We start from the raw sequence: 144179 nt of genomic DNA, 5'->3' as shown, positions 1-144179 counted from the left end.
GTTGTTTTAGTCGTTTGGGCAAAATTTAATTGTTGCCCAAAATGAAATGAATTTGAGGTGGGGGGTTACAGTAAATGTAAACAAGCATCAACATCAACCTGCTGGACTAAGTGTCAGGGGATCACCACAGTCAGTGGGAACATTTGTACAAAACATCATGGCAGTCCACCTAGTATTTGTTGATGTATGTCAGTCTGAATCAAAGTGGCAGACATGCTTGCCACTGTGTTCTTATACGTGTGATATGAACATGTGTGATACTTCCTGTATAAGGAAACACTTAAACCACAAGCACTTGTTTAGCCTGATTTTTTATGCCAGTGAATATGAATTGTTTTAGTCTTCATTGGTCAGTTAATAGAATTTCCTAAATAAGGTAACACATCAGTGGGGGAGAGGTTTATATGGTAGTATGCATGTGTCAGGTCTGGTGGTTTTAGTAGGTACATCATCACATCTTTAAAAGAGACAACAACACATTTCATGCCTGATTGGCCTATTGTAGGTACATTCATATTACGACTGGATAAAAATTCCTCTGGTGAAAGAATGAGTCGGGAACTTGCTGTGGGGCTTTAAGTTTAAAGAGGTTGGGTTTCTTTGAATTGAATCTATAAACCCATTTATGTCTTTATTACAAGTCTATTCAACTGTAATGTCCTATTGTTTGGCTAGCTGTAAAGCTGCTGCTGCTAAGTAATGGATACTAATGAGGAATTCCCTCAAGCCAGCATTAGAACCCAAGCTAGAGAACATGATCCCATTACAGCCGTCTCTAGATGTCTTCTGAGGTTTACAGTGTGATTTTTTTTGTGTGTGTGTTCTTGTGTTTAAGGCTCGTATTAATACCAATGTGTAATGTGACATTTCAGTCACTGCAGCACAGCTATTTTGCAAATATATGTTTAGGGTTCATACAAACAAAAAGGATTTTATGAGCTACTCTGGAGCTTTCAATCAAACCACATGGTCTTCAGCAGCAGATGCAGTTGCCCAAGACTTCTCACCCTTAACAATCATAATAATAATTGAAAGAAAATGGATACAGTTGACAAAGCAGCCTCACCACAGTGTCCATTTATAAACTGTTGCGGAGCTTTTGATCATAACTATAAATCAAGGTCGTAAAAATAATGTAGCCTCCAGAAAAGTGGCAGGTCATTGCATTAACAGCAAATGAAAAGGCTCTAATGGAGAAAATGAAAATGATGCATTCAGGCAATCAGCTCCAGTAAACTGATCTTTCCCTCCACGGGAATGGAGGCGCCTGTCAGAGGGTCAGAAATAGGCATCAACATGACTGAGATGCCATCTTTCTTTATAACGCACTAACATGTGAGGGGACTCGAGCTGTGGGCGTGTGGACACTTCTACACGGCGCGCGGCTGACACCTTGTGGCCAGGTTGCGTCATTGTCGGTGCAGGGCCACTATTGCGCCGCACGTTTAGAATTATCACGTCTACGGGTGGAAGAAAAAAAAATGCTGACTGAATTAGAGCAGCAGTGTCTTTGAATTGCACTATTTTTAGCACAGTGTCAGTCTTGCGCTCACATCTGTAAATGCAACATCACATCTGGAAAAGTTGATGTTATATTATTAGTATTTTTTTTTGTTTTGTTTTGTTCAAGAATGATCATTAAAGAAAAACACATACAAATAATAATAAAAAAGCTGTCTGAAATTTGACAGACACCAAGACGTCTATTTGTAACGCTGGGTCCTCCCCCCTCCTCCTCGTCCTACATTACGTCATAGGGACCTGTGCGCTTGTCGATCGCAGTGTATTGGGGGGGATGCGGCTCTTCATGAGGCGAAGCATGCACTTGCAGGAAACGCCGGGCCGCCTTTTGTCTTCCTATGACCTGGTTCGGTTCCGCAAAAGAACATAAGCGACGGAGAGCTGTGGAGACACACACGCACACGCACACATACATACAGAACCGGACCGGACCGGGGTTAACGAAACAGGCCGCGCGCGCTTCCCCTCTGTTTATCTCTGTGCGCAGCGCGAGGCGAGCCCGTGCAGGATCAGATAACGAGGTAAGGCTTGTTGACAGCGGCTCTCTCTCCTTCTGCGTGGTTCAAATGTGTGTGTATGTGTTATATTTTCAGCCTGAAGATCGTGCGTGTTGCTCATGTTGATGCGTGTTTTTATTAGCTCCCTTAGCTCTGCAGCACCTAAAGCCGCAAGCGCCCCGGCTGTGGAGAATGAAGGCTGCCATTATTTCATTTGCAGCCTACTAAAGTCTTGTGTTTACTGCAGTCACTGTGTCTTCAGTCTGACACCTCCTCACTGACATCACTGTTGCTCTGACCTGTAATGTCTACAGTCCAAACACAGTTTATTTATTGTAACCTCTGTGTCTCACTAAGATACTGATACAGTCATTACCTGGGATTCCTTGCATCTTACATGATGTTACAGTGTATTTTCTGAACTAAGATCTCATTTGTTGGGCTCCATATTCACATTAGAGCTGTAAATGATGATTGCATTCATTATTAATCTGTTGAAATCACTTCTCTGATGAAAGGATGAATAATTTAACCTACCAAATGTCAGAGAACAGAGAAGACTGCGGTGGTGTGACTTCAGCAGCAAGAGCATAATATAAAAGTGAAAGTGCAGCACATTGGAGAAGCTGGAATCAGCAAATATGTACTTTTAGTAGGCTATATAATCTTTGATTAATAGATGATGCAAGTTAGTTCAGTTACTCTTGACTCATTAATCAGTCAAGGAAATGGTAATTTCTCTAAATCTTGTATGAAATGCATTGAAATCTTTCTTAATGCACGTTTTTTTTGCTATCTTCTGACATATTAAAGATAAAATGTTGATGTAGAATGTAATGAGCGTAGAAATCTAAAGTGAAAATGGTAGTTGCAGCCCTGTTTGTGCCACACTGTTGTCTTATAGCTGTATCCTGCAGCATTATGATTCCCCTTCACTGGAAATAACAGGTAAAAGTCAAACCACAAAACATCCCCTGACCAAAAGTATATAAAAGTGTGTGGTTAATGTGTGGTTTTTCCAGATGAGAGGCACGTTATTCAGGCTTTGCAGTGTTTGTGTGTCTCTTCAGGTTGTGTCATCACTCACTGCACTATGCTGGGCTGCTTGCTGCGAGGAGGCTGCAGTCCTCTGATCTGCTTCTGGGCCCTGCTGCTGCCTCTGGTCTCCCCCCACCGCCTCAACCAACCTGGGAGCAGAAGCCACAGTGTGAGGGACCGGCCCAAGCTCCTGCTAGTGTCCTTCGATGGCTTCCGCTGGGACTACGTGGACCGGGTCCCCACGCCGAACTTCCGCAGCCTCATGGACGAGGGGGTGACAGTGGACCAGGTGCAGAACGCTTACATCACCAAAACCTTCCCCAACCACTATAGCTTGGTGACGGGTCTGTACGCCGAGACACACGGCATCGTGGCCAACGAGATGTACGACCCCACTCTGAACCGCTCCTTCTCCATGGAGACGGACAGTATTTATGATTCTCGGTGGTGGGAGGAGGCCGTGCCTCTCTGGGTCACCATCCAGAAAGATGGTGGACGACGGAGCGGGGCGGCTATGTGGCCCGGGTCTGATGTGAAGATCCATGACATGTACCCCACTCAGTACCTTCAATACAATGCCTCTGTCAGCTTTGAAAGCAGAGTGGAGCGGATTGTTGAGTGGTTCGCTGCACCTAAAGAGGAAGCGGTGGATTTCGGAGTTCTGTACTGGGAGGAGCCCGATGAGAGCGGGCACAACCTGGGACCTCAGAGCTCCCTCATGGATGCAGTCATCGCAGACATCGATGAGAAGCTGGGATTCCTCATTAACGAGCTAAAGAAGGCCGGGCTGTACAAGCAGGTGAACCTGATCGTGACCAGTGACCACGGGATGACGCAGCTTTTCAGCGATAATATCATAGAGCTGGACCAGTACGTCAGCAGAGACCTGTACACCTGGGTGGATAAGAGTCCAGTGGTGGGAATACTACCTAAAGAAGGTAGCCTATCTGTCATAACGGTCAACAGACTCACACTTGTGATGCTCTTTACTAGACTCAATGACCACCAGTGCTTTATACTAGGAATTACATTTCATTTCATTTCATTTATTTGGATCTCCATTAACTTTGGCTAAGGCCATTGCTATTCATCCTGGAGTCCATACCCAACACAATTATCTTTCCACTGCAGTACACAATCACAGAAAACACATCACACAACAAAAACACACACATATTCACATATTACAGGACCTAATTCAAATTAACAGTAGGCTACCTCCACAATGTAGCTTAACATAATTCTTAAATAGTCAGATGGTCAGGTATCAACATACATTAGACACAATTCCATTATATTACATTTACAAAAACAGAATTTGGATCACACAAATTGATTGTACCAAGTAGCCTCAACTAAACATTGACAGACAGAGAGCTGTTTGGCTAATAAATGCTCTTTCAGTAGTTCTTTAAATCTATATTTGTTGTTTTCTTCAATACAGTATTCACATACATCTGAACAGTCCTTTTGCCTACATACTGTATCTATCAGTTATCTGTCACACACACATTCACATACTGATGATACATTGGGGGCAATTTTAGGTTCGATCTTGCCCCAGGACATTTTGATCGAACCACCAACCACATGTTTAGTGAACCACCCGCTCCACCTCCTGAGCCACAGCCATTCATTATATTATCATTAAGTCATTAAATGAATCCTTAAATTATCAGATTCTTTTTGATGTCACACATTAAAACAAATGGTCACAATTTAGGAAATGCACTTATTTGCTGTGTGGTAGATGAAAAGACTGACACCACTCTCATGTCTGGAGTAGGAATATGAATATATGAGATGAACAGACAAATTTCATTACCAGTGACATCAACTAATGCATAATATTCCATTTGCATGATTCATAAAAAAGGTGTAAAATGGTGAATAAGTGGTTTTATGTTAAACAGTTACTTTAATGGGTATGTGATGCAATTTAAGAGGAATATATTCGCAATGTGGGATGTAAGAGGGACATTTTGCTTTTCTCCAACTTGGCTCTTCTAATTTCGCACCTGTGTGTGTGTGTGTGTGTGTGTGTGTGTCTCCTCCAGGGAAGCTTGATGAGGTGTACAGCAAGCTGGTGGATGCAAACCCAAACATGGCGGTGTACAAGAAGGAAGACATCCCCACCCACCTCCATTATCAGCACAACGTCAGGATCATGCCCATCATCATTGAGGCCAAGGAGGGCTGGACCGTCCTGCAGAACCGGACCGGGTCCTTCATGTGTACGTTTTGAGACAATACTCTGGTTTGCAGCTTTACACATGAAACGTCTTTTGTTGTTGTTTCAAGCAGCAGCATCCATCTGCTCTATTATTAGCAGCACAGGAGTTTTTTTCTTTCTTTCTTTCTTTCTTTCCAGTCAGTGAATCAGAGCCCGCTCATGTTGTAGCCGCTGTAATTAACACAGAGAGCCCAAATTTATTCTCCTTTAGAAACAGCAGAAATGTGCGTGTGGGTGTGGATGTTCTTCTTGCGCTGCCTCCAAGAGTTATTTTTCTTAATCCGTTTCAAATCAAGCAGGTACGATGGAAGGCAGACTAGTATTTAATGCAGCCACAGATTACCCCAGCTCCTTTTACTGCCTAATTCTTCTTCTGGTTGAGGGATTGTTAATCAGTAGAATGACCTGGTGGCTGAAAGGAAACCCTGCTCACTCTCAGTATTCACTACGGTAGTGCAGCTAGATATGTCTTGTAGGATGCTGTGCTGCACATCAGATGTTGTTTGTACTGTCCAGCTGTTTCAGCAGCTGGCCAAAAGAAACAGTGATTATTATTGTAGTGTGTTTGATCATGCTACACCACCCAAATACAAACCCATTTCCACAGTCTGTTTACAATATCTGATACCTTTGCTCGATGCTTATGTTTTACCCACACTAGTACTGTGAACGCGGTGAAGTGTTGTTGTGCAGAGCTTGTGATGATCCTTAGAGTTTGGTTGAATTGAACTGTGTGCATCTCTGAGCTGCCTTGTACAACATTTGCAGTACTTTACATGTATTGAACCCAGGTTTGTTTACATCCATGTTTATGTGCCAACAGTCTTCCTCTTCACTGCTTTTGTTGGAGTAGGCCTCCTGCTAGATTTGTTTACTCATTACCTCCACCACTGATCTGCCAGAAACTACAGGCAGGACTATGCAAACATATGTCACCCATATTGTTACACATTACCATCCTATGTATACACGATTTATTATAATATATATGTGGTGGTCCACATGAAAAAACTCCTCCACAGTGTTACAGTGTTATATCTGGTGAAAGACTCCACATGGTCCCTTTAAGGCCAGATGAGTCTGAGGTATAGGATGGTTTGTTAAAGGGATAGGTCAACATTTTGGCAAATTCTCCTATTGCCATAATCCCTATAGTCATAGGGATAGGTTCATTTATCGGTGCATGTTGTTTTGAGATCTGCGGGGCAGAGACGTGAGCTGTGAGTTACATTATACATGATTATCTCATAGCGTGGTGAATGTGCAGGTCACAACTTGTCCATGAGAGCGTTTTGGAATTGTTGGATTGTGTATATTGTATATATGTTTTTTTTATTTCACAAAAATTCAGCACAAAAGACAACAAAAATATCCATCAGTATCAGTGGCTGATAGACTGTACTTAAAAAAAAAAAAAGCCAACAGGGGGGACCTGTAACCATGCACCTCCATTGTGGTCGCTGAGCAGCTCTGCTGATCTCAAAACAACATGCACTGATAATTAAAGGTATCATACCCCTGACTATAGGGATTATGGCAATAGGCGAATTTGCCTTTTAAGCCACTGATGCTGCAGATTACCTGTACTGATTTAACTCGACAAACTAAAAGAATCCTGTCAGGTCTTCAGGAAGGTAAAAGCAGTGATAAATCTTAGGAGCAGCAGTTAGCCGGTCTAAGCTTTTTTTATATCAAAGATTTCTGTGCTTGTGTGTGTATTTTGATTTCATTTTCAGCTCTGCCTGTGTGTTGTTGTGATTGATCTAGCAGTAAGCAGTCAGCCGAGGCAAAGCAGTGACGGGAGTAAATCATGACACAGAGCAAGCAGAGCCAGATCCCATAAATCTGCAAACAAAATGTGCTGCCTGTGATTCATGGGATGTGGAAACTGGACAGCTATAGTTTAACAATGCAAGAATCATTAACATCATAGCATTGCAACTCCTTATGCGAATGTATTTCTTGTTTTTGCTCTCCAGTGGGAAACCACGGCTACGACAACACCTTGCGGAGCATGCAGCCAGTGTTCGTGGCCCGTGGGCCGGCCTTCCGTCAGAATTACGTGAAACCCTCCATGCGCTCCGTCGACCTGTACCCTCTCATGTGCCACATCCTGTCCATCCGCCCTCTGCCCAACAACGGCTCCCTCTCAAACGTCAGGGATCTGCTGTTCCCAGAGCCCACGCCCACACCCGCCACGCCCACGGCCAGCAGCAGCCCTCCCAGGGTCAACCAGTACTCCTACGCGCCCGTCGTGGGCTCCTTCATCAGCGTGGTCATGGTGCTGGGCTTTCTGGTGTTCTACGTCAGACAGGTGACGCTCAAACAGCTGCCCTCACTGAAACACAGAAGCAGGGAGATGTCACAGCCCTTACTGCAGGAGGACTTGCATCTGAAGCTGAAGGAACAGAACGGATGGCAGATATAAAAGAAGAGGAGGTATTCCTCCCCCAAGGTAGTTATGCTCTGTCCAGAAGCACGCCCTGCACGCCTCCCTCACGCCGCTGATCGCCATGCCATTGTGCAGCTCTTTTGTCAGGCGAAGCTCAAGAGAATCTAATCTGACCTGGTAATCACGTATAGAGGCGCATCTTGTTCTGCTCATGTGTGAGGGAAACATGCAGGCTTTGCTTCTGGTGCAGGCTTAAGATAATTATAGGGCGTCATAGTGGCTTTGCTTTGATTGTGAATTTTACCTAATATCATCTCATCATTCTCATTGTCACTTTTACAGAGTTAAAAAAAAAAAATCAAAGCTAAATGTAGAATTTTAACCTGTGATTCTTACAAGTATGAACCTTTGGTGGGAAAAACTGTGACTTGGATCATGTTCAGGTGTCAGTGTTTTCAAAAGAAGTGAGTTTGTCTGGAGGCTGGTGTGTTTGTAGCTGTGAGGAGCAGCCTCACTCTTGCCATTTGTAGAAAGGGTTGGAAGCAATAATTTTCTTTTTTCTTGATGGTAACAAGTGCGCACACTTTTAGACAATCTTTCCTTGATGACAATTAATGGTGTTGCACTCATTTGTGCGGAAAATTGTATGATTGCTAAAAAAAAAAAATCAATGGCTTGAGAGAGAAGCTGAAATCCTGCCTATCTTTTTACACTGCATGCAGTGACTGTCAGTATTGTTGTTTTTTTTGGAAAGTTACAGGAATAGTCAGTCTCAGCAGAACCCACTTCTTTTGAAGTGCGCTGACACCTTCTATTCAGGCAGTCGATTTGGTTTATTCAACGCTTTCAAATCTATGCAAAGCAGATTTGTATGTTGCGATGCTAAACAATGATCAAGGTTCTGTCAGATATTTTTTTCCCACCAATCGCTCTACTTGACATCTGAGCACTGAATTAGAAGTTACTTTACGATACAAAAAAACGCTGTGATTGAGCTGAAGTATTCAAAACCCGACTACTCCGAGGAGACCCGCTGGGCTCAGTGTTACTTTTCTGAATGTTACTTGGAAACATACGTTCCACTAAAGACTCACTCAATGTGCCAGGCTTCTGCTCATGTGTGTAGGTCAGTCCATGAGCCCGTCACATCACCACCTTGCTCTTCAGTAGTCGGTTACCATTTGCCTTTTAACTTAACAGAGAACTTCTCTCTAAGGTGTGCAATCGTCCGTGTGTGAGTTGGTCTGTTTTTTTGTGTTGGGAAGGCATTTATCTGTGTAGATGGCTGTGAACTGCCCTCCTCTTCACACGTCGACCCGTCATAACCATGGCCATTTGTTGGTGAAATGTGAAGTGCAATTGCTATTGGTGAGTATTTCGTAGTAGGGAATTTAAGGGTTTTCGTTGTTGCTTGGTTGAGAAGACTATTTTGGCATGACTTGCGAGAACTGTTCCCCTGATTTGCACTACAGGACAGAAACGAAACAGAACGAAGGGGCAGTAGTTGGATGCTTTTTAGGTCATGTATAATTTGCACTTCCTGTTCGTAGTAGCTATTTGAAATAATGATGATAATAATAATAAAAAAAAAAAGTTAGGTGCCTCTTGCCAAAAAAAGCTTTTTAATTAGCTTAATCATAGAAAGTCGAGTAGAAATCCAAATCTGTCAGTGAATGATTAGAATATTTTTTCAGCATCTTTTCGGAAAGAATTGGTTCCGTTTTCTTTGTCTGCTTTTAGATGCATTGACTAATACCTGTGCCCAAAAAAATGACAGACATCACTGTGAGAATTTAGTTTTTACAAAATTTAAATTCATAAATTGAAAGCATTTATATGAAATTGTTAATTTTCTGAAAAGGATCTTGTTTTATGAAAAGTGAAAAGTGTTGTCTGGTAATTTTTCCCCTGACTTGTTGAAAGAGAGATGAAATATATCCACGCTATATTTAAATAAATCCTTTGAAATTGTTAGAAAAGAAGTAATTATTAGATCAGGTTTATCTCCGTTCAATATTACCTTGAATTTGAAAAAAAATGTATTTAATATGATTTACAGATTAACTATCTTTGCCATGTTGATGCAATTAAAGAGTCTTCTGAAAATAAAGGGACTTATGTGAAACTGAATGTCTTGTATGGATTTTTTTTATTAGTACATGTTTGTGTATGAGGACAGGGCTTTTACACCTTGTGAATCAACACCATTTAACCCTTCAGTTTCCTCTGCTTACAAGAAAAAAACCAAACAATTCAAGAGAACAAATTCTAACAAAAAAAAAAAGTATCATCTTACTATATGGCATAAATTAATTACAATTTACAAGAACTGTATAAACATTATACAAGCTGCACTTTGGACCCTGCAATTTATTTTGCTATTAATAATTAAAAGACAGCAAAGCAGGAAAAAACCGTGAACATGAAGTGAAAATAGAATGAAAATAAAATATGTATGTGATGTCCATCAGAGGTGACCACTTAATTGATTAATAAACAGTTTAAAAAAACAAACAAATTGACTGTCCTCCTTTCAGCAAAAAGGAGAAACACAGGCCTCAGACCCTTTGAAAAGCTCCTTAACTAAACATTGACGTTGGAACAAACCAGTTAATTTCTTACCTGTGTGTTCTTGTAACTTAAAATTTAGTTAATGCTTTAGTTTTAGTTGATTTATTATAAAACAAGAAAGCAAGACACCACTTTAAAGTTGTGATGATACTAAACTTGGAAATCGATTGGGAGCGAGAAAAGCTAGACAAAATTTAACAAAAAATTTAACAAAATGACACAACTCTTGTTGTAGCCTGTAAGCTTGAGCTGAAGTCTCCTCCCAAGCAAATGTCCTTGAAGGCACCGTCCTTTGTTTCTGCATTAATCTGTCATCAACTCGCAGGATCAAAGGTCTTTTATAAGTTATCGCAGGAATTTCCACAGGCGCTCAGTCAGTCAGTCAGTCAGCCAGTCAGTCAGCGAGGCAAGGCGGTGTGTGTGTGTGTGTGCCACCACGTTGACCACTCCAGCTCTTCTCCCCAGCTCTGAGAAAACAACAACACAAAGCCAGCAACCATGGACAACATCTATGACACAATAGATGAGGGAAATGTGACGGAGGAGCGCCGGGAGAGGGCTGACAGTCCAGACCGGACCGAGAGCCCAGCTGAGGCCGGGGCTGAGGCCGAGGCGGGGGAGCAGCTGTACAGCCAGGTGCTGGTCCACGCCTCGGCGGGGGGAGAGAAAGAGCGCGACTCCCCGGACTACATGGAGATCAAGGAGGACAGACACAGCAGCTCGTCTTCTTCATCCAGCGACGATGACGAGGAGGAAGAGAAGGTGAACAAAGTTGCAGAGCACAGTGCAGAGGTGGAGGTGGAGCAGCAGGCTGCAGCGGAGGTGGAGGTGGAGCTGCAGGTGGAGCAGCAGGTGAACGGAGAGGCGCACGGCGGGTCCAGGCGCTCATCGGCCTCCTCAGCATCCTCCGTCTCCCACGGAGACCCGTGCGACGACCCGCCGATCCAGCCGAAGACTCTGCAGGAGGATAACACCGAGGACACCGGGATGCTGGTGGCGGAGGAGTCCTACACCCTGACCACTCTGGAGAACCTGACCGTGGATGAGAGCAGCGCCGCCCCGGCTGACCCCGACCAGCCTGACATCTCTCTGTTCACCAAGGTAAGACCCGGTCCCCGCTGAGCTGACCCGGGCCAGGCTCGGCTCGCCTCGGCCTCGATTCAGCATGAGGCAGCAGACACAGTAACTGTTCTCACTGGGGTTAAACTTGTTGAAATCAGCATAAAATACAGAAAAAGCTCCTTGAAGCATTTCTGATTTGCTCTGAAACCTTCACATTCTTTATTTTTTTCTAATATTTTCTAGCACAGCTGTCATAGCTGGTGTTGATAGAACATTAAGCCTCTGCATGTGGAGACAGAGCAAAACATGTTTGATTGATTAATTGATTATGATTACAACCAGTAGCCTAATTATTATTACAGGTTTATGAGTGACTAACATGACAATAAAACAGGCTCACATCCTTAACTCCTGTGGATATAAACACTCTATTTCCGCTGTAGAACAGTGTTGTGTTATCTGATAGCCATCATAACATTTGCCTTTGATGTCATCATGATAGAGGCCTTAATAATACTGTAATAGTCTATAATGAAATGATCTGGAGTCCTGCCATCACTGAATAAAAGACACAAATCTGAGTAAAATTAATTTGTTATTTAAATGTGTTAAATCAAGAAATATTCTGGATTCATGTCATTGGCCATATACTGTAAATAATATGAACACATACAAAAAAAAACATGTAGCAAATCAAACTTTAGATAAAAATAACTGAACATATAAGCCAGAACAGTAACATTGTTATATAAGAAATAATAAAGAAAATACTTTTAAGGGATCTAAATACTATTTTAAAATGTAACAGTTTACTGTTGAAGCTGAGCTTCAGGTATCATTTCAGCTGACAAGGTGTCTGTATATTTTAATAATAAACTTATATGTTCTAATAAACAGAGGTATATTCAGAAATATCAACAAAACAATTGATTTTAATTATGAATGTCAAAGACGCAGCCGTCTCTGTATCAGAGCCACTGGCAGTGACTTTAATCTGGCAGCCCTCATGTAATAATTAACTGGTTTTCTGCAGGGCCATAGAAACCAGGGGTGAACTCCACGGCTGAGTAAATCTGACTGTGTGTTTTGCTGCGTCTCTGATAGAGCCGGTCTGTGAGGTGTACTATCAGCACACTCAGGGGTCACTTTGCTGATTGGGCAACACAGATTGAGAGTAACCGAGCCGAACTCAAGGAGCTCTGTTTTAGCTCAGCAAAGTCCTTGTAATAGAGAATGACAGTAGTAAGTTTAGGCTAAATTTTGAAGTTGCCTTGTCAGGCCATGATTACCTGAAATGGGTGGATGTAATCAACACAGATGAGTTGCAAACAAACAGAAATAATTACTACAGTCTGGCCCAGATGATGATGATGAGGAGGAGGATGATGATGATGTCTTTTTTTATACAATAGTGACAGGGACTGGGGTGAAGTCCAGAAACAGTAATTATCCTTTGGCTTTGCCAAATTCAAAAATGATTAGTTTCTCAGAGGATATTTTCATGAACATTGCGTTATGATAAAAACAACATATTGAATTTCCATTGTTTTGACTTTTGCCGATGGAAAGTTCCCAGTAAAATCAATTTCATCAAGTCATACAGGGGCTTTCTCTTTCTAGACTGTTATATATCTGTCATTGCAGCAGATTTTTACACATTTCTTTGACATTGAAGACAGAGTTCACAACAACAGAGCACCGGAGAGCTCAGCACATTAGTACAACAGTAAAAGGACACATTTGACACATGGGGCAGATACGCTATCTTGATGTTGTTATGTCACAGTTATGATAAACATGAACCATAGTTCACCAGAGAAGTGACAACATATTCAGCCCCTACTCTGCATACCACGTTGTCCTCTACTCTATCTGGTCCTCTTATCTGAGAGAATCCAGGCCGTGGGCAGCTTTTCCAACTGTCTAATCTTTAGCAGTTGCCATAAACCACATGTTCTGTACTATAAAGTAGGGAGGAGACTCGGAAGATCATCCATCTGTGCTGGAAGTTTACGTGACTCCTCCCTTGCTCTCATTGATTAAGCAGTTACAGAACAGACACATATCACGTTTTCACAGGGGAGGATCATTTTTAATCTTATATCAGATGATAACAAACTGTTTAAGATAACACTATGACCACTGCAAGATGCTCAAGTAGCCTAATTGCTGTCACAGATGAGATGGCCATATAATAATCTACATAATATCACTGATGGTTCATTTATTCACAATTTAAGACAGAAGACAGTGCATGTGTGGACAAGAACTCTTGGGCTGTCACATTTGGGAAGTGTTTGGGGTTACGATAGGAGAGTTCAAACACCACTGGCTCCGGAAAGATGTCTGTTACTGTTTGATGTTTGGGTGAATGATTAGCCCAACAAGTGAGTGATTTGAGCCTCCTTTTGTCTCAAGAGGACAAAAACTAACTCTAAACCATAATTTTATGCTGTTTTTTTATGACCAGCAAGGATTTGGAAATCTCTATAGGGACACTTCACACATATGGGGGCAGCATGACCCCGGTAGGTAGAGAAGGTCATCTTCTTATCAGAAGATTGATGGTTTAAAACCAGGGCTCTCCCACATGTCCAAGTGTCCTTGAACAAAGTATTGAAGCCCAAATTACCCCTGATGGTTCAATCAGTGTATCAGTGTACCATGTATGTGAATGTAAAGACTAGAAAAGATAAATGTAAGTATAGTCCATATGCCATTTAGATTAGAGTAGGCCTATTATTTGCTGCTGAGAGTCAATTAAGAAAATTGATGCCACTGTTATGTGGATTGTTAACATAAGGTTATAGTCTGTCATGGGTTAGTAACCTATAAAGACGGGAGATCCATTCAAAAACTGAAAAAAAAAAACTATATATTTTTTTTAAAGGAGAAAAAAAGCCTGTTTGTGATCTAGGTATATATCAGGGGTGGAGTGGGGCAGGGTTAGAATAAGAAAAATAAGAAATATGGGTAGCTATATTTAGCTATTTCCTTCAGAAGTGGGCACTAAGATCATGGATTTGTATTAAAAGTAGGCTACAGAAATGCTGAATGGGGTGAAAGAGCTGCATTAGTGCCACTCAAGCATTAACGCTGCTGACCATAACATTACATCCAGTCAGGTATATTTCCCCTCCCTACTCTGCTCTGTGAATGGATTTTACTGACAGCGCTGCACACGCCACGGTTTGGGGTCTTGTCCTATCACCAACATGCTTCGGTGCCCATAGGTTCCGACTCTCAAGTGGTTAAAATCCAGAAGTAACGGTACCGCGTACCGACCAGGTACCGACGTACCGGCCCACTTAGCACGGACTGTGTTGTCTTGTTAAATGAATATAACTTATAAATAACGTGACACACGGGCAGGACTGATAAGCTTTGCTGTTTAGCTTCCGTGAGTCCTTCTATTTTTAGCCGTAGCCGCTAGTTTAATGATAACTTTCTACTGACTTTTCTCTAGCGCGTTTCCCATTTCCCATGAGGCTTTGCGCCATTCTACAATTTAAGAACGAACAAACATTGCTGGTTATTTTATATGTTTGGTCATGAAAGTTCAGTTATATCTGAACAAAAAGAATTAGATAAAGACAGGAGGCTAAACAAAAATCATTTAGTAGTCTGGATTGATGAGAGTCTGCGTCACTATCGCAACCATGAGTGAGATGTAAAAAGACAAGAAGTGGTATAAATAATGGTTGGACTGTTGATATCAATTAATTCAAGGAAACTTTTTATGATTATCATGAGAACATGATTGACTTACATTAGCCTTAACTCACTGAGGCTGGTCATAAAGGCCGCGTAACCGCGCAGGGCAACCTGCTCGATGGTATGCTGGAGCATATTGGCTGAGCGGCCGACTGGGAGATCTGCTGGTCGGCCTGACAGCCGCTCCTCAACTGATGGGTCATTCTGCCAAAAGAGTGCCATTTGCTCATTGTAACTCTTAAAAATTAAACTTCATTTTTCATTCCATTTCAGTATAGATTTTTTTAATATACACATTTACTCATTCAAAATGAGTACTGGTCAATCTCAGGCTACTTTATTTAATTTATTGCTGCTTTTATCATTGCATTTTTGAAGAAAAAGTAACAGCAATGAGGGTAACAGCAATGAGTTTTTAGCATAAAATCAGCAATTGTGTGAAATCTAGCCAAATAGCATCTATACTAATAGCTGGAGCACACAGAGCACATTCTTAGGATTTAACTGAATATTTTACTTTTGATATCAACAAACACTGTCTAGAGATAATTTAGGTAACAGGAATGAGTTTTAAGAGTGACGAACCCTGACATAGCTACAATATCATTCAATTTCAGGAAAAATAAATTACAGAATTTAATGTTGGTCTTCCCATGACTTTCAGAAGACCTAAATTATGTCACTTCCAGCAGAACATGTCACTGGTGGGATGTTCCAAAACTTTTAGAGTGTAGAATGTGTTCGGGTAACAGCACTGAGTGAAAACCTGGGGACGGGACTAAAATGTGAATTTTAACCAAAATATAATTAGGTTTTAATTTAAAAAATGTTATATAAGTGTAGATATAATATAAAGTCACACTAATATGCAAAAAAAAATGAGATTTTAGAAGGATTTTATTCATAATGCATTGTGGTAAACTATAGCGTTTGGCTCTGGGGACATGCAACAAAGGCTATGTTTCAGTGCTTTGAAAGCCTTTTTCTAGTAATTAAAAATTATATATCTTTAATTTCTACAGTGATTCATGTGTATGGTGCTTTGTTTATTAATTAAATGCAATTTATATTATATTATTACATGTTTTTATACATTTAATATGCTGGGGACAGAAATGGCACTCTTTTGGTGGAATCACCCTGATATATATATTTCAACTCTGAGCGTCGCGACAAAAAAAGGAAACTCCGACAGCTTTTTTCCGAGCTCCATAGGATCTGAATGGAAAGTAGACGGTGGACACGGCCCCTTTGCATATACCGGTATAAAGAGAATGTATTCTATGAAATGTCAGAAGAGGTATTTTTTTCACGGCACCCTTGACGCAGTCAGACGGCACCCACTTTGAGAAAGGCTGATATACAGTAGGTAGGCCTATATCAAGCGGCGCTGGCGGCTCGTTTCGGCAGCGTTCAGAGAGTGAGAGAGAGAGAGAGAGAGAGAGAGAGAGAGAGAGAGAGAGAGAGAGAGAGAGAGCGCAGTAGGGTCCGTGTCCACCGGACGCTATGAAAAAAATGTGTCGTACCAGGCTCACGTCTCACATTGATGGTGAGTCACAGCCTCCTCTCTCCTCTTCCACCGGTGGAAATTCTCTGATTGTTCGCAACGGAGTGAGAACGGAGCGGAGACGCCGGTGGATATTCATGTGAACGCGTGGCCTGCGCGCATGTAGACCTTTCTCTCTTCCTCTCACATTGCGGATTATTGTGTGTGTGTGTGTGTGTGTGTGTGTGTGTGTGTGTGTGTGTGTGTGTGTGTGTGTGTGTGTGTGTGTGTGTGCATGTAGGCTACAGAGGCACCTATGCATAAATACTGTAATACTGTCCCGTCTAAATAAACAGGACATTTACATTTAGGCTATGCAGTGTCATTTTGAATTATATTTTACACAGGGGTGCCGTGAGATTTTATGCACTTTTGAAAGGTGCCCTGACTGAAAAAAGTTTGAGAAACGCTGTTCTAGGAAACTGATGTCATGCTTGAATGATAAATACTGTAGCTAGCATGCTGTTAGTTTCATGGTTCAAAAGTCTGCTGTCCGACCACTCTAGTGCTCACACATTGTATCATTTGGTCGATTGGTTTAAAAAAACAAATTTCAAATCAACATTTTATGATGTAACAGGAGGTTTGTGTTACACTGGATGGATGGGTGTGTGTGGTATTGATGCAAAGCGAGCTATCTCCTGTCAGTCTAGTTTACACAGATTAGAGTGTATTACCAACACATTGAGGCATTCCTTAATGTTTAAATGGAATAAGTTTTTCATTTATAAGCGGGCTACCAGAAGGATAAAATAAGCAGAGATGTAGGTTAGCTTATCCTTTGTTTTTAAACAATTTCACAAAACAGTTTGACAAAATTTCATTTTATTTCAGTTTTATTTCAGTCGTTTTGTTTCTTGACATTTTGCCCTAAGTCAGCCAGCCACCTAGCTGCTGGCTCTAGCTGTAGGCTATATACAGATACAAGAGTGGCATTGACCTTCTAAGCCTGGCCAGAAACAAACAAAGCTTATAAAATGTCAATCTATAATGTGAAATGAATTAAAATCTGCAGTGCATCTGTAATCTCAATATCACAAGGAAATGCAATTATGTATCCACATTCAGGCTCATTATGGCATGTTGTCTTCACCAGAGCATGCTGCCAAGCCTGTAGAGACTGATTAATTCCTGTACAATGAAACTCCTACTCATCCGAAAAACCTAAAATAACACAGAGAATCTACTGAACGTTCTCCCTCATGAACACAGATAATGAACTCTTCCTCCCACAGTGGCCCAGTAACCGGTTTGTTCTGCATGTCGGTCTGTCTGCCAGGAGAGGGGGCTGCTCTATAAATAGATACAGTTGAAAAAAATTAGCTCTTGCCCCATCTTTTTTTTCTTTTTTCGTGCTTTCATCTAACTTTCCTCACTGACAGATGATGAGATTTCTTTTTTTGTTGGACACAGATGTGGGCAGCCAAAGAGTCAGTCATTTTGTTCTCTGTGTGCTTATGGGTTTTTATGGTCAGACCTGCTTTTATTTGTGTTGCCCTACATAGGCCCTCTCTATAGATGAACGCCAATTCCTGCCTTAAAACTAAAGCCAAGCATCAATTATTCAAAGAGGAGTCTTCTCTAGGTCTCCTGCGGGTGATCAAATATAACCTGCGCTATCCTGTTGTACGTGTGAATGCACATAAAATATGAACGATGCTGCTCACACGTTCATATAAAGATGGAAAAACCAACAGGTGACAAAAAATGTACCCCACTTTTTGGGCAATATTATGGGATGTGGTGATATATTTGGACAGTTTGTCATGTGTCTGAAAAGGTTTCTTAATAACACTTTATTTGACGCCTATCTCTATAACGCATTATAACCATACTTATAATGAGTTATAATGCAGTTATAGCACCGTATAACTATAGCTACAAACACTCGTTAATGATCATAATGCTTTATAACAATAATCATAACACACTATAAAACATTTTATCATGACTTATAAGGTCAGGTATTATAATACGCTAGAATTGTTAGTAACTCGCTGACAATGCCCACATCGATAATGCATTATAAATATAGTTATAATGTGTTATAATTGGCTTATAAGCGTGTATAACTCTCATTATAAACACTCATAAATTATCATAAGGCTTTATAGAGCATTATAACTCTAATGCTTGACCTTATAAGCCATTATAAAATGCTCTATGTGTTATGCTTATTATTATAATAATAATAGGCGTCAAATAAAGTGTTACCGGTTTCTTCAATGTGATCGACAAAAAGTAACAAATAGATGCCGTGTAATGATAAAGATTGAAAGTGTGAGGTGAGGCAGGTTGGGAAAAAGGGACAGTTGAGGGAGCAAGTAGTGGTAGTGAGTGTGTTTCAGGGGAGTGTGGTGGTTGCAGCGGTGGGAAGAGAGAGATGGGGCTCCACCCCCTGGTATAGACTGACACCTGTTTTCCCTTCTGTGTCAGTGAGAGCTTGCTCTGCTCTCCATCTGTGTCTAAATCAGAGCACAGGGCTCTCTACCTGCCACCTGGACCGGCTCTCTCAGCCTCACCTGCAGGACCAAAACAAGGGAGGAAAAAGCTTCACAGGAGAAGACAAGTGGTGGAAATCTTAGAAAACTAGAAGAAACTGAACCAAGACAGCTTCCTTAGGTGTGAGGAGTCACAAGAGAGGAGCACTCAGAGAGGATATCTGTGTTTTTTTTCTGTCTTTTCTGGAGGATGTAGACCTCCAAGAATAAGCAAAGGACTGTGGATAAAAACAAACAAACTAAAAATACTAAAGAAAGAAGGTGACAGCCAGACTTAGGCATCATGTCCACAAACGGTCAAGACAGAGATCCTGATATTGAACTGTTTGTCAAGGTAAGACAGAGACAGAACCACGATTGCAGTTTATTTTATGTTTTTATATAGAAGCAGTTCATGAGGAGAAGTTTCTCTGTGGCATCACTGTGTGCTGTGGAAAGCTTGTGTAACTTAATAGTACAGGTAGAGTTACAGCGGCACTGGCACACTGCGCTCCATGTTGACCCAGGGTTGTTGTGACAGCGATACCGAAGCTGCTTGTTGATGGTGGGAAGCTCTGCACTGCTGTGGTACCACTAACCCCACTGAAACATTTCTTTTTTTACAAGAAGCATTATGGTAGCGTTTTTTGGCATTGCACTGTGGAAATCCTCCTGGCGTTGTGTTTGCACAGGAATTCACTGATCAATAGATTATCACCTGAAATCGAGCCAGCATGATTAAAGAGTGGGTTTGAAGCACATTCAGCACATACAGCGGTGTTGTTTTTGTTCTTCATAACTGGATGAACCCGAGGCCCCCTGAGAAACGTTGGAGGCAGATGAATATACCTGAGGCAGGTGAAGTGGAAGCAGGTGGAAGAACCAATGCGGTGCCTGGATGCACTGACCCAATTAGCTGGTGTGAAGGCTCCTTTCAGCCCAGTCCACCTCCTAGGAAACCAGTCAGCTGGGTGACTAAAAGTTCACAACACACTCTGTTTAGATCACCCTTTAGCTTCGCTGTCGCTCTCTCGTTAGATTCTTTTCTCAATAAAAGCAAACTCATTATCAGCTGTGTGTAAAACCGTGTAAGTAAGTACAGAGCAGGACTTTGACAGGCTGCTGATATTTGGTTTCCGCTGCAGCTGCAACCCTGAAATGACTGTTTTCCTCATGCTGCCATCTGAGATGTGACCTAGATGGACAGAGAATTATCCTGCATAGCTGCACACCCCTTGATGCACAGCATTTCAACTTGCACAGTGCAATCTGTTCAGCCCGTCATGACACAAATGTACGTGTTGGGATGTTGTAGCATTCTGTTGATTGCACAGGTGATTCTTAGCTTTTTTTTTTAAATTTTAGCTCTATTTAAGGAGAGAGCATCTTTGTAGAAAAGCAGCATCTGCCCCCATGATGAACCTAAGACGTAATCCTCCTTCGATAGCAGGTCTTCACCATTTATTGTCAGTAATTCACTTGACATATCAGGATCGAATGAAAATACTAAGCTGCCTGCAGGACTGACATGGATGTGGAGTTTGGATCCAGTAGGTGTTTATCAGACAGTGGGGCACCAATGAAAAAAGTGACTGGCTGCATCACAGGAAGTGTAGGATGCTGCATTTTTGAGCATTGAGGAGGAAAAATCTATAATAATATAGATATCAGCTCAATTTTACCCATATTTCTTTTAGTATCTTGAGATTTCCAACTTAATGGAAGCATTATTCAAACTAATCTTTATGTGTTTCATCTATGTACTTGACATTTCAGCGACAGTATTTATCAAGGTTGCTGGAAAACATCAATTTTAAGAAAGCATTGGTCAAATTTGAAGAGGTAATGGCCGAACATTACAGTATTAATAAATCACAAACGAGGAAAATGGAATATCAACACATTTACTCTAATTAAAATGTGACAAACGCTGCTTTTAGTTTAGCACACATGCAAATGTGTGTGATGGATGGTGTGAGGTAACATTGCCTCCAGTGGACCCAGTGGCTCCACACACTCACAGCGCCCAGTTGTGTGTGACAGCTTTTGTCCCCCATGTTCTAGATGTTGATTGGCTATTATCAGCGACTGTGTATTGTGTTACGGACCGTGCTGCTGAGCCCAGCCATAACAATACACAGACCGAAGCATCACATGCAGCATGACAGCACTGAGAGCATCAATGGCTGGCGCGCATACAGTTGGCTCAGCTACTTTTAGACTGACAGCTCTGTTTTCTGGTGTTTGCTGGGAGCTGCGTCCTGAATGGCAAAATGTTTTTCACTTCAGTGTCTTTTATTGTGAGTCTTAAGTCCCTGCTTTAATGATAGGAACATAAAGGAATTAAATGCATTTAATGAAGCTCCCCTACTGGCTTCTCAAGTTGTTCAAAGAAAGTTTAATTTCAAAACCATTAATGCATTAATTTGGGGAAATAAATCTGTGCTCACCTGGCTGACCTCCAGGTCAGTGCTCTTATTTTGTGTTGTGAATGCAGGTCGACAGCTCTGACCTGCACTCTGCGCCCCAGAGGCCAGTGAACCAGCTGATAGAGTCACTATCTATAATTTAGCTGGGCCGGAGGATCAGGTGTCACTGTTGGTGCTCTGCTGTGTGTCCATACATCAGGACACACGATATCACTGTGTGTAGACTGCATGATTGAGAGGAAGTGTCAGAGGTTCAACCCTCCTTTCACATTTTATGTGCAATTTAACTGATGATAAACGACAAAACCATCTGGCTGTTTGGCAAAAACTCTTGGTGTACACTGTTTCAGATACTTGTGTATTTTCATTTCATGATTGTATCACTAGTATTTATATATTGATTTTTTTCTCATATTCATTTCACAGTTTTAATGAGATTTTACATACATGGCAGAAGTATTGTAATAGTTCATATTAATAATAGCAATAATAATTATAACAAACACATTTTATTTATAGGTGCCAGCCAAAGCCCTCAAAGACACATTATAACAGAAATCAGATATACAACAGCAACAGACAGGATCCAACAAGGCATAAAATACACTTAAAGAAAGAATGAAAATCTTTCCATAGATAAATAATGATATGATTTTATTAGTTTTTTTTTAATAGTGCTGGACTCAAACAGAATAAACAAGTCTGTAGATGTATTTTCAATATTGCAGTATTACTACTTAGCTTTTTAGTGAGGTTTTGTGAAGTGAGAGTTTGTGTGAATGCAGTCCTTATCTCTGTAACATTGTTGTAAGGGTGATGTATTTATGTGTTTATATTCATACAGCCTCTTGACAGCCTCACTAGTCAAATAGATAACAGTAAGCAGTCATCATAACAGTCACCTAATGCAAACATGGGTGTAATTGTTTGCAGCAAATGTTTTGTTTTAACCTTGTGAGCAAAGTGACAGAGCACATTAAGAGGCAATAACAGAAAATGATGATGACGATTTCTGTAGAATTAAAATACTTGTGTTCATTTGTCAGATTTATGTTCAGTTTAAATACGACCACGTCAGACTCTGGTTATTTCTCATACTGTAGTTATTTGTTTTGTAGGATTGGATTACATACTGTGAACTGTTCACCCACTGTGCGTGTTTGCATGTGAACACCACATTTCCACTATGCGCCATCTTTCATCCTCCTGACTTGTTTTCTGTCACGTTGTGTGTGTGTGTGTGCAGGCGGGCAGCGATGGAGAGAGCATCGGAAACTGTCCCTTCTCTCAGCGCCTCTTCATGATCCTGTGGCTCAAAGGCGTCGTGTTCAACGTCACCACCGTCGACCTCAAGAGGTTAGGAAAAGGAGATGGTAAATCCCAACATGAAAACACACTCTTGACCTCCCCTTGATGACATTTCTTTCATTGTGTGTCCTCTGTAGGAAGCCGGCGGATCTGCACAACCTGGCCCCGGGGACACACCCTCCTTTCCTGACCTTCAACGGAGAGGTCAAGACCGATATCAACAAGATCGAGGAGTTCCTGGAGGAAATGCTCAGCCCTCCCAAGTAATTCCACTGGACAGTTTTACAACACAGTTTAGTGTATCAGATTATGTTACATGCTGCTTTGAGTTGATTTATTTCCATTTAGCAACACCGTTGAAAGGACAGGAAACACTTGAGCCTAGTAAAAGACGACTACAGGTGATGAGGAATGATGTTAACTGATATAACTGTTTGTTGTTTATGGCCGTTGTAAATCTTTGGCGAACGAGTGTGTGTGTGTGTGTGCCAGGGAGATTTGACCATTCAGTTCTTGAAAATAAAAAACTTTACTATCTACAAATCCAAATATACAACATTTGTGTAATTTCAGGTAGGTTTATTGTGTTTACAGTAGTTGCCATTTAAAAAAGGAGGGAGGCAGTATGTGTGAGTAGTTGCAGAGTACAGCGTCAGATTAACTAAATCCTTCTTTTATTGCCTGTAAAGTTTTTTTTTTTTACATTATAAATGGACCTTAGTGTGAGAAAACTAAAGGGGCGGGCGGCCAACTGGTTTTGAGTGTGTAACATGTTTTCAGTCTGAACTGAGCTCCAGTCCAGGTGTTAATGTTATCCAGATGCCTCGGTCTGACTGCGTCTCCTGCCTCTGTCCACCACGTCTCTCTGCTCAGGTATCCCAAACTGGCCGCCAAGCAGAGAGAGTCCAACACAGCTGGAAATGACATCTTCGCCAAGTTCTCAGCCTACATCAAGAACACCAAACCGGAGGCCAATGACGGTGGGCTGCTCATTCTCTGCCATTTACACTCAGACACACACAGACAACATGGTGAAAAAAAAAAATCTCTATATATATACAGGACCGCCGCCATTACTTTATTCCTCCACTAGGTTGTAGCAGAGTCCACTCTTTGTAAGTGGTACTGTTTGCTATTTTCTGCCACCTAGTGAGATTATCACCACACTGGTCACGTCACTGTCTGTGTATCTGTGTGACTTGTGTGTTTAGTTTTGGAGAAGGGTTTGAGCAAGGCCATCAAGAAGCTGGACGACTACCTGAACAGCCCCTTGCCCGATGAGATCGACGCCGACAGCATGGAGGAGGAGAAGGGCTCCAACCGCTGCTTCCTGGATGGGAACGAGCTCACTCTCGCCGACTGCAACCTGCTGCCCAAACTGCACATAGTAAAGGTAAAGAGGAAAGGTGTCTAAGAGGAAATACAGGTAATTGTTAATAGGAAAAAGACAGAGTATAGATTTAGAGCGGAAATAACTCCATGGCACTTCAAAGGTTTTCATCCATAAGAACATGAACCTAACCCAAACCCCCTAACCTCCTGACCCATCCAGATTACCTAAACACAGGAATTACTAAATACCCACAAAATTCAATCACAGAATCACAGAAAATAACTGTAATTCATAATAAAACTGTTGTTGTTAAAAAGAGCCATCCACACACTAACATAAAAGCAGACTGAGACTGAAACCCCCCCCCCAAAAAAACAGAACACAATTGACATCCTGATCACTACATGATGGCTGTGCATGCATCGCGTTCCTACATTTATTTGGTCATCATCATCATTTTCTAACTGAGCCAAATGCCAACAATATGGTTGTAATTTAAGATCCAGTTCCATTATAAACTGCATAAGCAGAAACCAGCGCCACCAAGAGAAATGATTCTCTGTCTGGTCATACAGGACAGACACTGAAGAGGCAGGGATACTGAGCCCTGCATGGACAACAGCTCCCACATACAGTAATGCACCGCTGTTAATCGTTTTGACTCATTTCATTAGTGCTTGAATTGGAATTGCACCGTTAGCATTTGAGCAACGTTAGCAGCATGGGCTGTGTTGATCGTCTCATCCTTTTGGTCCAGACTGAAATTGTCATGAAATCTGGTGCAAACATTTATTGTCCTCAAGTGATACAACTGCAGCATCTCTGGGGATCCTTTAACTTTACATCTCACACTGGAAAAGGAAGGAGAACATTTCAAGTTGTCCAATTTATTACAAATCTAATGAGGTTCCTATTATTTTCAACCCTAACTATTCTCAATGGTACAGTTTGCAAATATTAGCATGCTAACACACACAACTGAGATAGTTTGGCCTACATGGCAAACATTATTGGAAGAAAGAATAAACATCAGAATGATGCATTGCCAAGTTAGCTGACTTTTTAGTCAGCTTTTAGCTTAAATTATTGATTCTGCATTTTTATTTCATTTGTTTAATCATTTTAATTAATTTGAGTGAGTATACCAGTTCACAGCATTTTTCTTTTTCTCTTCTTTTCCCTGAAAGAAAAAAAAAATTACCATGCTGTTGCCAGTGTTCACTAACACAGCACAGCAAACAGCCAGGAGCTTGTATAAAGTCATTTATTCTCACATTTGTTAAGTGGAAAAGCAGCAAACGGTTCCAGTTGAGTGAAAAGCAGGAAACAAATGGAGTGAACTGAACATCTTCATATAAGACTGAGTCAGGACACCCAAGTGTGGATTGTAAATGTCTGACACTATAAATCACATTGATGTTGAAGTTACAGCTTCACCTCCTCTCCTGCTGCAGGTTGTTGCAAAGAAGTACCGCAACTACGACATCCCCTCAGACATGACGGGTGTGTGGCGGTATCTGAAGAACGCCTACACACGCGACGAGTTCACCAACACCTGTGCTGCTGACTCTGAGATCGAGACCGCCTACAAAGACGTGGCGAGGAGACTGGCCAAGTAAACTCTCCCAACACAAGCTGGAGCAAAAGTAAAAACTAGCAGCACAACACTAAAAAAAAATCCCACCAACAACCAAACTTCCAAATTTCATGTGACTGATCTTTAAAGTCTTCTTTGGTGACATTTTTCTAAAAACCTGCATTTTTTTTGTCTGTGGTAGCAAACAGGTGAGAAGTTGCAGATGTGTAACACTGCTTCACAGCTCCAGATGTGATGGATGTCAGAGATTCAGGACTCAGTGTGTATGGTATTGTAATTACTGAAACGGACACGAACGGAGCAGAAGTGGAGCAAAATCGAAATCGAGCACGATGTGTTTGAGTCGACCAGATTCAAACGTAGCCGCTGTGAAACTTCTGTCCGAATCCTTTTTTCGCTCAAACCTGATTGTGTCTGTGTCTGTCTGTGTTCATTTCTCATAACACAAAGCTCTCTTTCATACGTACTCCACCGGCCCACACCGCCAAACACTTTACTAGCTGCTGATGTCAGGGTTGTTCGCTTTATTTATTCCTAAGCCTACAGAAGTCAAGTCTGACTCCAGTGTTTATTATCAAGCTCTGGTTCCTATGGGGGAGGGGGGACGGGACGCCTCCATTCATCTGTGATTGATGCTCTTAATTGTTTTTGCTGAATATAACTGTTGCAATCTGCAGATTACTTCTGATGGTCACTCATTCCTGTAGCTGTTGCTGTAGCTGTTTTGTTTTCTAACTTTTAAAACAAAATTCACTCCCGCTTCTGAAGGGTTGATTTGAAGAAGGGTTGATTTGAAAAAAAAAAAGAGATTATATGAGAGAAGAACAAATAATAGCTGATGATGAGCTTGGTTCTGAATTGTTTGCATGCATGAATGTGATCTGTTTTAAATCTGAGAATAGAGCCTCTATTTAAGACCCTTGACCACGTGCCTTTGTCTGGAGGTATCACAAGTCCATGCCAATGTCACTGATGGACTCATTCAGAAAAATGTATCGCAGCCAGAGCTGAGACATTTGTTTTGCCTCTAGCTGTTAGTGTTCAGTCCAGATATTGATTTTGTCTTGAGTTACAGATGATATTATGAATGGGGAGAGTATTTATTTACCAGACCCAATCAGGCCTGATTAGCTTGAGCCATTAGTGCCGCGATGAAAAGCGTCTTCCAGGCCAGGTCTACGATGGTCAGGAGCTCTGCCCTCCAGCTCTTCATCAAAGAGACATTTCCTCCGCTCTGAGGAGTCTGTCAACCTCCAACAGCCTAAAAGTTCAAGTTCAAAAGTTTCATTGTCCGCACAGAGGAGGATGGAAATTAGTCTTGGGGCTTATCGTCTTTGGCTCGGTGTCAGGCTGCAACTATAGCGAGACTTCCTTGAAGAACCATAAGGCTCTTGTGTGGTTTGGACAAACATATGATATGAAATTGGAGCATGATGACTGAGAGGCTTGCTCGTTGCAAAGCTCTACAAATAAAATAATATTTTCACAGATCTGCTTCTGCCTTTTCTTTTCTTTTCCAGCTTGGTGATCAATCAACACCGATACTTATAGGTTGTCATGGAGCAGGGAGGGCGAGCGGTCTGAGTCGGTGATAGCAAAGGTGCTGCTGAAGCCTGGATCCTGAAGTCCTGAAAAAAGGGGGTTAAGTGTGTCTGACTGAGATGATCAAATCCAGTGGTGCAGGTCTGCTTCTCCATCCATAACCAAGAGAGAAAGAGAGAGAGAAGGAGAGAGAGAGAGAGAGAGAGTGATGACCGTTGACAGGCTTAAATAGAGGCTTCCATGCCAGGGATCAAACGCCATCCCTCTTCTCCACTCTCTCATTAAGACGGAAAACCCGAGCACCGCCATCCGATCTGTCTCCATTTTTCCTCAAAGGAGTCTAACTTGAAAGATCTGCGCCTGTCGGATTTACAATGGTGGGCGAGTGGTGTTTACTGAGACTCAGCCTTGCCAGAAACAACAGTCAAAGAAAATAAATGGAGCCTGCCTAGTGTTTCCACAGGAGTAAGGAAATATGGAGCGAGACTTGTGCCTTGCTGTTTGGTAATTAGTACCTAAACATCCCTGTCCTTGGATCCCATCGCTCACATCCAACATTTCTGCAGGCTGGATAATATACAGTGGAGCATTAACGTCAAACACGTCTGGTCATGGGGCCTGGCACGCCACATTAATCTGTTATTACACTCCCAGTGGATCCACCAGTCGCTGGCCTTGGCTCGGCCACCGTAGCTCGGGGAGTTGGTATAGGCTGACGGGGACTCACACACAGAGCACTTTTATAGCCAGGTTTACTAAACCTTTTCAGCTCGGGCATAAATTGTGTAAATTGAGTCTTGCTTTGAGACCCGAGCTGATTAAAACAAACTGGTGTGTTTGACGTGTGAGGACCTACCAGAAACAGACCTGTGATCCAATTAAGAGCCAGACCCCATAGTTTGAAGAAATACTGCCATATAGACCTCAATGCCCCCTCCATGCAAGAACAAGTCAGATTTAGCTGCTGCTCACCGTAGATAGAATATTGTTCCCTGGAGACGAACACATAATGTTTCAGGTTTGCTTTGCTCTGCTGCTGTTCCTGTGTTTTAGCAGAGACCATGTCGCTCAGCAGCAGCAGCAGCAGCTGTGGAGGAGAAGGCTCCACTTGTTGTGTTGTTTCACACTGTCACCTCACATTTTTCACTATGATCACACACACATGTGACAGATCTTCCCATCTGTCTCTTTGAAAAATAAATGGTTTTTATAAAGGCCACATTTACTGCCATAGCTTTATATTTTCATTTATAAAAAACGGTGCTATTACATTTTTCTTGCATCATACAAAAATTGAGCAGAAATCCAACTCTCTCCAGCCTCTGAAATCCTTCCTTCTCCCTAACTGCTGTGGATCCTGCAGCTGGATAAAGACTGACATGTGACATCAACGTCAACTCATCCACAGGCTGAGAGCTGAGGTCCAACAGGCCCAAGGAGGAGGAGGAGGAGGAGGAGGAAGCGTCTAATCAGGGCCCAGGAGCCATGTCATAACAGGAGATCAGGTTTAAGAGCAGGAGACAGAGGCGCGGGACGAGTCCTCGTCTCTTCCACTCGGAGACAGAGAGCATCTCAGAGAGTATCAGGTTCTGAGCAGGTCCCCCGGCCCTCCTCCGCTCGCCTGCCCTTGGAGGTTTGAGTGACTTGTGGTGAGGCCTGATGGGGATTATTGATCTGCCTGGCGCGCGCCTGCGGTTTCGGCGTAAGACTGACGACCTCACCAGAGAGAGTTCTTGGCACAGGCCGTCCCCAGTCTCCAGATCAGTGGAGGGTGTGTGTGTGTGTGTGTGTGTGTGCAGAGGCTGGGACAGGCCTGTCGTGGCCTGAACTCAGCAGCTCGGAGCCAGGTGATCAAGACGTTTCTCTGTGTATTTAAATAATCAGGCCCAAATTTAGGGCGAAGATAACAATAAACATATCTGATTGGCTTTTTGGAGAGGAGTCGTTGAAATGAGTAACCATGTCTGCAGACAGCACAACCCGCGGGTATTTATGCTCTTGGTTAGATTTACTGGTTAGGGTTTCAGTTCCAGTTGTGAACCACATGAAATAATCCATGGTCACTGGAGAAGGATGTGGACACTGTGCTAATTATGTGAGATGATGATGTCAGGTATTGATACCTACTAGTGAGCCAGAACTTTTCTCTCTATCCCGTGTTCCAATGTATATAACCGCACTGTGACCACACTCGCTATACGACCACACTCGCATCCACATGTCGGACATGTCTGGATCCTCAGCAGCCCTCACACATCCGCACTGTCAGCCGGGCCCTCACTTTATCATTCATAGTTGTAAATCATCGCTTCGCCTGCAGGAAACACGCAGCATTTTATTTTCCAGTCATAAACCATAAAACCTGCCTCTAACACGAGTTATGATCCTTGGAGACAGAGAGGATGAATGTCTAAAGCAGAACCAGACATGATGGCGGGCATCCTTCATCCCCCCTTTTTCTCTTTGCCTGGCATCCACCACACAGCCACGGTCGTGTGGTGGATTTTCCAAACAGCCCCCAACGTGATCTAAATGTCACCAGGGTTGTATGTCATTCACCAGTGAACTGGATCCATGCGACTGCTCCGAATTACCAGTCCATTAGCTCTCAATTAACACTCGCCTGATAAAGTTTTAACAACCTTTCATCTGACAGGAAGAACACATAGAGTTCCTTCATGCTTGGTTTCAGGCGAAGATGGGGCCCATGCCCAAATTTTTGAAATTTTATTGCCTGGCTGAAACCTATGGAAAAGGCCTGTTTTGCATGAATATTTGGCAGCGAGCTGCGGTTTATCCTGTCTTATGTTCTGTACACTCAGTCGTGCTGCAACAGTTTGCCATTTTTGACAGTTGAGATGGTGTATAATTTTAAACACTGACATGAAGCGAAGGCCTTGGACAAAGAGGCCTTTTGTTTGTGTGTTTGGTCGCTGTCCATGGTCCTGACACTTGAATTTTCACAGTAATTCCTATTTTTTCTTCTTCTTTTTTTCTTCAGGCAGTGTGGCCAGTATCAGATTGCATAATCTGAACTGGCAGAACTCATTAAATGTAGGCTTTTTAGGTTTCATAAGTGCACTTTTCTCTGAGTTGGGTTTCACTTAGCAGCAAATGGTTTCATGGAATCAAATGTTTCCAAAGCAGGCTAAAGACACAGGCATGCTTTAATCTAGTGATGAATGGACTCTGGTGCAGGATGTCAGGCTGCCTTACAACCTACCATGTCTGTGAGGTTCTGGGCCGCTGCCTGGATGCCACTCGCCTGCCAATTGATCATTTCTTTTATTACAGGTCAAAAGACAAGTCGTCGTTTACAACCCAGTCTCAGTGAGGGTGAAGAACTTTTCATATCTGGTATTCATTTACAGCGCAAAAGCTCTTGAGCAGGCTAAAGTCTACAGAAACGAAATGTGGGGTGTTGGAACTTTAGCAGGAGTACCAATAACATAATAAGGACTAGTTTGGCCACATCCCGCCTGCTTTTGGCTGGATGCAGCACCGTATGGGTGGGCCCCTCACCCCGGTCCCTAAGGTTAAATAAAAAAGCCACTAGAGTGCGCCAAAGTACACAGTTATTGTTGACTCTGTTCGAAAATTTCCTTGGACTGGGAGGGTAGTTTCTCAATTACAATCTGATCAAATTAAGATCAGTTTTGTGTATGTTATGGTGGGCATGGACTGATCTCAAAGATGGTCGTCCTCTGGGGACGTTCGGCTGGACCGCTGCTGTCTGTCCAGATCAGATGACGGGAGATTAGAGAAGTTCAAGGAGGTCAGGACGTCATGCTGATTCAACACTGAGGAGTCCCCTGCCCTCTGTTTATCTCTGGCCTAAATGAGATATCAAGATGCATGCACTCCCTGTTTGAGCGTAGAAAACACACACACACACACACACACACAAAAAGGCCCTGAGCCCTGTTAGTGGAGACGGAAACATAGGCAGAGATATACAGCTCTGTGAGTGGTACGGGACCCTTGAGGATCACTTCCCGCCTGAGCTGCTCCTCTGAAACGTTTGTAGAGGTCAAGTAAACAGTTTGTATTGGGCTGTCGGCCGTGTGTGTACATGTGTATATGTGTGTGTGTGCACAGTCATCTGAATGGAGTGGTTTTGACTCCTCATAAACTCCTGTTTGTATCCCACTCTGTTGATTGCATAACATAAGGAAGAGAGTGGAGCCTGCTTTGTGCTGCTGCTGCTGCTGCAAAACTACTTATAACCTGGTAGAAAAATCAAGCGCACATCATCGCTGGCATCATGTTCTACCATCAAATTTAACAGGGACAAAAACTCTATACCAACCCCACTTAAATGAGTCTGCCTCCATGCCGCTGTCTCTCCCGTGCATGCAGGACGTTATGCTAATTTCTCTGGGTGTCTGGGTCCCGTTGCTCCTCCGGAGTTCATTATTATAATTGCTAGACATGGCTGAGAACGCTGAGAATGTGAACCTGAAACCAGCGGGAGCTTTTTCCACGCAATCTATATTCAGGGAAATCCCGAGAATGTTCCCAATCTGAACCTTAAAAAAACACAAGGGATGGTGCAGCTCTCCCTCTCTCTATTTCAACATGTGTACGTGTGTGTGCACACACTTAGATCGGCTCTATTATGTCTTGGAATAATGTAAAACAGCTTCCCTGGTTCTCCCTGTCTCTGTTCCTGTCTCCATCTCTCTGGTTTCCAAGTGCACCTTTGAAATGAAGCCATGGCAGTGGCAGTGGCAGTCGTAGACTGGCTGAGCGCGCCGGGGCCCCCAGCTCGCCTTAGTCCCCGTCCAAAGACAATGTTGGTGCAGACGGACCGGCAGACCAGAGATGACACCGCTAAATGTGCTTTCTGCGCACAACGCTCTCGATGATCTGCTCGTTAACTGTTTCAGAGAAGATGAAACAGGTGATGACATGAGCGTTGCGTCAGAGAGTTAGGGAGTATGCTCAGCGGTGGCCCTTCTTTTCTGTTTAAAAGGAAATTCAGTAGTGTAATCTAATCCAAAAACCCAGACAACAGGGTGGATAAACAAAGTGTTTGACGTGTAAAATCTGCTCCAAAGAAAGGCTCAGTTACCTGAGAAAAACAGACTTCTCCTTCTCTCTTACAGAAATATTCAAAATTTATAAATATGCAAAATAATGTTCCTCTCAGAAGTCAAATTCCTGAACACAAGACGCCTTCTACTTCAATGAAAAGTCAACTCTCTGTGTTTGTGCACTGGAAGTTACAAGTTTCCACATTACACTTGTGTAAATTGCAAAGTGGACCACCACTGGTGTCCCATGGTGACGTCACAACATCATCACAGATGCAGGACACGTCCTAAAAGTGTTAAACAAAGAAACGTCCAACTTTCCCCTTCAAGTAAATAAATATGAAAACAAGCTGCTAGTGTCGACCCCAGCACACACAACGTGAGGAAAGATGTGAGAAACAATGAGGGAAAACTCTGAGTGGAGGCAAGATGTGGTGACACAACATGCACATTCATTTTGATATCAAACAAAAGCAGTTGTGTTGGTGGAAAGAGGAGATCAAGAGGAACAAATAAGTTACAAAATTCCTATTTTATTCTTAAAATAAACAAAATGTACAATCACAATGCCAATTTCACTCACTGTTGTCAGGTCTGTTTGTCCCTTTCAAGAAAAAAAAAAAAATCACTTGATGAAACGTACCAGCAAAATCTAATGGAGCCTCCATTAGTTTCAGTTTCCTGACAAGTGTTCATGAGAGAAGAAGCATAACAATAGACATAACAAGTAAACTTTACATAAGAGCAGGGTAAAGTACGCTTCCTGGATATCATACATGTTGATCATTAAATAATACAAGGTCTGCGATGACAGACTGTACGCAACATTGAACCAAAAGAAAGAAAAGGACGAGCCTCTTGTATTTCTGAGGATGAGGGGAAAAAAAGCACAAACAAAAGCACATGAAGACAGAATGGGATGTCAGTGCTGCGTTGATGTGTAAACAGTTTTTAAAAGACCATTTCCTGTTCAAAATTGAGAGAGGAAAAAAAAAAGAAGAGGTTCAAATAAATTGCAACAGATGTGCATAGTTACTGTGGAGACACTGGGTAAATTTGTAATTGGAAAAAAGCTATAAAATCACAACAATCTAAAAGGGTTTTATTTGCTTTCTTATGTTACACTGTAACAGCAAAAACCCTTTTCGTTTGGGCTGAAGCATTTGGGGAAATGTAGTGTGACATGTTCAATTCCATTAAGCGAGTTCAGAACATCCTCTGCAGAGGCCGGGAAAGAGGCACTGCGTGCAAACCTTCAATGAAAAGCCTGAAGCCTGATCCTTGGCCATGTTTTTCTCAGCTTTTTCAAATTGGGTTATAATATTACCTACATGCACTGAATATCATATTGTATGAAACCAAAAAAGAAAAAAAAAAAATGATGAAGTTTTTTTTTCAAACAAATACCAACTGCCTTGTGAGATCAGATTCGACTCCAATGTAAATGGCTTGTTTGGCCAAGTGTTATCCATTCTGTGTGTGTGCCTGTGTGTGTGTGTGTGTGTGTGTGTGTGACTCCAGTGGCGTTATATCTGCACTGAGGACCAAAACCACGAGCCCTGCTGGCAGCCAGCCACAAGTGCTGCTAGAAATAAAACAAGAAATAAGTGCTTTATGAAACAAACATACACAAGTCTCCCATATCTTTTGGTTACCAGTTTGCTGCCAGCAGCTGCGTCCAATCACCTCGGCTTTTTGCACTTTTTCCTTTTACTCCAACACTTTTTCAAAAAAGAAAAATCTCACATAGTAATTTTAGATTGGAAAAAAATAAATCAGACCTCCCACTTATCCTGGTGCCACAGAAAGATTTTGGACTGTGACTCTGGCCAGTGAGGATGGTACAAATGTATTCGGTAAACCATGTCAACAAAAGAAATGGAAAATAAATAAAAGTCCGGAGGAATGTCACAGTCTATTTTGTCTTTAACTGTGATATCTCCTTTTCAGTCTTGGAGACTGAAAGAGAAAAAAAAAACGCAAAGAAAGAAACAAAGACAAGTACCCATGTGTGTCACACACTAAGACAAACTTTTTCAAAGCTATCTTTTGCACATGATGTGGAAGCTACAATAGACTTGGCATGTTTCCCTATAATCTCGACAGAGCAGAAGTGGATATGAAAAACGTCATGCAGGGATAACCCAAGGATTATTTCCAGTCCTGAGGAGTTCATGTGTCACAAACTGAGTGAACCTCTAAAAGTCTGACCTGCCGCTTCGGAGCACACCGCTAGACGGCGCACGGCTGCAATCATCTCTAGGCTACATGTCAATTCATGTAAAAATGTACCTTTTTTTTTTCTTTTTGGACAAGAAAATACATATGTATCTGTGTGCATGTCAGACTAGACAAACTAAAGAAATAAAGCAGATTTTATCCCCCAAATGGATAATTATTTTCCCCTATTGAAACTCTCTTCCATGGTATGTTGCCAAGAGGCACAATACGAGTTATTGCTCAATAAATACCAAAGGTTTAATTCCAAGCCAAATGTGTGTCAACGCCTAGTGAGGATGTTGGGCTCTTAACGTGTGGAGCAGTTAAACTGAAAGTTACACCAGAAGAAACATGTCGCAATACTCTTTGGAAATTACATTTCATATTTGAAACGATTTAAATCTTTGGGTACTACAAAACAAAATTAAACCTCTCACTCTGTTAAATTACCTATTGAAAAAAAAAAAAAATCATTTTAACTTAGTCATATAGATGCATCAAAAATATTCAGATTACACTTCTTTGACTCAAGTTTCAAATACATTACATAATTTATGGCTTTATAAGTTAAAACTAAGAAAACGCCTCAATCTACATAGTTTCACCCACAATATACAAGTTAAATTAATTGATTTAAAGCAAATTTACTGTCCATACCACTGAAGGTAACATATGTGTTACTCTCATCACTTGCTACTCAGTGCTTAACTTGCATCTTGATATTGTCGTAGTACAAAAACATGCTCTGCAAAAAGCCTTATTGAAATACAAACACTATACAAAAGAGGCAGTCTCTTACAAATATTGTTGAAGCATCCCTTAGCTTGTGGATTATAATAAACTAAAATAACGTCTCATCCACTTGGGCCTAGTAAACCAAAATTGTCTTTCTCATTATTGCTGTGAGAATGACTCCCTTTGTGGTGCCTTGGTCAAAACACATTCCAGGAAGACAAGTCCATACGAGTCTAGTCTTTTTTTTTTTTTTTTTTACCTCAACCTTAATTTCCAAGCAAAAGGTAGAGATAGCTGATGAGAGCTCAAAAATCCCCTTTTCATTAAAAAAAGGTTTTGTGCTTTCAAAACCATGACATCAGTTGACTTCCGCTCCCCGCCCCTCCCCTGCCTTTCTTCAATATGGCCTCCAGACAGCTTCATCCATGCGGCCTCCGGGGTTGAGAACTGTCGGGGAGTTACTGTGGCTCCCGTCGCCGTCCACCCCTCCCTCCGTCTGGCTGGGCAGGTTGGGGTTGACCAGGGATGTGCCCGTGGAGGCGCTAGTGCAAGGCGGGATCATCCGGGAGGGCGAGCGATCCCCGCCGGGAACCATGGAGAACTGGTAGGAGCCGGACGAAGCTCCGTAGTAGAGATAGGGCGTGCTGCTGGTCTGAAAGGGTCCGCTCTGGCTCTGGGTGGAGCCCGGGTAGGGAGGGGGAAGGTAGGTGTGGTAGTGGGCGCTGCCCAGCGACATGGCCGAGGTGACGGGCGGGGTGTATGTGAAGGTGGCCGGGTAGTGCATCCGTGGGCTGGAGAAACGCGTCTCTGTGAGGGAGGAGAGGCCCGGGAACTGACGCTCAAACTGACCGGGGAACGGGCTCAGGTCGGAGGAACCTGAGGACACACACATAGAAACACACATCTTAAAGGCAAGGCAAGGCAATTTTATTTGTATTGTATTTACAAACAGTTTGTCTGAAAGGGCTTTACATGGCATCATAACAACATCCTCTGCTCTTAGACCCTCATCTTAAAGGGACATTGTGTAACTTCTCTTGTTATCTATTCATGAAAATCGATTATTTGGTTCAAAAGTCTGTTTTTCATTAATCAGTAATCCCCCCCATCAACAAACTGAAGTGTTCCTTTCAGCTCTGAATTAGCCGTTCATATCATTCATATCTACATGGAGCGGGTAAGCTCGGTGCTGGCTGCCATGTGGTGTCGCCATGTTTTTATGTTCAGTGGCAGCGTGACGGTAGGAAACCACGGAAACTCAGCGGAGACACCGGAGCTGTCGGCTCAGGTCGAGGTGGCGTCGGTGAAAAGTCACCACGGTAACGCAGTGAGGAGGAATGGAGCGTTACACTGATGCTGCATTCATGTGCAGTCGGGCAGACGGCCGTCGGTAACAAACCAGATGTCAAAACGTGGGTCAGGTAAACAATACGACATCGCCATGACAACATATTGTCACGTGTATTGTTTTGCCTCGTGCTGACGGACCACTTGTTTACATAAAGGCTTGTTTATGCCGTTAAGTGCAGCGGCTGTGCAGCGGCCGTCTGCCCAATTTCACGTGAATGCAGCATGAAAAATACAATTGAGTTGCTTGTGATATACAACTGCAACGCTAGATGGGAGTAATTCCTACACAATGTACCTTTAAAGATTCTCCAACATCAACAGCAGCAGATAGCATCATAAAAGCCTCAATAATTACATATCTTATCAGTTTGTCAGTTTTGATTATGTGAAATGTGGCTTTAGACTTTTAAACCATTTAGCACTTTGTCTTGTAAAGTAATTGAATTTAACAAATAAGTCCCCTGAGAGATGAAACGGTAGTAAACTGAATTGTACGTAATCAGACGTTTGAAGCCAGATATAAGCATTAACCAATCTGGGCTGGCTAATGGATTTTGTGGGCATGGTTATGAAATCAGATTTAGTTCATAAATATCCATCAACTTCTGTGATTGTTCACTTCAATTTCCGAGTTTTGATAAAGTTAACAAGCACATCAGCAAGGTCCCACACGTGTGCGTCCTCGTATGTTTACGCCTCTGCATATTTATATTTCTGTGTGTGTGTTGGAGCATGTTTATGTGTATCCGCATAACTGTTTATGCAAGCAAACACACTCCATCGTGCAAACACAAGAGTGTGTGTGGGTGTGTGTGTGTGTGTGTGTGTGTGTGTGGGAGGGGGATGTATGTGTGTGAATACTGTATGCACATAAAAAAGCAGTTGGGATGAATCAGGAGCTGCACATGTGGAAACACTTTGAGCAGAAACAGTTTCCATGAGATCCATAATGAGGCAGGGCTGAGCTCTGATGTGGCTCCTCTCCTCGCCTCCCATCGGCTCCAGCGTGTGTGTGTACGTGTGTGTCCGTGTGCACGCGCCCGAGCCAGAGTGCGAGAGAGCGAGTAAGAGAGTGTGCGAGAGAGAGAGAGAGAGAGAGAGAGAGAGAGGAGAAGGAGCTGCTCCATCTCACCCTTCGTTCCTCTCTTCGCTTCATCCCTTAAAAAATACCCAAAAACCACTAACTGGCTGCGGCGAGCTTCGCGCTGGGCGCAGAGTTTAAGGAGAAGAGGAGCCCCCCCCCCCTCTACGCGCTCCCTCCCCTCCTGTCTCCTCTCAGTGGTTTAGTCCAGCCATGGCGCTCTTATCATAAATCACCAGGCGTCTTCCGTGTCACCATGTCTGCTGTGAGAGAGGACAGGGGGCGGCGGGGGAAGAGGAGGGGGGGTGAGGTGGTGGTGGTGGTGGTGGGGGGGGGCAGTGTTTATGTGCAGGGAGGAATTGCGAAGCCCGGTTTGTCGCTAGCGTCAGATAGCATATGCTGCCAATTAAGGCCCTTTAAACTTCCTCTTTCCACAAGATCTGTTTGATTCTAATAGAAATAGTAGGTGATTGTCTCCGTGGCTGCGGAGGAGCAGTGTGATCTCAGACATGACCGGCGCTGTTCAATAAACTCCTGACTCCTGCTTTTAACATTTGGGCCTATTTTGGTGCTCAAAGGGGCCGTGTGATGATGAGCCAGATCGAACTTTATTGGTTTAAATGAAACCAGAGTGGAACATATTTCAAGAGATTTTTTTTTTTTTTGTACAAAGTTTGGAGCATCATTTCCAAAATTAGGTGTCCGATGTGACTGATGAACTTTTTTGCAGCCGCCTCTTGGCAGCTCTCGAACTGCGTGAAGGTGTTGTGTTTGTACTGGAGCATCCATATCAGCTTCTGCTCGTACTTGTCGGTATGTTCTGCGGCTGGATACTGTTACGGCGCAGCCTGGCGAGGTGTCAACATGATCTCCAGAGATCTGAGAGCCTTAGTCACATCACTTACGAGGCATTAAGCGCTGGAGGTGTGCGACCGGGTAAAGGTGGGGAGGCGTTTTGGCAACATGTTTATGCGTGTGCACGTTGCATGCGTGTCAATTCGAGAACAAAGCCCGACGGTCGGGAGATGAAAGCTTGAAGGGGGGACGAGTGGAGTAATCAAAGCTGACAAGGCAGCTGGCTGGATTTTAAACCCCTTCTAATGCAGAGTCACACGGCCGCGTCGCGTAATCACTCACCCTCGCTCGGGGCACACACACACACACACACACACACACACACACACACACACACAGAGGAGGGTGTAGTGTGTTAGCACAAGGAAGCAGAAGGGGAAAAAAAAAGAAAAAAAAGAAGCAGGGCAGAAAAAAAACAAAAAAACCCTCACATGGCAGTGAGTCAAACAGGTGTACGGGGGAGAAACTTGTCTGGCGGCATGTGAGGGTTTTAAAGGAGTTTTCACATTGGGGGAAAAACAGAGACAAATTGGAACACAGATGCCGCCGTTACGGCAAACAGACTGGGCTAATGCAATTACCCAGAATGCCTTGTGAGAGTAGCGTATCGCTATAAAGACACTTTATTTGTCAGTCACGAGCCTGTTATTATCCCTGGGCCTGTTATTACCCATACTCCTCTGGGATCAAAGACTTGGAGCGAGGAAAAAAGGAAACAATCGTTTTTTCCTCCTCTGTTTAAAAAACGCCATCCAAAACCGCTCTCTGGAGAGACAGTCCGGCTCTGACAACACACTTCATTCCTCACGTTCATTTGAGAATGAGCTAATAGCAGCAGCTCGCCGGGCTCTGTTAGTCTCTGCTAAATAGTAGCACATCCTCTTTTTTTTTTCTCCCTGTAGCTCACCGAACAAGACTCTGTTTATGTTTCTGCTTTCGTCTGAGTGTGAAAATCGTGTGTGTGAGCCCCCCCTCCCCTCCTCCTCCCGAATTCCTTCTAATCGCATAAGAAAATGTATGATCTGGATTGGTGGTGGCGGATCAGGCAGCCGTGAGGAGAGGTGTTTCTACCTGGCAATCGTCTAGGCACATCACTGATGGCTGGCAGGCCCGTGCCTCGGCTGGAGGAGAGGGGGGTGGTGGAGTGGACTGAGGGGGACGCCATGGGACTCAGGTAGGACGGGTACGTCTGTTCATATGACCAGGGAGGAGAGGACTGGGACTGACGAGGGTCTGATGGGGAGAAATCGAAACGAGGGAGGAAGAGGAGGGAGGAGAAAAACAAGCCAGAAGGACAGAGAGAGAGAGAGAGAGAGAGAGAGAGAGAGAGAGAAAGAAAATCAGACAGGAAAAGAGAAAAAGAGAGAATAATTACTAGTGGCCCAATCAGCTGTTCCAAATGTCTCAAACGTTCTGGAGCCACTTGACATCAACATTCACAACAACTGCAGACATTATTAGCGTCTGTTTCTCAGCGCTTGTGTTTGGAGGTAAGTATCAGTTGGGCGTGTTATGCAACATCCTCTGTAATGACACATCTGATGTTTACTTTCGAAGAGAAGATCTTCCTGTTTGCCTTATAAAACATGGTGCTTGCAGCTGAGGCACAGAGAGCCTCGCTGGCACATACCCAGGGTGTAAACACATCAGCAGACCAGCCATGAAAATAACCGTCACACAGACTTGAACGCCGTGTCTGCGCTGCAACATCGGCGCATGGCGTGACGGCCGATAAAGATCATAATGGCTGTGAGTTATTTTTATGTGTTGCGTTGATATTTGGGAACAAATTTGGGATCAACAGTCTGTAAATCAGAGATTTCTCAACCAGGGGTTCCTGATCCACAGGGCATAGAGTTGTTCTGCTGATCTGATGAAACGACAACAAAACAAACAAAAAAAATGGCTTATTAATAAAGAAGGAGACTAAGAAAAGTAGAAGTTTCCTCGAAGTGCTAATGGATAAATGGTTGGATTAGAAATCTAAAATAAATAGATTTATTTCAGCAAACAGATAAATGAATGAAAACACTTGGTTAGCTAAAGGTGTTCCAGGATAAATGGTGCAAACAGTTAGGGAGACAGGGTTCAAATTCATGTTTTGATATCGACCCTCCACCGTTACCAAGCAACCCGATGGCGGTGGGCGGACGCAAGTCGTGATGATGCTCATGAATATTCATATAACCTGGATTTTTCAATGAGGGAGAAATAGTAGACGTGTTTTTAGCCTCTTGGAGAGTTTTTTTTAAACAACTCTTTTGTGGGAAAATATTTTAATCAAAAAATTGTCATAACAGAACATTTTTATGAATTTTAAAATGCCTCTTTAGGGGGACTTTAATAATGTGCTTATGTTGCCTCTGTCACTCCAACAGGAGCAGTTACAGAGACAGTTCAATTGAACAGGCTTTAAAAAAAAGAAGCCTCAAAATCAGGCAGGTGTGATAATCACTGCTCTGATCAATACGTCTACACGTCTAAAACTCCAGCTTCACCTCTGAATCACACCTGAGAGTTGGTTTTCTCTCACGCTCCGGCGGATAATACCCTCCATTCACCGCCGCATCGCTACGCTGTTCAACCATCCTTCAAACCGTCCACTAAGTAACACTACAAAGCCGTGTCGGAGAGTAACTAGGAGCTAAGTGAAGAGCTGTGACGAGGCCGAGGAGGTGTGAGGGGGCCGATCAGGTGGCAGCCGCCCCCGCGCTGTGACGGATGGCGTTACCTACTGGGACGCGAGATAGATTGAGTGACGGAGCGGGGAAGGACAGACGATCTCTAACACACAGCACAGGGCGTTGTGTGGCGTAAAGCGCCGTTCCCATCAGGAGCTGGGGGGGGGGTTGACGTTTCACCTTCCTTACAGTAAAATGTTGCTCAGCTTGGGCCTCTGCCTGCTTGTGTATTCAGCGAAGCTCTTTACACAGTTTAGAGAAGTGTGGTGATAGCTTATAGATTCTCTCCTTCTTATTAAATAAACTGTATTTGAATTTTCTTGGTTCTTGTGTAAAAAGATACATCAATTATTAAACCTCAAATGTGGCCTGGGAAATCTGTCTGAAAACTATTTTTATAATTAATGAGATCTCTGATTTAATATATATTTCTGATTTAATATAATGATTTCCGTTATCTAACTTAACATATAAAAAACACACAATATAGTAAATGCATGACACATAATTCTATATAAAAAATAATCCAATTGACTTTGAGAGTAATAAAATATGTCCTATGTTTGACGACTGGATTTAGCAAAAAGTAAAACAGTGACATCATATCATAATGACATGATTTGAACTTCGGTCCATATACGATTGCACTGCAAGACTGCCCAGTCTTATAATTAAATGTCTTGTGTTCTTGGAAGCAGGATGCAGGAAACATAAAAACATGACATCACAGTAACAACAGATTAGACCTCTAATGATTTTCACTCTCAGTGGAAAAGTTTTCATTGTTCAGGACACTGGAATAAGGAACAATATGAAGGCTGTGCAGCAAAATCATTTCGTAGTTTAAACTTATTTCGGTAACACTTTATTTGACGCCTATCTCTATAACACATTATAGTCATTATAATGAGTTATAATGTAGTTAAAGCACTGTATAACTATAGTTATAAACACTCATGCATTTTCATAATGCTTTATAACAATAATCATAACACACTATAAAGCATTTTATCATGACTTATAAGGTCAGGTATTACAATACATTATAATTGTTAGTAACTCGCTGACAATGTCAACGTCGATAATGCATTATAAATATAGTTATAATGTGTTATAATTGTATAACTATCATTATAAACACTCATAAATTGTTATAAGGCTTTATACCAATAAGCACAACACATTATAGAGCATTATAACTTAACTTAATTATAATACTTGACCTTATACCATTATAAAATGCTCTACAATGTGTTATGCTAATTGTTATAAAGTCTTGCGATACTTTATGAGTGTTTATAATGAGAGTTATACACGTTTATGAGCCAATTATAACACATTATAACTATATTTATAATAACCTGACCTTATAATTCATGATAAAATGCTTATGATTATTGTTGTTGTTATTATTATTGGTGCTATAACTGCATTATACCTCATTATAAGTATGGTTATAATGTGTTATAGAGATAGGCGTCAAATAAAGTGTTACCCTTATTTCAAATGCACAGCACACTAGAACCACTGTGACTCCTAGCAGCATAATCCCAGAGGACAGAGGTCAGGGTCCACTACAGAGCAGTAAGCTAAAAGAGACTCATGGGTGGATCCTTGTTATTCCAGTATCATGGTGCTGGGGGTGTCAGGTCTGAGCTGCTCACCTGTGATCTGTGTCTGTCCCTGCGGGTTGAAGGAGTTGGCTGCCGTGTTGAGAGTCGGCCTCGGGGCTTGAGTGGGAACGGCGACCCTCACCCTCATCCTCTCCAGCTCGCTGAGGCGGTCTGAGAAGAGCCCGGTCTTGGGAGGATCCTCCAGCTTTTGACGATGCCCTGCACACACACACACACAGAGTTTTTCATTGGATCAGTCACAGATGGGACCCAGGCTGTAATAAAAGACAATTTTATTAGATATCAGTGTTTATATTGTTGTTACTTCTATGATGTCGCATGCAGAACATCATTTTTACTAGCGTCACTTTGCTTTCTGTTCTTTTGGCTCACACTCTTATCCTGGACATGTGTCGCGTCTCATGTGGTAAATGTTTGCGCTCCGACTCAAAGCGGAGCTATAGCAGAGGCTTTTGGGAATGGGATGCTGCGTCCCGCTAATTAACCAAGACCCTCTGCAATTACCTCGCATCAACCTCGCATGGGAGAGAAAGAGAGAGTTAAAGGAGAGAGTAAGAAGCTGCATGTATGTTAAGTTTTAACCTGAGGCTTCTTCCTTCCTCTCACGCCATTCCCCCATTATCCCCACAGGAGCCGTAACCTTTGCCAAATATATTATAGCCGCTCTTTTCCTGCATTCCTCTGTTGATCATCTCGCACCCTTTATACTCCTGATCCCATTCTCATCAGTTTTTTTCAGGCTGGTAACCCGAGACTCCTCCGCTATTATATACATATACACTACATGCACATTGCAAAAACACAGACGTAGCAGGAACTGCAGCCCAGGTGTAGGCTATAGTTTTGCAAAGGTGGGATAAAAACAAGAGACCTGTGCACACACACGGTCCTTTTTATCACTGACATAGGACTGTGTCAGTGTGTCTGTCTGGTCTCGCACTAGTTCCTCTGTAAAGGCGGTAAAGTAAATATCAAACAGGGGAGAGTAGAAACTCCTGCTGTGTTTGGCAGAGCTCCAGCTGGCTCAGGCAGAAAACAGCAAGCTACTTCAGAATCCTGCCCAACCTGCCTGTGCTGGGAACAAAGGTCTGGCACTACACCTTTAGCGCTGGGGATGTGTGTGTTATAGAGGGAGAGGAGAATCAGCGTCATTTGTGTTATACTGAAGCATCATTACTGAGATCAAAGAGCACAGAAACCCGCTCACCGGGGGTCCTCGTGGAGTAACAGTGTAACATGTGTACTAATGCCCCCCCCATTACCCCCCGGAGCCACCTGAGGAGCCTATATGCCAACTGCAGCGTTCAATGTTCACTGTTCAGTGTTCCTGCATATTTCCTGTCACTTTTAATCTCAAATAAACGCAGTGATAGAGAAAAAAACAAAAAAAACAACAACAAAAAAACGGCCTCATCTTCAGCGCAGCATTTTTCCACTACTGCATCTTTGAACTAAAAAAAAAGAAGAAAAAAAAAAGATTTCAGCCTCAGAAATGCTTTTATAAACCATCTGACTCTTCACAACAAATTCATTTATTCTGGAACAACTGTTTGGAATTTTAATACCGAATACTGCTGCTATGAAATGAGACTTGAGAATGGCGGCAGTGAAAGAGCCGCCAGTGACAGACCACGATTTTTATTGCAATGACGTTATTGGACTGGCATCATCCAGTTCAAAATAAACACACAATCTCATCATCAGCTTCTTAACATAGCTGCTTTGGAACGTAGAATAATACCGGCTACTTGAAAACCTCAGTTTATTGAAGACTTTATAACAGGGGTGTCAAAGTCATTATAGTTCAGGGGCCGCATTCGGCCTAATTTGATCTCAAGAGGGCCGGAACAGTAAAATGATCGCATTTGCATATTAACCTGTAAATAACAAGAACTCCACATTTTTCCCTTTGTACTTTGTGCAAAGTACATTATTAAGATGTGTACAGTTTATGAGCTATCCTTTTTACAAAAAAATATGAACATTCTGAAATTTAGGGCTGGGCAATATGAACCAAAAGTAATATTGTAATATTTTTTTTAACTGAATGGCAATATAGGATATACATAGGCCTATAGCCTATTTATACTATTTCCATGATGTAATTATGAGTTTCCACCAATTAGCAGCCAGTAGCGGCTTAATATTTTTGTCAGAGGCAAATCCTTAAAAAGGCTGTCAGTTCTAGGTCAAAACCACATGTGGCAAATGACACAGACAATTGTAGGTATTGGGCTGATATTAAATTGTAGCTATAGGAAAAATACATCTCCCTCTCTCTCTCTCGCTCTCTCTCTCTCACACACACACACGCACGCACGCACGCACACACACACGCACGCACACACGCACACACACACACACACACCTGTAGCTGCGCTGTCCCTCTCCTCTCTCTCTGTTCCCCTCCTCTGTTGCTTTGAGCTCCCAGCTGTGCGTGGATACGTAACTACAGGTTATATGTGGCTTATCACCGGCCAGTTCTGCCCCCAGGCCGGTTCTGCCCCACCAACCCGACCGGACACGCCGGTTCGGATCGAGAATTTGCGCTAATGAGTCCGGCCACGTCGCGCCGGGGCTTCATCAGCAGGTCGGACCGTGTTGGGTTTTAACTTTCAGGCCCAGTGAGAACTCGAGCCGAGCTGGACCAAGAGCAGGACTTTAGCGGTGAATGTCGGTGCTGTCCTTACACTACGCAACGAGCCGCTGTTGTTGTGTTGTAGTAGTCAATACGTGAGAGTCGGCGGCTCTGTGTCTCTGTTGTCCGCTGCAACTTGAGGGAGGGGCGGGGGGGAGAGGAGAAGTGGCGCTCACTCAATCTGTGAGGGAGGGGCGGGGGAGTGAGCTCAGCAGACTGCTGAGAGAGGGCCGAAAGAAACGGAACTCCAACATTTGTCCCGCGGGCCGGATTGGACCGCCTGGCGGGCCGGTCCCGGCCCGCGGGCCTTGACTTTGACACCTATGCTTTATAACATAATTCATATCCATATTTCATTAATAATATTTCTCCATCGTTCCTGTGGATAATTTGTGCCTCTCGCTGGCATTCCTCATCTCTCTGTGCAAGCTGTGCCCAGTCAATCATAGCGTTTCCATTTTCAACAGACCAAATTTCTATTCTAAAAAAGCCTCGGGACACAGTGCGGGCTTTGTGCACAGCCCCGTCTCCTAGTGATGGGAATAAATAGCAATGGGAGACCGAGGGAGATGAGGGGAGACAGAGGGGGACAGACACGAGGTGGGGGGGGGGAGGCACATGGAGAGGAAGAGACCCTGATGACCAGTAAATTAAGAGTTCTGGATGGGTCTGGACCAGTCAGAAGGAGCGAGGAGTGCTGAGCACGGAGTACGGCGAATGGTGAAACAGTTAGACGGCGTTTGGGACTTTCACATCTCTGAGGGAGATCTCAAAATACAGACAGATATTCACATGTATATTTAAGAAGATGAAGACGTTTCTGATCCGCATGACAACCCAGCTCTATATCACCAGTAACTTTATCTTTACCACGCAGTTTCTGCAACTCTCAGCTTTCACCCTGGACAACAACCCCTATGGATGCAACTCTGTTTAAAGGAAACAAATGTATTTTTTTCTCTTATAGGAATGTAAGCATGTCAACCACCACATCAAGGTCCACTTTACACTCCAAATAGCCAGACCTCAAGTCCATTAGTTTAGCAGGCCCTGACAGTAAATACAGTTTTTCATGAGTTAATTACACCTTTTAGACGACAACTGTTGCCAAACACAAGACGTCTCAGCTGTTTTATCGGAACCCTAGCAGGGCGTAGGAATGAGCCGGGGGTATTTAAAGGAGCGGGAAAGGCGGATGATTTCACTGCCGTAGGGAAAGTCCCTGAGATTCCCATCATCCCTGTGAAAACAGCGGAGATTTTCGATAGCGCCTGCCACTTCCCTGCCCAGCCAGCGGCCGGAAACATGGACAGATTCAGACCAGATGTGTGCAACTCGCACACGCACAAAAAAACACACACATAGAAACACACACATGCAAGAATGGACATATGCAAACACATGTCTGCACATGCAATTATGCACATACATGGTGCGTATACCTTTGCCCATCCACGCATAGTATGGATCCACACATGCACACACACACTAAAGGAAGATTAATAATGATTAGATAACACCTCTGTAGATAGTATCTCTAATCACACAGTTGCACAGTGATCCTAGAATAGTATTATTCCAGCCGTCCAAGAGACATAAGTCTGGATTCGACTCACCCCTGCTGATCTGATAACAGTTAGTAAGAGCAAGTAGGCAAACAGAATATAAGTCCTCTATAATTAATGGCAGCATTAGATTGGATCTGAGCCTGAGCGCAGAGATCTTTAACGGATGGTTTGCTGTTCCCTCATATGTCCTGGCTGAAAATATTCCTCCAACACCCAGGTTCACTTAGCTATGGGATGCTGTTGGGATTTTACATGACAAAAGGGTTAAAAAGTTCACATTTTGTCAAATATGCTGGTTTGCTTTCTTGCCAAGTGTTGGATGGATATGATATAAGTTTTTTTTTGTACAGATTAAACAAACATAAACAATGTATTGATTGGTCAGGTCTGGAGGAGGTGGTAGCCTGATTCTGTTCCTTTCTGACGGTTTAACGTACTTCCATGCTAACATCTCCCAGCTATATTTCACTTGTTGGCTTATCAGTCATGCGTGAAGCACGTTGAACTGCACTAACCCGCATGAAAAGTGATATTCAAAAACAAATGTTTTTACCGTACCGACACCAGGAAGACGTTTCCAAAATGTCAACCTACTACTTAAAAGATAAATGTCACCCTCCAACACATAAAGTTTCAGCTATCGCTGCAGACACATCAGTAGGAAGTTCTCCTGCCTGCTGCCTGACTAAGTAACATGTGAGGAAAATGGAGAGCGCCAGAAAATCCTGAATAAATGGGATAATTTATAAATTTGGTGTCACGTCATGCCCTCTAAGCCCTTCAGTCTGGTTTATGATCACTGGGTGAGCTCGAATGAATGTATCTTTGGGGCTGATTCAGAAAAACCCCCATACTCATGGAGCCTGAGTTGAATCAGCCAGTCTGTGTTTGTGTGAGTATGTATGTGTGTGTCAGTCATCTCGCGGTGGAACAGCCAGTAAAGTCGATGAATGAATACACTGGGTCCATATTTCACTTTTTTATTTGGAGCCCTCACAGTGGCCATGTTGTTTTTGTGAGCAGTCAGAAACAATGAATTATTTCAGGTGGCAATCTGAAGCTGGCAGAGCGTGGCGCGGGAGGAAAAGCGCTGAGTGGGTGACAGCCAGACGCCCGTCTACCATGGGGGTCTGGTATAAAGAGGAGAGGAGAGGGGAAGAAAGGAGAGAGAAAGAAGAGGAGAGCTAATAAAAACAGAACTGGAAAAAAAAGAAGAGAAAAGGCAAAAAAAAAAAAAAAAAAAGTGGAAAAGAGAGACGGGAGAGGAGGTTTGGGAGATGAGGCAGCGAGCGAAGGAGAGAAGGAGAAAGAGAGAAAGGGGGAGCCAGGCTGTCGTGGAGTGCTGCCAGCCGTCTGTGTGGTCCATGCGTTCCAGCCTGGAGGAAGCAAGCCAGGCAAGGGAAGGGCACACACACACACACACACACACACACACACACACACACACACACACACACACACACACACACACACACACACACACGCACACACTACAATTCCCAATGGCAATACATTTATTGGAAGTAAAAACACTTTATACACACTCTTGTATGATACTGTCCATAGTTTAAAGTGCTCTCTCTCTCTCTCTCTCTCTCACACACACACACACACACACACACAGATGTAGGTTTTCAGACAGCGTCCCACTGCTCACGTTAAAGTGTTTTGATTCAGAACAGGGGAGAACAAATCCCTCTGAGATGTTTTTGTTGCAGCTCGGAGCCAACCACCTCTGCACCCTCTGTCTTAATCTTTATCTCTTTTATAATTCACTTTCTTCCTCCCGTTCTCGCTCTTTATTCATCTGTCTTTCTCTCTGTCTCTCCCTCCCACTGAATGATTTTGTGTTTTGCGTTGTAGAGGCCTTGGCACCTCTTCAAGGGACTTCATGAGACATTCAACTGACTGACTGCCTCTGGAAAAGCCTGAAGTCTTTTTTTTTCTTCCCTCTCTTTTTCCCCTTCTCACCCCCTCCCTCTCTCTTCATCCCTCCCTCCCTTCCTCCCTCTTTTCATTCCTTTTCCTCCTGATGTTTGGGTGAGTTTTATTTGTCCGGATCCCATTGTTAAAAGCTGCTTCGAGTAAAGCAGCAGATAATGGGTGTGGGTGTGTGTCTGTGTATGTCTGTGAGGGACAAAAGACTACTGAGTCTCTTAAGTCCTCTTTAATTACCTGGACACTGTACAAACACATCTTCTATTTTTTTTGACAGGTTGTTTGAGGCATTCACTGACAAGAAATGAAAACTCAGAGACATAATATCTCCGTGCAAAATGCAAAGAAATTAAATGATAGCTGGCTGACATCATCCAAACATTGTGGTACAACGTAATTAGCATACGTGAGCATCTTAGCGTTTAGCATTGAAGATAAACATCTGTTGTAAGAAACAAAGCCGGGGCCTTACAGCAGGTAATAATACCCCGCAAGTTCATGTAATGGCATGCGAATGTGATGACAATGTTTCAGAGGCCTTTTGGTGTTGTCATGACAGATGTGTTAATGGAGGCATCTCACTTACTCATACTGTTTACAGCCTAGCAGCGCTGAGGATAGCCGACATATTCCAGGAGTTTTAATTCAGTCCAGCATAACAACCGCACTAATAAGATTAATAAGGTGTGATGGTGTTTGTCTGAGTGCATGTGGTGGAAACATGCATCATCCTCTCCCCCACATCTCCCTTGTGGTGTGGTGTGCTACAGGGCTCGCTTTCAGGCCCACTACTGTTTTCTGTTCATATGCTTCCTCTTAAGGACATTTATCAAATATAAGAATAATACTTTAAAATACACTGCCCTGACTATGATTTGCAGTGGCCTTGGTGTGATTTAGATGTTATTTAAGAGGTGTTTTATGGAGTTTAGTTGAATTTTTACGCCGACCGCTGCCAACCGGGTGTATCGATAATACCCAGCGATATTAACGGTCCTGATGAGCACCAGATGTCCGTCTATTTTCTCCCACTAAAACCGGAGATAATTCTATTTGGTATGCCAAACTTTACTCAGTGCATCCTTAACAGTGTTGGCACTGCAGTCCCTTAATACGTGTTAAACATGTGGCTAGAAATCTGAGAATCATCCCCTTTTAATGTTAAAGTAAAGAAGACCTTCTTTCTTCTCTTAAAGATTATATACAAAAGACAGGCATATTCTGTCCTCTGCTGACCTGGGAGAAAATTATCCACTGCTTCTTTTTCATCCAAATAGAACTCCTGTAACTCAGTTTAGTTGTGTGATCACACCATTCCCATCTTAACCTCTATTCACTAAGAGTTAATTTCAGAACTGATGTCAAAATTGTACTTATTGCATTCAAAGTTTAATAAGATCAAGGACCAAAATACATCCGTCACCTCCTGACCCCTTGTGAAGTGGACCACGACCCGAGCACCTCTGGCTACCCCGTCCAGGTTAGTAACTGGAGGCGACAGTGTTTTTGTAATTCCTTGCTTTAGCAATTTAGGCTTCTTACATCTGTGTCAAAGCCTTTTTCATGTTGATCATCTCTACTATTAGCCACTGTGTATTTTCCACTGTGATTTGATGTGTTATTTAATTTTCCTCTTTTGCCTCTAGTGTGTTTTTTACTATTGTGATAACAGCTATTGTTGTGAATGTACTATGGACATGGAAATCTGCATAACTATTGTGTGCGTATGTGAGTGTGTGTGTGTGTGTGTGTGTGTGTGTGTGTGTGTGTGTGTGTGTGTCACAGGAAGAGTTTGGCTTGGCAGACAGGTCTCCTGAACCACTAATATTGTCTGCAGGCCTGTAAGTAACCAGGGCCTCCTCACCAGACTTGTTAACACCCTGACCAAAACTAAACCAAAACACGACCCCGTCTCCGAGCCCAGAACCCCCCAGACCCAGCGGCTTCAAACGCCAGAGGGCAGAGACGTGCCTGACCGCCAACCTCCACCACTGACACACACACACACAAAAACGTCACACACACACACTGGTTTATGCACAGTAACCACCACAATATGCCACAGCAAGACACACTATGTGTGACGCCATAATGGTTTTTGTCACCTCCTATGTTTGTCTGTCATCAATTAACTATAATGAGAACAGTGGGTTTGGACAGAAAGCCTTGTATATTGTGTTATTATGGCTCAGCTATTATCACTCAGGAAGTTTGTCTCAGCTGGCTGCAGCCACCGTCAGGAGCAGCTGAAAGGAGACAGAACCACCTATAAAAGCATATTGGTTTAAACAGCCACTCCCTGTCTATTAGCTCAAAATGACATTTAATGAGGCCTATTAGCTCTGCTCCAAATCAGCACTGTGGCTACACTAGACACGAGACTAATGACACCCATAACACACACACACACACACACACACACACTCTCTCTCCCTCTCTCTCAGAACCATGTGGGTGCACACACGCAGACAGGGGCACTAGAGGACAGATATACATACATTCATCACATCTGCATGAGCACACATGCACGGTGCTGCACACACACAGACACATACATGTACAGTACAAACACAGTTGTTGAGCTGTTGGTACAGTGGCAAACCACAGGGTAACCGAGAGCTGTCAAGCGATTAAGCACAATGCGAGCCGCAGAAACCGAGTTAGCCTCCCGCTAATAACACAGTGGCCAGAGGGACCTGACTAACCACTTACCATACACACACACACACACATATACACACATATACGTGCACGCACACACTGTAAACCTCTAAGGAAAAATCATACCACAGATCTTTAAACTAGGCCTCTCTGATATTCGTCACTCTAACCACCCAATTAATTAGCTGGAGCTCAGCGCCACAGTTCAGAGATATGAGCCCCCCCCTCCTCCTCCTTCATTCATGGGTGGTCTCTCTTTATTCCCCCCCATTGATATTAGATGAGGAACCACTGGGGAAATGACATCCTTCAGGAAGACTCATATGGCTGCCATAAGGCTTATCAAACACGCTGACACAAAATGTCCTTCCTGAATGAGACACCCACAACCAGGCGAGTCATTAACAGGGAGCAAACGCTGACAGCTTAGAAATTTCAATAAAAGCACATGGAGTGATTATTTACTCGAGCTTTTCAGACCAGACTGCAGCGCGTGCTGAAATCGTAGTATTATTGTCACCTTATTTTCCACCAACAGCGCAGTGCTTTCACGGAGCCGGGGCATTGAGGGACCAGTGTATGTCAACTTTAAGACAGCCTACTGTTCTTTCTTTCTGTGTCGACCGACCGACCGCTCCCTGTAGGGGCCCAGGCAGCGTACCATAGGCCTTCTAATTACCCACTCGTTTAACACAAAATAGGAGCTGTAATGGCCGACAAAGCCCCCCCACCCCCATGTGTCAATGAAGCGTTCACAGATAGAATCACAGTCCTGGAGACAGCCGGTGCTCTCAGCTCCGAGTCTCTCCGTGCTGAAACCTGGAGGAGGAGGAGGGGTGCGGTTGAGAGGGCACATGTGTGTTTTGCCACCCTCTGACCTTGGCTTAATGACCCCTGAGAGAGAGATGTGTTCTGGCTGTAGTTTTGGGGGTAAATTACACCCGCACTGCAATTCTGACCACTTAACAGCTAAGTAAAGAAGTTCAGGGGTTACGTATGATGACATAGTATTTATTGCTTAAATTACTGTCCCGAGACTGAAGTTTCAGCGTTCAGCGTTCAACTTTCCAGCTTTCTCTCAGACCACAAATTGAGCAAACACAGGGGGGGAAGAACAATAGATGAAAGTGTTAAGTCCCTTCCCTTCACCTGACTGTCTGGTACAGTGTCTCAGTCTCATTTTACTTCTGTCTGTTTCTGGGTTAAGGCTTTTAGGACACGAATCCTGAGCCTGCAGCTTTGTTGAGACCAAACTTTGACTTTTATAAACAAATTCAGCTCCGACTCCCATCTGCTCGCCACCAAGTAACAGGACTTGTTTGAAAGTCATCTGACGGGGGACAGCAGATGCACAGGAAATGCTTTTGATCAAACAAGATGGCTCGAGAGCGGGGAGGGACGGAGGGGAGGGGAGGGGGGAAAAAAGTGGGTGTGACTGAGTACATGTGCTTTTGAGGACAAGCATGTGCCTTTGTTTCAGGGTGCGTGTTGATGAGCGCTGAATGTCGATTGTGTGAGGCGTTTTTTGGCACCACGGGCAGGTTTCCTACAACAGAGACTGATGGTGGTACTAATCCTTCTGTCTCCCGGCTCCTCTGTGTCTCTGTGCGTCCTGGTGCCATATGTGACGGGGCCAGCGGGCGGGTAGTGGGTTGTTTGTGATGTGATATTGTTCATAGAGACGCCATGAGATGAGAATATGTTTTTTTTTTTTTTTTATGAATAGGGAGGAGGGTTGGGGAAACAGCTGCATGCCAGACCAGTTGGCACTGATGGCTATAGTAAAGTTTTTTTTCCTTCTCAGTTGTTTTTATATGGCCCATTAAAATGAGCTGATGCTAGCACTCTGCTACCCAGTGTACCCTCTCAGGAATATTCTGCCTCACTTTTTACTTCTCGTCTTTCTCTTAAGCTGTCACACGAGAGGCTGAACTGCTTTCTCATTGGTCAACTTAATTAGAAGCCACGTTGATTGCTAATTAACACAATCAGAACCCCCCCCCCCCCCTCCAGTAAAACTGTTTTCTTGTTTTGTTAATTAACCTGTTTTATTACTGTGTCTCCATTTTAGCTGGGTATTTGCTGCCATTGGCTAGCTGCACAGTCAGCCACACCCACACATTAGTTTAAGGGGCAAGTTTAGGAGCACAATTCAGTCTTTACAAACCAAGCCAACACGCAAGTGCCAAAAACTGCAGTTCCTCCAATGGCCACTTGAGGCTGACTCAAAAAAAAGTCAATTCCCATAGACTCCCATGGTAAAGTTCCCAACCACACAGCAGAAGTCAACATTTACAGGCTGGTACAAAAAACAGCTTTGGACTCTTTTCTGAATTTCCGCCTTCACGACAACAGTTGTATAACTCACTTTGAATTTTATTAAAGCTTAAAGTTATGCTTAGTAAGGACGTTTCTAATAACATCACAGTTGTCTAACTGCTCTGTGTTAAGCTGCTAGATGTCTGTTAGTTGTCATCTATAATTTGAGCCGGTGAATTTGACCTCTTGGCCGTGCTTGGAACCAAGTCTGTATGTGAGGTATTATTCAATTCATATGTTAGCACTTATGAGCAGGTGTCAGTAATCAATAATCCATGTCTGTGCTGTCTTGACAAATGGCTAATTAGTCAGCAAACGAATTAGCCTTGGGTTAACTTTTGAACTAAGATGGCCAGCTGTGGTAACGATGCCAACGGCAGAGTATGCTTATTATAAAACTGGAGCCAACTCTACTGGCCCCCACCTCATCATCAGCTGGGAGTTAGGTGGAGTCATGCACTGCCATGATAATAACAGTGGAGCAGCTCGCTCTGAGCTCCAAAATCACTCTTCAGAATCCTATGGTTTGGTGAGGACACAGAGCCCAGGCTGCAGTCTATGAACTAAACAGCTGTATAATGTCCTGTGTGGCTCTGCAGGGATGATGTCATCAGGGTTATCTTGGCTCGGGCTTGAGACTTCAAATTTGAACCTATGTTAGAGTTTGGAGATTTGGGGGTTGATTGAAATGAGCATTTAGGAGGCAACAGAGGTCCAATGAAAGACGTGACTGTAGTACATTATGGGAAATGTAGGATTCAGTGTTTCTGGACCTTGACCCATAAAACAAGAATATCTTGACTTCTGCAGCTTTGATTTTAGAACTTCTTTTTCTAGCTTGTCTCTTGTGAGTTCCCACACTTCATCACACGTTTACCGACAAAACCATTTCACAGTAAAACGAAAGAAGACCATATTGTGCGCATCTTGGCAAACTGTATGTGCATGCATTTGTACTCACTCCTGGGCTCACGTGGTCCGTCCACGGTGACCTTTATGGCTCGGTGGTAAGTGGCCACTTGTGGTGGGTTGGTGAATACTGTGATTGTCAGCGTGAAGCTCTTGCCTGTGGTGACATCAAACAACATCAAATGACATGCCATCTGCAGAGACAATGACCTGCATTCATCGCTAAACCATCCCTAAGTCACAAGTGTGGTTGTGATCACATAATAGCCAATACAAACTGGGAAAAATCGACTTTAAGAGGATTAACGGCAGACAACATGTTTGAGGGGGTCTATTTAGGTTCTTTGGCACAGTCTAAATGGAAGATTGACTGGAGGAGCCAGTGTCTTGTTATCCAGAATTTCTCCCTGTCTAACGCAGTGTGAGTGGGCGAGAGGCATTTTAATAGTCACTTCCTTTCTCAATAATCCCCAGCAGTTGCTGCCTTGGGGTTGAGTGTCTGTCTGTGGAAGTGCGTATGTTCCTCTGCGCGCGCACGAGGAATGCTATGAATCAGAGCGCAACGGCCGAGTCAGCAAGTAGCACTAACGCCCGAGGTATGCAGGCGCATCACGTAACCATGACTACACGCACGAAACAGGAAGTGTGTGGGGGGTGGGACGGGGGTTGGGGGGCAGGTAGCGGCAGCAGCGACTCATCGGAGCAGCTGTCCATTCAGTAGCAGCCGTCTGCCCATGCGTGTCCTCCCCTCTTCCGTTCCGTGCTGCGGCTCACTGTAAACATGCCTTTCAAGGCGCTGATAAGTCGGGGAGATAGCAGATCACAGATGCAACAGGTGTCCCACATACCTGCTTCTGAGGGGCATGTGGGTGAGGCAGAGGGGCTGGTGATCTGCGATAAAAAGTGGGACAGCGAGTGCGTCACCTCCCTGCGCTGCTCGGCCATCATCGCCGCTGTCATCTGCTACCTGTGATCTAATTTGGGCTTAATGTTAACGCTATTAAGCCTAATGATGTTATCGACAGTATCCAGTTACTCTGTTGATTGTCCTATTTGCCCACGCTGTCATGATACAGCCCTGTAACCATCAATACTTGTCTAACTCAAAGGACAAAGGTGCTCTTTGGTGGGAATATAGACGTCAAAAAAAAGGGAAATCCAACGCACTCTTCTTTAAATGTGTAAAAAGACTCTATTCAAAAATGGCTAATTCATATAGAAAAGGTTAAACATGATGAAAGCAGGTTACAGCCCACAAAAGCCTTCCTCCACTTGTCTAACTCTATTGGCTCCCCCCACCTCTCTATACACGCCTTTTATCTAACATCCTATCAGTTCACTCTGCTTGTACTTATCGCTGTCATTGCTGGGTATTCATTTCAGACACCTTGTAGTCTGATCTCCCCTGGCTCCTATGTCACTTCCTGTGACTAGATTCTGTGTCACGGTGACGGGACGCAGCAGGACCAGAGACCACGCCCCCCCCCACCTCTTCTCCTCTCTATACTTTATCGCCCCTCTCATCCCTCCTGACCCCCGCCACTTCCCGCCGTCTTTCTGACAGCTACAACTGGGAAGCAAACTGAAAAGAAAAGTCAATGGTGGAGCGCGCTGACAGCTCTTAACACCACCAACTTATCTTAGGTGACAACTTTCTGTGAAACCGTAGTCAAATAGTCTCTAAGGAAATATTTCCAGAGAGAATCTTTAAAAAGAGAGTGAGAGCACATCCTCTGAGCCAAATTTGACATCATAAATAAGATGATTTAGTAACTAGATGACAAATGATGCAAAGAGTTGCTTTGCTGATGCCAAATATTCAGGGAATGCCATTGGACCCAATAGCAGTGTGCCTCATTGCTTAACAGCCTGAAGATATAACACAGTGAGAACTAACTTGATGCAGGGCTGTAGCACCACCCACCATGTTTATAAGCCTTGTCTGAGCTGGGTCATGTCAGGTGAACATTAAAGGAAGGATGAAAAAAAAAACACATATTCCTGATTATCAAGTCAACACTATCTTATGCAGCCAATGCACTGACACACAACCACCACACATCCCATCTCTGTCCAAAGGGCAAAGATCCTAAGTAGGAGACAGTGGTGTTTACAAAGCTTGTCTGTCTCCCCTGGGTTAGAAGATTTCAAAAAGTAAATAAAGGCCCTTCATTTTAAAAGCAAAGAGAGTGGCAGCAACATGATTCACCACTCAGACTTTAGGAGACTGGCGGTGGGATTCGAGCCCGGAGTTAGAGAGATCATTATGTGGTTGCCACGTAGGGAATGTGACCACTAATCCACACCACTGAACCTAATAGCTGTGACTGAGTAGTAGTAGTGTGGAGGCGGAGGAGCGCGGCCTCACCTCTGCCGCTGCGGCCCACGAAGCGAAGGTCGTTGAAACGCGCTACCTGGTTCTTCATCACACCTGAGGCGTTCCGCAGCTCGGCGGAGTAGTTCTCGTCGTTCCCGGCCATTACCGTGACGACAGTCCCGTCAGGTATATCTCCCAAGGCGACCACCTGTCGGGAGACACGAAAGGTCAAAGGGCAGATGATTAGGAACTATCTTGATCCATGTTCTGGAGGAATACACACACTCATAACACCCTCGCCCCGTGGCCAACAAGTGGTAAAATCTAACTTCCACCCACAATATACTGCAACAAATCCTCTCTCTGTTCATAGTTAAAGAAAATAAGAAGAACGATTATAGATGAAAATTGAATAATGGGGGTTCTGTTAGTTTAAAAGCCAAAAGCTGAGTGAAATCAAACATTAGTTTCTTTCTCTGTTCCACTGGTGAAAGAAATTCTCAAGCTAATGTGACAGACTTGTTTTACATCATGCCATCCTCCACCAAATGATTTTGATAAATGGATGTAATTTCATTCTCCCAAAGCTGTTTGATCATGATGAATGTGATTATGTGAATCACTTCTCAAATACTTAATACTTGCAGAGTCTTAAAAACAAAAGCAGGGAGACCTCGTGTTATCATTTAGATTCCTGGATGCAGATAAAAGAGCATGAGTGGGCCTACAGAGCAGAAATAATTACAGAGAGTAGTAATAAGAACAGTTAAAAAACACATATATTTTAAAATGTGTCATATTTGATTTTGATCCAGCTCTGCAGCTACAAATTTCCTCTCTGGTGTTTCTTTGATCCATCCTTTAATAATATCTGTCAAGTAATTAATAGGGTCTTTCCTGTGAAATATCATGGGAGTCTATAGAGGCCTAAAATATAAACAACCACTCTTTGTTGCATCTTAAAATATATATTTTTCTGTCTTTGAGTTTCTGCTCATTAAATGTTCAGTAAAACTCAACACGTGACTAATTACAATAATGTAGCATAAACATCAGTGTTAGTTTCACTCACAGTAGACTGTAGTGTGGTTCTGACATGCTGTTATATATTTTTAAATATTTGTAACATGAAAAATTAATTGCCTAATATAGTGATTAATCATCATGAAAACAAAGCTTTGGTTGTGCCATCATTATTACTCACTGATTGAGGCGTTTTAAATGAGTCACAATAGTAGCTATACCTCACTAGGATAACTGCTTACTGGCAATAAAAAAAATACATTTTTTGTTTTAATACAATATATGAAAAGAAACAATATGAACATGTGTTTCCTTTCCTTCTTTTACATCAAGATTTAGGTATTTAACATTTTTTCTGGCCTTTATACAGCTCCTTCCCTTTATGCTTTGTCTTTTAAAAATGTATTTTCTGAATATATTTCTGTTTGAAGTGGCATTAAAAACACATTCCACCTTAAATGGTTATTTTTGTTATGTAAAATTCACAATGTTTTTCCAGAAACTGTGATAAATACAGGTGATTAAAAAGTCATACTTGACACGAGAGAATAAAATAAACAGTGTAAAAATATGGGGAATAATCCGACATTCACGGCTTTAAACTGTCTGAAATTGATACAAGTTGCATAAAAGTCTTTTCTTTTTTTTTTTAATTAATACTTGGCTCAGTTTAGTGGTTGTTTATCCTCCACACCGCAGCTTACCCACCTTTTCATGTAGTCGCACATAGCTGAGACGGGACTCACCTTGAAGGCGACAGGCAGCGTCTTGTTGCACCGCCAGTGGGAGGGCAGGACCGAGCACAGAAAGTTGGGGCTGTCGGTCCGGACCAGCTCGGCCGGGTGGTCGGCGATGATCTCGGCCATGCTGCGGTTTTCGTGGGGACGCAGTCTTGGCACCGCCGCCGCTGCGTCCGGCTGGCCGCCTGGAGAACTCACATCGTTCATCTTCCCTGGGACCGGCTGGAGGCTACTGGACGGCGGACTGAACCTCCGACTGGCGCTGGGATCTACGGGAATTCGCATCACAACAGCGTGGATTATCAGAAAAGGCACCGAAGGCTCTCCAGCTCCTTGTCTTTCTCTCTGTCTCTCTCACACACACGCTCGGGGAGAGAAACTCAGAGTGTGTGCCGCTGCTCGCTGAACCTCAGCGCCTCTGCCAATGGAAAATGGGACTTGGTGAGCGAACACCGCGTTTCAAAACCCTCTCCACTACAAACTTTAGTGGGTGCCTTCAAACGACATAAAATATACTTCTCCGGCAAAGAAAAACAACCCTCGAAAACTTGATGATGTTTTAAATGACAAGTTCTGTTTTTCAAACTTCTCGGTGGAAGCGTCCATGCGCCATAACGCAGGCGTAGCTGCTCATGTGTGGATATAAATAACATCAAATAAATGTCCGAGCGCGTAATAGGCTATAGAGTTACAAAAAACAGAAGCGGCTCTAAAATGAACAGCCGACCCAGATGCTCAAAAAAAGTTTTTTGTCTGTCTTCGTTGAGTGAGTCAAAGTCAAAGCGCTGCTCCAGGTGCGTCATTGAAGTCTTTGTGCCAAACTGAAAGAGTCTCTGAAAGCCCGCAGGCTATGTACACACACACAAAAAAAGTTTTCAAAGTCAAAGGGATAAGCTTTAACAATACTTTACAGAGCTATTTATAACCCCGCGACGCCTGCACATTGTACTTATTTTTCCATAAAGTCTCTCTGTCGAGCCGCTGCTTTTGTATATAGGGTTAAAAAGGTTGATGAATCGAGGAAAAAAAATCATCGCCGCTGAGGTGAAGGAGGCGGAAAAACGAATCCCGTTTTTGAAGCCGTAAATGTGGTTAGTGTTTGGAGGTCGGGGTTTCCCGTGCTCAGGCTTTTTGTGGTTTATATAGCTCAAGCGCCCAGCAATTATTGCACTGATGCGACTCCAACACGTGGTGTCTGGAGTCAGATCCATTCCCTCAGCCATAATCTATCACGCCTATATAGACGACCAGACAGGTCTCCGTGTAACGTCTATACCTTCAGGACACACACGCACGCACGCACGCACACACACCGTTTTCACCACCTTTAATCTCTACTTTTATTCCCAGTGAGGACTTGAACGCAGCACTGCTGTACGTACCGACATGTTACCGCTCTCCTGGACCATCCGCGCGCTCCTAACTCTGGAGGTGGTCATTTCCAGTCAGTGTGTAACAACGCATCAGTCCCAGTCAGTCCGGGGTTGTGTTACCCACACTATGTCCTGACAATGCGCGGCTCACTGAGAGCGTCCAGAGAGAGAGAGAGCAGTGAGTTGGGCTCTATAAGGTAGGAGTGAGTGAGTCACCGGAGAGCGGTGCGTCAGGTAGAGAGGCGCAGGAGTAGAGTTTCACTTTAGGTCGCAGGGGAGAGCTGTTGTGCAGGTGTACAGGTATTACTGCTTTAACACGGCTTCATTTAAGAGCCTGAACCCATATGCACGTTTCCTGACTGCGCCTTTAAAAAAAAAGTCAGTTACGCAAAATCCTATTTAACAATTAGTAGCAGTTCATCCAAATAGTTATAGTTATTACATGGGTGAAGTTTCATTAAATGAAACCAAACACAAGCGCGTCGAAAGACCACCTGGAAGTGCGTAATTACGCACGACCTTTCCTAAACACATCTCTCACAAATGACTGGTACAATGTAATGAAGCTCATCAACTGTATTTAAGCACAAATTGGAGGTACATGAACTTTCCATTTCATGCTACCTGTAAGGACTTTACTCCACAAATAATGTTTTTTTTTGCTCCACCACATTAAATGAGAGCTGCAGCAGCTACTTTGCAGATCAAGATTTAACACATAAAACATATGATGAGTTCATAACATATCATGCATCATTATATATTAAACTACCCAACAGTGTAGTATAAAACGGTTATAATTAGCTCCATCTGGACCAACTACAGCAATAAAATGCTCCTTTAACATGAATGCACCAGTAATAATAATCCAATATGATATCATACTGTAAAAGTCACAGGGGGCATCTTCCTGACTACTTTACTGAAGTACATTTTGCAAATCACGTGAGTACTTCATCCAACACTGCAAAAAATAATTTTCCTGCAAATTAAATATTTTTCAAAACAAGACAAAAGCTAACAAACCACATTTTGATGACAATCTCACCAGACAAAAAACATTAAATGCACTTCTACACTACAGCTTAATTACAGCTTTGGGCATTGACTGCAAAATCTATACAGATCAGAGAATAAAAATGATTTTTATGCTTTGATTTTAGAGCTGAAATGTCCCAATGTGCTGAGAGTGGATGCAGCCGTCAGTGAGAGGGCCTGCTTCTTCTACCCCTCCTGTGTCTACTGTAGAGGGCATCATCTACCCTCCGTCAGCTCTGAGACTCCAGTATCTCAGCCGACTCTCATCACCCACCCCACCCTCTCTGCCCTGATTATCCATCAGTCTCCTGATGAGTGTTTCTGAGTGCCACATCACACAACAGCATGTGTTGCTACCCTGTGTTCCTTTTTTGGGGCTTTTTTATTGCAGAGTCTTTAAGACAAAGGCCTTTGATACTCTGGGCCTGTTTCAGAATAAAAGTGACTACTGTGAGACACAGCTGTCTGGGCATTCGGATCCTGTCGGGGCTTTTGCAGCTTATTTTTATGCTCTTAAGTTGGATACAGCCTTATATGTTTTACAATAAGACAAAGAAAAGGTTTATTCGCGGTGCTGAAGCCTGAGCACTTAACTTGACTTCTTTTGTTTCCTAAGTATGTATGTATGGTACGTGGGTGTGCACATGCATACATGTCTGTTAGCATGTGTGTGTGTGTGTGTGTGTGTGTGTGTGTGTCTGAGGATGTGGGAGGGATATATATAAAGTCTGAAAGCACTGACACGCATCTGGCACCTCGTCATGTGGACAGGGAAGGGGAAAAAAAAAAGAGTGATTGAGTTACACTTCCCCTCCGTGTGCCCCAAACACCAGAAATATGGTTCACATTGTCCAACATTCTCAAAGATCAACTAACAACTCATGGATGAATAAATGTGAATAGTAGTAATTAAATCTGTAATAGTGATAAACATGGCCTTGCAGGAACCGTGAAGCCAGTTATTCCAGCAGAGTTAAGTTTCAGCTCTGATAGTATCATTTTTTTTCAGCGCTCAATACATTTGGGGTAATGTGGAAAACACCCTTAATGTTGGAGGGGAATCTAATTTAGGATATGTTAGGGTTGAAATAATAACTAACTCCGGGTCAATTTCACACAATCAATTTGGTCAGCGTAAATATTTTGAATGTATACGTGTTTGACATTGTTTTCGCTCAGATTTGGATTTCAGCCTCTCGCTGTTCCTTTGTAAAGTTTATGAGTAAAAGACACATCAATCGGTGCATTATTCTAATTTCACATCCCCAGGCTGCTTGCACTTTTGTCTTTTTTCTGTACCCTGTTATTGTCGCATCAGAGGAAACAGCAACAGCAGAAAGAACCTTTTGATTTTCCCCAGCCCAGTCCCAGGCCCCCCCAAAAAACGCCCCACTTTACCCCCCCCCCTCCTCCTCCTCCTCTCCACCCCACCCTGGTGTAGTCGTGACTTAGACCCTGACAAGCCCGGCTCATCAAAGAGTGTTTGTCCCATCTGACTCCGCTTTGCCTCCCCGCTGTACGTCCAGCATCTGTCTTCCAGCTCCCTACAGGATACGGCCTGCATGCATACAGTACGTTGAGGCCTGCAGTCTGGCTCTCTGTCATCCAGAGGTGTAGGGCGACCTCTGAGTTTTAAAAAATCCGCCGTTTGATGTCCCGGAGATGTGAGGGAGACAGAGGAGAAGGCGTTAATGTGCCAGAATATGCTGTTCAATCAAAAAAATACCACTTCCACCGCTGCTGCAGTGTCCTGGATTTAACCCAGCCAGAAATCGACTTTAGATTAAACTTCAGTGCTGGAACCTTTAACGCAGTATTAGACTTTTAGGATGTCTGACCGATCCTGCTCTGTATTAAGAGACTTAATATTACGTAGTAATGAATCTAGCGTAAAGCTGTTCATTCAGTGCGGCTGCTGCTCGCCTGGTGCACAGCTGGATCGTCTCTCTCAGCTCTGGTATTATTCATCTACTGTGTTACACTGGCTTGGAGTCATTGCACAGTAGGAGAAGTCACTAACAGTGAAGAACCACAGTATACCACATTGAGACGGATGTGCGTTTTATGATTTATGGTAATATTGTATTTCTGCTGCTCAGTTTCAATTATTTGTTTTCAATAAAAATCAAACTCAGCTGACACTCTGACTAATTTTCCTGTCGTGATATCAAGCGTGCAATAAAAGTTTCTGTTCCCATTCCCACTTGGAATGACAAAGACTGTGTGAACCACTAATATGTACACACACAAACACACATACACACACATGTTGTCTGTAATGTTGTCTGCAACCATGCAGAATCTCTCTCTCTTTTCAGCCTCGACATCTCTTTTGCTCTTTGACACTCACAGAAACAAACACATAAGAGCCCATTTATATACGCCATTAACAACACCTCATTAAAAAAGACACAGGAGCTCAGTGTTGATGCACCAACAGTCCGACGCTACAGTCTAAACAGGACACACCCGAGGAGCCCTTTAACTTTTATAGAAAAATAATAAAAACACTGGTGAGAAACATCACTGTCTCTCCACACCGCTCTTCCTCTCTCCTTCTCTTTTTCATAAGCACATGCTCTCATCATTCAAGAGGAAAAGTACAGCCACTTAAGACTCAGGATTAAGGCTCCATTTCACAGTGGTGCATTTTTCAAGACACTTAATTATAGCTTTCTAGAGGAAGGCTGTGACGAGGCCCAGGCCCTTTTCAGCACTAACGGGATGTTTCCATGTTTGGCAGCCCACCAGGGCAACCCGGCTTGCCAGCTAACCAATCAGCGAGCCCACCAGGCGAGGCAGCGAAAACCAGCCAAATATCCAGTCTACTAGCCAATCAACCAAAACCGAACCAAGAGAGCCGACGTGCGGCCGCAAATCTGGTCCTGCCAGTCGGCTAAGGTGGACTTCACTTCAGCATGGTAGCCGGCAAAAACCCGGGCATGCCAATTAGCGGAGCAGTTAGCCAGCAGGGGATGACGACAGGCCGAAACCTGACTCCTCCTGACCTCATCGATACGACCTAACCTAACTCACATCCACGCACTGATCCCAGATCACAGCTAAGCCCTTAATGACTGTTTGTCACTGAGCCTGTGACATCACTGTGAACTGTTTGGACCAGGATGGCACGTTCTGCGGTGTATCTGTGTGTGTGTGTGTGTCTCAGAGCGACCATTTTCACAGAGGCTTATCCAAGTTTTTGCGTTTGACTTCAAGACAGCTGGAGCGGCCGTGCCTATAGAGTGTAATGTATTTATACTGCAGCACTGAGAGATGCAGAGGGAGTTTGTCTGATATTTCACTCTGTTCTTTTTTAAATGGCAGGGAGCAGCATGGAAAGAGATGGAGACATGGAGGGGCGGCCGCTCACTGCTTGTGGCAGGAGGGTAGAGAGGGAGGGAGAGAGGGAGGGAGGGAGGAGGGGTATAAAGACAATTTCCTCTCTGCTCTTATTGCTCTGACTGTCTGCCGCCTACCGCCTTCATGGAGGTCCCTAATTGAGATCACTTGTACTTAAAAATAGGAACAAAAAAGGAACTTCTGTGGGCTGGGAGATGGAGAGGAGAAAATAAAGCAGTAATATGTGACGAAGGCTGCCATTAAAGAGTCCCAATGATAGATCTGAGCGACTGGGGCAGAGAGCTGAGAACTCTTTCTGTGTCTGCCAGGGAACCTTCAGATGTTGACGTGTCACACACCACCTGCTGTCACAGCACTAAAACTGTGCATGTGTAAGAGAGTATTTGTAGGTTTTGTGTGTATATGTGTGTGTGCGTTTTGGTGGGTGTGTGTGTGTGTGGCTCTTTGATGGGGCAGGGTGACAGTGCCCGGGGTTGAGGCCAGAAACATGCCAAGAAGAGGGAGTTCAGTTTTTCCACTTTTCTATGCAACTGTGTGTGTATGTTAGAGTTTTTCTTTACCTCGCTGCAACAAAATATCTTTACAGTCATCAGACATATTTGGCCGGCCCCAGCTCTATGCAGCCCTTTGTGTCATTAGCTATGCTATTATTAGCCCTTCACTTTAATTCAAGCGTTCCACCAATCAAACCCTCCTCGCAGCAGCTTTTCCCAGACTCGGTCCCAGAGTGTCCCTAAGGCTTCCTGGTTTTCCCTTCAAAACATCTATCACTCAATCAGGTCTGATCGTGCTATTAATCAAACAATGAGCCCCCCCCTCCTTGGAGACCAGTTTGAAGGATTGGCTTGAAGGAAACGCAGCGTATCCAGGAGTGGTACCGGACCACGGCTGGGAACAGGAACCCTGTAAAGAGCGTTTTTCTTGGACTGAGACCCTCTGTAGGTGCTAAAGACAATACAGACACTCGGGCTAGGCCAACATTCCACTTTACACTTTTCCCTTCCTCTGTGTATTTCACTGGTCTACTTCCCCTCTGCAAACTAGCCGGCTAGTATCAAAATATTTATAGTACATCTGCAAGACATGCTGTTCTCATGTATCCAGGACCGTTAAGCCCTGTGTTCATTATGCGAGGTAAAACTAATACCAGATTTATAGGGGGGGAGATTTCTCCTTGTTCTGCCTGTCCTTGCAGTACCATTGAGGATGATTTATGTGAGGTAACGGAGGCACAGGCGAGATAGATAGAGTGACTACAAACAGGCAGCGGCCCAGACTAGCACTCGCAGGGGGGCTATCGGCTATCACTTGCCCCGTTTCCACTGCCCCTGTTTCCAGAGCGGAGGAAGGTGAGGAAGGACGGGGCAGCGACTGGAGACGGGAGGGGAAAGGAAGGAGACGGGAGGCGAGGATATATGTATGTTCTGTACTGTACATGCGCGGAGACGGGGCGGAGGAATGTCCAGGTGCACTAGGTCCAAATCGATGGAAGCGGCGGTAGAGGAGGAACAGATGGAGGGAGAAAAAAAATGTCTGTCATGGATGCTCAATTGCACACAGACATAAACATTTAACCCAAAGCAGAGTAAACCCGCGCCTGGAAATATACCATATACATTTTTTGTCTTGGAGCATTAAAATGTATTAAATATAGAATATGTTTTGCTTGGCCGTCCTCACAGAACGGGCATCGTGAATGGCTTTTTGCTCCACTACAGTTTGTATTACGGGCTCCATTTCTGGGGGGTAATCAACATCAAAACTGTCAGTCAGTCAAGTGAATATGTCCAGTACTGACTGAGACAGCAGCCAATCAGATAAACAGGAAATTTAAAAAAAAAACAGCACTGGGCAGGCACGGCCGAGCAGCCGCAGCACTGGGCGTGCATCGAGCAACGGCACTCAACTTCCGAGGGTTTGGATCTCGCTCCTTTTTGCTTTTTCCTGCTCTCTTCCTGATGGCGCTCCAGCTCGGAGCCGCTCCAAAACGCTGGGCCTGAACTCCGCAACCTGGAGCCATACATATTAGATCGAATTCCAAACCAATCAGACGTCAAAATGAGCCCTGAGGAGCCTTGGCTTGTGAGCGTTTTCAGAGGCCTTAAATGTAGCATCTGATGCTCCGTGCGCCGAACGAGTTAACAAATTAAGTTGTGAGTGTCACGGCTGATGCAGCTCACTCAGAGATGGGCCTTTGCCTAAAACCTTTTGCCTGAAGCCTGTAATTACGCCGTGCCTATAAGGCCACTGGTCAGAGATGACTCACAACAAAGTGGGGGTGTAGAGGAGGAGAAAAGAGACGGATGGATGGAGTTCACTTTCATAGCTTCCAGCCTGTCCTCAGACATGTCCTCAAACAAAATCAATTCCAGTCTTCTTTGGAAGAGGCTTCAATGAAAGAAAACATCATGAAAGTTGGGGGAAAACATGATTTCATAGAAGATAAATGACTATTGTCTGATTATCTGACCTATGACCCCATATTTTCCACACTCAGAACTTGCCGGTTATTCCGGGACATGGCCTTTTCATGCCGTGTCTGCTCTGCCCCTCGCTGAGACGCGGATGACGCCAGCTTTATAGCGTCTCAATGGAGGCTGGAGCGGGGAGGCTCATCAACTGCCGGATCCCACAGGGAACATCAATTATGTTGTGAAACGCCGTCCTTCAAATACAATCTATTCTGTGGTGTTGCATTATGGCAAAGTTGAGAATATGAACGTCACACATGTAAAAAAAAAAAAAAAAATCTTGGCATCAGGGTTGTTGGGATGTGGTCTCGGGCTGACAATTAAATTGTCCGCTTGCAATATACTATCACCGTGGAAGCATGAGATTTATGGGAAATAATTTCACGAGAACTGATCATCTTAAATGTTTTAACTGGATTTTATGGCGTCATAGATCACTCTGATATGTTCTTGCATCCTTCGGGGACTGAAAACTGTTCCCAGTAGTTGCAGAACTCATTTACAGACAATTAAGGAAGCACGAAACAGTCCATCCCCTTCTTGCTGAACAAATGTACCAAAAACTCTTGCACCAAATTACTCTCTTTTAGCACCTTTCCTGCAAAAGAAGCAACTATTCCACCTCTTACAAGCCACAAAGAATTATCGCGTAACACTCAAGCATCTCAAAGCAGCTTCTACCTTTAAAAAGCATTAAAATAGGTATACAGGGTTAAGAGCTATAAACATTAAACCTGTGTTTACATTGCAAGGGATTCTTTTTCATCAGTAATCGCCTCACACTGTGAGCCTGATGATTGGGTAATATTTATGATGAGCCCTCAGGGTGTGCTTCCCTCTCAGTCTCTCTTATGTCTATAAAATCTTTTACCCTGGGTTCAACAGCAGCGCAGACAAGGTCCCATTAGAACCCGATTGTATATGTGCTTTTTAACTATGCCTCTATAGTGCCTTTAATGTGCACAGGTCATGTGCATATGTGCGCATATGCATGTGAGGTGGGAGTGTGTATGTACAGTACAATATGTATGTGTGCGTGGAGCAGTAAAGGGGCTGGCTCTCAGACTTTGGTTAACCAGACTATAATTTGGAGGCCCAGTGAAGACTCCCAGCAGCCTCTCACTGTTTGTTTACCAGAGAGACCAACTCTACTGTTTCTGCTGCATCTGCAGGGTCCTGCAGGAAAAGGGCGGGTGTATCTGTCTGGCTGTGTGTGTGTGTGTGTGCATATAGGTATAATCATGTGTGTAATGAACCATGTGAAAGAGACAGTTTGCAGAATTGGTGGAGATAAATTCTTCTGTGGACATTATAAAGACCATTTCAGCTGTAAATTCCCTTCACTTAGCATATTTTTGTTTTAAAAGGGCTTTGTTTTTTAAAGGAACCAGTGCTTCCAATTAAGCTAAAGAACTCCGACATCCCTCATTCCCCTGGTTTTCTCACGCATCTTTAAGCGACAGTAAATCAAGGCTGCAATATACATACACCCCTTTCCTGCCCAGAAAATGGAAGCTTTGTCATAAATAAGAAAACAAAAAGAGCCCAACTTCACAAAAAAATACTCTCGCATTAAGAAGTGTTTGTCAGCAAAAAATGACTGCTATTTTTGTTTGTGCCGAGTGTAATTCTCCTGAGACTAAACTGCTCGCTTTCTGTCCCAATTGGGCTTTTTTTCCCCCACCAATTCTCCTCCCAAGCAGGAATAAAAAGAAAACAATGCAATTCAAACGACCGGAGCTCCCAGCCTGTCATTTAGCTGTAACTTTGAATTGTCTTTGCTCTGCGTGAGCTGTTTTTTTTCACACACACGCACACACACACACACACACACACACACAGAATTGTTGCAGCATCCTAAAATTCCATCACGAGAGAGGAAGAAAGACAGAGGAGGGGGAGAGGAACTTTCAAAATCACTCTAATAAAATATTCCTGCTCCTCTGGGATCCTCCTTTGCTCATTCAGCATCAGGAGAAGTGAAGTGGAAAAGGCCTGTTATTGGTCTCCGTCCAAAAAGGAGAAGGAGAGAAAAGAGAGAGAGACCTATTTCCTTTGGGGAAAGACAGAAAATAGAATGAACAGCGCAACAGTTGACGGAAAACTTTTAACTGCGACAACAAAATGAACTACAGACGACTGTAAGAGGGCAGCTGTCTGGGTGAGTGACAGGATTCAACTCCAGACTGAGAGCCTGCTCCAGAGAGGATCAGACGTTGTGTATGTATACAGCCTTTGATCACGCTGAGCTGCTTGTCGGCGCGCCATGATTGGGTTGAATAATGTGTAAACTGGCACAGCTCAGGGATCAACATAAAACACAACAGCTACAAGTTCTCTAAAGATGCCTGCCCCAGTCACAGGGAAGAGCTTTGAAACCAGAAACTGAAATGTAATGTCGGGGATTTTGCACTTGTGTAACGTTGCTGTGGCAGCTTAAATTGCTCCAAACTTTTCTTTCTTTCTCTTTTTGCACAGCAGGAGTCACGCAGACGTATGGAAATGTGCAAACTTGTGTAACTTTGCATAAACAGGTATAACTTTATATCAACCCACGTTGACAAATAATAACTATATGATTGGGTGTAACACACTGTAAACAAGATGTTCTGGTTTGTTTTTTTGTTTAATGTTAATGGCTATCACGCATGGCTTTCTTCACACTTGATGACAATGATCAACACTGTAAAATTTAAAATATACATTTGTATGAAACATTACTTTTCAGTATGTTTATTGATTATTTTACATTTTATTCTGATCGTATCTATCATTTTTTATAATTCACTGTTAACTGTTAATACATAAGTAACATATTGATACATATCTGCTTATAGCTGCACTCTATCAAGTGTTGTATAGCTTTCTTTCTTTCTTTCTTTCTTTCTTTCTTTCTTCTCTCCCTCTCTCTCTGGAGGCCACTTTACAAATGAGAGCTACCATTTCAAGCTTCCCTCCTCTCCCCAGAGACCTGTCAATATCAGCTACACACACTATTCAAGTTCAAAGACTAGCATCCCACTACACACACCTACACACACTCCTGGCCCCTTTTGTATCTCTGGGGAATATTTAATTTCAGTTGTCTGCGCACACATTTGGGCATGTCCCCCTCTTTATATATATGTGCATGTGTGTGTGTGTGTGTGTGTGTGTGTGTGCGAGCGTGCGTGTGCTGCAGGTGGTGCAGGTCTGGTGACTCTGATTATTGTGGTGACCAAAGCATCGCCGCCCCGTAACATTTGTCATCAGCCTTTTCCTGAAAGTGTGGGTGGGATGGGAAGGATGAAGGGAGGACATAAAGGGAAGGAGAAGGCGGAAGGAAAGGGAAGAAGGGAGAAGAGGAGGGCAGATGATGGTAAATGGCCACCCCCGCAGTGCCATATGGGAGGTGGTTTGAAAGACTCAGGCTTGTGTTGCTCTCACTAAATGCCTCATGAGCGCAAACCGATCCTCCCTTTTGTATCCTATCTCTTCTTCTTTCTCACTCTTATTCTTTCTTTCTTTGACACGCTCTCTCTCTCTCTCTCTTGTTGCTCACATTTTATCCCTCGCTCTCACATTAAAGAATAAACATGCAACCTCTCTTTTCCACTCGCTCACATAAGCTTTCAGGGTTTGTCAGACCCCCATAAAAGGCTTGTGTGGGCGTTGCCGAGTGGGTGGGCACTCTGATTTTCAGGTGTATTTGATCTGTTGTGTTCACACCTCGGCGCTGGCAGGGGGCCCGAGGTAATTTGAGCAAATTAGGAGATGGGGCCTGCGTGTTATTAATGACACCCCATACCCTTCATTGCACGTTCACCTATTGTTCCCTCCTCTGCACACACACCTTTCTTTTCTTCCGCTCCGAGCCCCCCCCCCCCACCCCTCCCGCCTCGTTCCATCTGCGCCTCCCGCACAACACCCACCCTCAGCCCCTCTGAAGGCGCAGTGTATGGAATGCATACACACACACACATACGGTGCACATGGGACGGGGGCGGCAGCAGGGGGGGATTGGTTCCAGGTGCCAGTTTGAGTGAGAGCATTAATCAAGCAGACAGATCCCTCTGTCACAGACACCTTTAGTGCACACACACACACACACACACACACACACACACACGCTACTGTACATCTAAACTATTAATAGGTTTACATAGTAGTAAATAAACCCCCACTGTCATTACTCTATGACACGGCTGCAAACCAAACTCCCATTCAAAGATACAACTTTTCTCCACCACGTGCTGTTGCCGAGCGAGCGAGCGCTGAAACCAACATCTGAAGACACGTTGTTACTTGTGTACTCATGTGTGTGCTTTTGCCCTCAGACAGCGCCACTGATCTGCTGCCAAGCTATTGATCACAGTCAGGGCTCGGTGTGACTCTTTGATGCCCTGTCACTCATCTTGTTTCACCTTCTCCTTGAAAAATGAAGCAAATTCTAACCCCCTTTTCTATGTTTACACTCTGGCACATTATGTGTTACGGCTAACATGTCCAACACGGGGCTGCTCTTTTCATGACCTGCTGGTAAGTAGGTTTATATATTTGGGAGTCCGGCCTGAGTCAGAGGGGATACTGCATTCCTTTAAGATTAAACTAACAAGGGGAAAAACCTTCCCTTTTCTCCGGCGTGGGGCAGAACAGGTAAGGCCTTGTGTAAGGTGCTGCGGCCGAGCTCTCGCTCACGTCGTTACAGGCCGAACCCAAACATCCAGGAGGCTCAACACTCCATATTTCCCCCTTATAGAAACATGGAGCGTGGAAGCGGAGCAGCCTGGTGCCGTTTTTTCGCAGGTCAGCGAGGGAACGTTAAACAATGTTGTTCAGGTTTCCTGCGGTTTGAGTTTGCTGTATCAGCTTTGCTTAAAGCCATCTCCCTGACTTAAATAACGAAAATAAAAACCTCAACGGTGGGATGGGAGAGAGAAAAGGCAGGACATGAAACAGAGCGAGCCCAGTGAAGGAGGTATATGAATCTGGGTTATAATACTGGTGTTCTGTTTCATTAGGGTGAACCCGTTCCAAGATAGACCAATTTTCAAAGTGTTAGGTAGTTACTTCCTCTCTGAGGGCTTATATCGGATAACGGTAATTCGCCCAGCATGATGCAATTGAAATGGATGAAGGGCTGCAGGATCTTGTTAAGTGTGAAAATAGCACAGCGCTACATTAAAAGCTTCGCTGGCTAACGCATCGGCATCGAGCTACCTGGTAATTATGGTGCGTTCAAAAATCAGAGCCATGCATAGCAACAGTTTGCGCAGCTATCCAAAAAAACACACTCACTAATTTTGACTTGTGTCCTGAGATTAACATGGCAAAGATATCAATCATTTTCCTTGATTTATGAGAAAACGGGGCTTAGTTAATAAGCAGAGATGTGAAGCACTCGCAGCGTTTAACAAACAGATTTTATCGCTCCCTGGAGAAGATTGTGTTGTGAGTCTTTTATCAAGGCTTTAAACAGGCAGAAACCTTCAGTAAGCACAGTCAATTGGCAGGTTGCCTTGTCATAACAGTGTAATTAGCCCCGCAGCTACTGAATATGAGGATAAAACAAGAGATAATACACACTGCTTTGTGAGTATTAACACTCAGCTCTCCAGTTTGTTGTTGCAGTCTCCATATTACAGGGGTGGGTGTAATCTCACTCCTTTCCCCGCATGTTTCAATAACTGCTCTCTGCTTAATTTGGAAGGAGAAGCAGACAGCGTACACGCATCAGTGGTTCAGAGACAAGAAAGTTCCAAAGTTGATACGAGGGTTAAAAAATATCCAACAGTCAGGGTTTCTCTTGTTGTCTGAAAAACGCTGCTCTCGTTTTCTTTGATTTACTGATTGAATTTTGTTAAAGTTTTTTTTTCTTTTCTTCTTTCTTCACCCTTTCTGAATAATGATTCAAAACATGGCCTATGACCGTAGCAAAGACTTTTTTTTTTCAAACTAAAAGAAAAACACACACAACTTTCACATCTTCAGCAGTGGTGGGAAAGGCGTATTTCAGCCCATTAAAATCACAGGTTATAGTGTTCCCATGACACTCTCATTTAGGACTTAATAACTGCCTACAGCCTATTTAGAGCCATAATCAACCCACCATTCAGTCTCACTACATTTCAGTGAAAATACAGACCAATTAATCTATCTTTGATTAAACACTGATCACATTAACACTGCACCTCTCTGATTACCCTCAGGAATTATGTAGACTAATGTGAACCTCCAGCACTAATAAGTCCTAATAGGTGGTGCAAGCTCGCAAACACACACAGCACCATTTTACTCCATCAGTATGACCCTGCTGGGATTAAATAACATGTTTGCCTCAGAGGTACAATTAAGCATTGCTAAATAGAGTTCCTTTGAGCCTCTGGAGTTAAGGGAAGAGTCTTCTCTGCACAGTAGCAGCCAGTGAAGCGCTCGGATTTTTCCCCCTGGCTTTTTCAAATTACCTATTGATGAGTGGGCTTCACGTCCCGTCCCGTCCCCCCCCCCCCCCCGGCTGGGGAGGGGGAGGTGGAGGGAGGGGGGAGGGGGAGGAGGAGGAGGGGAGGATGTCTGGTTCACTTTTAAGATGTCTCCAAGAAGCAGGCCTGTGGTTAGATCTAAGGCAACACTTATGCAACAGAAGCTGCCTTTCTCAAATACATATATGGTTTCCCTGCAAATTATCTGAGATTTTCTTTGGGGAAAGTTTTCCGCCTGGAGTTTTTAGATATTTACCCACATCGACCCGCTTTTCTTTTGATCGTGTTGATTCGGGTCTGTCTGTGTAAGCGCTTTTTTTTTTTTTTTCCCTCTACTGTGACTGCATTACTTTACTGAACGATAATTGCTCCCATGACTTAATTGTCTATATGTAATTAAGTTTGTAATAGAGAAAATAGGCACTTAAATGTTCCCCAGAGAGCTCATGGTGGTTGAGTGGGTGCCACACATGTTGAAGATTATTCTGCCCTCCCCATCTGATCTGCCAGTATGAGGAGTTATAAAAAATGTATTTGAGGCAATTAAATGAAAATTCCTTGATGTAAATGCCAAGACAAATTTTAATGAGCCCCCTTCTCTCAATTTGGAATATTTGCCCGCTCCCTCAAGTCGCCTCAATTTATCGCTGGGAATGTGCACTCAGCCTTAAATTAAAAATGTCCTTAAATACAAATCCGAAGACGGGATGGGGTAATGTGGCTTTCTAACTAACAAAACAATATTTTGTAACTCGTGTCTGCGGCAAACTGGCTGACGCCGGACAAAGTGATCCAGGAGAAACATAAAACCAGGAGGACTTGAAGAAAATACATAAAATCAACAAAAAGGCAATACTTAGAGAGCTAGTTATAACAAGTCTCTGTCCAACAAATAGACCTTAGATTAACAGACATAAATTTCTGTCAATCTTTCATTCAATTTCAGCTGAGTGAACTCTCGGAATTTAACTCTAACTTCACTGAAAAGAAAGAATCAGATCCCCTTTTGTCTCTGATCAAAACAAAAATGTTTAAGATGCCATTCCTAATTTATACCAGTCCTGATACAGTACAGCTCACTCTATTTATTTATCCTAAATTAGAAAGACAACAGAAAGCACTGGTGGTCTTGCAAAATCACATTGCGGTGTCAAGGGGACTTTTTGTGGTTGCACTGACAGATTTACTGCACAGATGTTCACAAACAGGGGCAACATCAATGGGTTGCAGCACGGTCTCATTCAACAATCTCTAATATGAGAATCGATGATTATCTCCCCTCTGAGTGTCTCCACCTGAACATCTGCACACATCTGCTCCCCTCTCAGCCTCCGCTGCAGCATGCTTTCAATTTCCTGCTGCGCTGCTCCTCTCCTCTCCTGCGCTCCGACCCCAGAGACACAGCGAGAGGTCAGGGGGTTAACATGGTAATAGGTGGTGGTGATTGGTAGAAGACGCTCACTCTCTCCCGGCTTTCAGAGCGTATTAAGGAGCCACCCTGCTTCTGTGTGGAGCAGGAGCCCAGAACAGCTGTGTCTGACCACGAAGCGACTTCTTAAAAACATCTTTTAAACATTTGATTTGGACAGGGGAGCGGAGGCTATGGACCGGAGCAAAGAGAAGAGAGAAGAGAGAAGAGAGAAGAGAGGGGGAGAGGGGAGGGCTGGTGGTGGTGGTGTTGCTGGTGGTGGGTCTATTAAACTCAGCCTGTCTATTTCTTGTGTCGCACGGGAACGAAAATGTTTGTTTAAATTTGAAAATCCTTCTGGTAAACCTAAAATATCATTTATTTTGCTGCTCTAATTAGATTGTGTAAAGGAGTTGACACAATAAAATACAGCAAAACCAAAACAGAGGGCCTCAAACTGGAACATGCACACTGGCCTTCACAGGTAATTGGAAATAATAAAGTTGACACTGCTACTGTTCACAGCCCCTGAATCCTTTGCGGTTTTATTTCCTATAGATCCACTCTGAGAGCCAAGGGGGACGTCGAGCGTGGAATTAAACAAATAAAGAATAAATATGAAGAATAAATTCAACTGATGAGTGAAATTGAGCAGTCATTTGAAAAGATAAATATTTCCAGTGAAAGAAAATATGTCTCAGGAGGTTTTTTTTACTTGTATATACAAATCACATCAGAGACAATAATTCTGAAAATCATACTTCATCTTTGTAATTTTCAGAAAAGCAGTAAGTTAGGATAGATGGATTGTTGTGAGTCGAAATTAATTATCACTGTGCTGTAATTGTACATTTCAAGTATATAGATTGGACATGGAGCAACTTGTTCACAGTGGATTTCTGTTTTGTCGATGAAACGCTCCCAGGAGGCTGCAGGAATCGACCCTGATTAATTAATGGCAGCAGTGCCACTGAACAATTTCAGGAAGCGATTACAGACCTTTCTTGGCAAACTAATCAATACTTCTTCCCTCTGCATAACACAGACACCCAACGCACACAGTCCAGTAATCCCCACATCTTGTTTCAATGCTCCACTGTAAACTCCCTTGTGCAGTGTCTGTTTACGTTTGTCAAAAATATCACCCATGCTTTTGTTTTTGGTTCCGCAATGGCATCGCTTTGTAAATCTAAGGGTACGTTGCACAAACATGTCATCTCCCTGTTGAAGAAATATTTATAAACATCACGTAGAGTAAATACTGGAATCTCTAAATGTGAAGAGGTTTTCTTTTTTTTTCTCCTTCTTCTTCTTTTTTTTTTTTTTTGCGTTGTTGTTGTATTTACGCACCGCAAAAAAAAAAAAAGCCATGATGGTAGCCGGGTCCTTCATCCACCACAAAAAGCTTGGACCTGGATGGCGAGGTCCTCGGTGACCTCAGCTGATCCCCATTCACTCATACTGGACCCAGATCTTTCCATCAGATCAGATCCAACATCCTTTTCCCTCTTTTTACCCCAAAACCCCCTTTCCTTCTTCCATCCAAAACCTCAACACCTGACCCCGAAGTCCTCCCCGTGACCCCCAGCCCCCCTGACACCAACTGCAGACACAACAAGAGAGCGAGCGAAGCGGTACAGTACTCACCCCAGAAGAAGTTTTGTTGACATGGTGTCACTGTGCTGAAAAGGCTGTTAGATGCCATAGCTGCCTCTGGTTGCAGCAAGCCCCACTTTTGTTCCTCTGTGGTTTCCGTGACCCTTGACACGTCCTAAACCAAGAGCACGCAGCATGTCATGAAGAAAAAAAATGGAAAAGCCATCCACAAGACATGCTTTTACGTATCAACTATTTGGATGACCACAAGTAACAACCAGGTCTGGTTTTATAGAGAAAAAAAATTGCAGAGGCAAATATCGCCTTTGCGGATAGATCAGATGGTGTCGGACTTGCTTGCTTGGCGAGTGTGGTTGGAACGTACTTACTCGCTTAGCGCCGTCCTTGTGACTGGTGCTGGCCCGCGACGATTAACCATTTACACTCCAGGTCGCCCTCAAACACCAACCCCGAGCCGCACGTCTGTGGTTCTGTGGTTGTTTGGGAGGCGAGCAGAGCCCTCACACAACCCAAAAGGCACCAGCTTTAAAACTCGTCTCTTTCCTGCCCTCCATGTGCCGTCACTGGAGAGCCTGGGTCACATGCCCTCTGACGTCATCACGGCACAGCAATTGAATGGGACAGCCTACCGTTGTGGCTTTCTTCCCTCTCTCCTCTCCTCTCTCCTCTCCTCTCCTCGGACTTTTTTCTCTCCTCTCTGGCTCGCCTCCTTCTCTCTTACGCGTGGTTCGCCGGCGCTTCCAGGCTCTCTGGGGGATCGGGGTCTGACGCTCCCATGAGTCAGGAGGCTTCAGTGGGGGCAGCTTGTTCAACCGCCCATGCCTCCCCAAGCATATGGGGAACAGCGCTCTCTCTGCTTTCCTCTCCCTTCACTCTTTCATCCCCCTCCCTTCTCTCTCCTTCTCTCTCTCTCCTTCTCTCTCTCTCTCTGTCTGTCTCTCTGACTCCGCTGCTCCTTCCCTCAACTCCTTTAACAGGCTGCCGTGCTGCTCCTGTCTGCCTCTGAGCAGGGAGAGCTGAGCTTGGTAAGATTTGAGGGTGTGAGTGAGGAGCGAATGGCTGGCTGGCTGGCTGGCTGTGCGAGACTGGGTGTGTAAGTGTGTGTCTGAGCGTGTGTGTGTGTGTGTGTTTGTCTGTGTATGCATGAGCAGCAGAGAGAATGGGGGAAGAGAGGGAGGCTGGGTGAGTGAAAGCAGGGGTGGTGTGAAAACAGTTTATTTACAGAAGAGCGCGTCTGAAGAGTTGCTTCAGTGTCACTTTTTTTTTTTTGCGCAGCTTGAATTTGTTCTCTTTCTCCTGTTTCACACTCTTTACGCTGCTGTCAGCACAGACAGGAGTCCTGTTGTTTTGTTATTACTGTAATAACCGTGTGTGTGTGTGTGTGTGTGTGTGTGTGCGAGCAGGCCCGTGCTGAGCTTTAAATGGCTCTCATAGACGCGGGCGATTCCTGTAAGAGGCCGTAAATCACGGCCACCTGTCTCCTCTGTGAAAGAGATGCCTTCTCACAGTCTCGCTAACACACACAATAACACAGAGCGGCCTGCCAACATGTAGTGCAGCGCAGGCAACTCATGACAATCAACGATGAATCATCACACTTGAAACACACACAGATGCGAACACACACACGGGTTCCCACACAAGCACGTTCGGCCCACGCCCTCGCGGTGTCACGGCTCGTCTTTGATCAGCGATCGCAGGTGTTTGTTACAACAGATCAAAAACGCAGACGGGGGTGTTGGTAGAGAAGAACAGGAATGTGCGGAATGAAGCTGAGTGTCGAGTCAGGTTGGAAAGTGTTTAAGTGTCTCGGTCTTCTTGTCACTTGCCAGTGGGGCGAGCATGACGAAGCAGTAAAGACAGGAACAGGCTCCTGTTGCAAGTCTATCATTGCTGTTCAGTTTCAGCTTGAGTTTTAAAGGGACGGTCCAGTCATGTTATAGAAACACATTTCCTCACCTGCACCTAATGGTATTCAGCCATGTAGGTAGTTTGGATTTTGAGATACTCATCTCTGCTATCTCTACCTCCAGCAGAAAAATAAAACGCTGATGAAGAGAGGTGAAGTGAAAATTTCAGCTTCTCTTCACTTTCTAGGAACTATTCTCCATTACTGTGGAGAGTCCACAGCCCTCGTTGTGAGCAGTTTTCATTGGATCTACTTTCTACTAAAAAAATAGTCCCAATGAAAACTGTTACCGCTGTGTTTTATTGACTGTTCTTGTTGCTGTTGATTTTTTTTTTTTAATGTAATTTCTGAGCACCACAAACTAACAAGTTGTTACTTGTGCTTTACTGAGTGGCAGCAGGAATCTTCAAACCTGGTCAGGTACTGTAGAAGCAAAAAATGTTTTTCAAGCTAAATACCACAACAGATTGATAAGAAAAGATGTTTTTTGTTATCTGTTTCAACTGTTTGAGGGTCAGTTTGTGCATCATAGAATACGGCTGATATTGTTTGGGTGTATTTATGGAAGTAAATTTAACACATACATCTTAAAATGTAATAACACTACATTTATGTTGTATATATTTAATAAGCAAGATTTTACAGTGTAACTTTTAGAAAGTTACACAAAAGCTCCAAGATAACATAAAATCACTAAGTATATTTTATTACATTAATCCATGTGGTCAATTAACAAATTAGTATCTGTAATTAAAAAATAATCACAATAACAACACAAGCATTATGTCATAATTAAGTGACCACAACCCAAATAAAGACTTCTGCTGTGTAAATGCTGAGAGTAATCATGTTCTATGAATTCTCAGCCCCTTATTTCCTAAAATTTCGATAAACTTAATATAGCATCAGGAAAAAAAAAAGAAAAGTGAAATCATGAAAAACTAACAATCCGCCCACATGTTCCACACGGCACAGCACAACAGCATTTCCACACGTCTTTGCCATCTACCTTATTTTTGTGCGGTGAAGCGTTTATCTTGGCGCGGAGCTCTGTAAATATTTGCTGTCTAAAACAAGTAGATGCCTCGTGAGTCGCAGCACATGTTACAGAATCCTTAGGGACGGGCTATTCAGATGCTGCAACGCACACAGTGCTTATTTCCTTCCGCAGATTTAATCAATCATGTCACCCATGCAGTTCAGCATCATACTAATTATATCCAAAACTTTATGACAAAGCCTTCCTTAATAATTGTTAGACTGTATGTTTTGGATCAACAGTGTAAAAGCAGAGACATGCTATGCAGTCAGACTAGTCTGGGGCTTGATACTGCAGTATTTCAAAAATAACATTTAGGGTTTTGTATAAACATTTTAAGGTTATTGCAAATGGATGCTCTGCTGTCAGAAGCATTAAACCTTAGGACAGAGTGCAGTGCTGCTATGAGATCCACCGAGCCACAGTAAATTACATGCAGTTTGATGGGAACGTAATTTGCACATCGTGACTGAATCTAAAACATGGAATGAAAAATAAAGCATAAATGTCAAACCTAACTCATATGGCAGGAAACATAACTTCTTGGGTGGCATGGCGCGTGATAAACAACCTTGATGGTGAAAATCTGAACGATGATGATGTTGTAGTCTCAGATATCGGCGTGGATTCTTTAAGAGCTGCAAAAGGTTGGAGCTGCAAGGAATGAGTGATGTTTTCCCCCCTGATACAGTAACAATGTTTAGTTATAGTCGGCAAAATATTGTTTTATTTGCCCAAGTGTTGGTCGGGTCAGCGGTTCACCCACCTTAAGAAAACCACAACAGACCTTTTTCCGTCACTAAAAACCTTGACCACAATCTCCACTCCTGTCTACAAGCCAGTCTGAGGACCCCAGACCTAATCCCCAAAACATGTAAATGAAAGGTTTTGATTTTTGTTTTATAAAGTATAATGTTTATGGGATGTTTTATAATAATAAAAAAAAAGATCAGTTAACATAATATTTACTGGATTCGCTCCGGTCTTATGTGAAGCAATTGTGTTCTGAAAGGAGCAAATTGTGATGGTCATATGAAATGTGTTTTAGTGGATGTAACAAATTTAATAAAGGAGTGTATAAAAACACAGTATGTGTATCCATCCACTGCTTATAAGCAGTGGAGGCAATTCTATACATGGGGAAGTTATACTGCCAGCTTGGAGGGGTCTTCATTCTGCTGTAGAGACAATTTAGTAATATATGTACCCCTGACTGTCAGAAAAATGCTTTTACATGAATGTAATGATGTTAAAGGCTGGAATATAATGTGGTATATAATATTTCATTCATTACTGTTTCTCCACCGGTGGCCATATACTACACTTGCTATAACTTGTGTGTGTGTGTGTGAGGAGCTGAAGAGCTCGGCCATACTCTGAGCTCTGGCCAAGGTCTGCCCTGAGGACTGTGGTCGATGGCCCACCCTGCCAGACACTTTCTCTCTCTCTACCACTCAGGACCACACACCTTCAAGTGGACTCACTTTGTTATCACAAGCTCTCAAACAAACATAATAGAGGTATCATGTGTTGGAACATGCTTAAAATTACGCATGCTATTAACACTGCAGCGTGTGCGTAATGTAGCTCCGCTGGAGACGGAGCACACCGTTTTCCTCGCTTTGTCACAGCAGATGAACTTCTCGGCGGACTGTTTTCACTGAGAATTATTTCTTGCAACAGAGTATTTCTGGAAAAATATTGGGGGATAATGATACCTAAGATGAGTTAAAATTAACTCAGACCGAGGCTGTGAGGCTGTCTGTATTCGTCTCTCTGCGAAAGCTAAAAATGACATGACATAATTAGACCAGAGCAGACATTACACACGTGGAGGTATTACAGTATTAGAAAAGGAAGGGCTTATTAATAGCCCTTTTGGCTCGTGTTGTGTACTCTTTCTGGCGAGGCATCAGAACGGCCCTGCTGGGGCAAACAGGCAGGTACAGTGATTCACTTTAACAGGCGACATCTGTAAAACGCCAAGGTAGTTTACACTGCGGCCGAGCCCGAATTAACGTGCTTTCATTGGAAACAAACACCACTTGCAATCAGCTTCTGTTGGCTGCTGCTCCGCTGGTGTGAACGTAAATATCCCCTTACGGTGCTGCCGAGGCAGGACGGTGACCTGCAGCCGTGGAAATAACGCAAGAGTCACAGAGAGGTTCACTTCAACGTGGTCCAAAACTCATGGAAGCGCAGAAACCTAATCTACGACGCCGCTTCGCCAAGAGGATGTTGATGTTCTATGTGAATTGTTTGGTAAGGTACGGTATGGTATAATCTTAATGAAAAGTAGATATTTTTCTTTTGGAGTCCAGCAGTGGTATCTACATCTTCCAGTGACTTAAGGCCCTTTCTTGTGGTGTCTGGACAGCTGTTTTTGGAGTCACAGCTTTGAGGGAAAATAAAGTCAGCCTTTAAGTAATAAGGGGAAATGTTTAATATCGAATGGCGCGCGCACAACCTAAACACACATTAAAAATAGCTCTTGGAGTTGTGATTACATAAAATTGCAAAAAAAGGGGGGGGAAAGTCAGATCATTGGTGGAGGCTGCGATGAGGAGGCTGTGGCTGACCACTGAGAGACTGAGCCATTTCTTTTTTCCTCCATTCCTCATTTTAATCAAGGGCCCAGTCCAGGATAAACAGTGCCTACCTACACTGCAGTTCAAACAGCGCGGCCCGCTGAGACCCAAGCGATGATTTCTAAATGTTCACTGACAAGCTGGTTTAATTTGTGTGCTAAGTAGATGGAGGTGGACTTATATATATCTTTTTAACTTGGCATACATACCACTCTCCTGCTATTTCTATTTCTCCACCTCTGTGAAACCTTATGGTACTTTCTCTGTATAGAAAGCATAGTGGTCCCCCACAAGTCCTGCTGTCTGGTTTATGTACTCCATGCTGTGTTAAAGGTGAGGACAGGTCCGGCCGCTGAGACCTGAGCAGAGACTTCCGGCGGCTCTTTCATACCAAAAGGCTCTCGCACCCTGGGTGAAGTTCCTACTGACTCTCTTTCTGCCTCTTCAGCTGGTGTCCAGTGAGGTTGGTACAGTAGTTGTGGCCACTAGAAACCCTGTCATTGTGTGGTCACTTGTCAACAACTAAGAGATTTTACAATAGCCACTGAGGCCAAGGTCGACGGAGTTCAAGTGCCCCAACTGCGAAGTCAGCGTTATAATTACATCGCACTGATGATACAACTTCACTACAAGGCTGAGAGTCACATGACACCCCCGGTCACATGATGCCGTCACTCTGGGCAAATGTCAATAACTGAAATGACTGTCTGTCATGCACACAGAGAGTGTGAGGAGGAATACGTTAACTCTGCGCTGGCCATGACTCAAAACTGGGGGTCACGCCAGCCAATCGCAACCTGAATGAGCTTATACATAAGCTGCCCATTATGTGTCTCAATAACTCAGTTTACTTGCTGTCAAGAACAAAGTATGACTGATAAAGGCAGACGGCTCACTGGAGAAACAAGCCATTATGAGGAGGAGTTCGGCACTGTGTCACTGACAATGGGGCAAACAAAAGACTCTGTTGTCTTCTCCAGCCGGTGGGTTATTTTTTTTTCTGTGGGGCTTTTGTGATGGATAATTGCCCTCCTCACATGATTTCATAATGCTGTGACTCGTCTTTCAGTCCCTGTGTAACACAATAACAAGATATAAAAAAGAAAAAAAAGAGGGGGGTCTAAATCTGAATTTTTGACATTGTTTAGAAGTGGCCGCTTTTCTTCATTGTGGTGTATAATTTTAGAAAGATGTACGAGCAGGATGCTGACTTGAACCAGTCATAATACAGCCTGGAGCGCAGGCAGGCAGGCCAGCACTCAGAGTTCACAGGCTGTATTGTCTTAGGATAATCATTTAAAAGTGCTCACACAACTGCTCCATAGTCGTACGGCTTTATATCTTATTGCTGTCTGAAAATCAAATTCAAATCAGATGGGAATACTCCAAGTAAACCCAGATTTATACTGAATGGAAGAAATTGCCATCTTTTTTAGCATAGTACATCTAAATTACATTTGACATTTATAGTCATAGTTCACCATTATTTTTAACACACTAAAATAGATGCACAATAAAAGAATTCAGATGTTCTGCAGTGTGCGAGTAATATTTATCACCTGCACCTCTTGTAAGATTAATGTGTCTTTCTTGCTGACAGCAGTAAACTACAGTCTGCAGACACACAGTCCAAATCACAGTCTGTGTTGCCACCTCAAGGACGGGGCTGAACTGTAAACGCTGTTCTCCACACAAAAGCCGTCTGCACATGTACTGTACGTGCACAGAGGTAACCCGGGGGCATTGTCTATTAGATGCTCGGTAGGTATGCAATCTTTCTTCTGAGTCAGCAGAGATCAATCCAGGACAAGCCAGACGAGGAATGTATTTACTCCTTGAGGAAAAAAAAACACTTAACTTCAAACAGAGAGCACCTATCACATTATGATGTATGCTGGATTCTGACTAATTCAACGGCATATTGACACACAGGAATGCATATATTACAGAAGAGCTGTGTAGGGCGGCACTTGTAAACACATTCTTAAAGAGAACCTGCATTCCTCCATGTGCCGTTAAAACATGCGCGCAGATTAAATATGCTTGTAAAAAAATTAGAGGCTTACTGTGCTGCTGGGAGTAGGTTTCAAAAGTGAAGGTAGGACACTCCGAAAGCCCGGTTAAACAAGAGGTGGATGTTCTATGCTGTTTAAAAAATACAGCACGGGAGAAAATCTGAATTTGCATGCATACCTGAAATAGATTTTATAAACCTTGTGGTTTTTCTGATCAGTGGTTTCTCCAACAACGGAAGAAGTCGAATCTAATGGAGCATTTTAAAGTCCTGCATTAAAAGTGACAGCTAAGTAAAAGTGCAGACGTACTGTCAGCAAAACGTACGTGAAACTTTTAGAAAGTGATCATATGTTTTGTATATTAATGTATATGTTATATGTCTTCATTAAGTCAACTGATTGGACAAATAGGTCGTGCATGTACTGTAGTTAATACTTCAGTACAGTGGTAGAGTCGGTTTCTTTTTCTCAGCACCATGTTGTCTTCTTACTGCTTTTTTCAAATCTTAAATCTTAAATGGTAAGTAAACACATGGGTAACAATAAATGTGTTACTTTTATTTTTCAATCAAATGTACTGTTTATGTTGAAGGAGTCTCATGAAATAATGATACTTAAATTTAACTATGGTTGTCCAGTTCTAAAATTCAAAAATCAAAACTTGAGTCTGCCATAGCTAATGGGAGCAATTAATAAACGACTACAGCATAATATTTAATGAGTAAAGAGTGCTAAACCACGCCAAATTTGAATACAGCAGGAAAAAATCATTCATGAACCATAAATTAGCTTAAGACCTACTGCAGCGGCTGTGATTTCCAGTGTAGTTGCTTGTCTCCCTGTAGTAGGAGTAGTATAGTTTTATTTCCCACTTTTGGTCCCTTTTTATTAAAAGAAATCTCAACTGTTTCCAAAAAAGCGAAAGGAGTGCAGCTGCAGTTAAATGAGGTTTGTAATATGTCTCCTTTGAACAGTACACTCGCATATTGTTGCCTCTCCAACACTATTTCGCAGATGGTGGTTTTGGGATGTGTATTTGTGAATTACAATGACTCCCTTTTTTTGCTCTCAAAACATTCCAGCAGCCTGCAAGATGAAATGCTGGAATCCGAGGCATGATGCTAATTTGAAGACAGAATAAATCTATAAATCTGACTTAGTCTCTCGCCTGGGGATATACAGCCATGATAATTACAGGTTGACTTTACAGACATGCAGACATCTCTCATCTGTATTGCTAATAGTATAACCAGCAGGCTGCTACGTGCTTACTCAATGTCTAGCAGTAGGGGTGAGCAGAGGTAAGCTGTAACAATGATATCATTATGAAGCAGGAATCAGTTGTCTCGGATTGCATGTTGTTATGACAAAGATTTACTACAGTTTGAAAAGAATTATGTGTTTGTCTTTACGCTGCGCGGCAGTCGTGCAGTTATCCATTAATTATCATTTGGAAATAATTGTGAAATCAGGGACGCAAAGTCTGGTCGTGGCGTTAGCTGCGAGCCCGAATTAAAACGTATTTGTGAAAAGTTTGCAATGCTTTGATTGTCCCTCATGAGCAAACAAACAGGCATCCCCTTCCACTGGCAGCATGACTATCTGAGGAAGATCTAACACGAAACATAACGGATGATCTGGGAGGACAGTGCTGCATCTGGTTGTAGTTAAATCCTTGTTTTGCTGTGTCCTTCAGACTCTGTGCCATAGGCCCAACTGCTCAAGCAAGTAGAGTTCATATGGACACAAAACCACCATGTGGTGCCTGGAAGACTCCCCACAGAGGTCAGCTCCAGGACTCACCGGCCCAAGAGACAATGGATCAGGACATGGTGGATCATATCGCTGGTGAAGGCCATGAAACGAACACTGGAGTGACTCAAGACATTAAATAGACTGCTGGCCACGTGGAGAGCTTTATTGAGCTAGAATTTTAGAGACAAGGCAAAATGTAGGGCCGCTCAGATTTGATCTACGCCATGAAAAAGTGTCTCCTTTTCCTGTTTCTCATTTTATTTCTGCATGAAGTCCTGAGTTTTCTCAGCTGACTGGGTGGGCTGGATGGGCGCCACATTGGTGGCCAATCAGAACAGGAGAGTCTTCCATCCAAACCAATCAAACCCACTTGTTCTCTAATACGTGACGAATTTCTATGCGCACTGCTAACATGCCCCAATGGTTCCACCCAGGATTGGTCGGCCTTCCTTTTGAATTCATAGGAGTTCATCAGAGGTAGTTATATTGTTTTTGCATGGTCAGACTTTTCCGGGTATTTTTGCGGCCTCCTGTTTGCACACCTGGCGGAATTGTGAAAGTTTGTCTTGGGTCATGTGTATTTACACACCCCAGGCCCCAAAGGTGACCCCATCACGCCACCGTCAGGGAGGCCAGCACTTGCGTGTGGCGATTTCCAAAGTGGCCAGGCTTGGAGAAGAGCCACACTGCCTGTGCTGCCTTTCAGCAATCTGGCCCCGCTCTGGCTGCGCTGGGAGGAGAGAGGTTGGGGCTGGGGTGGAGGTGGCGGGGGGGCTTGTTGGCAGGGCCCTGCAATGTTTTGAGAAGCACAGACTTCTGGCAGCATCGCTCAATATGATGGAGAAAAATGCCTCTTGCTAATGAAAGCCAGCAGTGTCTCTCCAATTGGACTACAACCCAAAAGGCATTATGTAACTGAGATACCGTAAACATTTCAAAATTGTCTCTCAACAAATTATCAGTGTTTATTTTTTCCACATTATATCTGATATTTTTGAAACAGTTTGTAATTGAAGGAACTGCTCTGAATAGAGACTAAGTTTCTTTTGAGACCAAGGACGTTTTCTCTTCAATTATTTTGCTATTTCACTATCAAATAATCCTTCTGCCAGCAGATTTCACGAGCGCAAGTACCAGGCGTAGAGTGTGTGTGTTTTTGTAAGGACCTAATTTGCATCAATAAAAATCAAAATCCAAACACTGAGTTTGTGTTAAATGTTTTATTTAGGGGATGTTCAATCACTGTGACGAAATGGGGATCCTGGCTTATCAGAGATGTGCAAACCCTGCCTCTGCAATAATCAGCAACTGCTGAATGGTCCTCTTTCATTCCTGTTTTGATAGTGGTGTTTTTTGGCCTGGGCCCAGTGCTACACTACAGTATGTATTAGTCAAATATTTATCTTGTTCAGAAATACATGGCTATATTGAGATGGGAATAGGGTTAGATGATTTAATGGGCACACCATGAGGACCTTCTTAGGTGCCAAAGTTTTGCAATTCTGGTGGTCTTCTCTCAGATCAGACACCCGAAGGGTCGTTGAGACCACAACATGCCATGATTCAGGACCCACTGAGGGGACATGAAAGTGTGCAGATGATGGAAGGGTCTGGATGGCAATTACTGCTCATCAAGGCAACTTTCAAAGGGTGACTAAACCGTTGAAAGTCTTGTGTATAATAGATTTACAGTTTTCCCCTTTGGTGTCTTCCCTGAAGAGCCGGGGTGTGGAAGCAAGGTTTTTATGTGCACACAGACATCATTACACAATAAACTATGAGCTCTTCATCACTGGAGATTTTTTTTTTTTTTTTTTACCCTTGTGAAGTTAATTGAAAGTTTCATTTGAAATGCAGACACATTCTGGCCTGTCCAACATACATATTTGCTGTAGTGTTTACAGACTGCTGCTCAAGCAAAGTACAGTATAACCATTTGATCCCAATGAAATAACAGAAACAAGACATTAAAGACAAAATCTGTCTCAGTCTTTATTTGGAATTCTAAATCTTTCTCCCTTTGAGTTTTATGCTGCAGACCAGCATAGAAAATGTGATTTTCCAGTATATTTAATGAACCAACTTTCACTCAAAATAGATTGAGGGAACATTTCATCCTTAAAGCTGTTTCCTCTGGAAGATTCCTTGCTGTATTTGAGAGCTGAAGAGATTTCTAACTTACACATTGCACTTCATATATCACTGTTAATGTCAACTGTCATAAACTTAAAAATAATATTTGTCTTGTTGCATTTTCTCCGTGTCATGAAATATGATGAAATGTTCTACAGTGTCTTTTGTGTTGTTCTTTGGATAACCAGCCACAGGAGTAGATATTTCCAGAAGGCACTGCTAAAGTTACAACATGAGGGGAATGAATCAATACACCCGAGTTCTGGTTTTTCGTTTTAAAATGTAGTTACACACCACCGCTATAGAATTCTGGGTTTAAAGGCATTAAAGTACTTGTAAAAGTTATTTATTAACTACCAATGGAGAGTATATCTAGTGCAATTTAGAGCCAGATCAAGATATGCACACACATTTTCAAAGACTAAATGATGTGTGGACATAAAATTATTAGGTTGTCTGTTAGTTTAATGTGCAGAATTTGTTTGTTTGTACGGCTCTGCAGCATTTCAGTGAGTAGTGCCTGCATGGGCGAGGGTCAAATGGGTGCATGAATTATTAATTAATAGGGAGTGATTTCTCCATCACAGGACAATAAGCAACACTGAGTGATAACGGACTCAACCCCTCTTATTGTATTGCTGGTGCCCATTTCTATTCGGGTTATACAAAGGGCAGTAAGATAGATGTATTCCTGACTGTACCTGCGTGTGGAGCTCGGACCTGTAGTGTTGATACAGCATTCTGGGATTTCCTGGTTTTATTGAAAAAGCAGCGAAGGCTAGCTTAAGCATAAGAGACACTATAACTACAGATTTAGCCAATGTGTCAATTCCCTTTAATGGTTACGTTTGGCTTGTGTGTTTGGTCAAGAAAAATCTCACATAGAATTTTGATAATCCTCCGTGAACCTTCCTTAAAGGTTTCATAACATGGAGAAACTTGGGTGGCCATGATAAATGACATTTGACATTTAGAACTGCTTACATTCATAACAGTCATTACATCAGTGTTCCCTAATGGTGGTTCTTATTTTAATGGGCAGGATTATATGAAAAGGCCGTGACGTTTATATTGAATCTGTTGCACCTAATTAGAGTGGAATGGTGGGATGGAAGGGTCTGCTTATTCACAGGCACAAACCACCCCTCCAGACTCCCAAATATCCTTTCTCTAATGCAACTGGAACACTTTTATGTTGTTTCAGGTACAGTATCTCCTCATTTCATTATTTCCAGCAAACCTCAAAATTAAGTAAGATACACATGTCATATTATTCAAGCATAAAGTCGAATTTGGCGAGACATATATTTCTCTCTGATTCTTTCATTTTTCGCAATACAGCAAGGCTTCTGGGAGTTCCCATGTCACCGTAAAAAGGCTCTAAAAAGTGATACTAATTTTTGTTGTGAGTGCTCAAATGCCACAGGGGAACCATGCGAGGCCCAGAGTAAACTGCTGCTACAAAGTCTCTGAGCAGCAGCAGTTATCTGCGCCGACCTTCTCTTCTAACCAGGACCAGGTTTCTGTAAAGCATCTCTGCACTACATTAAGTTCATCTAAATTTCACTGTAAGTTAATGTGCAAACATGATCTCGGTGAAGAAAATGTTTTCAAGAGACTTCACAGGGCCAAGTGTCCTCCTGCCATTGGTGCAGTTACATCAAACAAGACTAAATGGTTTACACAGAAAATATATAAACCATAACTACTGCTTCATAAAACACATCAGATAGCTCGCTCGCCATGCAAAAACAGGCCTTAAGGGAACTGGGCTGACTGTTCCCTCCCACTCACTTTCTCAGCTGGAGAGAAACAGACAGGCAGACGCAGATGCTGCCTGTGTGTGTGTGTAATATGATGGTATGAATGTGTCTGTGTGATATACACGTGACTCATCGCTTTTTAACGAATGCCTTCATTTTAATTTCAATTTATTGTCATGACAGCTGCAAGATGAAATATCACCAGTGCAGATATCACCGCTTGGAGAGCTTCATCAGAAGACGCGATGACTACACCTACTGACGGCCTGACTGGATCTCAGAGATGCTGCCAAGGGAGGGAGATCCCCTGCTAAACAATATGATATCACATAATCTCCACTCCTATTCCCCTAGCAGCCAAGCCCACATAGGCTTTCCACTCGATAGTGATGAGTAGGCTCTCTGCTGATGAAAGAAAGGAGAGGCCTATTAAACCTTACGACTCATCGACTCATCTGAGTAATCTGGAACAGGCACACAGCCGGGGAGTGCGTGAAAGAGACAAAGGAGTGATTGGCAAACAACTGACAAACACTTAGATTTCTTTTTTTTTATGGTGCATTTTATGGTTCAACTTTTCCAGTTGATGTGAAATTATTTATATACTGAAGAAATCAAGAGCTGGTGATAAGTACTCCATTGCGGATGTACTGTAATTTTATTGGTGGAATGAATGTGTCAGTGGACACTGAGAATACTCGATGGTATCTGTTCCTTTGACTGTACAGCAAAGGTTATCTGGCATTTCAGAGCTGTTTGACATAGGTGTTATTTATGACACACTTTGCTCATCTGACTAACGATTAAACAGACTTTTTGTATATACTTATATACATTTTCAGTGTTCATAGTAAAGCATCTTTTGAAACATACTGTAGTTGTTCAATTAAATCTAGGCCAATACAATCTTAATATCTTAACAACTACTTCAACAAAGAATCTAATGGCTGAACCAAGTGACAACATCCAGGACAGAAAAAATTAAGCCAACACACAAAAACTGCAGTTCCTCAAATGACCACATTTTTTGCAGCAGATGAAGATATAGATATCTACATCAATCATCCATGCGTGAGATCAGCCGATCCATGGCTCTCTGCCAACCAAAGTTGATCAGTGACTAGAAGCATTACTTACTACTACTATTACTACTTCTTATCACATATTGTTAAAGGGACAATGAGGAGTTTTGGAAAAGCGAAGCGTTTCCACACTACATTTATGAGCCTCCGCGCGCACCATGAAATTCTTTGACCGGCGCAAGACAGACTCATGTTTTCATTCATCAAGAATTAAAGTCAGAGGTTCAAAGAGGTTCAGATACCGTCGTAGTTCCGACCATAAACGGCGATTCGGCAGCGTTATTCTCATGACTCGCCGCGAAACCGGAAGTAAGGAAACGCTGGTCGGCTGCAGCATTTCCGCCACCACTAATAACAAAAAAGTAACGATAGAGACAAAATGATATATTTATCGAAAATGGGCCCATTAACAAGTGTGGGTAGCGTAGATTCATCCACATTAATATGAGACTTTTTTATTGTCACGGAATTTTTCGTTCTGCCGATGGAGAAACTCCTCGTTGTCCCTTTAAAGGTTGAGTGTGCAGGATTTTTCTTAAAGAGGACCTATTATGCTCATTACAGGGCTTTTAATATGATATTGGACCCCAGTGGGGCACTATTGAAAGTTTTGATCAATAAAAAACTCCATAACTCCACTCTGGCTCTTTCCTGCTTCCCTCTGAAACGCTCAGATTCAGCGCTCCCCTGCTGCATAGTGACATGCCTCCTCTCACATATATGTACAAGGAAGTTGTCTCACGTACATAAATTGGCTTGTTTACTATTTTAGTATATTAAAAATGTTGACCTCATCCATACAACCGTAGGTCTTGGACCCAGAATCCGACCCAGACAACAAAAACACACAGCCTGGACCGCCGTCGCACCAACAACTTTTGCAAGTCGTCTCTGACTGGTAAACGCTTAATTCCACCACATCTCATGTTATCATTGGAGGGTTAGATATAATGTCAACCTGCTACTAAAAGTCTGCAAATTATACTGGGCACTGAGGCCAGAGCCAGGCGAGTTGCCATATAGAGAACCTCCCCTCAACCAGTGACGTGTCAAAGTGATACTTTAGAAAAAACTCTCCAAACTCCAGTGTTTGCAGCGGTTCAGAACAGCCTGAAACAGCCTGTATTTTATGTTTTGGTGTAGTCAGGACGTTTATGAACAGGGAATCGGTATGTCCTCCCCAGCCAATGACAGAGCACAGTTGAAGTTGGGCGTGGATAAAGTACCAGTAAGACTCGACACAGTCAAGCCGAGCCTATATCTGACCCTCACTGCCTCGGCTAGCACCCGCAATCCACCAAAGTGGCCCTCCTACTCAAGGCTCCCATTGCCGGCGACGGCCGGATGGGCCTGACGCCCACGCGGACTGTAATTCCTTTTTCTTTGAAGGCGAAAGTGGAGAAGGGTTCCATGTGAACAGCAGTTGAACATAGGTCAGTCCTGACAACTGCTGCACAGTTGAGCCCAAAAGGAGGTCACGGATTGAATGTTGTATTTACAAACTTTAATGAACAAACCTACAACAAACCTCAGAGACTGACCCACAGACTTGCATATTAAAATGGTCAACGTAACAGTAGAAATAAACATGTTGGTACAAAAAACTCTTTTGGTCTGTGCAGCTAATTTTCTGCTTCATGGGTGAATAATGTTTTTTATGACTTCTCCATTCAACTTTTCCAAAAGCTTAGAGTTATATATAAATGAGGGGGTGTTGCTTTGAGGGACAGGTGGGTGAGCATATTCTTTGGGGTTGACTAAGATTCACCAAAGTCTGGACTCGACAAACAAGTTTGGATTAGCCGCCCACTCTTCACTTCAAAGCCTGTGGGTCACAGAGGTTCCACCATCTATGCAGTCTATGTGCTGAACCGATAATGATGTTGTTTAGTCAGTAAAGTTTCTGTGTTGCATGTGTACTGTTGCTTAGTCAGGGCGCATTCACACTGTCCTCCTTTGGTCCGCTTTAAACGGACCAGAGTTCGTTTGCTCGGATAGTCCGGTTCGTTTGGGCAGGTGTGAAAGCTCATACGAACTCTGGTGCGGATCAAACAAACGAACTCTGGTCCGCTTGAAAACGGGGGTCTCGGTCCGTTTGCAAGTGAACCCTGGTTCGGTTCGTATGCAGTGTGAAAGCTCAGCGGACTAAACACCATAGGCGGCCTTACCTATGTTTCAACCGTTATCATACACACACACAGGCCTACATCCACCACACACACAAACAGCTCTGTCCACCGTGCGGTCACACACTCGACCCCTGATCCGCTCTACAACCACTGATGCGTGTATCATGCCACACCGCGACTGTAGCCTACTAATCGCTCCTAATTAACAATAACGGCAGGAAATATCAATAACAACGTAGGCTATTACCTTTGAAAACGGCCCGCAAACTATCAATAGACCCTCGTTTTCCTTCTCCCAGTATTATTCCTTTTCTCTTAGCGTTTCTAATGTCCTTTTGTTTTTCCTGCTTTCCTCCTGTCGTGCGCCCAGTTGCGTAACCTGATGATTGACGTCTGTCAATCACTTTCCTCCTCTTTTCTGTTTTCCCTCGGGTTAAAATGCCTCCAAACAGGCGATCTATGAGTACGTCCTAACTTAACAGAGAAATAAAACACAGTGAGAGCACAACTAAAATGTGATATTATTGGCAGCTTATTTACAGATTTTACTAATGGAGGAGACAGCTGTCTGTCTGCTGCTCCAGCACCGCAGCACCGACAGGACCAGCACCTGTACGTCTGTCTGTCTGTCTGTCTGTCTGTCTGTCTGTCTGTCCGCATGTCTCGTCCTTTCCTTGTCCGTGGTGCTGAAATAACGCGGAGCACTTTGCTCTCATTACTTTTGTTGCCAATTTAAATTCAGAATATTGTTAAAGCCTGTAGTTTGTCTGAAAATGTACATAATGATTTTGCTTTTTGATGAAAACAAACTTCAGTCCTCGTTTTTTCTGCTAAGTCCTGGTTTCTTGCCCTGATAGTGATTTTAACACTTAATGTGTTGTGCGTACCTGGGATGCATGGATAGTGCGTTTACTGCGTCCTTTCAGGGTTTAAAGCATCAGCGACACATGGGCACATAGCTGGAAAATCATTTGATGTTTAACAGGGCAGGGCCTCATATGAAATATTGAAACGGGCCCCCAGCTGTCTAAGGCCGCCACTGCTAAACACATACGTAATGCATAGGTTATTTTATTGTTAGGTTACATATCTTGTCCGCCGTCTGTGTAGCAACAACGCCAACAACTCGACATCTCTCATCAGTCTCCGTCTTTTCCTCTGGTACCGTTTCTCCGTCCTCAGTGCAGTAGTAAGAGCGAAATGCGCTCTGCTTCGCTGCCTTACATGGTGGTCGTACAGCACGGCTTGCTGAGCCAAGTGCAATTGGTACATAAAAAAAAGAAACAACATCCCCCAAACAGCCAACTTCACATGCTGCTCCATGTTTAGCCTACTGTTACCCAGCAGGTCTGTCAGTCGCGAGCGGAGTGACGTCGACTTTTGACGCTCAGAATGTTTGGTGCGCTTGGGGCGCAAGTTTGGTGCGGTTCAGAAGTTGCAGTGTGAACGCGGAACCGAACCAAGTGATAATGCAACAATGTTGCAACTTTCAGCCCCCCAAGCGAACTCGAGTCCACTTGGTTAGGTGTGAAAGCAACCTTAGTCACAATGATGAAGCAATACTCTATGTTAAAGGGATAGTTCAACATTTTGGAAAATTGGCCCATTGCCATTATCGCTATAGTCATAGCAGTAGGTTCGTTACCTTTATTTGTCGGTGTAAGATATTTTTAGAACGGCGGAGCAGAGCGGCAGGCTGCTCAGAGCTACGCTCTAATGTAATTTCTTGGTTTTCCTCATCAAATACACAATCCAACAACTCCAAAACGCTCTCATGGACAAGTTGTGACCTGCACATTCACCACACTATGAGATAATAATAGAACGTAACGAAACAGAGCCGTTTTCGAGGTACCTACCCACAGCTGAGTTAACATTGAATGTCTTAAACCAGCACTAAGTAACTTTTCAACCTTCATAATATTTTCAGAACTTTTGTGATGGTACATCGACTTACAACAGGTTGAATGACAACTCTGTCATGGCCTGAGGAGGTCTGTATCACCTTCACTGGCACTAAGCAGCTTCCAGGTGGATGGTTGGAACCCCTCCACATAAAAAACTACAAATGTGCTGACTGCTTCACGGCATACGTCCCTTCCTCCTTTCCCCATTCATTAAAAAGACGGAAGTCGATGTGAACGCCTATGTGGGATTACTGCTATCATGGCAGAAGCAGCAAGAAAACCAAAGAAATTAAAAGTTTTGTCTAATAAGACTAAAAAAATGAAAGAGGGAGAGTTATGCGGAACAGCTGCTCTTCTCTGGCACGGCAGCAGAGCCGATACGTTTTTATTCTAGTCAATGTGTGAGCTTCCACCGGCTCCGGCAGAACTCCGCAACACGCGAAGCTTCTCTTTTGCCGGACGCCGGAGCACGGCGCATTAATTCAGCAGAGCAGCTCGTGTGGGACGTGAAATTGGGTACAAAATACAAAACAAAACACCCGTTTAATTTCCAAAATAAAATACACCATGTTTACGGCGGATCATATTTCCCGCACTACACCTTGAAAACGTAATGGGCTGAGGCCGGTCTGAAGTCAACAGGTCAGAGGTTTTCAGACACCATTTCACCCCGTTAACACCATGAACGAGGAAATACTGACTGTGAAATCACAAAATAGGCAGATCAACAGGTCGGTGCACGCGACCGGGAGATCAGGATGTTTACGACGCTACGCGCTGGTGCTCATGGGAAATGGGGTCTTCCTTCCTTCTGTTGACAGTGCACCGTCATGCAACAACAGCTTTGGCGTCTTTTACAAATTTGCACATAAATGACTTCATCATCTTGATAAATGAAAAAACATCAGTGAAGTACAGGGCAGTCAGGTGGCCTTCGAGTTCGGGCTCCAACCATGAACTGCAGCGCCGCTGGTTCGTGTCCAACTTTGTTTCATGTCATTTCTCATCTCTCTCTTCATTCATTTCCTGCCCTCTCTTTTCCATCGCCAGCAAATAAAGGCATTACATGCAGAAAAAAACCCACAGTAAAATGACAAACTTTTTTACTAAATTACATGACCGCCCCCTCCAACACAGCTTGAGAAATTACACTACCTCACTGCTCACTTGTATCAGCTTTATTAAAATTCCAAATGTGCAGTACAGAGCATCCACTGTGGCTCATTTAAAAGTTGAAAGACTTGTTTCAGCCTGCAGTTTCTCCAACTTCCGGACTATATAGGTCAGGGAAACCTGCCAAAAGGCTTCCTGCATATTGGGCACACGTGTTATGCCACACATCACTGACTGACATTTGATGTTTTCTACCTCTCCACTTCCACTCCTCTCATCCCTCCCCCCGCCTCTATGGGCTGCTCCTCTCACCTCTCTGTTCTGGTCTCCTCTCCTGCTCTGCGCCTCCACTTTTCTCCCTTCTTCTCGTCTTCGTCTCCTCTTCCCTGGGATAGTGATTGTGATGGAGAGGTTAATCCGGCCGGCATATGGTTGCCATCGGCGGCAGATCTCCCCATAATGGTGGACGGACAGCGTAGGCTAATCACGATCTTTGATCTTCCATGAAACCCTCAACTCGCGTGGCTCTGATTTCCCCGCATCGCTGCCACGCTGAAATGAGGAGGCCCTGCCGCTCTGGAAGTCATTTTGGGCTTATTACTTAAGCCTCGGCGTATCCCCATTGTCTTTGCAAGCATTGGAAATGACTAGAGGCTGTGCTTCTGTGCAGCCAGCGGTGCGGGTATTTCTTTTAACTGTGCTGCTTTGTAGGCCAACTTTGGGCCTTCTCGCCCTCTTTCCAAGGCAGCCAACTTTTGATGAGAGCTTTAATTTGATGTTGTTAAGGTTGTACGGTTTCAACTTTGCCATTTCTTTGGCTTATAATAGTCGAGGTTTTTTCCCATGCGAACCCGTAGCCTGTTGGGCGACGTCCTAAAATGGCCTCCAGATTTATTGGTGAGTTTTTTTTTTCCCTTCGCAAGCCAAGGCAATAACATTACTCAGCAGCAATTACTACAGCAGTTGACAGGGCCGCTGTTCACCGCGGCATTTCGCACATCCGAACGTCAAGGTGTGTAGTGACTGAGTAATAGAGTAGTATTGAAAATGCACAATTACAGCTTACCTGGCCTTGGGTTTTGTGACAGTGTCATGGTGGCGGGGCTGAAACAGCACACCGGCTGAGCTCAGGATTGTCACCAGGGCAATCACACACACCTCAGCAGTAATTAGAGTAAGACTTAGAGAGAGCATCAGTCATGTCCCTGTTCCAGTGACTCATGACCCCCTTAGTGGAGCTTGTGAACACACACACACACACACACACACACACACACACACACACACATACAACCACATACGTACACACACCTCAGTGCCGCCTGCACACACGTGGAACCAGTCAGCAGACACTGAGCCTGGACTGGTCTTAAGTAAAACGTAGAGGCTTTGAATGGATGATCTGTTTACAGGGAAAAGAAAGGCAGGCTATCAGGTTGCCAGATCTGGAACACATTGATGTTGATGCTACTCCCATTGTCAGATGAAACTGTGGATCTATTTGATATACAACAGATGATTCACAGCACATATACAAATACTCTGACAGGCTACAGGCAGGTTCAGATCTGTGCAATGCCTGAGTGTAAGGTTGCATCTGTGCTATTCAGTGACTGCATCCACATGCTCGATTTCATTGCTCCTAGCTGGCACGGCTAATTAAAGGGCCAATTTCAAGTCAATATTTAGACCATAAATTCTGCAACAAATAAAACCCCAACAGACATAGAGGTCTGTATTGCTTATTTTTCATATGAGGTGAAGTTTTCCAACAAGATTAAACTAAAAGTTTTGACAGCTTTGGTCCAAGTCACTACTCCTTTTCATCCAATAGCCTCCCCAAAGGCCAACAAGTACTGGCAGATACGCTCACCCCTGAGAACTAGAAACAGGAGGGATATTTGACGCAGCCAGTGTGTCGGCGTGTGTCAGCTTTTCTATTTCAGCCGGTTTGAGGCACACCTTTGTGTGTTGCTGTGAAGTAAATGGATATTTTCCTCAAGGATTCCTCACAGCAGAGTTTGTGTGCTCACCCGGAGCTTTCAGTGCGTGGTTGGAAGACAGACTAGGCTGCAGACAGATCTCTGGTTTAGCTCTGGGTTTGCCTGCTCCCCCTGCTCCTGGCCAAAACTATGCAGATGAAAGTTTGAAGTGTAACAAAGTGATTAACAGCGGTATAGCATGAATGGCTGAGGTTTGCCATATTTCTGCTGCTGGGTGGTAACCTAATGGCCATATTAACATTAATTCAATTTTCTCCCATCCTGCCTGTTTGATAGAGGTGCTTCATTATAGCGGGGACATTCCTGATTTTTACAACACAAGAGTGGGAAAACAGCAGACTGCTGCTAGTTAAGAGAGGAAAACATTTGAAAACGCTTCAGCGACACAGCAATGTTTCCCAGGAAATGGGTGGCTGCTCTGTGACTTTTTGTCTTTTCTTTTTTTATCAAACAGAAGCTGCGTTTTATTTTAAAGAGCTGTTTGTGCACATTTTCAAAATGAGAAATACAGACCATATCCTGTTATTGAAGGCCCGGGTGTCTTTATTGCCTGGTGAGGCAGCAGCGGCTCATGGCAGTGTCACTCTCTCTGCGTATTAGGGTAGCTGGGTGAAGGGGCAGCATGTTTAGTCATACGTAAGGGCGAAGGACACTTAAGTGCTACCTGATGTTAGCGGGAGTGCATGTGGACACAGTGGGGTTTTTTTAGGCGTGTCTCAGAAAGTATGCACAATAATTTTGCCATTTACTGCGGTCTTGTGATGGTGCACTGCCGCTGTTATATTGGTTTGGAATGTACTAGTCTATTTTTGTGTGAGCCCACTCAGTGGGTTGTGGGCCACTATGGCCACTGCCCCACTCATGACTTTTACAACAAAGCCCAATGATTGGGCCTAAACCGGACGATGAAGCTGCCATTTTGACGCAGGACATTTTTGAGGCGATTGTGTCAACATTTCTACGCAGCAACATCCTTTATAAAGAAATATGACTGACAGAGTCGACATTGAATTTCACCGCAGTGTTTTCCCAAATTCTGTCCAACAAATTGCCCTGTTGGGATTTCCAAGGTTTCCAGTTCAATCCTTAGGAAGCAGAGTAGAGTGTGATGCAAATATGATGACTAATGATGAGGAAAATGATCTTTTTTTTCCTTCTGATTGCAATTTGACCACAATTTGTCATAGATCTTAGGAATGTGTACGTCTCAAGAACAATCCTCGTTCTGTGGCCGTCTGTCCCATTCATCTGTGTGAATGGAGCTTGTAATTACAGAGCAGAGCAGTTGTGTTTAAATGGCAATACAGTTTGCAGTTTTTCACATAAACTGTCAGGAGCTTGAATCTGAAACGAAGCAAAATAAGCAATATTCCTGTGGAGAGTCCCTGCCAATAGCCCGAACAAAATAACAACTTCCCATCCAGGCCAACTGCTGTGGCTGCCCTGTTTATTTTTCTGGACAGAGTTCATCGATGGAATTTCAGAATTAACTGACAGACTTAAAAATATTTATTGAAAGGGCACCACAGCAAAAATGAACATCAGGGGAAAAAAAAAAGAATCAAAAAGCATCCATCATCGCTGTTTGGGGAATATGCGAGTGTGGTACAGCTGTCACTTCATTTCCACTCGCGCTAGATTAAATAAAGAAAAAAAAAATCCCTCTGTACTCTGGAGTCTCCAGCCCTCTGGCACTCCATTTGACTGACCACTTGTCAAACTGAGAATGAAAAAAAACTACACTGTAATTACAACTTACCACAAGACTCTGGGCAGTTATTAATGAAAATATAATATATTAGTCTCTATTTTATCTCACCGGAGCCTAATTAGCAGGAAAATGCTACATATTGTTGATATTAGAGTTATATTAGAATTAGGTGACTCAGGCTCATAATACTGTATCGTTGGAATCATGCACGAATATTGATCCATCATGCAGTGCTGGTAATAGTAGCTGCAGTAGTTGTACTAGTGGTACAGTTCAGCTTTAAACCTCAAAAGCATTTCATATGTGTGCTGGCTTTGATTTGGAGCTTGAATGGGGAAATAATGGGAGGCAGACCAGCTGGGGAGCGCAGCCACACAAAGGCACCATGCCTCTCTAAGGGGTCTGGCTGCCTGGCTGTCTCAGGGCCCTGCGCTGAGGTTGAGACTGAGGCTGAGGCTATAAGGTTGGGGTTTCATGGAAGACAGAGCTGCAAGGGGGTTAGTAATGAGAGGGCCTGGATGGATGAGGAGAGTCAGAGGCGTGTCATCCTCTCCTGCAGCCTGACCCTCACCTCGGGGATTAGTTCATTGCAGAGAAGCATCAGCAGAACGGTGGGAGAGCAGGAGAGGAGGCCTGAGTGGGAGGGTTTGCGCGGTGGGTAGACTGAGGTACTGTGGGGCGAGATGGCACACGGGGCGGGGTGGGGTGACTTGGGGTTGTGGTGGCTCCTTTCTAAACAGCGCCTCCTAAAAATAGATCCTTCCACTATTTAAGCATTCGGTCGTGAAAGGATGAAAGGGGTTTCTTTTTTAAATCAACTTAAGCAAAACAAATCTTGAATTTGATGCAAGATTAAAGTTTGGTGAATCTTTGAAAAGGGGGAAAACACAGAATTTTCCACTTCTTCTGCAGCAAAAAACGACATTACTTGGAACTTACTGTTACACCTTTAGAACATCTGAACAGCCAAACAGGAGCTCTAATAAAGAAATAAAAGAATATCTGCAGCAGTTTGAGCTTGAGGAATGACGCAGCCTAATACAGCTGCAATAAAGTTAGAACGTCAACTATGGCTGATTTATTTGAAGTGGAAGGGAAGCGTTTAATATGAGACACATGTTTTCAATAGATAGCACAAGTTCCATGCCATGAATTGCTGAGAAATGTAAAACGGACGGTGCAGGAATTGGTCAGTGAGAAGTACATGATATAAGACAGACACGGGGCGATTCCAAAAGAGTTGATTCTCAAACTGACCACTCACTCTGACTTTAGGATTTAACAGTGGATTTCCAGCAAAATCTGAAACAATTCTGACTTGTTTTTTTTATACTTCTATTGGTTCTGCACAGAGAATTTAAGAGAAATATTTTCACTACTTTGATAAACTCTCTGAAGAAACTTATTTTAGTCCCTCTCCCATATGGAAGCTCGCATCCTTCTTGGTTATATCTACAGAGACAGACAGGTGCAAACAAATACACACCACAGTGCGCTCCAGGGCCTCTACTGTACACAAGCGTGGATGTCCAAATATACCAAGTCCCACACCAAATCTACTTATGCAGTCTTTGTTCAGTGTCTTGCACTAACACTTGGTGCCTGCATTGCCAGAAAAATAAACACAATCACTCAAGACTGAGACACGGATCCGAAATAGCGTCTGGCACGGGGCAGCGATACCAATGTGCAAATCCAAACATTTCAGAGAAAAATATTGAATATTGGAGGGATTAAGTGTGCACTTTTAAAGCTTTAACAAATTTACTTAAGGTATGTGAAGAGTCTGGAATAAAACAGCTGTGTGTTAAACTGATTTTGTTTTCAGTTTCGACAAAAATCTGTCATAGTTTTAGGGGTCATTTAACTATTGTTATTTGTTTGTACATTTTTTCTTAAATTTTACAGCTCTGGTACACATGTTAGATGTTAGAGAAACAGTTAAAGCAGCTACAGCAACCAGTGAAGATGAGAAAGTTTAGGATTATGGAAGATACTGTTGAAGTGTGACCTTGCAGATACATGCAGGTCATTGAATAATTAGGTTATCTGTCTCTTTTATCTGATGTATGCCTAATTATTTAGTTTTTATTCCTAAATACATTTTTGCCACAGTTTCCCTTTTCAAATGTGACTTTTTTATTTAGTTATAGTCTCACTTTCAACATGAAAAAAAAAGGTTTAACATAATATTGAACTAATATCGTTGTCATTTTTTTAACTGATGAAATTAACACTGTTCTTAAGCCTTTATTTTTCCAGTAAAAGTCAACACGGCACACATGCTCTTTTCAGCAACACCCTGCTTCACATTTATAGAGTTACGCACATTCACACCTGGTAGCTGCAAAAATATCCAAAATCATCAACTACTGGCCACAAAGCAGTTCTGCTGGAGTGGATGTGGGGACGAGGGCTGAATACCTTGTGCGAGGCAGCCAGACGGACCCTCCGGCCTTTAAGCAACTTTCTGATCACAAATCAGCGTCTCTAACCTGCTGGCTTCTGCTCACACTTTTAAATGGCCGGCCTTCTATTACGCTGTCTGCACGCGCACCAGCCGCTGAATCAAACACTCCTTTCTTGCTGCGCAGCATGATGTTTTGATGCTAAAACTTCATTTCACAGACTTTTTATGGATTTTTTTTTTTCCTTGTTTAATGTGTGTGTTTTTTTTCTTTCTGTGAGTTGAGAGAGGAGACTCCAATGAGGGAGGCAGAGACAGAGAGGGATGGAGAGACATGTGAAAAAGAGTGGGAGTCCTGAGATGAAATGCTGACATGGAGTTTCCTTATGGTGCAGAAACGGCCCGTGAGTTCGGAGGCGTTGTTGAGACTACAGAGAAACGCTTTCCTCATTTTTGCTCCGGAGGAACTGACTGATCACCGGCCAGTCTGCTCGCTTTCGAAAGACAGTTGTCTCTGTAGTTTCCTGATCCGGACCAAAGCCCTTTGTGACTAAACAAATGGAATAAATTACCCAACTGGAGTGAATTATAGATTTTCCCCCTAGAAGTCGCTGGCATTTATTATATTACAAATGCCTTTATGTTAGGAACAGAAATTAAATGGGGAAGTCGTAAAAGTGCACTCCCAGACTTATGGCAACAGCCTCCATTATTCTGTTCAACAGAAATGCTGCTCTGGAAGGGTCAAGCATTTATACTTCTGTATATGTTTATATCATTTTGAAGATCCCAGTTATTAGTTCAACCTGGTGACCCCGCGGCCGCTTTGCCTTCTGTCAGAGACGACATTTCCTACAGTGTCAAATGGGCTCCAGGCGTAAGCCTTTGAGCTCGGCTGCTACATCTGCTCTACATATTCATCCCAGGGCCTCTTTAATTCTTGCCCTGCGCCCACACACACTCTTGCGCGTGCACACAAAACAGAAAACACACACGCACACACACCTACCTATGCGCTACTACACACACACACACACACACACACGTTCACAGAACTGAGCGCACACATAAACATGTTCTGTGATTGAGGAAGTGCAAAAAAACAAAAATAGTTTATTTGTTATGTCGAGCTTGAAGAGGAATGAGGGCTAGTGATCTTCATTGAAAACAAACAGTTCTTAATAAGCTGTGACTAGGATGGTAGGGCGTAGGAATACAATCTGATTTCAAACATCCACACATGGAACTACATGAACCGACTGGCAACAGAACCTAACGGGTGCAATATCCAGCATAACTGGTGATTGATGCCAAGTTTTAATAAACGCTCAAGGCCACCTTTGATTCTATGATTTGTTTTACTGAATATGATGTTGCAATGCAAGATAAATGTGGAATTAAATAGCTGATCAATAGGAACATTATGGACAGGTCACCCAAAAAAAAAAGGAAAAACACTTAAAGGGATAGTTCACCCAAAATTCAAATTTCACTCATTTTCTACTCACTCTCATGTCGACTAACCCAGTGGTCGCACTGCACGCGGAAGCTGCGCGCGGCTTCTCGGGCGCTTGGGTGGTCGCACTGGGAGCTACTTCTCCTCCTCTCTCCGCGCCGGTCAGACATCGACTGCAGTCGTTCATACTCGTATTCACTCGGTTTTCCACACACACGTCATTTTTAAACATGTATATGTGTGTCTCATGTGCAGACGCAACGGTCAAATATGTATAGACGGACAAGCAACAACTTAGTTAATCATCATTTAATTATTTTATTTTGAAAATTGACCGGATTCTCTCGCCTTTTCTGTGCCCGACTTCCTGTCTGGTACGATCTGGTCTACCCAGCTTGACAGACGGCACTCTCGACGCTCGTGGCTCGCGTGAAAAATAGAAATGAACCGATCTGAAGCGCTGCAGGCACGCGCACTGCGCTCCACAGCGCGAGATGTGCGACCAGGCAGACCGGTTAACATGTGCGCCGATCTGAAACCGCCTCCGCTCCAGGGCGCTGCGCTTCGGTTCCGCGTCCAGTGCGACCAGGCTGTAAGGGTTGGGAGAAGTTTCAGAGTCATCTGTGCCTTTTTGGAGTTACAGGGGGGCTCCGGGCAGCACTGCATGTCCATATGACAGTCGCGAACAGGGCTCACTTTTCTTCATCCAAAAAGACACACCAAAAACCATCCAAATACCTCCATACTGCTCGTCTGTAATGTCCCTCTTGAATTGGAGCCCCGACATGAGAAAGTGACACCCAGTTCACGGCTCTTCCGGTGTTGCACGATTTGCACTGACACTGAACTGAGACACTGGGAGCTTCCGCTACAAACAAGCTTAAAATACAGACTTCACGTCAGGGCTTCAAGAGGGAAATTACAGACGAGCAGTATGGAGGTATCTAGATGTTTTTTGGTGTGTCTTTTTGGACGAAGAAAAGTGAGCCCCATTCACGACTGTCATATGGCAGTGCAGTGCTGTGCCGATCCCCCCTGTAACTCCAAAAAGGCACGGAGGACTCTGAAACTTCTCCCAACCCTTAGTCGACATGAGGGTGAGTAGAAAATGAGTGAAATTTGAATTTTGGGTGAACTATCCCTTTAATTAGAGGGGAGCTACAAGTTTAATTCCTCCTGGCCAGTAGGTGTCGCACTCACACTGCCTGCTCTCGCCAACCTTCCGTTGTAACGGTTGCCAGTTACCACAGTAGCTAAAGCAAAGACGGTTTAGTATCTTTGGCTATAGTAAAGCTAAGCTATGCTAACGCTAACCGTATTTAACAGGCAGTAGCTCCAGTGTTGACAGTGAACTGAAAACACTTCTCAATCATTTCACACTAACTCACCTGCAGACGAACCCGACAAACCCACAGCATCACACCTGCACCGGGAACGTTACAGTACCAGCTGACCGTTAGTTAGCATTAGCATTAGCACAATGACATTCCTCCACAGACAGTCTGGCCTGACGGAAGTACGTTGCTGCGATTAGCCTCTGATTGGTCGGAACGAGCCACCCAGCGGAAGTCTCGCCTCTGTGCTGCAGCTTTCACAGTCCGCCCGGTAAAGGGAAACATCAACAAACAACAGGAGCCGAACCATGGATCTATTATACATCCGTGACTTGAACTGAACAGAAGAAGAAATATCCGTCAGCGGTTGTCAACCGCCGTTAAACCGAACAAAAGAATAAATATCCGTCAACGGTTGCCGACCGTCGTTACACCGCGGACCGAAATCCAGTTTCCAACCGGCAATATTTTGCAAGCACACCGTTGCTACAACGCCGATCACAACGATTATGACTGGTTGAAAGAATTCCAAACGGCGGAGTGTTTTTTTCTCTGATCGCAGAATCATAGGTGGACCAGCCAGACTCTCCTTCTTCTCTGGAGGAGGGTCTGGCGAGCGAGACTACTCCACAGAGGATCTGGCCCCCCCCTGAGCTCCACCTAACGTGACATCAACGTTCTAATGCTTCTAATGCCACAGAGATCATTCCATGCCGACATTGCCAACGTATCAACGTACCAGATGTAAATATTTATATATTTTGGACCCGTCAAAATTTATTAAACAATTATTTATATACTATTTTTAAAAAATTCAGTAAAATTAATACTTTTATTCTGCACCCCTCTAGATGTTCTGTGTATGCATTATTTTTGAAAAATGTATCCTTTTGATGAAAAAGTTGTAGCTATAACCTTTAAATGATAAATTATTATATTCATTTGATTAATTACTTACTCCCAGTGACTCTTACCTTGCAGTTGAGTCAGCTTTCCAGCACAAAAGTATTAACTTGAAGGAGACCATGTCATCTCATTAAATTTATGTTGTGTTGATGAGCCTTAACTGACTACTGATCAGTGCATACAACGTTTAGGTTGGCAAGGCCTGCAGCTGAGTGTACTGCAGCAACAGATGAATGTGTAACAGCAGCTCAGCAGTTTGGACCAGATTGGAATTGGTGAATTAAACTGACGAATGTATCTGTTACTTTGAGTTTAAATATTCTCCAATGGCCGGCTCAGTCAGTACTAACAATGAAAATGTGAATGTGCCTACCAATGGTGTGTGACAAAAGCTTTGTTGAATTTCCCATGAAACCAATAATACATTACAGGGAAATGATTATGTGAATGGGCTGTCTGCAAGACACATTTACATCCAAATATAACAACCGCTAGAGATGTGAGCTTGCACTCAGGCTATAACCTCATAAATACGTTTGAAGATAAAAGAGAAAGTAAAAGAATGTAATTCAGAATTAATAAAGAGCAGAATTTTGCAGCACATGATGCCCATAAGCAGATCTACAGGAGAGCAATAAAACAGCCAGCAGCCTCACAGCTTACTGATACTGCCAAACACACAAACAGAAACAGAGCTGAGCTGAGACATTAACTCTCAATATGCAAGCTCGCCAAACACTTCTCAAACAGGGAACTGCGTACAAAACAAGATCAGACCGATGAGTGTCATGCACTTTAGACAAAGCTGGCCTCAAGTGATCAAACTGAGAGCTTCTTGACCAAACATGATAGAAACATGAAAGAAGATATGAATAGAAGCAAGTGTTGGCTGCACAGATGCAAGAGATTCTGCAAAATAAGGATTGCCCGGAAGCATAGCAGGTTAAAAAAGGTTGTGGATATGCCCTTTAGTAAGTGCAGTACGTCATGTGTGAGTGTGGAACTGCTCTTTATTTGTCTGACTGCAGTAGCTCGCAGGCATCAGTCCACTTGGTCTCAAGAAAAGCCTATAATTAAAAAGGCTTGTATAGTCTTTGGAAACAACACGCGCATTTTGAAGACTTTCTCAACTGTGACAAACAAATCTGTGACCCACATCAGGCCGTCTGATGGCCTTTTTGGGAACAAGAGTCCAAAATGGAGAATCATACACTATGAGCTGAGTTGTAGTGTCGTATGCCACTTAATCTAGGCTGAACATAGAGGACTTGGAAGGGATGAAAGTTGTGTAAAAGTACAGAACACGTCAAAGGTATCCACGTGTGTTAACGTCTGTGTGTACTTTTGGCTGGCGAGAGGTTAAAAAAAGAAGTGTTTTGTTTTTGTCAGCAACTCCTCAGAACTTTGGTTGATTTTAAAAGTCAACATTTCCTGTTCCAAAGGTTATGAAAATTAACACGAGTCATGTGCAGTGTTTCGTCAGCAGAACGCTGTGAGCTACTGTTTTCCCTGAGTTTGGGGGAGATGGAGTGCTGTTTGCCAATGCATCATGGTTTGTTAACAAGTTTCTGACTACCTGCATACAAATAAATCAGCCAAGTTCCTGCCACATGGTTTTGTTGTCTGTTATTTTTAGTGTTTTTGTATAAAACGGAATAACTCACTCAACAGAGGGAGCCTTCTGGTTTGAATCCCCTACCATGCTAAGTCTGGGTCAAGGAAAAAAATCTGAAACTGTGAGACAAATTGCTCCTGGGGAATAATGAAAAGAGAAAAAAAACCCTCTGAATTAAATGATTGAGTTAGACAAAGAAGAAATGTACAAAATCAGCGTCGCCTTAAAACCAAGTCTCTTCCTCTCTTGAGTGTCTACCAATCTTTTCTCTGTTGTCTGCCAATCTAGTCTCTGTTACACCCCGTGTTCCCACTGAGTCATATTATTTCCATATTTATGTCAGCAGCAGCCCCTCACTTTGATCTCCTGCCTTGTTCAGAGGCTGATCCTGTTATGGCTTGTTCCTGTAAATACTTTGAAGTGCTCCGGGATTAAAAGATTGTGGAGCCAATGAAAAAACAAACAACTCTTTACACAGATTCATTTATAAGGCCCCTTAAAACACAAAAAAAAATCATTTGGTAACAGTAGATGGAAGTTTACTCTGTAATTGTTGGTAATCGTGGAGCCACTGTTTATGGGTTCTGACAGAGTAAGATTCTGAGTGATTGAATTTGGAGGGTTTTTCTGCCACACACAGCATTTAACCTTTGAAAAGCGACAACAGCTGGGGTTTACACACCATAACCATCTTACTGATGACCGCTTGCTCCATGTGGGTTAGGCTAAGATTGCACAGGAACATGTATAATGCTCTAAGCTTGACAATGACAAGATGGGCCACACATTCTATATATCAGCAGCTGCAGCCTTCAGACCCAGCCTACAGAGGGACCTCCAACGGCTGTGTCAACCGTTGGTAAATGGAGCGGTCTAGCCTTCAGAGCATTTCCTGATTGTGTCCGAATGTAATCAACCTTAAACATTTGAAAGAGGCACTTTCTTTACACTTACTTTCTTTACACAACTGCTACTCAGCTCCTCACCTCCGCTGTGTGGCCAGCAGAGAAGAGCGGGGCTACCAGGGCGCTCAAAAGCTAGCATGCTAGGTGGCTAATAACAACGGCGCGCAAAGAATCTTGGGTTACGGGAGGCCATTGAGGATAAGGTGTGGTGCATCATCCTAGAACTGGCAAAGGAAGGCCAGATTTGTCTGCAGCATTTGGAGGAACCTTCGAACTGGGACAGGCCCAGTGTTGCCATCTCCTCAGTAAGTAAACTTGCTATTGGCTGTCCTAAAAGTCGCTAGAAGCCGCTAAATGACGTCATCACGATGTCAGGGGTGGGGGTGCGAGGGGGGATCTGCAGCAGGGACTGACACTACTGTGAGGCTGACCACCGGTGAGTGATAACGTACTTTCACATCGGGGTCTCCAAACCAGAAATGTTTGTCACAACACCGGGAAAAAGTCGCTAGATTTGTCGCTAGTCACTTTTGACAAAAAAAATCGCCAAGAGGGTTTGGAAAGTCGCCAGATTTAGCGAGAAAGTCGCCAAGTTGGCAACACTGGACAGACCTGGTCGCAATGCTGTTATGTAATCAGCCTTCAAATGCCGCTTCTGAAGGATGCTGAATTGGGACACAGCTCCTGTAGTGTCTCTCTCAGGTTATGCTGCACCGATGAGCTAAATGTTAATACCAGTATGCTAACATGTTCACAACGACAATGCTACGTATAATGTTAGCCGTGTGAACAATCTTTGTGGGCGGTGGTTAGCACTCTCACCTTTTGGTAGAAGGTTCTGGGTTCAGTCCCTGATCTTGAGTCCTTTCTGGGTGGAGTATGTTCTTCCTGCGCCTGCATGGATTCTCTCCGGGTTCTCCAGCTTCCTCCTACAGTCCAAAGACAATCACAATAGATTGAGGTTGTTTATCTCTAGATGTCGATGTGATAGACCAGTGACGGCTGGTATCAATGGGCTAGTGGGGCTAAGCCCTCCCTGCATTACACAACAAAAGATGAGGAAAAAATATTCTCTAAATAACATACAAAAGATTGTTCTAAGTCTTAATAAAAATCGGAACTGGCAACAATATTAAATAGTTTCAAGAAAAACACAGGATATCTCTAAATGGGCTAATTTTAATCAGCCCGAGCTCACCGAGTCTGCTCTCATTCATTTTCCGACTGTGGATGATTGACAGGTGCCCTGTCCCGCCCTCGCCATTTACCGACTGTTTGGGCTAATTTCATTCAGCCCACAGGCCGATCGGTTCTGACCAATCAGCAGTGGGCTGACGCAGGGTCAGTGATTGACAGGCGTCATGTCCCGCCCCCTTGGTTTACTTGTCATTGGGGCTAATTTCATTTAGCCCAACACCGCTGTTTTCAGACCAATGACAGGAACCGGAGAAAGTTGTGTTGTTGTGGGAGGGAGAAGACAGAAACAGCGGCGCTAGGCGCTAGCATCACAGGTAGCATTACTTTACTGCTCTAAACTGTCTTTGCTAACATGAACGAAGTGGAGAATCTTGTTTCTAAACTCACCGGGAGCACCAGCCTTAAATGACATGGCGATAACAGACCAGAAAGGCCGTCGATATGAGCTGCATATATCGTCTTCTTTTTTCTTTTTTTTTTAATTGAGCAATATCGTCGGGTGTGTGTGTGTGTGCGTGCGTGCGTGCGTGCGTGCGTGTGTGTGCGCGCGTGAGAGACAGAGAGACTGTGTGTGTGGGGGGGGGGGGTGAGAGAGAGAGAGACTGTGTGTACGTATGTGTGAGATAACCAGGTTAAGTGTTTTATTTTTTTATTTTTTATTTTTTTTTTGGACTAGACCCTTCTACTTAATGCAGTGTGTAGGCCTAGTTAGTTGCTATAGGCCTACTTTTGTGAGATGGGATAACCCTAACTTTTAGCTACTGCTGTGTTAACCATTTAATGAGTAGCCTATAATTTATTTATTAGCCCACCCAACTAATTTGACCACCAGCCGCCACTGTGATAGACTGACCACCTGTCTACAGTAGGCCTTCGCCCTATGTCAGCTGGGATTACCTCCAGCCTCCCCCTAGAACCCTGCACAGACAATTGGTATAGACAATAGATGGAAGTTGAACAAGATTTAGAGTCACCCGTACCAGAAAGTACCACATCTTAGTCTAGTTTGACTGCGAAGATTGACAATGACCACCACACACAAATGTTGGTCTCAACTTTCAAACATCTTTCCAGACATTTTTGCTAACACACTAGACAAGCAGTTGTCCCAAATCCCAAATCCTGCTGTAATGGTCCCAAAAATTACACTAGGGCAGAGTCTGGAGTAGTTATTGCCTGATAAAACATTAAAAACGGATCGTGGTGGTTGAGTCGTCCTGCAGTCAGCTCCCGGCTACACACTGACTGCAGCTGTTCCTACATGAATTATGGCTATTTTAGTTTTTAAATTCTGAACAGCAGTGGTGTGAATTGATAATATAATAATTTTCATTCGTTGTTGACATGGAGGCTGGTCCATCTAATATATCAGTCCATACTGCTACTGCTGCTCTAAAAGATAAATACAGACACATTCTCAGGATTACAAGGAGGTTAGATTCTATCTTTTGATACAGTGGTCTTGGGTGAGTGCAGGTGCTCTCTGGTCCTCTCTATCGGCCCCCCTGAATCATCCAGTCTTCTAAATGAAGAAAACTCACAATGAAACATTGATGAACAGCAGCAAAAGAGCTTTTGTGATGACAACCCCCCCCCATTCAGAATTTCACCCATTCTCATCTGGGTACCCTAGAACACAGCCACAGCCGAAGTAAATTTTCACTCAAGCCTGAAACTGAATAACAGCAGCTCATACAATAGAGACAAGAATGCCAAACATGATTGACCCTGAGTACCATATTTTACCGGTGTTTGGAGCTGGGTGGGTATTTGGTGCCGAGTGGCGCAGTGGGTTAAGCAGGCACCCCATGTGTTGAGGCTGTAGTCCTTGTGCAGGCGGCCCCGGTTCGCATCCCGCATCGGACGGCCCTTTCCTGCGTGTCATTCCCCCTCTCTCTGCCTCCCCATTTCCTGTCTCTATCGACTGTGCTGTCAAACAAAGGCATGAAAAAGCCCCAAAAAATATACTTAAAAAAATTTCAGTTGAATAGATTGTCAGAAATGAGGTGTAGACCAGTCAGGCGTCCGACTTTAACCCACCTGTACTGTAAAACCTGTAATATGTTTATTTTATTGTGAAGCAAACAGTGTACCAGTAATACAACTTTATTTGATACATTGCCTCATTTCAAATATCAAATATAGCATTACCAAGTGTTATATCAGAAATGCAAACCATGCAAACACAATATGAAACTTGGAACATAAATAACAAAATAAAACCAATAATTGGGGAGATAAACTGAAGTAAAAAGGGAATAAAACCTCTAACTCCCTCCCCCTCCCATCAAGTGACTAAAATATCAGAATCAGAATAATGTAATAGAACTTAATTCAGTTCCAGCTCAGAAGCACACAACACACCACACACACATGGTGCACATACCCAATGAAAAACATCCAATCTTGTTGTCTGTGCATATATTATTCATTATATTAAGTCTACACATTGATACAGTTTAAATCTGTATGATGAATCTTGACTAAGAGAGATAGTAAACAAGAGGACCTTGATCTCAGACCATCTGACGACAGCACTAGACGGAAAGTCGAGGGATCACTGAAGGTAACAATTAAAATTCAACCTAGGTGGAGCACGAAAGTACTAAATTTCACCACATCAAGTGGTTCGTTGAAAACCACAAATGTCAGAATGATCACCAGAGTCTTCACTGTCTGAGGACCAGACATTTCTAAAAAGAATAGAGAGCCAACAGATCTTGTACTGTCAATGTTGAGATAAGTTTCAGTGGAAAGGTGAAAACCCGTTTATATATGTAAACCATACATTGTACAGTACATATCATTCATAACTCACACAAATATCTATCCAGAATTTATCATTTATTTCCATGGCACTACCTCATTGTCTATTTGCACTGCATGTGACTGTACAGTACAATCTGGCCACTTGACTTTATTTATTTAAATATTTTTATTCTTTTTCCTATTATTCTCATCTTATTGTTCAGTTGTTGTACGTCTTTTATGTGAACATCAGAGAGCTATGCAAACCGGAAACCATACATCAAATTCCTTGTATGTATATGCAGCATACTTGGCCAATAAATCCAATTCTGATTCTGATTCTGATTCTGTTTTGACCAGCTGATGGTGCTAGAGGAAAAATCTGATTCATCCTCTGGGGACCATGGATATTGTATGGCAATCTATCTAATATTTCAGTCCATACTGCACACAGACAAGTCTCAGGATTACAAGGAGGTTAGATCCTATCTTTTGATACAGGTGCTCTCCGATCCTCTGTATCGATCCCCCTGAATCACCCAATCATCTAAATGAAGAAAACTCACAATTACACCCAGATACGCTTTTCCATGCGACCCAGAGAACAAAGACACCCTGATCCTTTTAAGTGACAGAAAAAGCTAAAATAAAAACAGAGAGCCAACTAAAAGAGGAATGCGTGGTGGTGACTGCTCCACATCCCCTTGTACTTGTCAAGATATGTAAAGTGTTTCTTCTCTTCCCCCTTTTATGAAAGCCTGTTAACTGTCGCACAAGTGGTGACCGCAGCTGTTTCGTGACATTTATTTTCTTGTCGTTTTTTTCCCAACGTTTTCTAATTGGCTTCTGTTTGTATCCTCCTCTTATGTGGTCTCTCTACACTCAGCTTAAATTAATGTACACCCAGGCTCACTTTGAGGAGGGGAAAAAAAAACTAGTATAAGTTTTTCAGTGTTGTAGGTCACAGAAATGATTATCTTTAATTCTGAGGCTGCGAGTCTCTTGATTTTTGGTTGCTGCGTGTGGGTGACCTCATCCACTTCATTGCACATTTCATCTGATATTTCCTGTCCTTTTGCCACTCGGTCTGTGGTCTATCGCCCTTCATCGTGTGGTCTCCCACTGACCAAATCACCAAGCTGTGTAAATTGCACACTGGGACAGACAAAAGAAAAGGGTATCATTTTGGACTACCGTATTCTGAAGCACAGTACTAAATGAATGAAGCAAACCTAACCATAGTAAGACGGACACACACGCTGTCTGTTCAGTTTGCATGTTTAATCTCCCTCTGAAGTGCCTCCAGTGCTTTGATATTCTAGAGTGTGTCTTTTTACGTCATGACAGCCTGTCAAAATCGCTTTTTCTTTGCTGCTCCTCATAATAATTTTTGAGCATTACCTCTCTCACTACTGAATAACCCACAAAGTCATTCACCCCACACTCAGCTTTATCTCAGCACTTAAAGAACATCACTACATCTTATTTATACTGGTATCATCATAATTACTTTATAATTATATTAGCTTAGTTTCTTAATAAATTCCTAATTCATACTGTTTTGTTTTGTTTTTTAGCATAAAACGAGTTGCGGAAACAGAGTGATGGTTGAATGCAGAAGCACACAAACTGTAGATATTTACCACAACAAGCCACAGAGGCTAACCATTTTTTTATGGTAACTACACAAAGAAGCCAAACACATTCATTCAAAAATACTCATGGCCCAGAGGTTGCGCATACGAAGCAACCAGCAGACCTTATTGTGTTCTTTGGACATGTGCAACTTTACATTCCAGCTCACTACCCATGGCTTGTAAAGATAGTATAACGACAAACCCAGACAGCAACCGGAATAAAAACAAGCCTCCCTAACACACACACACACACACACACACACACACACACACACACACACACACACATAGATACACACGCAGATACACATTTACTGGAAGAGTGACAGAGCATTGCAAAGGAAGAAAAAACACAGAGAAAAACAAGTGGGCAAAACCGCTTGGGGAGAAAAACACCCTATATTATCAGGGGTGGAGATCTGCCACAAGCACATTCCTGATTCAATACTCACTTCATCCTAAGCTATTTCAATATTGGTAAATACTGTAGTGTGTCTTGGGGACCCGGCAGACTTAACACCTCGCTGTGGAGCCACTGTGGTTGTATTGTGCAACGGGAGCTGAAAAAATCCAAGTAACTGTAGTAGCATTGAAATAATCAGATCTATCTATCTGCCGTCTGTGACTGACTGGCTGGCTTTCTGTCAAGGTCTCGCTAAAAGAAAAGGGAGCCACGGACATTAGCTTGACGTCATTTGGCAGCTTGGAGGAATAATTGGAAATTTTTGGACTTGGATGAGAAGATCAGTGCAACTGTCATATCTGTATGGTAAATATAAGGCTATACAGCCAGCAGCCAAATAGCTCAGCTTAGCACTGGAAGTTAACTCCGAGCAACAGCCCTGCCTGTAAGCCACCGTAAAACCACCGTGTATCGTTTTTACACTTGAAGAAAAAAAAAATCAACAGATGAAGCGAGCGAGATATAACGTGTTAATTAATGAGCTTTGGTTTCCAGTCGGTATGCTAAGCAATACTAACAAACCGCTGGCTGTACCTCAATATTTAACATACGGACGTGAGAGTGGTATCAATTTTCTCATCTAAATCTTGGCAAGAAAGCGCATAAGCATATTTCCCAAAGAGTGGAACCACTGCTTCAATCCATTACCAGGACATTGGACTGATAACCTGCACAGACGGAGAAAATTGAAATAAATAGGAAACAGGGTGGGTCAGGTAGTTCCTATGAACTGAGGTGGAGAGCAACAAAACATTATGCATAACCCATGACGTGTGCGTCTAAGCATTGTGCATTTGCAATTTCTTGTGAAGCGAAGCAAGCAGTAATTTGTCAGGCTGCAGAATGCACCACTGGAAGTCTGCCTGGCCAAAATAGGGAGCTGAATACATATTTGATCACACTGAAAGAAACACAAGCATTTGAAACAGAAAGTTAATGCATCAGTAAGTAAAGGGTCCAAACCTGACAGAAAGACAGAGGATTATGATGCGGTGTGAGGAGGAAAGAGGTGGTGTGTGCAGGGGGGTTATTAGTGGGGAAAGAAAGCAGCAGGAAACAAGAGATAGTGGGCGAAAAGGAAAGGAAAGGGCAGGAAAAAGAGCAGGGGACCTTTCTCTTGCCGAACGGGTGAAAGGTCACAACCCTGACACGTGTAGCTAGTTGAACCTTTAACTTTTAGCAGAGGTCACCACCGGGAGGCTTGGAGGGGAAACGCTTTATTGTTCTGGGTTACGAGCTCCTCGCCAGCGCTGTTAGGAGCTCCTAAATCACACACATCACACACACACACACACACACACACACACACACACACTGCGGGTCATTCAGGGCTGCCTGAGCCAGATACTGGCCTGAGCAGATTTTTCCCCTGGTAAAGTCTTTATCCTAGACGCCTCACCAGTCTATTCCTAGAAGCTGCTGAAATGGAAAAGACGAAGTGGGTTTTATTTCAGACCATTTTTATGATACGGACTAATGTATATGAAAAGACATCACCTCATAAACCAATAGACTTGCCTCGCTCATGCACCTCCTTAACGCGACACGCAGAGCGTTTCACATGAAACATGAGAGCTGCAAAATGCATTCACATAATGAGCTGAATTGTAATGGTGAATATGGAGCAATCATATGTGCAGTTCAAACAACTAAAGTTGAAATAGTAAGTGGAATTAAAATATTGGGATAGTGGACTGATCATTTGAGTCATTTTTAATCATTTTGCTGAATATTCTCAGTTTTAGTATATAATCCAGTGGTTCCTAACCTTTTTTGGCCCGTGACCCCATTTTGACATCATACATTTCTGGCAACCCGTGTCAATCAAGATGCGCCAGCTCAGAATTTATAATGTTGCATTTTATTTGAACTCAATTTATATTTGAGAAAGTGAAAGTATAGAATACAGTGATTTAAGATTGTCTGTGGTGTTTTTAAATCGTAATTTGGGTTAGGGTTAGAGTTAAAAAGAATAATAATTAGTTAAAAAAATATTTTTGATATAATCAGACGGTAATGTATATCAAGGCATATTACTTCATCTTAAAATGTTCAGATACATTCTTGTGAGCGGGTGAAACACTGGGATGGCAGCTGTTGCCCTCTTGTTCTGTCACATCTGTTGCCTGCTTGTTACTCACTGCCCTGCTCATTAAAGCTGCTGGGAAAACTGAGAGATGTAGGAGGTTATGATGTGCTCATCAATGACTCGGAACCGTTTCAAGATAAGTTAGGGTGTTGACGCTCACACTGCATGAGAAAAATCACAAGTCCTTTCATATCAGTCCATCCATCCATTAGCCATGACACTTATCCATGAGGGATTGCTGGAGACGTTCATATCATCCAGCCCTTCCATGGGCTTTATTGGACTGTTTGGATTATTCTCACTTCATTTCACAAACTGTGATGGATTTTTTCCTTCTTTTTTTTTGACAAGACAATACTGATCCAGACAACTGATAACTGACATTTGTTAGTTACAATAATTCATGCTAAACCACTGTACTATTAGATATTTGACATAAAAAAACTATAATATAATGATCTCTTGAAGAAAACATGTACATGTAACACTGTGAGTTCCCCCATGACAACTTGAATATTTTTAACACTTAAACACATTTTACTTTTCAGTTTTCTGCTCATAATCCTGTACTTTTTTTTCTCTTTTCTTTTTTTTACTTTTTTTTAATGAGGGGTTGGGTTGGCTGATTTGAATATTGCTTCTACCCCATCACTTTGTGCATACTGATGCTTTTCCTTTTTGTATTTTTTTGTTAAAAATAAATGAGTGTGAAAAAAAGAGTATTTTTCACACTTGTCCTTGAGGTCAACAAAGCTCACAAACAATGTGCTGTTGTAACAATTTCAAACCTTGATAGGAAGAATCAAATTGAACTCTGCCATGATCTGGTCTGAACAGTCGGTGTTCTTCACTGATTTATTGTAAACTCTGTTAAGTGTCAGTGTGAGAGGTAGCAGAGAGGAGTGTGATGATGATAACCTCAAATGAATTCTCCTCTCTCCACCCTCCTCCACAGTTTATTAGTTTAGGCCAGAGGCCACTTGTAGCCTTGCAGAGTGGACGGTAATTGTGTGCGTGCTCCTTAAGCACCGACCGCAGCAATAATAGACTGAATTATACAATAAATTCCCTCCAGATGTGCTCCCTCCACTCCCACCCACCCACTCCAGTTTGACAGTTTGCACACCCACAATCTGCGCAAGGAGGCCTCCGTCCACGCACACACATACGTGCACTCATTCACCCGTACACAAGCTTACAAATGTACATACACACACGTGGTGGCTTAGCTGCAGTGTTTGCATTGTCAGATTGTTTCCATACTGGTGTTAGCTCGCTGCGTTTCCTCACTGCTGGTGTAATTACAGGTCGTATTAGCTGATAGTGTTTTGCTAACCTCCTAATAGATGTCCTCCTGCCTCGGAAACCTCACAGAGAGCCCATTCAATAATAAGCAGCCTTTCTAATAAGTGATACTATTAGGAACGCACACACACACACACACACACACACACACACACACACACACATACACACACACACACACACACACAGGCTGATGTTTAGAAGTAGTCACATACGCATGTCCTAGTTGTTGAGAAACAAAAAGATGCACAGCTCTACATGATGTGGAATATTCTATAAATTTTTGATTAGAATTATAAATGCAGCACTTGGGGAAAATGCAGTGAAAGTACATCCTGAATAAAAACCAGAGCCACCCTGCATGGGAATCTAACCATCTATTTCTGTCTTATGGAGGAGGCAGGAGCGGAGGAGGATAAGGACAAGAGGAAGAGAGAGGAGGAAAAGAGTGGTCAGACTAATTATTATGTACACTTCTGCTGAAATGTGAGTACGTTTTCTGGGGGGGATATTTCTTCCAAAATGTTTTCATTCCAGATCTTTGTGTACTTCAGTCTACCGTCATAGAAACAGGGTTTCATATTTACTTATGGCTCAATATTGCCCAGCTCTGAGCCAGCATTGTGCTGATGCAGGAGGATGGCGAGGCAGAGAGAGAGAGAGAGGACCACCAGTTAGACTGGCTGCTACACTTTCTCTATCTTTAAGCTTTGTTGCTCTGCCGCTGTCAAGCCATCAGCATCAGCCTGCACAGTGCCACCCAGTGTTCAACCATGGGCCTTTACTCACAGCCCAGGCAAAGGGATTCATGAGTAAACAAAAAATAATTGTGCATCACAGTACTGATCAGTGATGTGTAGATTATTTCACTAAAAGTAGTAAAAATCCACAAAAAATGTATTCTATTACAAGCACAGACTTCTGAATTCATAAAATATTCTTAGTTAAATGTGCTTAAGGTATCAAAATTATATATGTAATGTAATGTAATATCAATTACAGGATATTTGTTAATGTAAGAAACATTCTAGTGTTGTGGTTTTACAAACTACTGGGCAGTTGAATCTTGAGCAAATTATTATTTTATTAACTGAATATATGTTTTGCATGTATGAGTCTTTAATTCACAATTTACAGCCACTAACTACCATAGGTGCTATTACAAATATTCTCCCCAGAAAACAAATACAAAGAGTAAATGTACTGAGTTACTTTCAGCTGCAAATAAAATAAACTGTTATGTTGTAACAAACTCATTTAAGTTTGTAGTTTGTAGTTTCAAAGCAGTTAAAAACAAAGGAGGCCGGAAAACAAAAGATGATGATATGCAAAAGAGGATATTAGAAAATTATTATGATCAAATATTAAATGACTATATTTAATGATATAAACAAAAAAAGGAACGATGTATCTAAATGTAGGAAAAGGGTTGATCTGCCAAGTAAAAACATCCAGTCACTCCCAAATTAATGTTTAAGTTCTAATATTAAGAAATAAAAACTAAATCTAGTTTTCTTAAACTATTAAATTTTTACATAACATACATTTTAATGTCATACTGCAAGAGTGAAGAGGACCAGCTGAGACACAAAACATTTTTCATTTATGTATGAATAATCTCATATTGTAATGTTGTATAGTCTTCAGATAGCTTTTAATTTATGATGTCTTTGTAATAACGTCCACGAAAATGGAAAACATAATTCAGTTAAATCACCCATCATTATACGTACAAGATTATATTCATAAAATCAGGAAACAATAACAATGTTTCACATATTCTTAGTGAGAGTGGTGGCTCTGTTATACTGTCAGCTGGTGATATTGTGGTTGCCAGGTGAGAGGCTGGCCCGACTAATCAGTTAAGTCATTTGCCTGCAGACATGTTCCAGAGCACAACTCCCCGTGAGCTCTGCTCAACCTGCTGTCCCAGGTGGCTTCAATGCTTGAAAGCCCCCTTTACCTGCTCCAACCTCCATGGCTGGAGAGAAAAAAAGTTAAAGAAAAAAAAAAGACTAATTAAAAAAAAAAAAAACACGTCATAACAGGAAACAGGAACAGGAAAGAGACTTGGCGGACTCTGCGGAGACCAGGTGCAGAGTTTGGCTTGCCTCCCCCTCGGCTCTCTGGCTTATGCAGGCGGGAGGGTGGCTGCTGGTAGCGGAGGTCTTTTCATCGCCAAGCTTCTTTATCAAACCCCTGGGTCTAGTTTGTTCTCGTTGCTGCTGCTTGGTGGGTTGCCGTTATAAATTAGACTGCAGGAGATCCCCTGGCGGACCCTTGCCCAACGACTGCTCACACAGAAGGTCAAGTGAAATATCAGCTTCACCGTTCATTTTTTTTAATTACAAGAGGCCAGCTCGTAAAAGCGGCCTCATGAGCCAGGGTGGTACACTTCCCTCTTTTTCTGTTTTTTCCCTCTACATCTTAACCTCCCTTGCTGTTCGCTGTGTCTTTCCTGAGCTGCTTCGCTCAAGGATCTTTAATCACTAGGTTGAGGGAAAAAGACGGTCTGTGTAACAGTTACTTCAATTTATGTGACCCATCAAAGGAGGCACACTGACTAATAATTGCTTGTAAGATAGATTTTCTTCATCCTTTCCGAGCTTACTCTTGGAAATTTACTGCTCAAGTTCACTGTCTGAACAGTGAGGGGAACAAATTAATTTACGGTCACGTTGACCAGTTTAGAACATGATGACGTTTGGGGGAAAGAATTACTTTTAGCTTGCCCCTGAAAGCCACACTGTAAAACAGTGTGAAAGAGATGAAATCAGACACTATAATTGCAAATTATAAAATTGCCAACATCTACAGCTCAGACATTTTTCAAAATCTTCCCTGCTGAAGATGCATTTATTGAGGGTATTAGCTCTAAAACATATGCACAATTAATTATTTACATCCCCTGTAAGAGGCTGTTGTTTTTGTTTATTTTTGTTTGAGTGGTTGTCGGCTACGTTCGTCATTCAGGGCCCTTGCGGCCTCCGGGGTGGTCGTGGCACACGCCAAAGATGCCCCTGTCGTGTTTAATCTTTGACATTTATTTGTTTGCTTTGTGCATGAATATGCAAGCTGGAAAAGACCTATTAGTTCTGGTGTATCCTCATTACAGGGGGCCGTTCATCCTGCTAGACTGTGGTTGGTCAGGGCAGACCGATGTCCAGACGCCGCCTGGCAACCCCGTGTCCGCTCGCTCCTCACTGCCCGCCAGTGTCCGGATAAAATTTGGCAACCGTTGGTATACGCCGAGGCTTGGCTTACGGCCACACTCATATCACACCAGCAAATGGAGCCTAGAATTAGTTTCAGCTTTATATCAACATGTTTGAAAATCCAAAAACTTAAACTCTCAATGAACCACCTACATAAGAAGGGGGCTGTGATGCTTTTAAATATTGACTTTTTTATTTGCACATTTGTTGTTGTCTTTCATAACAGCTCCTGGGGCTATGTGCTTGTTTGTATATGCATGTGTGTGTGTGCTTTTTTCGTTCCTCTTCTGCAGCATCCACCAGGCCTCTAAGAGCTGGCCTCACCTCATCTGGCAGCCATTACCTGCACACATGCTCCTGTCTGAAGGTTGATCTGCCGGGTTAAACAAATCCAGGCAACGCAGCGCGGCCCGCCAGGAATCAGCTCCATACATCAGCTGTGGAACAGCCAACATGACAGGGTTAGAGCTGGCTACCGTGAGCCGCTCACTATCACTGATCTCCCAACGCCAAATATGCTCTAAAACGACAAACTCACTTTGGTTCAGGTGCTGGATGTGGCGATCAAATATACTGAGATATGTGGCTTCTGCTGAGGGTTTTGGAGTGAGGGAAAGGCTCCTGAGTTTCCCTCTGGAAAGATGTGACACGGATCATTTCTTATGTATGAAGCTCCAAACTAAACAGTAACAGGCATATAGTCTCTCGGTATTGAATGTGGAATTCGGTAATTATCTGCAGCAATATGCTTCATCCAGCATTTTGCTGTGAGACGAGGCATAAATGCATAACTGTCTCTCAGCGGGGATGGCACGGAATTGACAATTCAACCAAGTTTGTGGAGTCTGATTCAATTCCGCTCCCAATCAAAAGCGCTTGAGATTCCATTTATGTTTATTACATTTCCTGTTTCTCACTTCATCACATCGGAATTGAAACTGACAGGGTAATTATCATTTCATCCTAAATTGATCCCAATCCATGTGGGCTGGCTCCAAACATACAGACACGAGAGGGGGAAAAAGAGAGATGGAGGAGAAAAAAAAGCATTTTTGGAGCATTTGGCGATGGTTCAGTCATCTGTAAGACGTATCGCTTGAAGGGTGGGGAGGGATGGTGGGAGAGAAGCAGGGAGGGAGAAGAAGGAAGGGGAGACTTTTGGAGATTGCGTTGCGGGTGTTCCCTTGATGTCCCCCTGACAGGAACCAGATTGGGAGCCGCACGGCGTCGTCGCTTTGGCTTTTTATTCGTCTGGCTCCGCCGGGTTTTTCCTGGCCTGAGCAGGCCCCGGTTCTGAGACGCTGTGGCCCACTCGTGGAGCCAGCCTGTAGTTTTAGTGAGAATAACAAATGCTAGAAAAAATAATGGGCTTTACAAAAAGAAAAAGAGAGGAGCAGCACAATCCTACTATTGTTCATGGTAGCTGGGCAGAAAGCACAGTCGAGCCACGTCTTTGGGACATTTTACTGGCTCTAATAAAGAGTGTGTGGTCCCTGTTTTGGAGAGCTCTGCCAGACTGACAGATATGCTCTACAGTAGTATTGGATGGTTCCGTATCATGTATTTTGAGTTGTGTTACTTGGCACGGCTCAGACGCGACCTGTCATTCATCATGCTTTTGCCTAGCTGAAAGCAGTGGTCCGAGTTGCTTATGATGGCATAGTGTGTAATGTGTTGAATAAGTAGTCATAAAGGCACTTGTGGATAGTGGCAAACAGGGAGATTTCACCTCCGTCTCCAAGAACTCACACATAAGATGACAAAATCCTGCCATGTTTTACTTAAAGCGATGGTAAATGAAGAGAAAAATATTGATGTGTCAGTGTGAGATGAAGTTGCGAGTTATTTAAAGTAGTCTGGCTAAAGCTTTTCAGAATCAAAAGGCGTTATTGATTATGGTTAATGAGCAATTTAGCCGGAGGGGGTCAGACTAACGTCTGAAAAAGAGGTGATGATCTCTGCATGTGAATTCCCTATTTAAGGAATAAAAACATAGTATTACTGTGTCGAATAAAATGCAAAAAACTACCGCAGGGTTTAGTTTGAAATTAATCTCCATTATTCAGCGTTTAATAATATTCCGCGTTAATTCCTGCACACACACATTCACGTCCCTGGCTTCTACTGTGTGGGGTACAGAAACACAGTTTGGTCTGTGCTTAATCAGTTCTGTTTTTAAGTGTTCTCTGCTTGGTTTTCCAGCACAGCCCTGTGAAAGAAAAACGTCTGGTCGTGGGTGGCTTAGCTGGGTCACTGAGCCCACAGAGTAGAGCATTTCATAAGAAAGAGCCCACTTAATTCTGAACCATACATCGCATTAGCTGATTTACATGTGGACAGCTATCATTTTGTGAGAAGTTTGACATTGATAAATGAGGTGTTTTACCTAATAGGTAATAAAAACAAATTACAGGTCTTAAGAGAAAGGATGTTCTTCATTTGGCTCTGTTTTCTGTCTCTTCGAGGGCAAGGGCCAGATTGTTTCCATATGATTGTAGCCTTCATTTGTTAAGACTACAGACAGAGATTAATAACAGCATTTTCTGATGACCAATCCATACTTTGCCTCGGGGTTACTTAAAGTAAAAATAATAATAGTAGGACCAACTGCACATGAAGGATAATTTACCATTTTTATCCGCACACTTAGGAGGAGCAGATTCATGAGTCAATTATAAAATAGTAAGATTTTATTTTAATGTCATTTAGTATTATTTCACTCCTGTGATTCTCATTCTGTGTCTCAGAATAGCCTTTTACAATGTTTGCACAAATTAAACTTTATTAATTACAGGAAACTAAATTCTCTTACCGCCACTATAAAAAGTGAAATGACCACATTACTGATATTTATATCCTCCTGACTGTATGTTGAGCAGCAATAAACATTTCTCTGATTAGTAGGACACAAATAATGGTTACAAAACCATGATGTTTTCACTGTAAGACTGTTAATTATAGAGGGTATAAATGCCTCATTGCAGTGATTATGTGACTGCTGCCCTTGTCCTTGAGCCATCAAATACCCTGAAATCAAATTAGTGAAACTATAAACAATCTACTTATGGTCAGTGGGGATTCACAGGGTTTTCTCACAGGGTGAAACGCTGACATACATTGTGAGATGACAAATGACAGTCCAGAGACGGGAACAAATCAGCGCTCTGACCAGAGGTTTTTTTTCCAAAGAGAAAATATTAGCCCAAACAGTACTTAGTAGGTGAGGGTGTGTTATTCTTAACCGGGTTGAATCACTACTGGACTCTGCAGGTCCCACAGAGCTCGTATATAAGCTCTCTCAAGTTTCTTCAGCTAGGCGTAAAAAGGCTTCCCTTCTGGTGTAATGCAAGCCTGACAGAGGACAAGTCTGCCTCTATTCCCCGTCTAAGTGCAGTCAAACACAAGCTGAAAGGATGAGGCAGCCACATCCACACTAACACAGGCTATAATTTTCCACAACCTAAAGGATCCTTACATTGTGAAAGCTGTTCAGTCAGGTGTGACTCTTTGCTGACAGGTGGCAATAAATCAGCACGCTGCGCCGTGGTAGTTGTAAATGAAATCCCAATATGTTTAAATCTTCTATCAAGGACTCCACACATGTGCAGGTACAGTATGATATGTAATGAATACGTTAAATGTCTGCCGTACAAAATGGAAAGTCCACATGTGCGCGGTGATGTTTAAGGGGGACGGAGACATCGCTTTTTAACCCTGAAATGAGAGAGTTATGTTTTGTCACAATCCTGCAATCGTCATATAGAGAAACAAAGACGATACTTTCCCTGTGAATTGAATTTTGCCGTTCCGGCTTGCTTGTAAATGATGCAGGCGTACGTAATGACTGCGTAGTCAGACCGAGGTAATTTTGAGTGCCACATCCAATCAGCACTATCACCACAAAGCATTACAGCCTGGAGCGCAGTCCTTCTCTCTGCAGAGCCCTCAGCTGAGGTGATACCCGACCGCTGAAACACAGTAAAAGTTACCGATACAGAGCAAAAAGAAAGGGTGAGGAAAGAGAGGAGGGAGGGTGGGGGTGGGGGTCGGGGGGGTCGGCAAGACAGATCGGGGGTGGAGGGGGCGAAAGAGTCTTGGATCCTGTGGTAAGTGCCAGAGGGACACATTTTGTTGGAACACTGCGTGTGCTGAGTGATGGGAGAACGGCTACAGCAGTGTTTAGAAACACCAGTCGGCCAGTCTATTGCCTAGGAGCCTGGGTGTCTGCGCTGAGTCCCCCCACCCCCCCACCCCCACCGCTCTAAGTAGGATGGTACATGCAGCCTCACTGCATACCGCTCCTGCGCGCCGCTAAAATTAGCCCCCCTGGAACCAGATGGAATTCTAAACAGAATAAACTTTTCTTGACTTGATTATATTGAGCCTTTCCAAGCTCCGACATTAAAAAGAAAGAGAGAAGGCAAAGAACGAGGGGGAACCTTAGAAGCTAATTGCCGTGGGTCTGGCGTGCACATTGGGCATTGTGTTGAGTCGAGACGCTGTAGTAATGCCAGAGCCTTTCCTCGGGCCGTGTCTCCCAAAGGGGGAACTGTCACATCTTCCATGCGTTTGCGGTGGGCCTGCAGCTCCACACGGACTGCATGTGAAGCCGCTAATTAAAAGCAAGCGATCCGTAACTGTCTGGCTCACCATGCCGTGCTCATCCATGTGGCCCCCATCGGCACTTGTAGACCCCCCTGGCCCCTGACGATGGCTGTTAGGCCACTGCATGGGAGTGATTTTCAGAACAAAATTACACGACTCCCTTATGAAGCAACACTGGCAGCGTTACGCTGTAGTTATAAGGCTCAATTAGAAGATTTTTAAGTCACTGACTTCAATGTAAACTGGGGCACATAAAACATTTTAATAGACAATTGAAAAAGGGATGTTATATCCAGCCTTCATCATGTCCTCTTGGAAAAAATAGTGATATTATATTACAGATGAGAATGCTCTGGCTGATTTAATGACAGTTACTGTGGAAATAAGCACGAGATGTTAAATACTATGGCAGGCACTCATTTTGGTCAGAAAAGCAAGAGCAACTGCTCCATATGTTTACACTGCAACCAAACTTAGTGAAAAGCAATTGAAGAGGAACTATGCAAGATTTTTTACCTGTATTAAATTTAAATTATTAATTTATTAAAGAGTTACTGTGATGGATACATGACTTGGTAGGGGAGATTGGAGGCTCTCTGCCTTCCATCTAGCATCTCTTGACCGAAAACCAACCTTGCAAGATAGAGCCTCCGACTCGGTGTCCCAGCTCTCATCTTAGCGACAAGTTATCTTTTGCTTATGACAGATAAGACTGCACAGATATACACATCCCATGACATATATGAAAACGTATAACATGGGGTGGTGCATGGCGTAGTGGTTACAGCGGCCGCCCCATGTAGAGGCTACAGTCCTCACCGCAGGCGGCCCCGGTTCGAGTCCCGCGTCAGGCAGCCCTTTCCTGCATGTCATTCCTCCTCTCTGCCTCCTCCTTTCCTGTCTATCTCTACTATGTGCTATCAAGTAAAGGCAAAAAAGCCAAAAACGTATAACATTATCCACCGCTCCACAGACTGCCTTTCCCTTTAAGACCTGTTGCTGCACACAGCAGGACATAGTTACTCGTAGGATTGTTACCTCACTGATGAGTTGGAGGTGTGCAGCCTGCAGCTCTAACAGCTCACTCTGGCCACCTTTTCTTGTTCCATTACTCGGTTGCAAAAAAAATCTAAATAAGCCAAGTACAACAAATGCTGAATATCTATGGCCTCTTTGAATGTTCAATTACAGCCCATGCTAACCTCAATGACAAATACACTGCGTTTCCAGTTACTGCTTCACAATAAAAGCCACCTTTCTTGCACAAGTTGCTGATGCTTTTTAATGTGAGGCTGCGATAGGTTTGCATTAGCAGCAACTTCATACAGTGCTATGGGAGAGTGAACACTAAACAGTGAGGCTGATATCAATTAGATACAATTAAGAACAGTAATGTAGGATTACATGCAAACATTGTTTCCTGTCAATCTCTTACTAGTGCAAAGGCGCTTTGAATTCAGTGCGGGAAAGCCAGACTCCACTCCACTTACAATGAAAACTACAATAGAAATGTAATTACTGGATGTAAACAGATTGAATAGCAATCATTGAAAAAAAATACTCTTCATGAATATATTAAAAACAGGATTTCATTTAATTGATCCATTTCAAGATTTAACAGCATTGTTAACTTAATGGAAAAAGTCTTTAAAGGTTCAAAATGAATTGGTGTAGTAATGTAAGCAGCCAACTCATGGGCACTTAAAAGGAGCTTTAAACAAAATAAAAAGAAATTCAAATGCCAACAATAGCTGTTGTAGAGCAGATATGTGTAAACAAAGGAACCTAAAGAGCACTTAGAATACAATACAAATTCCTTTAATGAAACAACCCATGGTTGGTAGACAAGATGGAATGGGACTTTACTCGCTCCAAACAGTGACTTTGATTACTGAGATTTGTTTGTTTCTACAAAATGACAGCTAAAACCCCAAGTCCTTCTCTAAACTAAAGTCTCACTCCACTCCAAACTCGGCCCAGCGGTTGGCCACCTACAGAACAGTGAAAAAACAAAGACGAGGGAAAATCCCCTTTGTATCAAAGGCTATCTTCTAGTGACTCCCTGGCTCGTGTTTATCGAACGCTGATTTTAATGCTCCATTTTTATCATGGCGATTAGCATTGTTTAGTAATCAGTCAAACCGAGACTTCCCCTTGTCCGCGCGAGTGTAAACACTTGTCTTCTCAAAACAGCTTCATTTGGATAAAGAAAGAACAGAAATGTCTCTGTGAATGTGATGGTATGTTTTTATTTTGTATTGTTTGCTAAAGCAGAAGCACATGATGCAACGCTTGTGTTTACAGGGGAAAAAGCAGTAATTGTAGTATCAGTCATATGTGAGCCATGACACATAATGACCACCATGAATCGGGCCTTTTCTCTCTTCTTGACATCCGTCCCATCCCATCACAGTTTTTCCACCACTCTCTGGCTTAGCTCTCTGCCACCAATTTTGAATGATTCTCTTTTTTTTTTCATTCAATAACCTCAGTTTGCTTTGATTACTTTAATCACCTTTGAATCTAACCGACCCTCAGAGTTTGTGGTAGCTCGGCCGGGGCCTGCGTGGCGGTGTGTGTGATTGAGACGAGACACTGAGCGGTGCTGCACTAGCTCAATCTGAACCGGGGCTGAAGAGTTTCCTCGACAGTAGGAAGGAAAACCTTTTGGCGGGGTGGGGGTTGGGGGGTTGGGGGGTTGGGGGGTTGGAGGGGTGGTAATGTGAAGGAGAGGGTGAGGGAGCGACCCAGACGGTGACTTGGCTGAGGTCAGGTGTAAACACATGCACAGCTGGTAGACAGATGTGCTCAGCCAAGAGCCAGTGACCATGTCTATGGTTCCTTCCTCTGTGTTCACCTGATGTTCAGCTAATTCGGCAAGAAGAAACAAACAGAAAGCTGAAAGAAAGAAAAAAAAAAATTCAAGCGCATGTAAAATTGTGCGCAGACATGTTTTAAAATACACACAAGGGGTTCCCGCCATGGAGACAGTAAGAAAAATCTGATTTGGGAGCACAAAGAAATCAAAAGCTCTAGTTACTCCACAAGCGGCCTCTGCTCCTCTGTTACTTAGCTATAGTCGAGCGAGTGTGTGGTCGATGAGAGACAAAGTATAACATTTCCCATTTTCTACTTTACTGGAGTGGTCTGGGAGACTCATCGGATGGGATTTTAAAACGATCTTTCAGTGCACTGACATCCGTGAATGCAGCATGATTACATTCCTTTCACCCAGGGCTTTCTTTTTTTTTCTTCTTCTTCTTCCCTGCCGTTATTCAGGACGTGCCAGGCCAACAAGGACGGACAATTATGTGGACAATTTTGTGCATTTTTGTGGATTTTCTGAGATCTCTAATCAAACTTTCAAACAAATGATCTCATAATGTAATGGACTGGAGAGATGCAGGCAACAACAAAACAAGCTCCCCTCTACTACCCGAGCAATAACCAAAAGTTTACACCCCGGCAAACACTTTAAATATTTACCAACCTTAGTAAAACAGTCGGGGATTATCCTGTATTGTTATAACACTGAGAAAAGTCTCTCATACTTTCCATATTTTCTACTGATTCCATGAGGCTGAAAACAAGGAGGGGGGATCAGATTAAAATCTCTTTGTACATAAACTACCCATTGACTCACTGTCTTCCTGTCGGAAGAAGCAATTAGCTCTGCGAGACAAAGATCTCAGACATGTTAAATGGCTGAAAATAAATAAATGTGGGTATTGCCGTTAGACTTTAGGCCCTGTTTCAATTAGAGCAGTGGCAGTGGTCTGTGTCTCTCACTGCGCTGCTGGCTCCTTCAAGCTCAGCTTCTATGGGGGCTTTTTAATTGCTATGTCTTTGCTGAGAGGGAAACAGAGAGGGGAAATGTACTGTATTCATCTTGGCCTCCCACTATGCTTCACTCATGAAGGCCTGGGGTGATTTGTCTCTTTAACGCGGAACGCTGTACAGTGAAGTACAGTGCTGCTCAGACAATGCATTCATTCTTCCCATCATGAATGGAGATTTTTTTTTCTTCCACAGGTCTTTTTTTCTGCTTCTTCTTTTCAGTGGATTGATTTATGTGACATAATTTATTATGACCAGCTACCCGAGCTCCTTCAATTTCAGGAGGTAAAATGATCTGGAGATTTGCTAAAATCACAACACCTTCAATATAAAAGCTTTTGACAAAGTCTGCACTTGATATTCATCATTAGATTAGTGGCTGGCATCTGTTAAGCCTTATATAACTGATAAAAGTAGTCTGTGGCTCTTATTTTAAGGATTGCATTCCTTTTCAAACATTCCACACAATCTGCTGAAGTTGGTTGTACTTTCGATGGAGCGTAAGATTTCAAACTCCTCAGTCTTTCTTGCTTTTTCCATATCCAGCTGATGGCAGCCATGTCAACTATCAAAAAGCGGAGTCTGCTTCCTGAGATGACTGATGAGAGATGGTAGCCAGATCTGTGTGCGTGTGTGTGTGCACACTCTTTTCCCAGCATCCAGACATGTGGGTCACAGAGAGAGAGGCCAGATACACACCTCCTGATCTCTGTGCTGTCAGATCAACACTTTCTGTCAGCATACCTCTATCCCTCTCCCTGTGCTGCTCTCACACTCTCTATCTATCTTGTCTATTCAGTGTCCTCGGGCATCCCATCAATCATCCTGGTTGGGAGCTGCAGAGCCCCAGACTTCTCCTCACGTCTTGGAGAATGTTTAAAGGTCTCTTTGTCCCTTTGAGAGCGGCAGCGACACAAGTTTCCCCCTCAGATGCGATAATATGATGATGGTTACGCTATTTTCAGGGACGCCGCAGTCTCTTTTTTGTGTCTCTCAACACCCATAATAAGCAGCGTGTGCCTAATGCAGCAACGGTTATACCTTTCACCCTTCCCTCCCTCTCTCGCGCGTTGCGTGATTACACGCAGACAGATGGTTTGAGTTTGAGCCCTGCCGCCACGCGCTAATATCAGACATGCTTTGAATTTATCTCACATCTTAATGGACGACAGCGCAGACAGGCAGTTTGCAAAATGCAGAACCATTCCTCTCGCCCTCTGTTTATTACCGTATTTATTTGACTGGATCCAAGGAATGGGGCAAATTGGCCCCTGTGAGAGAGAGAGGCAGAGAAAGTGAGAGGGGGCTAGGAGCTCCACAATGAACAGTCATATATTTAACTGTTAAGACTGCGGTCATGAGAGCTGTCCAACGCTTGTCTGCCTGATAATAAACCTCATTACGGAGTGATCCCGAACAATCAGACCATTCTCTCCCATCCTATTTCCTCTTGGACAGCTCATGCCTCTCCCTCAGGTACTGAAGCCTCTTCCTGCCGACGCCAATTGTGGGTCAAGGCATTTTTCCATAAGTGTCCGAGCTAATGAGGTAATTAACGACTTCCATCACCTCTGGTCTCCTATCAAAGGACATCTTCACACGTTGTCTTGACCCCCAAAAAGGCCACGGGAATACACCGAGACACTTGTGGTCATCTTTTTATTTTTATGCAAAGCCTCTGCAGTAGTTGCAGTATCACATTTCACTACAGTGGCCCACTCACTTACTGAAAGATAAACTCCTTTTGTTGATCTAAAGTGGTTTGCTTACGCTTCATCAATTGGTTGGTCGGTCAAGCAGCACTTTTTTGGAAGGAGAGGCGAAGGCGAACAGCTCAGCAGAAGTGGCAGGGGGAACAAAGACTGGTTTATGGCGTGTGGCCATCAGACAGGCTACATCAACACTGTTCGTCAGGACCCAAGAATAGTGCGGAGGGCTGAGTCAGCCTAGCTGCAGCTACCCACAGCAAGGGGAAGAGAGGGAGAAATGTGTGTGTACTTGCGAGATGGCCAGATGCAAAAGGGAACAGAGAGGGAAAAAGGAGGAGGGGGGGGAGGGGGGGAGAAAACAACCCGAGGTTCTTGTTAAAATGAGATTGTTAAGGATTCCTGCTGTGGGATTTACTTTTTTGCCATTCACCGTTTGACTCCGTGACTCCACTCTTGACCTCGTAGCACACAAACACAAATGGAGAACTTGGCCTCGCTAACGGCCCTGTTTACTGGAAATGCTGCTCACCAGGGACAATAAAGACTTATGATGCATACAGGGCTCCTGCCGACCTTTGCTGTTGTGGCCTAATGTAACTGCCATACCCACGCATGCACGTGTACGCCGCAGAGAAAGAGGGAGGATGGTAAACACTTTACATATGTTAGAGGGAGTGACTCATTTCAAGGTAAACCGTGGATAAAGATGCATCAGTTAAAAGGCTCAATAAACATCCAAGGGAATGATATTAGGTGTGCGCATATGGAATGAGCTATACCTATTTTATTGAGCAACAGTTTATAGTAACAGGACCCGGCGTTGTCATCAACCTAACACTTGGGGTGTTGTGCGGTGGAGGGATGAGCTGTTTATTTTCTTTATCACTTCGCTTTATCGCCTCCATTTGGAGTGTGTGCGTTCATTTGCACGTGCATTTTCATTTGGAAATGATCTCCTGTGTTTTTCCTGTTGCAGAGCACAGAAGCGTGTGGTGTGGAAGCTCAAAGCTCTCGCCCACATCAAGAGAAACCATCCGGCCTTGAAGCCACAAGCCCTCCCCCTCCCTCCCCCCTCTCAGGCGTAATAACAGAGCCATCAAATAGTCATATTTATAATCTCCGAACGGGCCAATTTTAAAGTGGTCAACTCCAGAGGTATAGGAATTGTTGAGAGCAATTTGCGGCTTTCATTCTTAAAGAGGCACCATCCCAGTGGCAAATGAAATAAAGTCAGTTTCCTTTTTTTTCCCATTTGTCAATATGAAAGCTGGGTTCAATTACATCTTTGGCTTTACCCTGATATCAGTTCAAAATGATTTATTTAAGGAGGGTTGGGGGGAAAAAATTACTTTATTATAATTCTGCTTCATGTTTGTGTGCCACAGAAATTAGAGCATTTATCAATTTCCAAAATGCAATGATGAGATAGTGCCAGCCTGACACAGTAAGCATCGCATGGTATCCATATGAAAGCAATTACTGTATATCTTCAGTAGCGGGTAATGTGTGCAGTATTTGTTATCATTGGTCTTAACTTTATTGTGAGGGAATTAATCACTTTATCATAAGAGCTTTTTTTTCTAATCAAGCCCGCACATTTGCGATGTTCATCAGAGCTAATGTCAGTTTTCAACAGTGGAAAAAACAAAGTCAAATGCAAGCAAATAGCATCTGGTTTAGCAACACATTGTGAGCAGAACCAGCAGCATATCGGCATACATGAATACATTTCATCTGGTCATTACTGTGCAGTTATGGAGCCAAGCACTCCCGCCAGTTTCCAGCCCCCTGTCACTTGCCGGTATCTGACACTGATGAAAAATGCAGCGTGTTTCGATCACCACAACATTACCATTCTGTTTTCTCTATATGTTGAGATCAGATGACTCCCGAGTGTTGATCTAGTATGATAAATGTGGTGCTGCGTAACACATATTTTACTAACTTTTTTGTTTAGTCTGACTAAACTCATTGTAATAGATGTGTGACAGGGTTTAATCACTTAACACTTTTGGGATTCAGCCGATTAGAGACTGGGTTAAAAGTTGTACATACTGTACAGCTGTTTATACTGTAATAAATAGAGCTGGAATAAACAATTCTGGGGGTCCTGATTAGAAAATAGCAGCAGCGCCCATAGCTCCACAGATTAGTTTGTAATAGGTTGTCATCATTTTAATATGCACAAATACAGTATATTTATGTGAATATTAGAGGAAATTAATTTTAAAGGGATAGTTCAACATTTTGGCAAATTGGCCCAGTGCCATAATCCCTATAGTTTTAGGAGTAGGTTTGTTACCTTTAATTGTTGGTGCAAGCTATTTTTAGAACGGCGGAGCAGAGCCGTGAGCTGCTCAGAGCTACCCTACTAAATTGTGACCTGCACATTCACCACGCTATGAGATAACAACGGAACGTTACGAGACGGAGTTGTTTTAGAGGCAAATGCAGAGACTGCTTGCCGAAAAACTGCCCTCGACAGGAACGCACATCAGCGGTTTTGCAAGAATTTACCTTGAAAACAACTCCATCTCATAACGTTCCATTATTATCTCATAGCGTGGTGAAAGTGCAGGTCACAACTTGTACACAAGAGCGTTTGAGTTGTTGGATTGTGTATTTGATGAGTTTGATGAGGGAAACCAAGAAATCCCATTAACCTCTGTAGCGTAGCTCTCAGCAGCTCGCGGCTCTGCTCCGCCGTTCTAAAAATAGCTTGCACCAACAGTTAAAGGTAACAAACCTACTCCGAAAACTATAGGGATTAGGGCAATGGGCCAATTTGCCAAAATGTTGAACTATAACTTTAAGGGTCACTTCAGTTTATAGTGCATTTTGTAATTGAGATACTTCATTTTAACTACCCATCCTGTGTTCCTTGGGACAGTTGGTTGTGCATGTCATGACCACTAAATGTCTGCATGCAATTCAGCATGTGACTAGCGGGGGCAGATTCCGAGAGTGAGGCCAGCGGCCGACTTGGATCATCGCAACTATGGTGGGAAGTTTTAGTAGTAGCAGGAGATAAAAATGACTCAAGCAATATAGGGATTATTCATGACAAAGCAATGGCAATCAGTTTGCTAAAACCTTCCATACAACTCCACACAGCAATGCCACAAAATACAGAATAGATACAGCACATACCTGAGCCCCTGCTTGTCTTTCTTCTCAGCCCTCTTTCCCACTGTTTCCTGTCAGTCTCAGTATCATCTGCTATATGAAGGGGTAAAAAGTTGAGCATCAGTCTTTTATCTAATATCCATAAGTACCATTTTATTGGCTATGTGGGCTCCTGGTGGATGTACAGTTCACCCATAATAGTCTAATATCAAAAGCCCAAAACCCAGAGGAACCTTCCTAATACTTAAGCAGTTGTTGGAATACTTTCCACTTCTCTGACCTTTTGACCATCTTTGCTTAAACACATCTGATGCGAACACAAAGAGTATCTCATGTTATATTGTTTTGGAAAGTACCTCAACCTTTTGCAGAAACCCAGACTTTTGCAGTTTCAAACCGCACTAACATCCAAATCGAAAAACTCAAATCCACATAAACTGGAAACAGTTACAGTTGACCTGAGGGCCAACTATTCAATGATTTCCCCCTGACTTGAAAATGACAGAGCTGTTTAATATTGTAAGTAACCACCTTACATCACATTGTTTACTGATGCTGAAGCCTCTCAGACGCCCGCTGGTCACGACCGTACGATATGCAACGCCAGACCCGCCGCTATTAACTCTGATGTCCTTTCATCTTTCTCCCCTTTCTTTTTCACTCTCTGCCACTGAAGGGTTGTGCTCACGCATGCCACCCTTATAATCAGCCATTCTGATATTCAAATGAGTATAGAACAGCATTATTCGCACATGTGCAGTTGGTGACCAGAATACATCAAGGGACAGCTGGCATGAAAATGGCCTCTCATTTTTTCTTTACATTGTAAAAGAGGAGATTAAAATGGATTGAAGTGAAGGCATAAGGAAAAAATATTGGGGAGAAGAAGGGAGGCCTAACAGAGGGAGCTGCAGCGCTGTTAAAAACACAGCCAAATTATAGTGCTGTCTGAGCAGGAAGGAAACCGGGGCTTTATACACTCCTCAATAACTTCCTGTTAAACATCCGCAAATCACAAACTCACAAAAGGAATCGCAAAAAGAGTCTACCAGAGCCCTAGTGTCATCTAAACACTGGCTGTGTATTTATGTGACTCCACTTGATAGGGAGCTGACCACCGCCAGGTTTCTCCTCTGTGAGTGTGAGTGTGCAAGTGCGTGTGCCGGCTGGGATGTGTGCATTATATAGAGGAGGATGTTATCAGCATGGCGGTGATGAGAGATGAATGGCGTCCCGCGAGGCCGGCTTAAGCCCCTGCACATGTGCAGTGCACTGCCGCCCCGCTAAAAATATGACTCCTGGATACTTTTCCGACTTCTGGCTCTGTCCATAAATCAGCAGCCGGACAGCGGGGCTTGGACTTGGCAGGGTATCAGACATGCCTCCAGTGACTAGGCCTGTCCGTCATCCTGCCACTGCTGCCTCGAGCTACTTAATTAATGTGGCAATTGAACGCTGCATATCATAATGAACACACAGCCCCTCTATCTGAGCCTTCCTGGCCTTGTTATTCTTGGTCCCGGTTAAGGATACGTCCCTGTGTATGTTCGGATATTTATAGGTAATGGATCTATTAAAATGCATGAGAACGAATTAAAAAACAAATAAATGCGAAGGTGCTCAAACGAGCTTGGAATGTTTGGAAAAGGGATTTTCGGTTTGATGTGTTTTCACAGCGTAGCTGTCGAATTTATCACCTTCACTTTTGTTGGTGTTACTCCGTCGCCTCATTTCATCATTGAGAACACACAGGCTGCTTCTACTCCAGAGATTTTTACATTTTCATGAGGATCTGTACTCACTGCAGTGTAAAATATGCCCGGGCAGCCGACTTAAAAGAGAGTTAAGTAACCTATCCAACAGCCGCCTTTCAAAGAGAAGAAATAAAAGGTTCACTTTCTCCAACCGAACGATGACAGAGACGTACATGTGGGTTTTTTTTCCACCACTGACCATACAGAATATCTAACCTTTATGGAGGGTATAACTCCTCCAGCTCATTGCTCAGCTCGGAGTGAGAGGAAAACTGTATCAATCTGACAGCTAAGGTAGAGGTTAATGCCTCTCCATTTGTAACTCTTTGCTGTGCGTAATGCCACCTCCCCAGGTTATAAAGACTTCATAAATCACGTGCGTGGATCCTTCGCGATTCTCAAGACTGGAGACAGGCTGATTTACGGCTACGACTTCTAGCAGACTTCTCATCCTTTATCCTCCTTTATTGCTCCTCCTTTCTCTGCGCTGAAGCTGCTATTCCCTTAACTCTCTTTTTCGCTCTCCCTTCTCCAGGTGTCTGGACTCTGACTTAGCACCACAGCAAGCCAACACACACACACACACACACACACAGGAAAAGGATCTGCTTCCAGGGAGGCCTAATAGGATGTGACATCATTTATGGCCGACTGGGGGCAATGTGTGACATGTCGGCTCTCTACAGTGGGTTACAGTAGGATGTTTCTCAGTGAAAATCTTCAAACCTGCCACAGCATGCGTTTTTAAATCATAATAATAAAACAAAAACAACTCAGCACACACCGCTGGGCCTTGACGAAGGGGTGTATCTCGGCCTGACCACTGACAGCGAGTGGAGGACCCCCGGCCATCACAAAGCCATGCATTTGGATCAGTTTGTCTCCGCCCTGTGCTGGGGGAAAAGGGCTTGTATATAAATTTGGCCATCTTCCCTCTGAATTATGACTCAGAGCTTCTGATGGTGAGATAGCTGCATGCGCATGATGCACTTTCCAGAACCGTGGAAAGAAATCAACCGACTCCATGTCAAATCCCACACTTGAGAGGGATTTAGAGAGTTTAATATGTACATTTTAAGTTACCTGCTGATATTATATGAGATTATACACTACTCACAAAAAGTTAGGAATATTTGACAAGAACATTCCTATAAAAAGTTCATGCTACAGTGATATTCTATCATGAAAGCCTTTTAAGTAGAAGGATGCAATGGTCATTTCTTTATCTCAAACAAAAGCAACAACAGTGGTGGCTATAGCACAACTAAAATCTCAACGTCTCAATAACTTGATCAATTTGATCAAAGTGTTGTCTTGGTCTCATGATGTCAAAATTTGAACATCGTGATGAAGAGGACTGTAATCACCTTGTTCGAGAACAGCATGTTATTCAATAAGTACTGAAACATTGAACAATTGGACATGTGCATTCAAAAGTTTAGAGAAGGTTAAATTAAGTTCACCTGTAAAGGCTATAGTGCATTTTTAGATTCTGAAATTTAATCCAAAAGCCAAACATCTAACTTTTTATGAGTAGTTGTAAACCTCTCCGATACGATATACCTCTTCCATCTTTCAAAGACTTTGACTCCGGTAACCAGTTGAACACTTAAGTTTTCTCGTCTCAGGCCAGATGCCATTTCTCAAGCTCCATGGTTTTTGTTGTACTGGGATGGCCTTCAGTGAGCTGACTTTGAACCCCAATCCAATTTCTTTGTGCAACTCAAAACCATAAAGAGCAATTTTTAAAGAGTCTTTGTTTTGTTCATTGAAGAAAGGAAACAGTCTTTCTTGGATGTGTTTGTACTCAAAATAGAGGACCCTTTGTTTTAAAAGACTTTCATTTGTTATGGCTGCATGTCTCCATTTCTGCTGTTCAGTTGGCTAAAGATTTAGGCCAGAATCGCCTCTGACTGAGCACGCAAGAGTGTGTGTGTGTGTGTGTTTCTCTGCAAGTGCGTGTTACATTTGTGAGTTACTAACAAAGCTCCGAGGGGTGGGTGGGTGGGGCGGGGGTCTTTTAGTAGTCTTCGATACTGAGGAGAGAAGGGGGCAACCCCAATAATCTTGTTTGACAGTTGGGAGCAGGAGCAGCTCGGCGATGGTGTCCCGCAATGCAACTGTAAAAACAAACAGCGTGTGAGTGTGTAAAAAGGGGGTGGGAGGTGTTCACCACATTCTGGGGCGACGTATGTATACACACATACTCTACATATACGTACATGCAAACTCCTAACAGGCCATGCATGTGTTAGACTTTAATCCAGTCCACTTCGCGCACACGTATTATGACAAGCGCAACCTCTGTGTGTCCCTGTTTCTCTCGCTCTCTTTGTTGTTGTTTCAGTGCAGGCTGAGGGGTTTTAATCCTGTTAAGACCTGTCAGGATTAATACAACGACAGGTCAAACCACCTCTGCTACCCCCCTCCCGCCTACCCCCTCCACCTCTGCACCAAGATCAGGGGTGTTGACACAGGAGAAAAGAGCAACTGTGTTTTCCTCCTCGGAGGTTACTGTCAAGCCTGCATGAACCATTCCTGACGATACAGAGAGCGGAGGAAACATCCTGTCTGTTCTGTACCAAAGATGACCTATAGGAGAGGGCTGCAACTGACACGCCTTTTTCATTACCGATTAATAGCATTGAGCCCAAGCCAAATTTGAGTAATAGATCTATCTATTACTCACTTCCGGGTCACTGCTCGTGCGGTTTTTACCCTCTTTTTATCCTACCCTTTACCCCCCATCCCCCCACTTCCAAACCTTCCTCTCTCAGGAAGGTCAAGCATGAACTGTGTGGAGGGTTGGACTACTAGACTTAATGGACATTAATGCACTGCACTTTAAAGTTGTATTTATATATATGTATATTTGTGTGTGTGTGTGTGTGTGTGAGTCGATGTGTGATTTTACTTGAACTACTCAGCGTGCTCTTGAATTGCCCCTCAGGGATAAATAAAGTTTTTTGAATTGAATTGTTTGTTTTTTTAATTGAATTGCCCTGCGATAGACTGGCGACCTGTGTCCACGGTGTACCCTGCCTCTCGCCCAAAGTCAGCGGAGATACTGTAGGCTCCAGCTCACCTGTCACCCTAGTGCAGGATAAACGGTATCAAAAATGAATGTCGAAAGACTGAAAAAAATTGTCCATCACAACTTCACAGAGCCACAATGATGTCCGAAACCCGACAATATTCAGTTTACAATGGTACAGTATATGAGAAAGAAAAGCATGAATCATTTTCATTTCATACACTGAAAGCAGAGTTAATACACCACACGCAATGACACACCAGTTAATGAAAATACTAAAACCTGATCTGTAACTGTCCTCATATTGTCATCCCCCTTAGCAGGACAGGCAACAAACATGAACACAAAACCTGCAAAATTTCACACATGCATTGCAGCATCTGTCAAGTCGATTCTTCTTTGTATATTTCCAATTCACAATAGACTTTTGAATCGTGCAGACAGCCGACCAGTATTCTACCACAAAATGAATTCCTAACTATCTTTTGATTTGAAAAGAAATTAAACAAATTTTTTCACCAAAGCGTATTCATCACAGAATAGTTTTCCAATTTATTTCTAAATGTTTGTTACCAGTGCTTGTTCAGACAACGGTGGAGATTGTGTCCTGATTTTAGCACATTTTCAATGTTGCTGCCAGTGTGTTTAAAAGTATTTTCAGTCATCTAAACACACTGATGAGTCTCCACTGCACAATGCATTAAACAAAGACTGTTTTCAACTTCGATTTCACACTTGCCTCTCCAGTGCCCGGCTTAGTGGTCAAGCTTTACCGCAGTGTTCAGCAGTGGCCCTGTTTGGCCCCCACTTAACAAACCTCATTATTAGACGAGGGAATCTCTTTATGACAGCTACTTCTAACTAATGGCTCACTCTTCAGACTGGCTGGACACATAATGCTTTCAACAGCAGTGAGCCGGCACTGCCCAGCCCCTGAGCCTGTGAGCTGTTGAACAGACACGAACACACAATCTGAGTGCATATATGCGTGTGGTCATGTATAAGGGTCTGCTCTGCCGTTATTGGATCTGCAGGACACAGTATGTTGACCCATGGGACAAGGGTTCACACCAACGCACACGCTACAACACACAAACACACGCTGTGGTTTCTCCTGCGGCCGCTCAGCTCATTCAGACTCTGACCACCATCAGCAGCCCCCTTCCTCACTGGCTCCCCCGTCCCCCGGGGAACACACAGCATCGCTGGGCACTCACATCCTCGGCTGTGGGCGGAGAGCCAGCAGCTGGGGCTGAAAGCTGGGGGACGCGTAGAGGGCAGAGGGAGAAATCCGAGACGAGGATTTATTAGGGAGGAAAGAAAAAAGGTGGATGTGAGGAGGTAAAGGAAAGAGGAAAAAGGTAGAGGGGAGGTCAGTGGGGGTTACGTATCACATAGTTTATCATATACAAAAGTCCCAAGTGTGCCTGTCATCCTGGAGACTGAGGTAGGGCTGGAGGCTGAAGAGTAAACGTCTGTGTGCTAATGGAGATGAGGCGATGGTGACATAGGGCACATTATGGCTACTGAATGAAAGCAAGAGTTTTTTGCTATATATTAGATAGATAGATAGATAGATAGATAGATAGATAGATAGATAGATAGATAGATAGATAGATAGATAGATAGATAGATAGATAGATAGATAGATAGATAGATAGATAGATAGATAGATAGATAGATAGATAGATAGATAGATAGATAGATAGGACAGAAATGTTCCAGTGCTAAATACCGGTAACACATATTACACAATATGTGAGATGCATTTACCTGACAAAAAGGAAAAAAAACAACTCTACATGTGTTTATATTTGTGCTTGTTGACCTATTTCAGCCTCTGTGAAATCTGTGTTTTCAAAGTTCTGTTCTGAAAGCTGTTGCTCTTGCAAAAATGTCTGTGATTCAGCTTTGTCCACTATTGTTCTGGGCTCCCATCAAGGAAAAGAAAAAGCTGTGTCATCATGGGTGAAGTAGTGGAGGGGAGGGGAGGGTAGTAAAGTGGGAAATCTGGCCGGTTCCCAGGCTTGCCCTCTAGGCCTTACTAATGCCTTCTTTTCCTGGACACACATCAGCACATCTAGAGTGTGAGAACAGAGGGAAAGGAGGCAGCAAAAGAGGGGACGGAGAAGGAGAGACACCAAGGGGGTAGAAGAAGAGATGGAAAGATAGCGCAGAGAGGCGGCCTGTGGGGATATCAGAGGAAGGGGAACCTTTGCTCAGCAACAAGTCAAACTTCCCCAGCATCCTCTCCTCAGTCTAGGCCCTGCCAGCCCCACATAAACACAGTGAACCTGTGGAAAAATTTCCCCACTCTCTAGAGGGTCCCCCTCTCTCCTTGCTCATTTTATTTCTGTCTATCTGGCCCTCAACCTTCTTGTCTTGTTTTAGGAAAATTCCGCTGGTGGTAATGGTGTGCGCCCCTGCAGCCCTAACGTCTTCCATGTGACCATCAAGGAGGCAAATTTCCATTTCGTGTTTGTTTTAGACAAACAGATCAGTTGCCACTTCATCCATCTAGTTTACCTCTCTCCGTCCTGGAAGCTGACGTTCTATACCAGACGCCCGCGTGGGTGTACGCATGGGCTCTGAGAGTTGGCCACACCTTGGCCCAAAATTCCCCACCCCCACCCCGGCCTGTCACCTCCCTCCCTGGCTGTGCTGCACTTCATTTTCAACATCATGTGACAAAGGTTTTGTTGCCAGGCTTGACGCCAAGACGGAATGGGAGATGGAGACAGGAGGGATATTTGCATAGACTTGTTAAAAGTCACCAATTACAAAAAAAAGGCCTCACACATAGTAGCTTAAGCTTTGCCAGAGTGTGATCTCAAATCAGGACAACATCGCCATCTGCAGGATAGGACAGGATTCAAACCCTATGAAAACCTCTGCCACCCATCAGTGCTACAAAAGCAACACAATCACCACAAAATGAGGAGTGGTGTTATATTTTTGATATGTTTTGTACTGGTGCCTAGAGCCTATGGACGAGTCAACATTAACGTCTCCGTGGCCTCCCCTGCTGCAGGTGGCGCTCTGAGTCCATTCTCAGTTCCTGACTGCGGTGAGTCCTGGATGATGGCCTTGTTTGTTTAGCCAGCAGTGTTGACGCCCACCCACAGGTGCCAAAGGTATAGTGAGTACCGTGCCAGCTGTTTGCAAGCCACAGCAGCCCCTGCACTGCTTGGCTTCACCCTGCCTGACTGCCTGATCTCACAGGAAGGGAGGAAGTGGTTGAGTTACCCAGCAGCAAATTTGAGGTTTATAAAGGGAGAAAGCCGTAAAAAAAAAAAAAATCCAAGTGCAGTTTCCTAGCTAGCCAGACTGAGTTACTCCATCCTAATTCTTTCATTGTCATTAGTCAGCGTTAGGACACAGAGATAACACAGAAGAAACACGACACACTACTGTTTTCAACGTTATGAGTCGGTGCTTAAATAGGTGACGAGAGCCACGTGTTCCAATTTCTCGTAGCCGGCCATGATTGCCTTGTAAAGTCTGATTCATTACACTATTAACCTGCTGTTACCTGTGTCACACCAGGGAACCATCCACAGCGACCACAAGCGGGCAACACACACTCACTGTGAGACCCAAAAAATCTGAGAAAGTTGTTCATGGTATCAGTCATCACCCTGGCAAGCTGGTTAGGAGTACATACACATTCTCACTGCAGGGGGAAATGCCTTTGCTTTTCTCATGATAACATAATGCTGCATTTCACTCGAGATGTGAAATCAGTTAGGCATGTCTAGCATTTGGATTTCATGAAGGCTTTACCTTAGCATGGCGCTGTCTTTGCCAAGAAGTAATGGGAAGGGGGGGGGTAAGGTTGAGAGAGCTTTGACTTGCTTGTTATTGCCAGTACAACGAAGCTCAGTTCACACTCAGCTGTGGCATATTTGGAAAACTTCAAGCAAAGCGGCGAGCAGAAAAAAAAAAGCTTTTAAATCAGTTCCACTCTTCAGTAAATTACAACCCTGCATTTTTAATTTCCTCTCTCCATACAATGTTATTCATTGGCATCCAAGCCAAACATGGGCCCCTGCAGCCTGCATAGCTCTGCAGGACAAACTGTCCTCTCATGCAGTCGCTACCTGTCAGGAGCACAGGGGCATGACTGAAAAAATGTATTCCTTGATGTACAGCTGAGAGGTGTGGGGGGTGTGGGGGGGTGAGGAGAAAAAAAAAACGGAAAACAGAACAAATAGAGACCAGACCACTGAAAGTAGATTTTTATCTACATAAATGGTTACCTGCCCAGAATTTGGACTGCTACATTGGGGAGATTTGGGTTAAACCACACCACTGATAGCGGTCATTGGCTATTATTTCAATGTGTTTGACCAAATTCAAACAGCGGTCAAGAGGTGCCTGAATTTTTTCAGATAAAAGTGGAAGCGCTGCAACCTATTGAAGACACACACTGTCGCCATATCGGATGCTGAATTCATGGACTTAGCATGGCAATATTTCATGGTAATAATATTGCTATTACACGCTAAGAAGTGAACGTGCATACCCAAACATGCTTAGTCAATGTCTCAGGAAACTGTCTAAGCTCCTCTAACCACTAGAAAGAGACAGACTTGGCTGCTGAAATAACATTAAGAGCCTGTTACTATAATAGCAAAGCCTCATTTGTTAGCATTACATATCTAAATACCATCTGAAAACCATGGCTCATTCTGATTAAGCTGGGTCTTGTAACAGTGTAACATTTCAAACAGTTTTACATCCACTATAGTGTGTAGGCCACATGACTGTATATCTCCCGTCTGAAACCGAGCGACCCTCTAGTGTCGAGTTGAGTTTCACGTGCTATCAAGTCTAAAATTTAAAAAAAAAAAGGATTTTGTTTTTACTTTGGCATCATGCAGGAGAAATATCATTTAAAGGGTGTTTTGCCATCATAGTATGTCTGCTTTTGTCATCAGGTCTGAATGCTGTGGGACTGTTTGACAGAGACGTCGAACAGGTTTCAAACATGA

General features: G+C 43.3%; 3 protein-coding genes across 10 annotated transcripts; 2 read left to right on the top strand and 1 right to left on the bottom strand.

The window, feature by feature from the left end:
• The first annotated feature begins 1753 nt into the window (after positions 1-1753).
• On the top strand, positions 1754-9248 carry enpp5 (ectonucleotide pyrophosphatase/phosphodiesterase 5). 2 transcript variants are annotated; one of them, XM_085770322.1, is made up of 4 exons: positions 1754-2042; positions 3089-3994; positions 5114-5290; positions 7269-9248. In XM_085770322.1, exons 2-4 carry the CDS (start codon positions 3112-3114, stop codon positions 7715-7717), a joined length of 1509 nt encoding a protein of 502 aa, XP_085626448.1. In that variant the 5' UTR covers positions 1754-2042; positions 3089-3111; the 3' UTR covers positions 7718-9248. The 2 variants fall into 2 exon arrangements, with proteins under 2 accessions (XP_085626448.1, XP_085626447.1); XM_085770321.1 differs by having other exon boundaries at positions 3070-3994.
• A 1384-nt stretch (positions 9249-10632) lies between these two features.
• On the top strand, positions 10633-27209 carry clic5b (CLIC family member 5b). Of its 2 annotated transcripts, none has more exons than XM_085770140.1 (6): positions 10633-11353; positions 22730-22839; positions 22929-23054; positions 23665-23771; positions 24003-24184; positions 25579-27209. In XM_085770140.1, the coding sequence occupies exons 1-6, from the start codon at positions 10751-10753 to the stop codon at positions 25741-25743; spliced, it is 1293 nt and encodes a 430-aa protein (XP_085626266.1). In that variant the 5' UTR covers positions 10633-10750; the 3' UTR covers positions 25744-27209. The 2 variants fall into 2 exon arrangements, with proteins under 2 accessions (XP_085626266.1, XP_085626267.1); XM_085770141.1 differs by lacking the exon at positions 10633-11353 and adding an exon at positions 19009-19409.
• A 5606-nt stretch (positions 27210-32815) lies between these two features.
• runx2b (RUNX family transcription factor 2b) lies at positions 32816-122747 on the bottom strand. 6 transcript variants are annotated; one of them, XM_085770890.1, is made up of 8 exons: positions 77065-78296; positions 76727-76850; positions 58975-59237; positions 57257-57413; positions 54941-55045; positions 42886-43053; positions 39612-39773; positions 32816-36130 (listed from the first exon to the last, which is right to left on the bottom strand). In XM_085770890.1, the coding sequence occupies exons 2-8, from the start codon at positions 76782-76784 to the stop codon at positions 35652-35654; spliced, it is 1392 nt and encodes a 463-aa protein (XP_085627016.1). In that variant the 5' UTR covers positions 76785-76850; positions 77065-78296; the 3' UTR covers positions 32816-35651. The 6 variants fall into 6 exon arrangements, with proteins under 6 accessions (XP_085627016.1, XP_085627017.1, XP_085627015.1 ...); XM_085770891.1 differs by having other exon boundaries at positions 77061-77952; XM_085770889.1 differs by lacking the exons at positions 76727-76850; positions 77065-78296 and adding an exon at positions 121464-122747.
• Positions 122748-144179: the final 21432 nt, after the last annotated feature.

Source organism: Trachurus japonicus, chromosome 24, assembly GCF_045865225.1.
Source record: "Trachurus japonicus isolate A0001 chromosome 24, Traja_1.0".
NCBI classification, from domain to species: Eukaryota; Metazoa; Chordata; class Actinopteri; order Carangiformes; family Carangidae; genus Trachurus; species Trachurus japonicus.
This window is presented reverse-complemented; position numbering and strand designations above follow the sequence as displayed.

Coding starts and splice junctions, on each gene's coding strand:
- enpp5 (XM_085770321.1), top strand. CDS start 1,860: ATGACCTGGTTCGGTTCCGCAAAAGAACATAAGCGACGGAGAGCTGTG. Junction 3,995..5,113: donor GGGAATACTACCTAAAGAAG/GTAGCCTATCTG, acceptor TGTCTCCTCCAG/GGAAGCTTGATGAGGTGTAC. Junction 5,291..7,268: donor CCGGACCGGGTCCTTCATGT/GTACGTTTTGAG, acceptor TTTGCTCTCCAG/TGGGAAACCACGGCTACGAC.
- clic5b (XM_085770140.1), top strand. CDS start 10,751: ATGGACAACATCTATGACACAATAGATGAGGGAAATGTGACGGAGGAG. Junction 22,840..22,928: donor ACCACCGTCGACCTCAAGAG/GTTAGGAAAAGG, acceptor TGTCCTCTGTAG/GAAGCCGGCGGATCTGCACA. Junction 24,185..25,578: donor CCAAACTGCACATAGTAAAG/GTAAAGAGGAAA, acceptor CTCCTGCTGCAG/GTTGTTGCAAAGAAGTACCG.
- runx2b (XM_085770889.1), bottom strand. CDS start 121,575: ATGTTGGCTGTTCCACAGCTGATGTATGGAGCTGATTCCTGGCGGGCC. Junction 55,046..57,256: donor CGTGGGCCGCAGCGGCAGAG/GTGAGGCCGCGC, acceptor ATGTCACCACAG/GCAAGAGCTTCACGCTGACA. Junction 36,131..39,611: donor TGTGCCTAGACGATTGCCAG/GTAGAAACACCT, acceptor GTGTGTCCTCAG/GTTCCTCCGACCTGAGCCCG.